The sequence below is a fragment of the Balaenoptera ricei genome, chromosome 4 (genome assembly GCF_028023285.1).
Source record: "Balaenoptera ricei isolate mBalRic1 chromosome 4, mBalRic1.hap2, whole genome shotgun sequence".
Classification (NCBI taxonomy): domain Eukaryota; kingdom Metazoa; phylum Chordata; class Mammalia; order Artiodactyla; family Balaenopteridae; genus Balaenoptera; species Balaenoptera ricei.
The window spans coordinates 161,706,165-161,840,682 of record NC_082642.1 but is presented as its reverse complement, the minus strand read 5'-3'; the positions used below and the strand labels follow the sequence as shown (position 1 = coordinate 161,840,682).

The 134,518-nt window shown below is 50.4% G+C and overlaps 2 protein-coding genes and 1 long non-coding RNA gene across 15 annotated transcripts; 2 read left to right on the top strand and 1 right to left on the bottom strand.

Annotated features, from left to right (window-relative positions):
* The first annotated feature begins 7,392 nt into the window (after positions 1 to 7,392).
* On the top strand, positions 7,393 to 14,366 carry S100B (S100 calcium binding protein B). Its single transcript, XM_059922318.1, has 3 exons — positions 7,393 to 7,476; positions 10,731 to 10,869; positions 13,117 to 14,366. Exons 2-3 carry the CDS (start codon positions 10,732 to 10,734, stop codon positions 13,255 to 13,257), a joined length of 279 nt encoding a protein of 92 aa, XP_059778301.1. The 5' UTR covers positions 7,393 to 7,476; position 10,731; the 3' UTR covers positions 13,258 to 14,366.
* Positions 14,367 to 32,115: 17,749 nt separating this feature from the next.
* DIP2A (disco interacting protein 2 homolog A) lies at positions 32,116 to 122,594 on the bottom strand. Of its 13 annotated transcripts, none has more exons than XM_059921773.1 (39): positions 122,272 to 122,594; positions 106,659 to 106,730; positions 101,677 to 101,796; positions 97,693 to 97,812; positions 96,343 to 96,570; positions 91,893 to 92,069; positions 85,047 to 85,166; positions 83,715 to 83,912; positions 76,281 to 76,372; positions 73,159 to 73,269; positions 71,838 to 71,961; positions 71,383 to 71,492; positions 70,946 to 71,048; positions 69,525 to 69,589; positions 69,209 to 69,302; positions 68,154 to 68,273; positions 66,862 to 66,976; positions 65,375 to 65,514; positions 62,805 to 62,941; positions 62,266 to 62,346; positions 61,668 to 61,795; positions 59,282 to 59,396; positions 53,669 to 53,870; positions 52,701 to 52,810; positions 52,530 to 52,610; positions 49,973 to 50,096; positions 44,808 to 44,929; positions 44,590 to 44,701; positions 43,279 to 43,388; positions 42,646 to 42,776; positions 41,985 to 42,153; positions 41,499 to 41,669; positions 39,537 to 39,598; positions 39,252 to 39,395; positions 38,907 to 38,964; positions 36,895 to 36,969; positions 35,427 to 35,601; positions 34,779 to 34,902; positions 32,116 to 34,228 (listed from the first exon to the last, which is right to left on the bottom strand). In XM_059921773.1, exons 1-39 carry the CDS (start codon positions 122,360 to 122,362, stop codon positions 33,976 to 33,978), a joined length of 4,884 nt encoding a protein of 1,627 aa, XP_059777756.1. In that variant the 5' UTR covers positions 122,363 to 122,594; the 3' UTR covers positions 32,116 to 33,975. The 13 variants fall into 13 exon arrangements, 12 of the variants coding, with proteins under 12 accessions (XP_059777756.1, XP_059777757.1, XP_059777758.1 ...); XM_059921774.1 differs by having other exon boundaries at positions 91,935 to 92,069; XM_059921775.1 differs by lacking the exon at positions 122,272 to 122,594 and adding an exon at positions 121,507 to 121,548.
* A 405-nt stretch (positions 122,595 to 122,999) lies between these two features.
* On the top strand, positions 123,000 to 133,758 carry LOC132365062 (uncharacterized). The gene is made up of 3 exons (XR_009503042.1): positions 123,000 to 123,343; positions 123,830 to 123,970; positions 132,608 to 133,758. It is a non-coding gene; the product is annotated as an uncharacterized LOC132365062 (long non-coding RNA).
* Positions 133,759 to 134,518: the final 760 nt, after the last annotated feature.

Here is a 134,518-nt window from a genome sequence, read left to right as displayed (position 1 = left end):
GCATTGACTACAACAGAAGCCTTGTGTCCCTTCTCCCACATCCCTCTGGAACACAGGCATCCTTTTCTCCCTATGGACATGGGTCACTGTGACCCACCTCGTGAGCAGCTTGGTGGCGGATGGCACTGTCCTTTGTGCAAGAGAACAATGTCACTGCCCAAGGCCTTTCCTCCTGGAAACTCAAGCCAGAATGACTCTTCCTCCCCCGGAGCTGACTCTGCTAGGCTTGGGTCTGGTTACTGAATTAACTGGGGCTAAATGTTTGCCAGGTGGGTGAAGGCTGGGCAGGAGGAAGACCCTGGAAGGAGCTTTGTGCGTCCGAGAGGGTACTGTTGACCCACCAGTGTCTCCGCCCACTGGGCGAAGGCACTGCCGCCTGGGAAGAGGACCCCTTCCCCACCATGACTGATGCTGGAAACCCCGCTCAGGAGCCCACCTTCCCTGGCCAGCAGACCCTCACCATAGGGCACTCGAGGGCCTTTGGCACCACAGGTGCTACAGGGTCTGAGCCTCCTTCACCGCTTGCCATTACCCCTGAAGTTCTGCAGACGGAGAGACTGGGCGCTTCTCAGCAATGCCACGACCACCAGCCAAGCGGATGGCCCTGGGCTGTGGAGACGGCAAAATCAGCGGAGCTGCTGCAGCGTTATTCACAGTAGACACCTTCCTTCCAGGGCCAACGCCCGGCAGCCCCTTGGTCTCAAGCTCCTGGAAAAACACCCACAGTGATGGCGTTCCAACAGCCAGCCCTGTCGGTGCTCGGTCTCCCTAAGGTTTTTATTATTTGGGCAATAGTACATATTCCTTTTATAGATGGGCTGTTTATATTTACAAAGTCTCATTACATTGTGTGATATTGTGATATAATAAAGATACGTTTGGTCTTGGTTCCTGGTTCCTGTCACAGAGCTCCTAAACCCCTTGTAATTCCCGGAGTGACAGGGGTGAGAGGAAGATCTTTTGTTATTCATAATAAGTCCCTTTCAACCACACCTGAGATTATGCTAACAAGGTGACCCTGAGGCCCCTGGAGAGCTTCAGGACGGGGCTGGTCCCAGAGGAACCCACCGTGATTAGGGGTTGGAACTTCAGCGCCACCCCCAACCTCTAATCCTCTAATGGAGGGGAGAGGGGCAGGAGAGGGACTGGAGATGGAGTTAATCACCAGTGGCCAGTGATTTAATCAACCAATGCCTACGTAATAGAACCTCCATAGAAACCCCAAACAAAGGGGTTTGGAGAGCTTCCGGGCTGGTGACCACGTGGAGGGGCTGGAGATGGAGTTAAGGGTGAGTGAGGCCCACGTGGGGAAGCCGCCATACAATCCCACTAGCATAAGGGCAGGGAGCTTCCGGGCTGGCGAGCACGTGGCGGGGCTGGCAGGGAGAGGCACCCAGAGAGCAGGAAGCTCCGGGCTCCTCCCCACCCCTGCCCTCTGCTTCTCTTCCATCCGGCCGTTCCTGGGTTCTACCCTTCTACAATATACTGGAAACCACGCAAGTAAAATGCTTCTCTGGGTTGTGTGAGCTGCTCTGGCAGATCACTGGACCAGAGGAGGGGGCGTGGGACCCCAATTTACAGGCCGTCCATGGCCAGGGTCTTGCAGTGGCCGCTGAAGGGGGCCGTCTCGTGGGACTGAGCCCCTAACCTGCGGTGGACGCTGTCAGAATGCAGTTAGCCTGTAGGACGCCCAGCTGGTACAGGAGAGTGGGTTGCTGTGGGGAAAAGCCCACACATTTGGTGTCAGAAGTGTTTTCTGTAGGTAAAAAAACAGCACGTCGTTTGGGGGATTTTATACACTCAAAACTTAACACTTGACTTCTGGCGTCAGAGCTCTTCTTCCCTCCACTTTGTCCCTTCTGCCAAGCGCACTCTTTCCTCAGCGCATCTTTTAAATCTTTTATTTTGAAATCATTTTATTTTATTTTTTTAGGTAGCCATTTTTTAAAAGAATTTTTATCTGATATTGGAGCACGGTTGTATAACAATGTTGTGTTGAAATCACTTTAGACTAATAAAAGCGTAGTAAAAACTTAATAAACCCTTTTATTTTCCTTGTTACGTAGTGTATCAGCCTGGTTCTAATCAAGAGATGGAAACCACACAGTAATTCAAACAGGGCAAGTTTGACATAAAGAATTATGAACCTACAATCGCGCAGTAACTGCACAGAGGAACCTAAAGGGCTGCAGCGGAGGGGCTGATGTGAATGCAGGGTCTGGAGTACACGCGTCACAGAACCAGCGCGCAGCGGCCTCCACGCCAGGCCAGGCTGCAAGGGCAGCAAGGGCAGCCCGCGCTGGCCACGTCCCGGAGCCAGGCGCCAGTAGATGCTGTGAAGGACGGTGAAGCAGGACGGGACAGGCAAACGTGCTCCACCAGGAGCAGGAGAGAAGCTCCTTCCCCATGCGGGGCCTCGAAGGCCCTCCTTCCAAAGCACAACTCCAGGCTCCCCGCCAGGAGGCCTGATTAGGGGGCGCTGAAGGCAGCCGGACCCAAGAGGCAATGAATTCACAACAGTCACCCCCGTTTGGTACTCAACATCCATCAGCAACATTCTACACACGTCTGGACTCCCTTTCAGCAACTAAAGCAGCCCCAGAAGACACAGGCCTCTTTGTTACCAGTGAGCTGGTTCCTCCCCCGGTGAGGAGACGCACACTCCCTCCAGCTACTGTATCCATCGCTGGCTGTGTTGCTTAGTCCTCAACCCACCATTCACAGAAAATCGTTACCTAAAGATTAAACTGAAATGCTAACCTCCAACAACTTGTTTATAAAATAAAAACGGAGACGCAGAGAAGAGAAAATGGTTAGCAGATAAACACAACGTATAACAAGAAAAACACATGTTCAGCTGCTGCAGCCTTCATCCGTGTAACCGGTCCTGAGGTCCTGGTCGACGTGCGTGCCTTCCTTCTCCAGCCACCCGTCCCATCTCTCCCGGCCCTCAGCAAGAACCTGCTCTGGGTTCCTTATTGGACAGAGTGACCAAACCTTCATTCCTGAGGGGCCTGGGTCCTCAATACTCCTGCTTTATTTAATCACTGATAATTCATTTTTTGGTGGCTCTGTTTTTTCATTAACCGTTACTACTGGTGGTGGAAGTATTAAGAGGAGCCCCCGAGAATCCCCAGGTTCCAAAGTCCTCCCTGCCACCGTCGTGTAGCAGTAACACAACTCCCCACCTTGGTAATTGGGATCAATCACTCAAGCCAATAGATTAACCCTTTTTTTGCTTGTTGGTTCAGAGGCATAAGGAGCCCAAAGTGGCCAGTGGCAATCTCAGCTTCCAGGTCAGTGGGACCATTGCTCTGAGCCCTGGTGGAAGCCTTCCCCTCTGGAGAGTAAAATTTCCAAAGCTGCCAGGACAAGAAACAAAAATTCTGCAAGGAGGTTATGAAGTGTACCAGTGAGAGGACCACTCATACTTCTAATTCTCGACTCCCACACGCACGCATTCTGGCTCTGGGGAACACAGCACCATATGATGGTCCCTAACTCAAAGTATGGGTCGTATCCTACACCCTTTCAGGGTGTTGCCTCCCTCCCTTCTGGCGTTATAACCAACTCTTCACGAAGCTATTCCAGCTTTCAACCGGGTCAGCCACTTCTGGGTGACGGGATGTGTGGTAAGACTGCTCTTCCTTCGCTGGGAACCGAGTCCCCGGCTCAGACGCAGTGGAGGCCCTGGGAGGTCACGGATGCTGGTGCCGGCAGCAGCAGTGCAGGCAGCAACGTCTTCCATACCCAGAGTGTATGTTTATTCCAGTGAGGTCAGATCTCCGCCCCTTCTATGATGGAAGAGGTCCAATGTAATCCACCTGCCACCAGGCATCTGGCCGGTCACCACGGGACTCAGCGTCAGTCTTGGCTGCCGGCAGACCGGGCACTCAGCGGCAGCAGTGGCCAGGCCAGCTTCGGTGAGGGGAGTGCATGTTGCTGAGCCCTGCACGCCTCCACCCCTGCCACATGGCCACTTTGTTCGTGGACACATCGAGCGAGCCCTGGAGTGGCTGCTGTGGGAGCTAGCTGACACCCATGGGGCGGTCATTCTCCACCTGATTATTAAGAGGCTCTTCTGCAGGGCACACCCATCGGTGGGCATCCGCCCGGAACACGAATGTGTCCACAGACTGCTCCTTCAGAGAGGTCCATCCACACACCTCTTCCAGAGCCTTCCATGGGCCAATTTTCCAATCCTGTTCCTTCCAAGTTGCTGACCAATGAAATCATTAGCAACCACCCATGAATTAATACAGATCCCTGCTCCAGCCACGTCTCACTCCTGACAATGGACAGCCAAACAAACCACTCCAAGTTCTGCCCTGAGAGGACTTCCCTTCACTGTCTCCTTCCAGGTAACCCTTGGGTGGGGCTGCAGGGCTGCTTCAGGCCACTTCGGGGTGGTCCCAGCATGTCATGCAGACCCCCCAGAAAGCAGGCTCAAGTTTTTACTTCCACAGCCAATTGGTTATAAGAAACACCCTGGAGACCCCGGACGTGGATTGAGAGGGGGGGTGATGCCACAGGAGTTGGTGTCCAAGGAGTCTGAGTGCCTACGCATGTTTCTTGCACTTTCCATTTGATGGGACGCTGCTGTGACACGCCCAACCTTGTGGCGAGGTGGGTCCGACAACACTTGGGCTGCGTGGTCTCCTGAGGTCCCTGGGTTAGGTGTTTGGGAGGCCTCCACTAAGGCCAACAGCAAGCCAGAAGCTGTTCTTGAAATGACAATCATTAGCTGCCAAAGAGGACACTGACTTTCCAAACTCCTGTGCTAGGATCTCCCGCTGGTGCTTGTCAGAGGGTCCGTGCCAATCCCAGGGCACCGTAGACACTCTGAATATCGTCGGATCTGCTGGGTCCTGAGAACTAATGGTGAAGCAGCTAGTACCACAGCCTAGATCTGCTCTGGTCCCCACTTGGCACTGCCAGCCTCATGGGTGAAATAGCACGTGCAAATGTGGTGTATGGCATATCTAATTTCCCCAAACCCCAACTAAATGCTGTGCTTCTTTTCCTGGCAGGTGGTGCAAGATGCAGCAATTTGTCTTTCATGTGAAGGGGATATTTCAATGTGTCCTGAACCACTGGAGCCCCAGGGACTTCTCTGAGGTGGTGGGCCCTAAATTTCTGTGGGGCTTATCTGCCACTCTCTAGTTTTTATATGTCTTGCTGAGGCATCTACAGTACTTGCCACTTCCTTCCGATCAGACCCAACCAGCACACCATCATCAGCAGAGCGGCCCACGCGTGGTCCAGGTCTCTGCAGACAGTGTCTGGCCTAGAGCAGAACTGACATGCCCCTGGGGTGACACTGAGGGTGCACCTCTGGCCCTGACAGGTAAGAGCAAACTGCTGCTGGTGGTCCTTGGAAACTGGTTTGAAGAAAAAGGCATTAGTGAATCCATAGCTGCACACCAAGCGCTGGGGCTGTGTCGACTTTCTCTGTGGGAGACACCTCACCTGGCACAGCAGCTGCAGTCGAAGCCGAGGGTGGTTGCGTTTGTTAAGAGTCCACAGCCAGCCTCCCAGACCCAGCGGCTTCTGCACAGGCCAAAGTGGCAAGTTAAATGGGTTAGTGATGAGCATCGCCCCCTGCTGTGCCAACCCTTTGATCGGGGCATTAATTTCCCAGGGGTGACACACAGCTTCTGGTTCACTCTCATGATAAGGGAAAGTTGTCCCAGAAGTATGGCCTGGAAATAGCTTGGGCCATGAGCCTTGGGTTTGAGTTGACCGGCCTGGTCCCCAGCCTGTCCCCACACCCCGTAGCTGGGACCTGAGCCACGTGCTTTGGCCCTGCTTCCTCAGCTGCCCCACAGGGAGAGCAGGCTTGTTCGGGGAAGCACAGAACTTGCCCGCCTCCGAGAAAGGAGCAGCTGTGCTCTGGGGGCTTCACACGGGTGCCAGGCGCCACCCCTGTGGGCCTTAGCCACGTCCTGGACTCTGGGTCTGCCCTTCAGTGTGCACAAGAAGAACTTTAGCCTGCTCCCTCAGGAGTAAAAAAATAGTTTGGAATTCTCTCATCCAACTACTGGACTCATGAGCGCAGGGCCTGCCCTCTGGGCGCAGACTTCGGCCTCCTGGGACAGCCAAGTGCAGGCTGCGTCCCGCCCGGCTCCAGGGCCCACAGGGAGGAGAGGGGCCGCCCATCGGGATGAGACGGGCTTTCAGGTGCTGTGAGGCCCCGAGGATGGCATCCTCAGATACGGGCTCTGAGTTGATGCTAAGTCCTGGGGCCGCAAACTGGCCCTGGACCCACCAGTCAAAGGAGGACTCTCTGGTGGTCAGGGGGAGTCTCAGCACACTCACGGGGGGCCCCGCTGGTGCACAGAGCGCCCCTGTAGTTACTTCTCAGCGCCTGAATGTACAGTCAAGACAGACATGCTTGGCCACTGCAGAATCCCCTCGCTGGCTCCCCTACGTGTAGCCACTGTGATAGGGAAAGCTAGTGAAAGTACCAAGAACAAGAGAGCTGTGTCCACAGACATCCTTGTGTGCTGATCCTTCCGCGGCCACTGTGAACCCGAGTCAGCAGAGGGCCTGATTCTGGTTCAGACGTCCTTTGATGAGTCTGGGGCCTGTGCGCTTTGTATAATTTGTCTAAAGGAAGGCCTGTAGGGAGCCTCTCAAGACGGCAGTGGGGAGTCTGGACTTGACTTACCTTGGCTGGTTGTGAGGCCTCGGTGAGGGACCCCTGCCTGCACCTCCCCTAAACCAGAGCATTTGGACAGGACGTGCCTGGGCACTGTGCTGCTCCGACAGTCTGCGGCCACTCACCCCGGGGGGATGGGGAGGCCTTCGGGTGGGCCTGGCATGTGTCCGCGATCATATTAAACTATTCGCCCCACATTTCAGTCCCTGCAGACGCTGGGCCAGTGGCTTAGCTCGGGATACTGATGTCCACAGGCGTCCCGCCTGAGGGTTAGCGGGGCCAGAGCAGGGGCGAAGCTCAGGGCTCTCCCCACTGGAAGCCGGCTCGCGGGCCCTGAATCCCCCGCCTTCTGCCTGCGCTTGGCTGCACATTTGCTTTGTCGGTTTCAATCAATAGTTCGTCTCCTCTCCCCACCCCCATCCTTGCCTTTAGAGGAACATCAATATTCATGCATAAATTTAAAAACAGCACAAAAAGCTGACTCCCCGCTTTCTGCCCCACGGGCCTTTTTCTTCCTTGGCCCGAGTGCAGGCTTGGCTCCCCAACGAGTCCCCGGTGGCGCCGTCAATGCGGCCCTGTGTGCAGCGCGGCAGCCCCAGCACCCCCGCCCCCCGCCCGACCGGCTGCGGAGCCAGCTGACGCGCAGGCCCCGCCCCCCACCCCGCCCTCGGCCCCCATTGGCTGCCTGGCCCGCAGGGGGACGTGCCGGCCCCGCCCCTGCCCGGGAACGAATAAGAGGCTGCCTCCGCCCCACTCCTGCTACTCAGGACGCCGCAGCCAGGAGGTTCCAGGAGCGACCACCAAGGACCGCTGACGTGAGGACCCTCAGGGGAACCTGCTCTGGTCTTTTGGGGGCAGGGCCCGGAGGGTGGGCTTGGGAACTGGGTGGTAGTTTAAAAACTCCTTTAGGATAATTGGCAGCATTTCAAAAGTGTGACTCTTACTACTGCTTTGTGGACACGGCTCCCTCAACTCGGGGCAGCTAGAGGTCCGTTCTGCCTGTTTTTGTCGCCACAAGTCGGGGAAACGTCACGTCTGGTGGCTCAGGTGATTGCTGCAAACAGGCCTCTTCCTTAACTCCTTGAAGACCAGGGGTTTGCGTCCCTCCGCGGAGAAGGACAGGCGGCCTGATGCTCCGAGCGAGCGTCTTGCCTTGCTCCGCGCAAATGTCAGGGCGCCCCGGACGCCGCGCAGAAACCACAACACCTGGCAAGTGAGGGGGCCTTTGCAAGTAAATTCCACATCGAGCCCAAGAAATTGCGGTTTACGGCGGGTTTCACCTTCCTCAGTCTTACAGTTTCTTGGGGAGATAGGGCCGCTTGCCCAGAGGGACTCTCACATCTTGTGTGATGTGTCCTTCTGAGGAGTTAACCCCCAAAAGTTCTCTTGTTTTCGAAATAAAAGGTTAATGTGGAACATTCATGGAATGAAGTGAAAGGGAAACATGGATATTTGATTTCCATTTCTCTTAAAAGACAACCTTTAATCATCAATTGGGAAGAATTTAACAGGAAAAACTTTAAAAAGTTAATTTGTAGTGTGGTTATGAAGAAAATCACATTTTATGGAGTTTTCTCATGTGGGTTATATATTTTATGCCTTTCCTTTAAAAAAAATCCCGCTAGTCATACTTCACACAGAAAGTAATTTAGCCTCCCCGTCCCCAAATCATCATGAAGCTTGAGAAGCATAAGGGTCATGTGAAAGTTTCCTGGGTTTTTTGTTTTAAAAAAAATTAATAATTGAAAACGAATGCAAAGGATAAGAATGTATGAAATGTTAAAGATTTTAATCCATCTGCATTATTCTATCTATGTGTGATATATCTGATTTTTAGGGACTTAGAACAAAACAGAGTATACTGATTATTAATAGGGTGAATTTAGCAAAGATCAGGCCAAGGCAAAAATCCTCAATCCTTTTTCATTTGAAAATCAGAAACAAAAATAAAAATTTAAATGTTATATTCCAATTTATTTTTAAGATGCAAAAGATATTCAACCCAGGAATGGTTTTGCAAAAATTAGACATAATTCTTTTATTTATTTTTAACTATGACATTGCAAAGATTCTTTAATGATTAGAACTCAAGGCCAAAAGTTGGCAAATTTCTCTCGCTGAGTGTCTCAGTTCTGTGAAACAATTGACAAGCAGTCCTTTGTAAACTGCCTGATTCCCAGGGTTGAACAGCTGTTTCCTTAGGTTGCAGGCCACGGTATAAGTAAGGTATGCGCTGGGATGGGAGATGGAAGCCTCCTGCTTCCATAAGTGCAAGTGCGGAGAAGTGGATGGCGACGCCTCCATGAATACCAAGTGCCTGGCAGTGGCCCAGCCTCCGGCCCATTTGTTCTGGCTTCAGGGCTGGTGTTGGGGAGGAAGACATTTCCCTCCACCCTTCTAGGTTCTTCTGGCTGGTCTAAGAATTAAATAGACGTGAGACAGGTTAACAGGAGAAACTCAAACCATAGTTTAATAACATGCATACGTGGGAGAGACCCAGGAAGACTGAGTCACTCACAAAAATGCCCCAGACCTTCACCTTAAATACCATGATCAGCTAAAGACAAAGGAGGCTGTTGGGGGGTGGGGGTGGTCTGGGACTTCAAAGGGGAGGAAAGCAATTCAGACGGAGATGGAAAAGCAAATGTTTGGTAAAGCAGTGTTTGCTGTGCCATGAAGACGTGATGGGACACAGAGTGGACTCAGATCTCTAAGAGTTCCCCTGCCCACCCCTGGCCCATATTCTCTGCTGACATCTCTAGTGAGTGGTCCATTCCTGTAACAGGCCCTCCATCTAAATTCTGATTCAGGCAGCTAAGGGGGAAGGGCAGTGTTTCTTCCTGAAACTTCAGGGCCTTGATCGTTTTCAGCCCAAAATAATCTGCATGCCAAAGAGACATTTGGGGTGGCAAGTTCTGCTCCCTACGACAGCTTCATCAGACGACCGTATAATACATGTGTGTTTCTGGTAGTCAAGGTACCTTTCCTCGATCTTCATTTTCAAACAAATTTGTGGCAATTCTATCATATTTATTTTTCCAGTTGAATTTTACAGCTGTTTTTTGGTCATGTTCCTCACCCATCCAAAAAACAAAAAAAATGCCATAGACATTTTTGTTAAAAATTGAGTTTTAAAAAATGAGTTACATTTATATATCCATTCGAAGGAAAGTAAGTTCCTACGTTTTATGACCTTAGTATCTTTTGGAAGGACCTGCACTTTTCTTGCTAAACTTATTCTTAGTAATACGTGTGTGCTGCTGTAAAATAAGACTTTCCCGCTATGTTTTCTAATTGTTCATTGACAGAGCATAGGGACCCTATTGACTTTCGTATCCTCATTTGGTTCCTAGTCACCGCAGTTCATTCTAACAGCTTGCTCCCCTGCTCTGTCCTCTCATCTTGGAGCCAGGGCAGAGGGGGCCTCCAGGGGGGGTGGTGGAAGGAGTCAGTCCGAAGCCCCTTCACTGCTCTGCTCTGTATTTTTTTTTTTTTTTTTTTTTTTTTTTTTTTTTTTAAAAGGTATGTAGTACTTTATTTATTTATTTATTTATTTATTTATGACTGTGTTGGGTCTTCGTTTCTGTGCCAGGGCTTTCTCTAGTTGTGGCAAGTGGGGACCACTCTTCATCGCGGTGCGCGGGCCTCTCACCATCGCGGCCTCTCCTGTTGCGGAGCACAGGCTCCAGACGCGCAGGCTCAGTAATTGTGGCTCACGGGCCCAGTTGCTCCGTGGCATGTGGGATCTTCCCAGACCAGGGCTCGAACCCGTGTCCCCTGCATTGGCAGGCAGATTCTCAACCACTGCGCCACCAGGGAAGCCCTCTGCTCTGTATTTTGGCTGAAGTTTCCCATTGGCCAAACCAACCAGAAGCCAGAGGGCGTGGGAACAGAGTAAAGAGAACGGGGGTGGGGAAGAGTGGTCCCAAGGGGTGACCGGAGAGATGCACCCCTCTGAGCCCAAAAGGGGAGGTGAGCCAAGGCCGTCTTGCCCCCTGGGGGCTGAGGTCTGAGTAGGTAACACCTTAACTGTTCTGTGCTAGAAGGCATCTTTCTTTGTGGCCCCCAGGATGTCTGAGCTGGAGAAGGCCATGGTGGCCCTCATTGACGTCTTCCATCAATATTCCGGAAGGGAAGGTGACAAGCACAAGCTGAAGAAGTCCGAACTCAAGGAGCTCATCAACAATGAGCTTTCGCATTTTTTAGAGGTGAGTCTTGCTTTTTAAAACTGACAAGTTAATCTGCTCTCCTGTCTGCTTGTGAAAACACCTGCCCACTTTCTCTTCTGAGCTGCCCTGAAGGTGGTTCCAGGTCAGTGTCAGGACTCCTAGGTTGTTTCTGAAAACGTGTTTGCACTGATGAGCCCTCAGTACAGAGGCTGGCTTAGGTAGGCCCCACCATATTCATTCTGTGTGCAGTAGGAGGATCAAGGAAAAACTGCTGTCTCAAATGCAAAAGTACAGGTTCCAAATAATACTGCCTTTTCTCTGAAAAATCTAAGGATGTACAGCAATAAAGATGACAAAATGGGATGGAAAATATACTCATGACTTACCGTGGGTCACAGTGAACATATAAGAAGGCTGTTAAAAAATAAGCTTTTGTTCTTGGGAAAAGGACTGTTTCGGCTTTTCCTGCATGGTTACATGGTGATAAGATGCCGTTCACTCAGCAGACGTTACTGAGCTCTCAGCTCGGTCGATGCTGGGAGAGACACAGGCCCCACGACCTGATGCATCACTGAGTGGCCACAAGCTGCTCACAAGAGAGGCCCCGGGGCCTTGCAGGGGGCTCTGTGGGGTGAGGGGCCTTGGAGGGGAACTTGAGAAGCTGCGTGAGGGCACCCAATGAGCCCCGTCCTGCTCTGGCAGCTCCTGCTCTGGTGGACGTGTGTCCAGGCTTTCCCACCCGCTGCCTCCACTGCCCTCGGATCAGCCACACGCATTATCTCTGTTGCATGAGCCCCGTGTCCTCGAGGCAATGAACTGCAGTCCACCTGGTGCCTGACCTTCCCTTGGTGCCCAGAGCCAAGGTCACTGAAGTGACCAGTCACACGCAGAGGAAATGGCCAGACCATGAACCAGTGCACTAGTGTCTGACCAAGAGCTAATTCCGGGGAAGATACGAGAGCCCCAGGCCAGGGCCCTGCCACACGGTGGTGGGCAGCTGTCCTCCTGGGTAGGCTGGGCCACTGTGTAGGACAAGCCCCAGGCTCCGTGTCCCATGTCTGCAGGGCTCCTCCCGCCCCGCCCAAACACCCCATTGGCAGAGGAAGAGGCCTGCAGGCTTGGGGTGGGACCCCCTAGTCTGATTCTGGGGCTGGTTTTCTCAGGCATCCAAGTTCACCGAGTGGCAGCTGCCCCACGCACGCTTTCACTTACCTGGTCCCCCCGATTCCGCCTCGTAACCTAACAATCAGAAGAAGGGCCCTGATTCTTCCGTAAAACGAATTGTTGAAAGGATGAAATGAGACAGTGCTTGTCAAGTGCGGCTCAACAAGTGCAGCTACTGTCATTAATTATTGATTTAAAACACAGAAAAAGCTTAGCATGTGGGAACCACAACTTGTAAAAGATAAGTAATTCACAGTAAGTGTATCAAGGTATCATGAACATTGCTGGCCTGGTTTTATGAGGTAGTTTCTGTTTGGAGGCCAATCTATCATGTAATTGAAACTAATCTTTTAGCAGTTGTGTATAGGTCCCACCCCACTGCCCACAGGAATCTCAACCTTTTACATGTTTTACATCCAAGGCAGCCACTGTACATTACACTCAACTTCTTCAGGCCAAGCTCTCCTGCCCTGAGGACTGGTTATTCAGAGCAGTCCGCTCAGTGTACATCTTGCCTTCACTGTGTCCGTTCCTCTGAGACTCTTTCACCTCACTTGGCTGCACGTTGGGCAGAATGTCAGGAAAAGTCCCAGGACACCTGGAAGGCAACTCAAGTGGCAAAAAGACACAAGAAGTTAATAAATTTAGGGTATGTTCCCAAGAGTTATTTCAGCCAAAAACCGCTTTCAAAACATGAAAATCCACTGGAAGCCCTCACTATAGGGCCTTCTACACACAGAAGCAATGAAAAACTTACAGGAGCCAGAAGTTCAGACATTTGCATATAATATGCTCAGGCTGATCTAGACCGTACTATTCTTTTCTGGGTATTTTAACACAAACAACCCGCAGTTTTTCAGATCTTGGCTGTTCCATTCAGTTTTTAAGTAGGCCAGGCCCCACTGGACCTAAAGGAAGGTGGAAGACAAGGCTCAGACCCCCAGAGACTTCTGCCAGCCAACAGCCTCCCGGTCACAGGAGAAGTCCTTTCTGGCATTTTGCATTTCATGTCTTAGGTTGTTTCTGATACAAATTATTAAAGCCAGCCAACTTCTGATCATGTTTTGATGTCCTTATATTTCATTTAGAAACAAGCTGGACAACTGCTCTTATTTCTCTTAGGAAATCAAGGAGCAGGAGGTTGTGGACAAAGTCATGGAGACACTGGACAACGATGGAGATGGTGAATGCGACTTCCAGGAATTTATGGCTTTTGTTGCCATGGTTACCACTGCCTGCCATGAGTTCTTTGAACACGAATGAACTAGAGAAAGCAGCCGGGCTGTTCCTGTAGCAGAGACGGAGGTCGGGCAGGGAAGCCAAGGCAGGGCTTGCAGGGTAGTAGGGGCTGAGCTTCCCAGCTGTGTCGTAGCTAATTAGGGAGCTTGATTTGCTTCGCGAATGAAAAATTGAAACCTCTTTCCAAAGGGCTGTTTTTAGTGGCCCCCAGCATTATTTCAGCGCTGTTAGGCATCGTGTTAGCTGACTGGCCCCAGGGACTCTTGGTAATCATCACTTAGGAAAGTCAATCCTCAGTCACAAAGCATGTGCTGTACTGGCTATCCTGGCTGTGTAGACCCCTTAACCCAGAAAAAACAAACTGATTACCAGAAATGCCTGGAGCACTGTGGTTTCCGTAAGCCTCCACTACATTTAAAAACACAAAGCTTTGTCCACCATCCTTTGAAAAGGCTGCCCTTCATTAAATCTGCTCATCACTGGGGCAAATGAAACCTAATGTGGTTGGGTGGCCCGACAGTCTGTCCCACCTACCAAAGAGCATGGTCACATTTAGAGCCCTTTCCTACAGGTGAGCTGTGATTATTGAGTGAGTAGTTAATGCTAACAGTTCTAAATGGAAAATCTGTTTCACAAGCCAACAAGTACTGACATTGTAACTGTAATCAGAACTGAGAATCAAGCTTCTACATTCAGTGGGGTTCTCCCGACAGGATTACACTTTGCTGGCTCTATGGGGCGTGGGGCAGCGGGGGCAGGGGGCTCGGGGCGGGTCTCAGCTCTGCCTCTGGAGACAGCTGTACCCAAGCACCCACGCCTCCTGTCCTGCCTGTAGAATGAGAGTTATGACGGATGTGTTTGGTCTGTTGGTGAAGGTCATTCCCGACCTGTCTGTGCGCAGACAGGGTCTGCTTGTGGCTGTTGGTGAAGCCAGGGAACTTTATGACCTTTATGCTTCTGTATCCACCAATTCAAATAAATCAAGTTACAAATATTAAGAATTACTTCCAGGAAAATTCAAATTAAGCTTATCCACTGTTTTTCTGCTTTGCTTTTTTTTAAGGACACAGACTTGGAAATCATAAACTAATTGGTCACTTGTATTTGCATTAAATAAAAAGCACTGTAACAAGCCTCTGTAGCCGTAAAACATGAAATAAAAGCTAAATTCCTGCAAAACTGGGAAAAGGAGTGAAGTCCACGCATCCTGGCGTCATCAGGGCTGCAGATGCTGCACCGCCCAGGCCAGGGTCAGGAAGCTTGGGTGGGGAGGGGCGGGTCCAGGGGAGGGACATAAAGGGGTGGGTCTGTGGAGGGGCGGGGCCATGGGGAAGGACATAAAGGAGCAGGGCTGGAGGGGTGGGGCCATGGGAGGGCCATAAAGGGGCGGGGCCATGGGAGGGACATAAAGGGGTGGGTTGTGGAGGGACGGGGCCATGGGGAAGGACATAAAGGAGCAGGGCTGGAGGGGTGGGGCCATGGGAGGGAGATAAAGGGGCGGGACCATGGGAGGGACATAAAGGGGAGGGGCGGGCCATGGGAGGGACATAAAGGGCCAGGGTGTAGAGGGATGGAGCTGGAGGGGCAGTGCCTGTCCGGAGGGATGACCTTCTCTCTCTTCAGTTGCTCACCACCTCCTGCTAGGAACTTCCAGCCTGGTGGGCATCACGTGGCCCTCTCTGGACCAGTTGCCAGGGAGGGGAAATACACTGGTCCTGGCAGGAACGTCAGAGACCAAAAGTGGCCCCGAGTGGGCACCAGCTCTGCAGGGGGTCATGGTGACTTGCTTCTCACTTTATATGTGCTTACCTGAACCATGTATCCTTGGTGAACTTTATGCAAATTATCAGTATGTCATTTTGATGTACAATCCTTTGTCTTGAGAATGTATGACTGTGCCATCAACTTTTAACAGGTGGAACAGTTCTCAGAGTTTCTATCTGTCTTCCAGGTTATAATCCTCTGTTTGTCTTGAATAAAATTCCATTTTTCTTCTTGATTGCTAGTTGAATTTTTGTTGACACAGGGACATGCCAGGGTGGGGAGCCTGGAGGGTGGACCACGCCTGTCTGGCTCAGCCCAGGGGCCAGCATAGCCTGTGCACGAAAGGTCAGATGGGGATGGGGAGGGGAGCTGGCTCTGGGCTGTGGTGCTGCGGTGGATGTACCTCTCCAGCTTGCTTTCAAACCACGTCTCTATGCCTCTGTTCATCACTGCTTTAGCCACAAGTTGAATAAGTCTCTGCTGGTACTTCCCTTGCCCCCGTTGACCCAAGAATCCCAAAGCGACAGTTCCCAGATGTCCACTGTGCTTCCAAAGCGCACAGGAAAGAACCCCAGTGCCCCAACCCCCAGGGAGCCTGCCTAGGGCCGCCGCTGAGTGTGCCCCCTGACCCCACATCCAGGGGATGCTCCTTTACCACAAGGAGGGAAGCTGCTTCTCAGCATATCTGCATGGCCATCTTTGGGGCTCCTGGGGGCTTCCTCTCACCTACTACCATGAGCTCCAGTTTGTAAAACGTCCCTCATCCTCCTCTGACCTGTCCTCAACTAGAGGCACCGTCTAGTTCCATGAATGGGTGGTGATGGTCCCACACGGCCCCTGCAGGGCAGGTGGCATCTCCAGGTGGGTAGGAGGGTGCCTGGGGCATGTGGTTGCGGGGATGACCTGTCTCAGGCATCACCAGGGAAAATCAGGTCCCGACTTTAGCCAGGAGCAAAGACAATTCACTCAGGGCCTCAGAGAAAGGACAAGGGGAACTCTGCCCCAGGTTGCCTTCCCCACGGTCCAGTTCAGCCTCACAGGACTTCCCGTGCTCTATCGGTTTATCAGCTTGATCCACAGCCGCCCAGAGAACTGTCCCTGAGAGCAGCATTGAGTGTCTCAGGGCGAGACCCTGAGGCCATGGCCAGGATCCCATTTGCTGGCCCTGCAGTGTCAAGTGCTGTCAAAGAGTCTGGGGCCTGCTGGGGACCCACCCTTCACCCTCTGGACAGCGTGGACCACCCTGGCAGGCACGGCTGCCCCTGCCCGCAGTCCAGGCAACAACATCGCCAGACTTTCCTGCCACCAGAGGGAGGACTCCTCAACTCATGACCACAGCGGGAGGGGGACTCGAGGTTTCAGGGCCCCCCCCACCGCCGCACAGAGTCCCGCCATACCCCGTCCTCGAGGCCTGCGGGGACCGCGATTCCTGACCCCTGGCCACGTTCCCTCCTTAGCCCTGGCCCTGCCCAGAGAACCAGGAGCAGTGACGTGGAGGTGAAGTTGGGTAGGCGCAGGCCCCCCGGCCCTCCCGGCCTTCTCTGGCCCTGGGGTCAGTTCCCGGGGCCTCTGCCCGCTGGCTCTCACTCCGCCCACCATTTTAGACCTGACCCTCCCCAGCACCGGCTCTGCTTCCCTTCAGCTACAAAGGGAAGCGAGCTTTCCCCTGGGCCAGTGGGGGGCCCCACTCTAGGTTTCTTCCTGGGGACAGCTGGTCTCCACAGCATGACCGCCCCTTGAGCTCCATGAGCCTGTGAGCTGCTACCTGCAGGACCCCACCCTCGTCTCCAAGGCAAGGGGGGCCCTTCAGCCCTGGCCTGCCCGCCCCCAGCTGAGGCCCCAGTTTGACAACTCTTCCCGGAAAGTTCTGGGAAGGCCCACATCTCTGCCCCATGAGGTTTGTTTGCTGTTGTTTCAGGGTTTTTATTTTTATTTACTTTGTTTTATTTTTATTTACTTTATTTGTTTGAATTTTCCAGTTCAAATTTATCACATTTATTCAAAGTCAATGGAAAACGAGTCTGTTTTGATGAACACCAAAGATTATAATCAAAATTAAAATCAGGGGCTCAGACGACAATTGTCTCATATGAGCCTCAGCAGCCAACTTACATGGTTCATAGCACCGAGATTTTCTTGAGCAGGACATTTAAATTTAGGGATCCATCCCTCTCTGGCCCAGGAAACTTGGGTTCTTGTAACTGCAGATGATGGAGACCTCTGGGCATCAGGAGACAGATCGGAGGACAGTGGCTCTCACCCTTCACCTCAACCAGCTGGAGCTTGGACGTGGCCTGGGCAGCCCCCGTGCTGGCAGCTGGGTGGCCTTTGGGCCAGGCAGGCGTGGACAGGGGGTGCCCAGTCCCTCATCCTGAAGCAGAGAGAGGGTCCTGCACCCCTTTAATTATGACACTCATGGCATGTCTGCTAGCAATCGGCAGAGTAAGACCCTTTCACAACCTCCTCTCACTGCATTTGTGGAGGAAAGGACTGGCCTCTTGCAAAGGAGGGCGTGCGAAAAAGACACGCTATTCAAGCACATCGGCAGGAGGCCAAGCAGGGAGGTTTGGCCTCTCGGCTGGAGCTGGAGCAGAGCCGAGGCTGAGACTGGCAACCTCCTCAAGGACAGAGCCTGACCCCGGCACCATTCACTTATCATGCAGGTCCCTGGAGTAGCTCGCACACAGAGGAGGCCACTCCTGAAATGTTCCCCTCTGTGCTGGGTTGGGTGCGGACACTGGGTCATGTGGGCCCCACAGAGCCCTGAACAGAAGACTCCCCTGGGAGCTTGTTAACTATCCCAGGCACCAGGCCTCCCAGATCTGGGATGTGACCTTGTCTGGCTGTGGGACTGTCTTAATAAGAACTCAGGTGCGTCTCATCCTCAGGGAAGTTGGGGAACACCAGGTTAGCAAGGCAGCACTGTGTGCCTGGGTGACCCTGCTGGAGGAGTTGTGCCTGCCCGCCCTGCAGGGCAGGCCTCACTCAAGACTGAACGGTGTGCGAGGCAGAGGGTAGGAGGGAGCAGCGACACCCCAGTCCCCGGCCAGTCTCACTGCGGTCGGCCCCCCTCTGGGCTGCAGCGTTCTCGCTCAGGAACGGGTGTTGGCTGGTGTGTGGATACCCCCTAGGGTACCCCCTTCCCCTTCTCCTGGTTCTTACACCTTGTGTGATCCTCCCCTAAGTGTTCCTGATCGTAGGGGGAAAGCATTCGGTCTTTCATCATTAAGTACGATGTTAGCTGTGGGATTTTCGTAATGTCCTTTATCAGGTTAAGTAAATTCCCTTCTGTTCCTAGGGTGCTGAATTTTGTCAAATGCTTTTTCTTCTGCATTTATTGAGGATGATCATGTGGGTTTTGTTTTTATTCTATTGATATGGTATATTACCTTAATTGCCTCTCAGTTTAAACCAACCTTGCATTCCTGGGGTAAATCCAACTTGGTCATGGTGTATGATTCTTTTTGTATGTTGATGGATTTGGTTTGCTAGTATTTTGTTGAGGATCTTTGTGTTCATATTCATAAGAGATATTGGTCTGTAGTTTTCTATTCTTGTTAATGTCATTGTCTGGTTTTGGTATCAGGTAATATTGGCCTCATTAAATGAATGTTCTCTCTTCTATTTTTAGGAAGGGCTTGTGACGAACTGGTATTAATTTGTCCTTAAATGTTTGGTAGAATTCAGTGGTGAAGCCACCTGGGTGGGGAGTATTTTGGGGGGTTTTTTTGTTTTTTTAAAATTACTTATTCAATATCTTCACTTGCTATAGGTCTATTCAGATTGTTAGTTTCTTCTTGAGTCAAGTTCTATAGTTTATGTCTTTCTAGGAATTTGTCCATTTCATCTACGTTATCTAATTTGTTGGCATACAATTATTTATAGTATTCCTTCATAATTTTTTTTTAAATCTCTGTAAGGTCAATAGTAATGTCCTTTCTTTTTTTTTTTTTTTTTTTTTTTTTTTTTTTTTTTATAAATTTATTTATTTATTTATATTTTATTTTTGGCTGTGTTGGGTCTTCGTTTCTGTGCGAGGGCTTTCTCCAGTTGTGGCGAGCGGGGGCCACTCTTCATCGCGGTGCGCGGGCCTCTCACCGTCGCGGAGCACAGGCTCCAGACGCGCAGGCTCAGTAGTTGTGGCTCACGGGCTTAGTCGCTCCGCGGCATGTGGGATCTTCCCAGACCAGGGCTCGAACCCGTGTCCCCTGCGTTGGCAGGCAGATTCTCAACCACTGCGCCACCAGGGAAGCCCCCTTTCTTTCATTCTGATTCTAGTAAGTTGAGTCTTCTCTTTTTTCTTGGTCAACCTAGCTAAAGGTTTGTCAATTTTGCTGATATTTCCAAAGAACTTGTTTTTGTTTCATTGATCTTCTCTATTATTTTTCTCTTATCTAGTTCATTAATTTCCACTGTCTTTTATTACTTTCTTTCTTCTGCTTGCTTTAGGTTTATTTGCTCTTTTTCCAGCGTCTTTTGATGGAAACTTATGTTATTGATTTGAGACCTTTCTTCTTTCTTAATATAGGCATTTACAGCTATAAATTTACCTCTAAGCACTGCTTTAGCTACATGCCATTCTTCATTTTCATTCATTTCAAAGTATTTTCTGATTTCCCTTCTGATTTCTTCTTTGATTCATTGCTTATTTAGGAATGTGTTGTTCAATTTTTACATATTTCTCAGCTTCTCAAAAGTTTTTGTTGATTTCTAATTTAATTCCATTGTGATTGAAGAACAAACTATGTATTACTTTTATCTTTTTAGAATTTATTGAGGTTTGTATTATGGCCTAGCATACAACCTAGCCTAGAGAATATTCCATGTGTACTTAGGAAGGATGTATATTCTGCTGTTCTTTTTTTTTTTTTTTTTTAACAGCTTTGTATATGCATTTTATCTTTTGAACCAGAACCTATTACATCTTTTTTTCTAAATTAGTTAATTAACTTATTTTTGGCTGCATTGGGTTTTCGTTGCTGCATGCAGGCTTTCTCTAGTTGCGGTGAGCAGGGGCTACTCTTCGTTGAGGTGCGCAGGCTTCTCATTTTGGTGGCTTCTCTTGTTGCGGAGCACGGGCTGTAGGCGCACAGGCTTCGGTAGTTGTGGCATGCGGGCTCAGAAGTTGTGGCTCATGGGCTCTAGAGCGCAGGCTCAGTAGTTGTGGCACACAGGCTTAGTCGCTCCGCGGCATGTGGGATCTTCCCGGACCAGGGCTCGAACCTGTGTCCCCTGCGTGGGCAGGCGGATTCTTAACCACTGCACCACCAGGGAAGTCCCTTCTGCTGTTCTTGGGTAGAGTGTTTTATAGATGTCTTTTAAGTCTAGTTGGTTTATAGTGTGGTTCAAGTCCTCCATTACCTTGTTGATGTTCTGCCTAGTTATTCTATCCATTATAGAAAATGGTGTATTGATGTCTCCAACTATCATCCTTTCTTTTCTATCAGTTTTTGCTCCATATATTTCAGTGCTCTATTGTTAGGTGCATACATATTTATAATTATTAGGTCTTTCTAATGGGTTGGTCCTTTTACCATTATAAAATGTCCCTTTTTATCTCTTCTAGTAAATATTTTTGTTTTAAAGTGTATTTTATCTAATACTAGTAAAGCCACTACAGCTTTCTCATGGTTGCTATCTGCATGAAATATCTTTTTCCATTGTTTTACTTTCAATCTATTTGTATCTTTGTATCTAAAACAAGTCTCTTGTTAGTAGCATATAGTAGGGTAATACACACAGTCTGAAAAATCTGCCCTTTGAATGTTTAACCCACATTTACTGTTATTATTGATATAGTTGGATTTACCTCTGCCACTATACTTTTCATTTTCTGTATGTCTCGTCTTTTTTTTTTTTTTCTTTTTTTGCCTCTAATCCTCCCTTACCACTTTCTTTGGCATTAAGTAAATATTTTCTAATGAAGCATTTGAATTTCTTGAATGATATTTTCACTATTTTTTTAGTGGTATGCATCCTAACATCAGAATCAGCTTCAGATTTATACTAGCTTACTTCCAGTGAGATATAGAAACATTGTTCCTACATCTCTCTATTCCATTTTCCTCCTTTTTATGATTTTTAAATATATACTACATCTATTAATGTTACAAACCCAACAGTACATGGTTATAATTATTACTTTACCATCTGAAAAGTAGCCCAATACAGCTTTGCTCCCACCAACTTCTTTTGTACTGTTATTGGTAAAAATATTACACATGCATTTTATTTCTTTAAGACCAAGATTATATTATAATCATATTATTTTATACAATTGATTTTTAAATCAGCTAAGGAGAAAAAATTATGCATTTATATCATCTTATAATTACCTTTATCTTTACCAGTGTTCTTTGTTTTTTCATGTGAATTCAAGTTACCATTTGGGGTCACTTGCTTTTAGCCCAAAGGACTTTCTTTAGTATTACTGGTAATGCAAGTTGGCTAGCAACAAATTCAATCGGTTTTTGTATATCTGGGAATGTCTATTTGGCCTCCACTTTTGAAAGATACAATTCTTGGTTGATAGTTTTTTTCTTTCAGCTCTTTGAATATGTTATCCCACTGTCTTCTGGCCTCCATTATTGCTGCTGAGAATTCAGCTATCAATCTTATTGGGGTTCCCTAGTAAGTGAAAATAGTTTCTCTCTTGCTGATTTCAAGATTTCCCCTTTTGTGTATCGGTATTTTTACCACATGTCTGTGCAGCTTCTTGTGTTTATCCTACTTGGAGTTTCTTGAGCTCCCTGATGTGTAGGTTTTCAATATATCTGGGGAGTTCTCAGCCATTATTTCTTTGAATTTTTTTCTGCTCTTTTCTCTGTCTCTTCCCCTTCTGGTACTCCCATTACATATATTGTTGGTGAGCTTAGTGGTGTCCCACGTGTCTCTGAGACTATGTTCATTTTTCTTCATTCTTTTGTTCCCCTCTGTTCTTTGGATTGCATAATATTTATCAATCTACTTTCAAGTTTGCTAATTCTTTCTTCTTCCAGTTCAAAACTACTGTTGAGCCCCTCTAGTGAATTTTTCCTTTCAGTGATTGTACTTTCCCAACTCCAGAAATTTCTCTTTGGTTTACATTTATATAAATGATATCTGTATTTATACATTTATGTTTATATAAATGATACCTATATTATTTACATTACATAAAACATTATACATTATATTTAACGTTTTAATCTCTTTATGGATATTCTTTATTTGATGTGACACTGCCATCATACCTTTACTTCTTTAATCATGGTTTCCTTTAGTTCTGTGACATATTTGGCTACTTTCAAGTCTTTGTTAAATCTGACATCTGGTTCATCTCACAGGCATTATCTGTTGTCGTCCTTTTTTCCTAGTGTATAAGTCATACTTTTCTGTTTCTTTATGTGTTTTGTAATGGGGGGGGGGGAACTGGGCATTTTAGATAATACATTGTAGCAACTCCTGGTTCTTGCCACTCCTTCCTCCCTCCAGGCCTTTATTAGTTTAATGACTGGCTGGATTACTTCAGTGAAATCTCTTCCCCTCTGCCCCCGCGTGAAGCTTCTGCTATTGTCCCTCAAGGAGGTACAGCCTTGGGCAGGCTTAGTCGGCCTGGGGTGATGGTGCTTTTGGCAGGTCTCTCCAGTCCCTTTCCCTGACCACACCCAGCTGTGAAGTTCCACCGACTGCCAGCTGACTGCCCTATCATTTCAGCAGTGCTCCGGGGGCATAAATTGCTCTATAGCCGAATTTGATCCAATTCAGGATTTATTGAAGAAACAGTTCCCAAAGTCAGTGTTTGAGATTTGTTGTAATGCCAGGAGGGCTCTTCCTAGCTGTCTCTTTCCCTGGTTCTCCTGCAAACTGCTTGGCCTACAAGTTAGCTTGTATCTTCATTGAATCTATGAACTTCCTCCCAATTGCCTTTCACCACATTTGTACTGCTTTTTTTTTTTTTTTAATTAATTAATTTATTTATTTATGGCTGTGCTGGGTCTTCGTTTCTGGGCGAGGGCTTTCTCTAGTTGCGGCCAGCGGGGGCCACTCTTCATCGCGGTGCGCGGGCCTCTCACTATCGCGGCCTCTCTTGTTGCGGAGCACAGGCTCCAGACGCGCAGGCTCAGTAGTCGTGGCTCACGGGCCCAGCTGCTCCGCGGCACGTGGGATCTTCCCAGACCAGGGCTCGAACCCGCGTCGCCTGCATTGGCAGGCGGATTCTCAACCACTGCGCCACCAGGGAAGCCTTGTACTGCTTTTGAGAGTGTCCTTATGATTGAACTTCTCCATGCTCTGGTGCAAATGAAGTCAGTTCCTTTAGGAAGAGATGGGGAGATACCTGTTTTATAGCTTGCTTCTCCCCCCAGGCAAAGCCTCCGAGCCAGGGTCCTGGGCCTAGGAGTGCGAACAATGGCACGCGTCTCTCTGAGTGACACCCCCGCTTTAGGAGCTGAGCACTCAGTGGAGTCGGGGGCAGTAGCCTAAGGGCCTCCCAGCTTGCCTCTCCTGGTATGGAACCACTATCTTAAGAGCTGGGAAGGGCACCCAGGGCCCTGTACACTCAAAGGCACTTTACCCAAGGTAGAGGCTCCATTCCATGAACAGAGGCTGGATGGAAGAAGAGATCTCTCACCTCTCACTTGCACTCACCCAGAACTTAGCTGCATCAACAGGTAACTGGGGGCAGGAGCCTGTGTTCTTGGCTGTGCCTGTTTGGAGTGGAGTTTCTGCTTGGCTCAGCTGGGAGGTGGGAGGGAAGGAGCAGTCTTGGTTCAAATAACAGACTCTTGCTTTTATTAATGAGCTTTCATGTATAGACATTTCTTCATTTGTTGTATGCACTTAGAACTATTTCCAAAGGCTTAGAAGTTTAAAAAAAATAATTTTCACCCATTTTGCTGGCTAGCATGTCTATGGAGCTTCTCAGGCCATCATGCCAGAAGTTGACCTTCTTTCTTTATCTTCTCATGTAAAGTAAATGCTAAGCACTGCTTGTCTTTGAACTTGTGCCCCACTCCATCAGAGCACAACAGCCTCCAGACAGCCTCCGTCCTGCTGCTTCCACCTGGAGCCCTGCAGCACCTGGGTGCACACACCTGCAAATCCAGCTCGCTGCTGCTGGGAGTGGTGACAGGTGACAATGCCTCTGTGCTCCCTTTTCCCCTCAAAGCTTCATCTGGCCCCTTGTGGCCCTTCTTCAACTTTGGGCTTGTGGCATCTGTAATGAACATTCATGATATCTGGCCTTTTCAGTCGATTTCAGAGCCTGGGGAGTAAGGTGCCCCATACTCAGTTGGCACTTAAAACTAAGAATAACATCTCAATTTCTGACTTTGCACTGCCCCTGGCAAACTTTACTTCCAAACCATCTCACGGCCTCATGTAAAAAGGTTCCCCCATTGAACCCTGAAAGGCAGAGCTAGATGCAGGGAGACCAGGGTGGGGATCAGGGTGAGGAAGGGAGTGAGCTTACCTGGGGTGAGGCTGTAGGCTCTCAGACCACCCACAGCGGGGAGGGTGACCCAGCCGCCTGCATGGATAATTTAAAGACTATTCCTCTTGAACACAAGAAGTTTTGAAATTTTCCATGTAGTTACCTATTAAAAGAATTCTTTAGGACTTCCCTGGCGGTCCAGTGGTTAAGACTCTGCGCTTCCAATGCAGGGGGTGCGGGTTCGATCCCTGGTTGGGGAACTAAGATTCCACATGCCACGGCGCAGCCAAAAAAACAGAACAAAACAAAACAAAAAAAAAACAAAAAAGAATTCTTCATTACTGAAACTGAGTATCATACAGAAGACGATGAATGCTATACAGGGTGTTATGACACTGTTACTGCATCCAGTTTAAAGATAAAGTATTTCTTCCTTAAGCCATTAAGACCCAAAACTTATGCAAATTGATCTCAGATAGAAAGAGAATGCTGCTCTCTCTTCTTTTGGCACGCAGCAAGTAGCATGCGCACGATTCGTGGACAATATACGCCATCAGTGAGACAGAGGCCCTGGTGGGAAGGTCTGGGGCAGCCTCTGGCAGGAAGTGGGCAAACACAGGAGGTCAGCTGCTTCCCCCACAGGGTTATGCTGACCACCCCAGAAGAATCACTTTGAAACAAATCAGATATATTCATAATCTGAAATTAAGCACAAGTAACCATACTTTTCATAAAATAATTAGAACAGTTCAAAAACAAACAGAATCAAGATACAAATGACCCACTAGAAAAAGTATGGATTATATGGAGATTATGATTCTTAATATAAATTGGCTCCTAAAAATCAATTTAAAAAAAAACCTTGAGGGAGGCGGAGCCAAGACAGCCGTGTGGGAAGACGCGAAGTTAGCATCTCCCCACAATTAGGGCACCTGCGGCTGCTGGTGGGGGACGCTGATGCCCAAGGAGACGGGAGGAACCTCCAAGTGATCCAGGAGTATGTAGGGGGACAGAGTGGGGAGAAGTGGAGGCCAGACAGGATCGGCGCCCCTGAGGCTGGGGAGATCAGGAGAGGCAGGTGGGAGGGGCCTCGGGGAAGAGCGGGAGAGGAGCAGAGGGCGATCACCTTGCCCACTCAGGCCGGGGAGACTGCTGAGCTCCCAGGCCAGTCCCCTGCCCTCCAAGGCTGCCCCCCACCCCTCCAGGCCACGTGGGTCCTGGGGGCATAGGAGGGAGGCCAACGAGATCAGGAGAGGCAGGTGGGAGGGGCCCTCCCAGACTGGAGGAGCAGGAGAGGAGAGGAGGGCAACTGCCCCACCCACTCGAGCCCAGGAAGCCTGCTGGGCTCCCAGGTGAGGTCCCCGCCCTCTGAGATCAGGGGTGGGGGGCACGCCTAGGCCCCTTCCGTTCCTTGAGACTAAGCCCCACCCTGCACAGCCCCCAGCGCCTCTTCCAGCCCTGTGGGTCCTGAGCATTGGTCCCGCCCACCACCCAAATCTCGCCCTTGCTTAGGCCCCACCCTCCACAGCCAAAGCCTCCCCCCCCCCCCTTCTTTTTTTCTTTTCCCTCCTCCTTTTTTTCACTATTGTACTACTGATGTACCTTCCGGTTGTTGATTCATCTATATTTTTATTTTTATATTTTTTCGAACATATTTGTTAGTTTCCTAGTCTAATTTTATTTTTTACTTTGTTATTGTTCTTTTTTTTTTTTTTGCTGCTCCACGTGGCTTGCAGGATTTTGGTTCATGAGCTGAGGGTCAGGCCGAAGATGCTGCACTGGGAGCTCAAGAGTCCAAACCACTGGACTAACAGAGAACCTCAGACCCCAGGGAATATCCATTGGAGTGTGGTCTCACGGAGTTCCTCATCTCAGCACCAAGACCCAGCTCTACCCAATAGCCTACAAACTCCAGTGTTGGAAGCCTCAGGCCAAACAACCAGTAAGAAAGGAACACAATCCCAATCATTAAAAAAAAAAAAAAAAAAAAAAAGGCAAAAAAAATATGTCACAGATGAAGGAGCAAGGTAAAAACCTACCAGACCAAATAAATGAAGAGGAAATAGGCAATCTACCTGAAAAAGAATTCAGAGTAATGATAGTAAAGATGATCCAGAATCTCGGAAATAGAATGGAGGCACAGATTGAGAAAATACAAGAAATGTTTAACAAAGATCTAGAAGAACTAAAGAACAAACAAACAGAGATGAACAACACAATAACTGAAATGAAAAATTCACTAGAAGGAATCAATAACAGAATAACTGAGGCAGAAGAACGAATAAGTGAGCTGGAAGACAAAATGGTGGAAATAAGTGCCGAGGAGCAGAATAAAAAAAAAAAAAAAAAAGAATGAAAAGAATTGAAGACAATCTCAGAGACCTCTGGGACAACACTAAATGCACCAACATTCGAATTATAGGGGTTCCAAAAGAAGAAGAGAAAAAGAAAGGGTCTGAGAAAATATTTGAAGAGATTATAGTCAAAAACTTCCCTAACATGGAAAAGGAAATAGTCACCGAAATCCAGGAAGCACAGAGAGTCCCATACAGGATAAACCCTAGGAAAAACACACCAGGACACATATTAATCAAACTAACAAAAATTAAATTCAAAGAAAAAATATTAAAAGTAGCAAGGGAAAAAACAAAAAATAACACACAAAGGAATCCCCATAAGGTTATCAGCTGATTGGAAACTCTGCAGGCCAGAAGGGAGTGGCAGAATATACTTAAAGTGATGAAAGAGAAAAACCTACAACCAAGATTACTCTACCCAGCAAGGACCTCATTCAGATTCGATGGAGAAGTCAAAAGCTTTTCAGACAAGCAAAAGCTAAGAGAATTCAGCAACACCTAACCAGCTTTACAACAAACGCTAAAGAAACTTCTCTAAGCAGGAAACACAAGAGAAGAAAAAGACCCCCAAAAACAAACCCGAAACAATTAAGAAAATGGTAATAGGAACATACATATCGATAATAACCCTGAATGTAAATGGATTAAATTAAATTAAATGCCCCATCAAAGGATGAATCCAAGCAGAAGATATAACAATTATCAATGTTTATGCACCCAACATAGAAGTACCTCAATACATAAGGCAAATGCTAACAACCATGAAAGGAGAAATCGACAGTAACACAATAATAGTAGGGGACTTTAACACCCCACTTACACCCATGGACAGATCATCCAAACAGAAAATAAATAAGGAAACACAAGCTTTAAATGACATAATAGACCAGATAGATCTAATGGATATTTATAGAACATTCCACCCAAAATGGCAGAATACACTTTCTTCTCAAGTGCACACAGAACATTCTCCAGGATAGGTCACATCTTGGTTCACAGATCAAGCCTCGGCAAATTTAAGAAAATTGAAATCATATCAAGCATCTTTTCTGACCACAATGGAAAACAATTACAGGAAAAAAACTGAAAAAAACACAAATACATGGAGGCTAAACAGTGCGTTACTAAATAACCAAGAGATCACTGAAGAAATCAAAGAAGTTAAAAAATACATAGAAACAAACAACAACAAAAACATGATGACCCAAAACCTAAGGGGCGCAGCAAAAGCAGTTCTAAGAGGAAAGCTTATAGCAATTCAATCTCACCTCAGAAACAAGAAAAATCTCAAATAAACAATCTAATCCTACACTTAAAACAACTAGAGAAAGAAGAACAAAGAACCAAAGTCAGTAGGAGGAAAGAAATCATAAAGATCGGAGCAGAAATTAATGAAATAGAAACGAAGAAAACAATAGCAAAGATCAATAAAACTCAAAGCTGGTTCTTTGGGAAGATAAACAAAATTGATAAACCCTTAGACAAACTCATCAGGAAAAAAAGGGAGAATGCAAATCAATAAAATTAGAAATGTAAAAGGAGAAATCACAACTGACACTGCAGAAATACAAAGGATTATAAGCGACTACTACAAACAACTATATGCCAATAAGATGGACAACCACAAAGAAATGGACAAATTCTTGGAAAGGTACAATTTTCCAAGACTGAACCAGGAAGAATTAGAAAATATAAACAGACCTATCACAAGTAATGAAATTGAAACCACAATTAAAAATGTTCCAACAAACAGAAGTCCAGGGCCAGATGGCTTCACAGGCGAATGCTATCAAACAATTAGAGAAGAGCTAACACCGATCCTTCTCAAACTCTTCCAAAAAATGGCAGAGGGAGAAACACTCCCAAATTCATTCTATGAAGCCACCATCACCCTGATACCAAAACCAGAAAAAGATATCACAAAAGAAGAAAAGTATAGACCAATATCCCTGATGAACATAGATGCAAAAATCCTGAACAAAATACTAGCAAACAGAATCCAACAGCACATTAAAAGGATCACACACCATGATCAAGTGGGATTTACCCCAAGGATGCAAGAATTCTTCAATATACTCAGATCAGTCAATGTGATACAGCATATTAACAAATTAAGGAATAAAAACCACATGATCATCTCAATAGATGCAGAAAAAGCTTTTGACAAAATTCAACACCCATTTATGATAAAAAAAAACCCTCCAGAGAAAGGGCAAAGAGGGAACCTACCTCAACATAATAAAGGCCATATATGACAAACCCACAGCAAGCATCATACTCAATGGTGAAAAACTGAAAGCATTTCCACTAAGCTCAGGAACAAGACAAGGATGTCCACTCTTGCCACTCTTATTCAACATAGTTTTGGAAGTCCTAGCCACAGCAATCAGAAAAGAAAAAGAAATAAAAGGAATAAAAATTTGAAAAGATGAAGTAAAACTGTCAACGTTTGCCAATGACATGATATTATACATAGAAAATACTGAAGACGCCACCAGAAAACTACTAGAACTAATCAATGAATTTGGTAAGGCCGCAGGATACAAAATTAATGCACAGAAACCTCTAGCATTCCTATACACCAACAATGAAAAATCAGAAAGAGAAATTAAGGAAACGCTCCCATTTACCGTTGCAACAAAAAGAATAAAATACCTAGGAATAAACCTGCCTAAGGAGGCAAAAGACTTGTACTCGGAAAACTATAAAACACTGATGAAAGAAATCAAAGATGACATAAACAGATAGAGAAATATACCATGTTCTTGGATTGGAAGAATCAATATTGTGAAAATGACTATACTACCCAAAGCAATCTATAGATTCAATGCAATCCCTATCAAACTACCAATGGCATTCTTCACAGAATTAGAACAAAATTTTTTACAATTCTTACGGAAATACAAAAGACCCCAAATAGCCAAAGCAATCTTGAGAAAGAAAAACGGAGTTGGAGGAATCAGGCTCCCCGACTTCAAACCATACTGCAAAGCAAGAGTAATCAAGACAGTATGGTACTAGCACAAAAACAGAAATATAGATCAATGGAACAGGAGAGAATGCCCAGAGATAAACCCACGCACATATGGGCACCTAATTTACGACGAAGGAGGCAAGAACACACAATGGAGAAAAGACAGCCTCTTCAGTAAGTGGTGCTGGGAAAACTGGACAGCTACATGTAAAAGAATGAAATTAGAACACTCCCTAACACCACACACAAAAATAAACTCAAAATGGATTAGAGACCTAAATGTAAGACCAGACACTATAAAACTCTTAGAGGAAAACATAGGAAAAACACTCTTTGACATAAACAGCAAGATCTTTTTTGACCCACCTCCTAGAGTAACGGAAATAAAAACAAAAATAAACAAATGGGACTTAATTAAACTTAAAAGCTTTTGCGCAGCAAAGGAAACCATAAACAGGACAAAAAGACAACCCTCAGAATGGGAGAAAATATTTGCAAATAAAACAACAGACAAAGGATTAATCTCCAAAATACACAAATAGCTCATGGAGCTCAACATCAAAAAAACAAACAATCCAGTTAAAAAATGGGCGGAAGACCTAAATAGACATTTCACCAAGGAAGACATACAGATGGCCAAGAGGCACATGAAAAGATGCTCAACATCACTAACTATTAGAGAAACGCAAATCAAAACTACAGTGAGGTATCACCTCACACGGGTCAGAATGGCCATTATCAAAGAATCTAGAAACAATAAATGCGGGAAAGGGTGTGGTGAAAAGGGAACCATCCTGCACTGTTGGTGGGAATGTAAATTGATACAGGCACTATGGAGAACAGTATGGAGGTTCCTCAAAAAACTAAAAATAGAACTACCATACGACCCAGCAATCCCACTACTGGGCATGTACCCCGAGAAAACCATAATTCAGAAAGAGACATGTACTACAATGCTCATTGCAGCACTATTTACAATAGCCAGTACATGGAAGCAACCTAAGTGTCCATCAACAGACGAATGGATAAAGATGTGGCCCATATATCCAATGGAATATTACTCAGCCATAAAAAGAAACGAAACTGAGTTATTTGTAGTGAGGTGGATGGACCTAGAGTCTGTCATACAGAGTGAAGTAAGTCAGAAAAACAAATACCGTATGCTAACGCGTATATATGGAATAAAAAAAAAATGGTACTGATGAACTTAGTTGCACGGCAGGAAAAAAGAGGTAGACGTAGAGAATGGACTTGAGGACATGGGGTGGGGGGGCGAAGTCAGAGTAGCATCGATATATGTACACTACCGAATGTAAAATCGTTGGCTGGTGGGAAGCAGCAGCATAGCACAGGGAGATCGGCTCGGTGCTTTGCGATGACCTAGAGGGGTGGGATAGGGAGGATGGGAGGGAGGCTCAAGAGAGAGGGGATATGGGGACATGTGTATGCATACAGCTGATTCGCTTTGTTTGTGCAACAGAAACTAACACAGTATTGTGAAGCAATTATACTCCAATAAAGATTAAAAAAAAACCCTTGAGGGACTTCCCTTTTGGTCCGGTGGTTAAGAATCCGCCTTCCAATGCAGGGGACGCAGGTTCGATCCCTGGTCGGGGAACTAAGATCCCACGTGCCGCAGAGCAATTAAGCCCGCGCACCGTAACTACTGAGCACGCGTGCACCGGAGCCCGCACCACAACTAGAGAGCCACGCGCGGCACAGTTACTGAGCCTGCGTGCTCTGGAGCCTGTGCGCAACAACTAGAGAGAAGCCCGCGTGCCGCAACTAAGACCCGACGCAGCCAAATAAATAAATTTTAAAAAAGAATTAAAAAAAAAAACCCTGCCAAATAGAATGCATCAAATGAGAAATTAAAATGACCACAAACACATGAAAACACACTCAGCATCACTAGACATGATACTTATTTGACTATCAAATTGACAAGGACTTATTTATTTATTGCCGGTGCTCTCAGGCTGCCAGGAAAATGCTTCTCCCATGCTGCCTTGTGCGCTTGCGAGGGCAGGGGTGCCCAAAGCTTCACACCTGGCACGAACTCTACCTGCAGGAACTGAGCCCAAGGCAGGTCTTGCGTGTGAACACACACCCGCGAGGAGGTTCACGGCAGCACAGCTGAAACGACGCTGACACAGAGCAAGTGAATACAAGCTGCATTCAGTCGAGCCCCCCTCCCATATGACACAGTCATTAAAACATGTAGAAGAATATATGTAACAGATTAAAAGTCTAATTTATTAACTGCAAAAGCTGATTATAAAATTATAATGATCGATCCTAATTTTGTAAAAGTGTTTTAAAGGAAAAAATAAATCCTTGAAAGGATTTACATCAAATACTAATGCTGTCATTACCGAGAGGTAGGATTATGGGAGATTTAAATTTTCTTCTTTATACTTTAATATGCTTTGTAGATTTTATGCTGTAGCATAAATGCTTTTATATTCAGGAAAGAAGAATGCATAATAAAATACATCGTATTTGGGGTAATTTTAAAAACCTTTTCACACATTTCAGAATGCAGAATTACAAACAGTCAATAACTTTATTAACATAATGATATAAAATTTTTAGTGTGATATACAGAATTCCCAGAGAGTAATTTTAAAACATTTTAATGCTTCTTAAAATCTTAATTTACAAGACACCTTGTCTTACTGCCACCGACCTTTCAATACAAAAATTTTACAATATGTGTTTGCTATAAAACTACAACATACAAGGCTGGGTAGTTCTTCCCCTGATGGCCATTCTGTTATAAGGAATGCCCATTAGTCAACTACTAGGACCTCTGTATGTCCAACAATAAGTTACACAGATTATGTACATAATTACAAGAAGATTATTCAAATTCCAGTATGTTGTTACACACCACACTGCAGGCCAACGCCGCAGGCCCACAACTACTGAGCGCAAGCTACTCGTAGCCAAACATGAGTCACACGTGAGAGTTGGCCCAGTTAGCCCGGCCTTTTTGGTGGAGAATTTCAAATGGTAGAGAATTAATGACGACGTTGTTAGGCACTGATCCAGGCTAATTCCAGAAAAACCTGGCTGTCTAGGAAGCAGGCATGATTCGTAAACTTTCCCACCCTCAGTCCCCGACAGCTGGTAACATACTCATTAGCGATACAAAAATACTCTGCCTTAGATTCGAGCTTCACTTCAAGTTCTTAGAAGTAACTAAAGGATACCACGTTTTCTTCTTTGATTTAGACTTACTATAATATTATACCACTCAGTCTGGTCAAGTTAGAATAAAATAACGGAACATGATTTGGCCAAATTTTACAGGCACACAACTCAAAATGCAACAGCAATGGGCAAGGCTCTCCTGGGCTGGGCCCCTCGGCTGTACTGCCGGTGCTCAGCAGACATCACCGAGGAAGGAAAACCTCACCTCACCGGGGCTTCCACATCTGTTGACGTGGAATAAAAATAATAATTCAGTACACTTCCGTGCAGTGAGAAGAGCTTATACTGTGGTTATGAAAACAAGCACTTCAGTTGAACAGCAAGAAGTCAGAAACTTAGAAAGTGGTTTAAAACTCAGTGCTGGTTTATCTTTCCGGAACAGAGCACCTCACCTGACGGCCCCAGATGGCCCCTGTCGAGCGTTAGTGACCACACAAGCAGACAGCCGTGCAGACCTGTTTCAAGAGAGGAAGCGTGTGCGTCCAGTGCCTGGTCTGGGGCCCGAAGGTGGGCAGGGCGGCCAGGCCAGGCTAGGCTCACTCCTGTCCACCAGCCTTTCTGGGCTCTGCGCTTTCCTGTGAATCAGAATCGAAGCAGCTGTACTTGGGCCTCAAATTCCTCCTAGCGTAAACTCTATACATGAACTCGTCACTTGAAGTGGGAATAAACAGTTGAATTTTGAAAATTGAGAACTGTATTTTCAGCCTAAAAAAGTGCAAACTCACACCTGCAGCTCCCGCGGCGCCCACACCAGGCCTCTTTCCCAGTCACCCCATCTGTTAAAATACTGAGATTCATGCTTCTGTAAATGTCCTTGATAATTAAGAGAGTTCTTTGAATAACTCAGGAAGTGGTTTCTAAAATGACACGGACCTGTAAGAGCGTAGGAGGCGGGGGCACCGCGCTCCCAGAGCCTGGGGTCCTCTCCCTGGGGGCTGCAGGTGCTGCCGTGTTTCCACGCGTCCCAGCACCTCCGACACGTCCCGAGGCCCCTCTCAGGGCCAGGGTGTGCGCTGCGCTCACATGTTGTAGGCGACGTAGATGGGGTCCAGCTGGTCGGCCAGGAAGCCGTCACGCAGGTGCATGCGCTGCTTCTCCCCGCGGGAGTTGATGGGGATGACGCCTGGGTCCACGATGACCACCACGCCCACCACCAGGAGATGCTCCTCCAGCACCGCGTTCGTCACCAGGGCCACCAGGTCCAGTGCATCCTGCTCCAGCCCATCCAGCTCCACCACCACCACCAGCAGGTTGGTCCAGGTGAACACGGCACTGCGGGGAGAAGGCGGATGGTGTCGCACGGGGTCGGGCACAGGCTTTGGGGGCTGGGAAAGGGCGTCAGAAAGAGACCAGTGAAAAAAACCAACGTAGGTTCACTGACGTCACCCTCCTGCTCAAGGTCAGTTACAATTCAAAGGTTAAGTGTGTTTTACAGGAGTCTCTATTCTAATTAAAGTTCTCGCTAAGAATCAAGAACACGTGATGTCGAAAGCTGTACCTTTCCCAAGGCAAGCTGCCTACAAAGTGAAGAAATCCTGAGTCTCGACCATTTAAATTAGGAAATTCATGTTAAAAGCAGAAGCATTTCAGGATAACTGTGGAGCTCTCACATTTTGCCTGTGCATCTGGGGACAGACTCTTAGCTTAAGACTGATTAGGAAGAGGAAAAACCAAGCAAACCCAAGCAAGGGGTCTCTGGCCCGTGATTCCAAGAGCGCGTCTGGGGTCTGCTCCGGGAGAGGCAGGAGGCTGCCTCCCACGCGTGGCCGCAGCGCCTGCCCCGGCCCCGGAGAGCTGGGGGACGGCCGTCCCAGGCCCTCACCACTCGGCGACGCTCCTGTGCGCCCGGATCACTGACGTCTCGATGTCGACGGGGTGATAGCGCATGCCCCTCAGCTCCAGCGCCTCGTCCAGAGACCCCACCACGTACAGCGCGTCGTGTCGCTCTGCGGACAGCACAGTTCGCCCGTCTCAGCACGGCACGCGGTGCCGACGGCTGGCGACTCAAACATTGCCCGACGACAGCCTCCTGCCACGCTCGGCCCCCCGAGACTCAGAGAAGTTACGCCCACGTCTGAATACGTATTTAACAACAACTTTACTATCTCTGGAAACGAAGCAGCAGCTACAGGGGCTCCCAAAACTTCTGACGGCATCTGGCCAGCCTGCTGTGGCCGAGGGACTTTGAAAGCTTGGGGGGCCGTGTGGGGAGGGCCCAACAGATGGCTAGTGAGACGTGCCCACGGCTAAGCCTGGGGGGCCCACAGCCTCTGCCAGCAACCCTGCATCCTCCGCAGAGGCTGGGGTCCAAGACCAGTGAAGGAAAAACAGTAATTTTCAGAGAAAACCGTGTCAGGGCACCTAGAGACAGGAGCTCCTAGCGAGGGGCGAGGTGAGTCAGCGGGGACCCCCAAGATGCCGCCCGCACGGGGCTCAGGTGCCGGCGTGGGGCTGCACAGGGACCCCTCACCTCCGCTGGCGTCGGTGAGCTCTGTCCTTCGGAGGAAGCCCAGGAAGCCCGTCCTTGCCCAAACGGTCTGGGTGTCTCCGAAACTCAGCCGGGCACTGAAGTGGTCCGCGTGGAGCCCCTCCTCCCCGTAGACCGTGTAGTACCCCGTGGCGCTGTGCGGGCTGCTCACCCAGACCTGGGGGCCCAGGGGACGAGGGGGTCAGTCGCCACGGTGCCAGGCACTGTCTGTGCCGATTCACGGCAGCAACGCCACAGCACACGGGGGCGGGGGCGGGGACAGAGCGCTCGAACTAAGTTACAACAACAGGCACGGAAAGCAGGCAAGTGACTGTCCTCCTTCAGACGAACCGTTCCCCTCCTCGGACCCCGGAGAGACGCCTGTAGGACAGCGATGTACACAGCTGACAGTAAGAAAGAACCTGCACGTGCACATGCACACAGGGCCAGCGAGAGTCGGGGCGCAGACCCACCCGCACGTGGGCTAACGGTGCCCAGAGCGTCACGGGTCCCCAGGGCACCCTTCTAAAGCCAGGGCCCTCCAGGGCCCACAGGCGGCTCCCGACTGACTACCAGGCTCTAGGTACCCCCCGAAAGCAGGGTCCGAAAGAGGAGACAGGGCGGCCACATGGGTCCCAGCCTGGGGCAGACCTGCCAGGACTGTCTTGGGACCCACTGCTGCCCTAACAGGCCTGGGCCCAGCTGGCCAGGAAGGGGATGGCACGGGGAAGACCCCAGGCGGAGCACACCCAGCCCTGGGACTGGGACACCTTTCCTGGCCGATGCGGCATGAGCCCCGGGCCCACCCATGCCCTCGTCGCAGCTGGTCAGGGACTGGGCAGTGTGTGAGGACACCCTTGGGTGCTGCCCTCAGCAGTGCAGGATGCTGGCCCCCAGGCCCGGAACTGGGAGCTGAGACCATTCCCACTGTAACAGGCCAGCCTGGACACCCAGCCTCCACTTGCCACCAGGTACTGGGTCCCACCTGTCCCGTTACTCTAGACCAGGAGCTGTACGCAGGCATACCAAGGACTCCAGCACAGCCTGTGTCCTGGGGCAGTGAGGACACCCCGCCCCGTGTCCCCAGGATGGAGAAGTCCGTCCCTCTTAGCCATGGGGTCTGCCCTGTGCTGTCCCTCACTGGGGGCCGCAGGGACTTCTCTTCGAGGGGCAGCTGTTTCCTCCACGGCTGCCGGTTCCTGCGAGGCTCCTTAGGCCACCCAGTGTCTGCAACTCAAGGTTTCCCTCTGCTAGGGGGGTAGCAGGGTGGGGGGCTTCATCCCAAGGGCAGGACCCTGAAATCCTACCCAGGGACTGGGTCCAGGGGCACAAACACTGGGGGAGGCACACAGCTTCTGACAGATTCCCCAAAGCACGTGCGACCCCAAGGTTCAGAACTCCCGAACCTGGGGCAGAAAGGCGAGGAGGGTACGGAGCGGCTCCGGGGGTGCGCGGGGCTCTGCAGCCTCACCTCCCCCAGGCGCGAGTCTCCAAGGGGCCCTCTGGTCTCGGTGTGGGCAATGATGACCTTCACTCCAGGCAGGATCTGGAAGGAGAGCCGTGCTCGGGTCAGAGGCCGCACGGCCCTCCTGATTCAAGCGCGCCAAAGCAACGTCCTTCGAAGCTGATCCAAAGGATGTGACACGTACACTGGGCTGATCAGGCTCGGGAGCCAACCTAAACCTGACTTTGAATTTTAACAGAAGAGATTTTAATAGAGAAAAATAAATTCTGAATCTTAGCAAAATCACCCAGTTCCTGAGAATGGACCCTATTTTGGATGGCAAGAGGGGTCGAGGGGGTCTTTCTCTGAGGCCCCCTGTGAGGGCTCACGAGTGCCGGGGGTCCACATGCCTCGGCCGTGTCCCCCCACCGGCCCCCCTGAGCCCCCGGCTCTGGATGGAAACCTGGCCCCCAAGAGGCCTTCCTGCCCCCAGACTCAGAGTGGGGCAGCTGCTGAGCGCCGGCTCCGTGCCCACCAGGGGCCGTGAAGACTCCAGGGGAGTGTGCCTCGGGTCCAGGACCTCCGCCGGGCCTGCGGGGCCTCACTGGGCTCAAGTCAGACCACCTGGCTGCTCCTGGACACCTGTTCTGTGTCCTCAGTTTCCCCAGGTATAAAACGGGAGGTGACAGTGGAGACCTCCAGGCAGTGGAGGAAAGGACGAGGGGTCACAGGAGGTCGCCATGGCCAGCGCCAGACCCTCCTCTCCTCGTGCTGTCCCCACAGCCCTGGTGGGACCGTTCTGTTTCCCCAGATGCTGCTGAGCCTCCGACCTCTCACCGTGTGGCCCACCCAAACCCTGAAGCCAGAGCTCTTCCCAGGACCCAGGTCCGTCAGCCCCAATTTATCATAACAGAGAAATATGGGGGGAAAGTCCATCAAAAATGGACGCAGAGCCGTATGTGATAGGAAACAAAAAGGCACCAGAAAGCATTAAGAATTGCGTTTGCAGAAAGGACAATGCGGACTGCACACGGGGCGTTTCTGTGCGCGTGGGGAAGGACAGGAAGGGAGCCCTGGCCTGTGCCCACCGCCTCCCCCTCCAGGGTCTGTGCCTTCCTTCCCAGGCCCCACGCCCACCTGCCCACGAGAGCGCCCTTCTCTCCTCCTCCCCTCCCCCCAGTGCAGCTCCCCCACGCAGGCCTCCCCGTGGCCCCAGGACCTTTGCGCCAGCTGAGCCTTCTCCCCCGGTCTCTGCTCCTCCTCTGGGGCGGCCCCTGCTGGTGCACAGCCCCCGCTTGCCCCTCCCCCGCATTCACCGCGGGCCGTCTCCCTGGAGGCAGCTGTGGCGCGCGCTCGGGCGAGCGCGAGCAGAGCAGGGGCTGTGCCGAGCCCTCCTCTGGTTGTGCAGCTGCAGAGGGAGCCCCGAGGCCGGGGGCTGGGCGCAGGCCTTCCCCACCCCATCACATTGTCTGAGGGTTCCTGGGGGTCTTCTTCCTTCCTCTGAACCTCCCCTGCTTCTGAGAACGTCTGTTCTCCTGGCTCTATGTCTGCTGACCCCTCACGGTGGCTCAAAGTTTTTCCCTGGGTGCCCTCAGGTGGTCTCACAGCCCCACCACCTGAGCCCACTCTGGGCTCCTGAGATTGCACCAGGCCTGGACTGCTTTAATGGTAAATTGCCACCGTGGTGGGGACCACTTCCTGGCTGTCACCTGAGCCAGGGGCTGAGTTCTTCCAGGCCCCAGTGTGCTGCTCCAGGGCCGCCATGAAGGCAACAGGCGCCCCGTGGCCTCAAGACCCAGCAGTGCAGCTCCTTCTAGGTCTCTGCACCTGAGGTCCTCCCTTTTTGGAACTGGAACTCAGATGTAGACGTAAAGACTTAGCAAGTGTGTGTGTGTGTGTGTGTGTGTGTGTGTGTGTGTGTTTTTGCAGCGAGGAGAGGCCTCTACGTCAGCCCAGCCCAGCCCGACCACAGGGGTCTGTGCTCACTGAGAGCACCTCCCAGGACGATGTAAGGATGGAGGCCCAGTCCCCTGCACTACCTTTCCAGACTCTGTCAATGGCAGACTGTGCGGAGAACCCCGTTCCACCAAACGTACCCTAAAAATTAACAAGGGAAAAATTTCAGAATAAAATTTACTACACAGACAACAATCTCTAAAAAGGCAACTCACAAGGTGGTCAGAAATTGATTATCACTGCGACAGCCAGTCCGTTGACAACAGCCAAGCCTTTAGCCTTTTGATCAGGACCTTGCTGTGACCTTGGAGCAGTGACTTCGGGTGCGTGGCTCACCAAGCACTGCTCAGGGCAGGAGCTGGCTCTATGTCCTCGGGGGGCCCCTGGCCAGCTGGCCTCGCCCCCCAGGAAGCTCCACCATGGTTTACCTCAAGCTGCATTTGAGGATCCAGAACTGGGACCCAGCTCCAAAGCTGGGAGGGACCCCGAGCCGCAGGTACACACCGTGGCCCCCGGGACATGTCTGCTGACGTGATGCCTCTGTCCTGCCCAACGACGGGCTTACTTGTTTTCTACCCCATAAAAAGCCACGTGTCAAATGCTCGGTCACTCTTGGAAGGTCATTCCCTTCCTGGTCGCGGGAATGACTGATGAAGGGAGGACACAGGGACACAGGGGAGGCCCAGGCTGCCCGGGGGCCCGGGTGCTGTTACCTGTCGTGGCGCAGTGCCCTCATGTCCACGTAGACGGTCGTGGGGTCCGGGCCGGCCGTGCCCTGCAAGGGGAGCAGCAGAGGTATGTCCACTCGGGCCCCACGCCGTGGTTTCCAGGGGCATCGCCTCCACACGGGTGCAGCTGGGGGACGGCTCCTCCGGCCGGGGGGGTGGGGTGGGGCCAGGAGGGCAGCTGCTCTGCTCCCAGCAAGAGTCTGCCCTCCTGCAAACATCTACAAGGCTTGGTACCACCGAGGGAAACCTCCCGTAACGCTGAAGGAAGATGTCAAGTCAAACAATTTCACATTTCAGTCCTGATAGCTCTATCCCCGCTGGTCTCTGAGAAAACACCGCTATGGGTTTTGGGGCATTTCCACGCACCATGCTCGCTCCGACCTAATTCTGAGGGCTGGGCACGGTGAGGCCCCACCAGGGATTTGCCAGAATGACGTCCTCACTCTCTCTCCTCTCATCTGACAGCTGACATTGGCCCTGATTACAGGACAGCACGTTCCTTTTCATTAGTTAAAGAACGTCAAGTTACACGGACACTCCGCCCCGGCGTCATTCTCTGAAGATCCCAAAGTTACCTATGTCTGCCCTGGAATGAAAACGGAAATTTTTTCATTGAGACTAAACACAGCCCTTCCTCCAGAGGCAATTTATTAAAATGAAGGTTAAATGCTTCTGAAAATACTTTTTGTCTTAAATTCAGTTACAAAGGAGCTTCTGTAATATGTCAAATAACATCCACTGTGAGCAGAAGAAACGCGTATTTGTCTGGAGTTCACGAGAGGCCACGTGAACTCATGGGAAGCACAGAGGCACCTCGAGGTCGAGGTCAAGGTCGTACCTGCTTAGCCAGCTTTCCCAGCCTGTTGGGCTGACAGAAACAAAGGAGGCCAGCAGAGGGAGACAGGGAGGAGAAGCCACAGGAAACACAGAGAGCACAGGCACGTGAGAAACACAGCTGAGAGAGAGCGAAGTGCATCACTGCATCTCAGAGTGCAAACCAAGGACTTCCCAGCAAGACTTCTGCCGCCCATGTGCTGATAAGCAACACAGATGCCATCGCGTTTCCAGGAAGGAGGGCCCAGGCTGCCAGACGCTGAGCAGACAGAAGGGCTGCGCTGACAGCCACCAACCCTGCGCCAGCAGCCGAGGTGCAGTCACACTGCCTACAACGGGAGGACCTCACGAGGGACCACCCTACTCCTCCTGCCACTCAGCAAGGGTCCGAGCGAGGCCTGGGCGTCTCCCCGAGCGAGATGGTCAGCCATCTCCATTGTGGAGAGGCCGTCGCAGGAACACCAGGACAACAGGACGCCAGACTCTGCAGTCGAGACCCTCCCTGTGTCCGGCAGGCACTGGCCAGTACGGGCTCGGGATGAGGAACTGTGGTTCCCCTGAGGCCTTTCCTCCCAACAACTCCTGAACGTGGGTGCGTGAGCATGCAACGTGGTTTAGAAAGAAGTGGGACTGAGGTACTAGTAGGAAATCTGGAAAACAGCCAGAGTCACCTGAAGAAGCAGTAAACAGCACTGCACTATAGTTAGCTGTTCTGAAACTTTGTTTCCTTTTAATAAGTAAAATATGTTAATGTTCCAAAAATGAATTCTGGGCAATATAAACGATCACACTCGTTAATGTTTCCATGTAAAATTGCTAGACGTCTTAAAACCAATTAGCTTCCTCTCTCTTTAGAATATTAACCGCGCGCCACATCCAACTGAGAAACTCTTCCAGACGATAGTCACCGTTCCAAACAATTTTAATTTTTCCAAATAAGTCTTTGTTCATCAAGAACAGAATCTCTTTTAAAGTAAAATGCTCAGCTCTCAAAGCTAATGTGCTATTTGGAAAACGCAACATCAAAGGCTGGGGGGGACAGGAAAGGACCCAAGGAGGGCGGAGAAGCGCGGCGCGTGCACGTGGCGCCCAGCGGGAAGCCCTGCCGCCTACCTGCAGGCAGATGGCCACGTTGACCCTGCAGCCGAATGTGGTGCTCACGGCGCGCGCGGGCAGGCCCAGGTCCCTGAACAGCTTGGAGAAGGACTGTGTGAGCGCGATCCTGGGCCGCTCCTCGGCCACCACCATGCAGGTGCGCACGCACGACAGGTTCACGCCCTTCATCTGTGGGAGGAGTGGGCGCACACGGCCGGGTCTGAGCGTAAAGGCCAAGCCGCTCGAGCCCCGCCTCCTCGGTTCCGTCTCCCCCGCTCCGCCCTCTGGCCCCGGCCCCTGAGGCCTCGGAGACCCTGCGGTGCGCTCCGACCCAGGGTCGGACCCACCCTGCCCTGCGCCCACCCCACTCTCCTCCCAGGAGGTGCACCACGGGTGTGTGTCGGAGTGTGGGGGGGAGCTCGCAGCAGGGGGCGGGGCGCCCCGGGAGGGTTTTCGGTCGCTGGGAGAGGTCCGGGGGTCTCTCCAGGCCCGGCCGGCACGCACCCTGAGCACCGCCGTCTGCGCGCCCAGGCCGCGGGCGCACGTCTCCATCACCGAGTAGGAGCAGAAGGTGACGCGGGCCTTGTACTGGCTGACAGCCCACAGCCACAGGGACGCGTTGGCCTCCAGCTCCGGCGGGGGCACCAGCACCGACTGGTGTCCCGAGTAGACGCTGTGACAGCGACAGGGGCGGGGTCAGCACGTGTGCAGGCGCCTCTCCCCTCAAGGACACTGCCCTTCCCGGCAGAGCCCACCCTTTCTGCTCTGGCCGAGTGGGGCTTTCAGTAGAAAACTTGGGGGCGCAGGTCCCGCCACCAGCACTCAAGGATCCAGGGTCGCTGTCAGGGACGGCCCAGCCGGCAGGGACGGGGTTCTGCTTACAAAGATGGGTTCCTACTTCCCTGTTCTGGATGGAATTAGTAGTAATGGAGAGTGTGCACTTAATAAAAAGGCATTTTTACTCTTTTACTCAATTTCAGACCCGAACTCCAACCCACCCAACACCCACACAAACCAACCCACTCACACGTGTATCCTCCGCTAGGTGGGCATCAAAAATGTACCTTAGAAAGGGGGCGTCTAAAGAAGCAATTCAGCCGGGGGTGGGGTAAGGAGTGGGGGGATTCTACCCGCACACTCACCTGCACACTCACCCTCCACTCACCTGCACAGACACCACAGGGCAAAGCCGAGGCCACAGTAGGGGTCGAGGCAGATGGCGATCTGCCTGGAGGGGTACAGCTCACACTGCAGCTTGATGGAGCGGCACAGGGCGCTGGTGGCTGCGTGCGACATCTTAAGGAGTGAAAGGAAAGCTCTGCTCAGTGACGTGAGGGAAGAGGGAGGGCTGACGGCAGTGCCTGCCGCCCACAGCAGCCGGACACCTTCACTTCCTGAAAGGGTGGCTGGCCCAATCCCACATACGCCAGTCAGTACCCAGGAATGGCACGCTGGGAATCTTCTAGGCGAGCGTTCAGGGTAATAAAGGATTTTAATGGAGCGTCTGGTGCCTGCTAACGTGACAGACTCATCCAAGCCACCTGGTCCTCGAGGCCAGAGAGTCATGAATCAGAGAGTTCAGACGTTACCATAAAACATCAAAATACGCATTACTCTCAGGCTAACCTAATGTGCGGGTTTATTGGTATTTAACACAAACTTTAAGGAGCAAAACTGCTGCTTTAAGCTCTGGGAGGAGGAAGGGCCTGCACAGACCTGCAGCCAACACCTCTCTGCCCTTTGCCCACCCACTGTGTCAGGGGCCGGAGTGGAGGGGAGCTCCAGCCAGAGGACCCACCTTCACACCCGCCAGGATCCCCGTGGTCGACACGCTGAAGTCCAAGTACGCGAGCACGTCTGGGGACGGGGGCCTGAAGATGCTGGCCACCTTCTTCTTGGGTATGTCATCTGTCGGTCAGGAGACACGGGTGGCGTGGATGCTAGCTCAGGCTCTCGTGGAGAGAGAGGAGGCAGGACGCACCTGGGGAGCTGGGGAGCTCAGAGCAGAAGTCAGGCTGCGGGAGAGCAGGCCGCGTGTGTACGCAGGGAAGGTCACGTGGAACGGACCCTCGCCGACCACGCTGAGCATGTGGTGATGGGGACGGGACGAGGTGGACACGGAGGGCTGGAGATGGGCCGAGGGAGCCCCACAGGAAAGCTCAGAGGAGCGGGGACTTGGCCAGGGTCCCAGGGCCTGTGATGGAGCCAGGATTACCGACATTTCTGTGCATAGTGAGTGCTAAGGATGGGCCCCCAGGGCTCTGGGTGCTTCATCGCATTCCTTCAGGACCGTGAAGTGGGCACAGCACTGACCGCACACAGGTGAGGTGAGGCGAGGCGAGGCGAGGCGAAGGCAGGGAGCGGGTGAGGTGATGGGACTCCCCGGTGCCCATCTGCTCCCGGGCCCACCCCTGGGCGCCCCGCCAGCCGCCCTGGACCAGCTCCCCGTGCCTGTTGCTGGTATCAGGCAGGTGGCCACTGACAACACGGTCCCTGACTTCCTCTCGTGGGCAGTGCCCTGGTGGGCAAGGACAGGCACCTCTACCCACCAGGCGCGACGGGGAAGGAGGGACCCTTCTCTGCTTGCCAGCTGGCACCCATGTGGCCATGCGCCTCGAGTTACCGATGGAGCCTGCAGGGTGCTGCTGGTTTGGGGTGTCTTGATGGCTGACCCAACAGGCCAAGACAGAGGGGCCCACAAGCATCTTCTGGGGCGTGGGAGCACGCATCCATGAAGGGGACCCAGGACGGGTGTGTGTGTGCTGTGGCACCGTCTATGTCCCCACAACTGCCAACGGCTGCGTGGTCATGAAAGGCAGCGAGAGGAGCTCGTCCACAGGCGCCGGGCCTTGGAAGGACCTCCGCTCCCCACCAGCCGCCCTCCGTCCTGCGCGCCCGGCTCTAGGCTCGAGCTGGTGGACACAGGCTGTCAGGCACCCAGCCGGCGAGGCTCCTGTTAGTAGCCTCTCACCATTCACTGAAGCTGCTAAGCTGCTCTTAGCCCACCTTTATGTTTACGTGGCGACAACGCAATCCCTACAACAGAGGAAGGAAAGGGGGCTGATCCTGGTGGGGCCGGCGAGCGCACCAGCGCAGCGAGGATGCGCACCTGTGTCTAGAATGGTCGGCCAGGTCCTGACGTCCACGGCGGCCAGTGCTTCTTTGGACTTGAGCAGCCGCGTGATGGCCTGCGTCGTGAGTACGCACGCAGACTTGCTGACCTGCAGGGCACAGGGGTTGAAGGCACAAGTGAGACTCGGTGCCTGGGAGCAAACTGCACACGGGCCCACGGTCAGGTCCGCCCTGCTGGCCGTGGTGCCTGCCTACCTCCACGATCATCTTGACGGTGGGAAGTGTGGTGGTGAGGTTCTGGGGGTGCGGGGGCCGCACGGTGACGGGCACGCAGCCGCAGTACAGGCAGCCGTAGAAGGCGGCAATGAGGTCCACCCCTGGGGAGACACATGGTCAGAGGGCATCAGCGGGTCAAAGGCGGCTCCCCACGTCCAGTGCCGTGGATCCACGAGAAAAACCAGGGGCCTCACCTGCTGTGCTTGAATAAAACCACCCTCCTCCACACTAACAGGGTGTGCACCGAACAGCGCTGTTACGGAGGGACAGAGGGCTACCCCTGCTGCAGGTCACCCCCCGCCCAGACACGGGGAGGCCAGGAGGTGGGGGGGGGCACAGTCACGGCCCAGAGGAGGCCATGGAGGGCGGGAGGCCCATGCCCCTCACGCGGAGCAGCGCGCCCTGCCCGCCACCTGTGCGTCGGGATGAACTGCGGGCGGGTGGGCGAGCTGCCCACCCCGGAAGCCCCGCACCTCTCGCGTGCCTCTGCGCCCTGACGTGGGGGGCCTGGCCGCTTCTCCAGGGAGGCCCACACCCCCGGGGATGGGCCAGGATGTCCCCGCCCCGCTCCCAACCCCGCGCCGAAACGTGGGACCACTCGCTGCTCCTTCAACTCTTTTATGTGTTTCAAGTTCTCCATAATTAAAACCGGGGGGAACTGTACCACACTTAAAACCCATCTTCCCCTCTTGAACTCAGTCCGACTTGAGAACACCTGAGCCCCACACCCTGGAGACTCCTCCAGATACTGTCCTCAAATCGCAAGGCCCTGCCTGACATCACCTGGCTACAAGACACCAGTCTCAGGCTGTTTTGATTCCAGGGTCAAAATAAATACGCGACGTTTAACCCAGCTCATGGGTTTCAGCAGATTACAAGCTCACGACGCTCCGTCAGGGCCAGGGGTGCTCAGCACGGCCATCTCTAGGGGCCTGAGCCCACCCACCGGGGACCACCCATCTGCGCTGCGCTTGTGGGCAGCTCAGGAGACAGAGCCAGCGGGCAGGCCGACACGCGGGCGCGCGTCCTCGCACCCCGCAGGGCCACTCTGCCCAGCGCGCCACAAAGGTATCACCAAGCTGAACACAAGAAAGCGCCGTCAGCAACTCACTTCCACGAGCTCACGCAGCTCCTGCCGTCCCTGCGTGTGCGTCTCCTCTTGTCCTGGCATCACCAGGCGAACATGCGGGGCAGCCCTGTGCCTGCCCGCACCCCACCTGTCTGCAGCTCCCAGAGAGTCACCCCAGGGCCACACACCCCTGAGGAGAAAGGCCTGGCCCCTCGCAGGAAATCAGGAAATGCACGACACGCACGCGCGCGCACGCACACACACACACCCCGGTGTGCATCTGCAAAACACCTGCACCCATTCCCAGCCTTCAAGCAGGGTGGGATCTGCCCTCCAGCTATTAATTATACTCTCCACCTGCTGGTAAGGTCGTAAATTCAGTACTTCACCAAGCATTTTCCTTTATTCACTAAAAATTTTTTATAAACAGTGTCAAACATGCCCCAAAGGGAGAGAGGCGTCGGGCCTCCTTCCGTCTTTTCTCCTATTCTCCTGTTACTTCAGCGTCCCTCACCCCCAGCATGTCCTCACGCTGCACGCCTGCAGCTGCAGCCCTGAGCCCCAGAATGGCTGTGGTCCTCCCAGGCTCTCCGCCTGGCGTGGACGGTGATGGCCGGGGCTCCCGAGCGGCTGCGTCCCTGCCTCATCTCGGCCGGGGTGATGTTTGCCTCACGCTGAGCCCAGGGAGACGAGAAGAGTGGGAGCTGCAATCAGTCCTGGAGAAAAATGACCGCACGTTCCCGGGACCGGAAAGAGCAGAATAATTGTAATGCCAGTGGGAGTTCTGGAGCGTCCAAGCCAGCACGCATCCGTGTCAAGAAAGAAGCCGGGCCGCCAGCTCGCCCTGGCTGGCGGGCAGGGAGCACTCCACGGCAGCCCCCTGGGAAGAGGCCCCCAGGTCCCACAGGCAGAGAGAAAGCGCCCAGTACAAGTCGTGTCCTGCCAGACGCACTGAAAAGAGACGGTACCCAGAACCTGAGTCAGGAGTTCCAGAAGCATGAAAAAGAGGGAGAAAAGGCAGCAAGGAAAAAGAACATTTCCCTGAGATGAAGATTAAGTGGGCAAGAAGTGAGAGAGGACCTAGACCCAGGCATTTCCCAGAAAAATCCCTGAGCTAGAACCAACAAGCTTCCAGGCAAAACAACAACAGACTTATAACGGGGGGAAAAAAGAAAACCACCTACAACCCTGGCGAAGCACCCACCAAGCCAGAGAAACCTGTGATTCCTGTTCCAGCTAAGGCCCAGGCCGCCAGGGAAAGGGAAAGGGAAAGGTCTTCCGAGTGCCCACCACCCGTGCGCCAGACGCAGGAGAAAAACATCCCCTAACAGCCAAGCAGCAAACTCCCAGAACCAAGACCCCAAGACAAGCCAGGAGAGGCAGAGCGGGCGCCGAGCGGGTGAGACGGAGCCGACGGTGAGGAGGGGCTGTAGGGGCCGCACTGGGCAGAGTGAGGGGATCCCACAGGAGCCAGGTGGCCCCGGAGGGAGCAGGGAGGACTGGGAGCCCCCAGGAGGCCCAGACGTCCCGACTGGGGAGGCGCAGGCATCTTGTTCCCACGACTGTGGGTCTGATCAGAGAGCAGGGCGAGGGACGGAAACCGTTCACCCACTCACCGGTGCCAGTGAGCAGCCATGAGGGTTTGGGCCCAGCAATCCAGCCCAACACAGAGAGGCCCACGGAGTGGGGCTCGGGGCTCAGGATGCGGGGCACAGAAGGAGGCGGGAGGAGGGGGTTCCGTGCGGGTGGCCCGGGGGCCAAGTCCCACACAGGTACAAGGAAAAGAATCGGGGCAGATCGTCATCTGTCCAGACAAAGACAGCAGATAAGAACTGCAGCCCATTTTAACATGCGCTAAAATGCATTAAGAAAATGATGCAAGATACGAACGAATAACCAAAATCAGAACTAGAAAAAAGAAGTGAGGAAAGAAGTAGAAACTATAAAAAATCATTTCAGAAACGAAGATGGAACTAGAAGGAGCCCAAGAGCAAACAAGACAACGGGCACAGAAACCACGAAGAGGAGGAGACTGGAAACTCAACGGAGACACTCCTGGGGAAAACGACAGAGAAGACCTAACACGTGGGCCACGGGAGCAGGAAGGAGATGCGAAGAAAATCAAAGCAAGGGAAGAGACAGAGAAAAGACTACAATTCTAGAAAACTTCCTTGAAATTAAAAAAAAAAAAAAAAGATGTGCAGCTTCTTATTTAAAGATACCTTATACATTGTATGGCATTGATGGTATAGTGGTGAGCGTAGCTGCCTTCCAAAGATACCTTAGCTAAGAGAACGCTGCCCTGTAATAATCAATGTTACAACCATATGCCAGACTTTACGAAGGGAAAAAAATGTCCTTTTGGCACCTAGAGCAAAACAGCCAGTGACTAATAAGAGAAAGAAAATTAGATTATCGTCAGACTTGATGCTTAAGGCCAGGAGAAAATGGACACATATTTGAGAGGCTCAAGAAAAGAAAATGTGAGTCAGGGATTTTTTTATCTAGCAAAACAACTTTCATTGCGCAGTGTACAGACTGTTACCAACAAGCAAGAACTCAGGGGATACTGTTCCCATGAACCCTTCCTGAGAAACCAATTAGAGAACCAGCGTGGCAGAAAGAGACTGAATGCAGTCACCAGTGGACTGAGGGTGAGGAGAGGCCGGCTTTGCAGGCCCCCAGGCTCGCCCGCCCCGGTGACAGAGAGAGCACAGCTACAGGGAAAACGGGTGGAGAAAGCACGTGTGAAAACATTTAAGCTGCTTTCAAAAATCACACAGGTGGTCACGTATTACTACCGTTATTTTGGGGGTGCTGCTTGTGACACAGGATAAAGCAAGTGAGTGATCTTGGGATATTTGAATTCTATCGCCTCCCATCCTGGAGAATCAGGATTCTCAGTAGGGAAGAAGGGAGACACAGGCATAAAGCAGACAGAACGTCAAGAAGGGTTCAGTAAAACCCTGTAACCCTGAATCTGATCGGGTACAACAGTATGAACTCATGAGGCACTGCCTGTCTCCGAGATATAATTATTATACTCATTTTAAATCAGAGCTCTGTTCAAGGAAAGGGCCAATGGCCAGCGGCCAGCCCAGGAGGGACGAGCCCCTGGCCCAGACTGGTGCTGTGAACACCAGGCTCCACGGAGAACTGGCCAGGGCACCTGGTCCCAGCAGACAGCAGGAGGCATCAGGACGGGAGGTCACACCCGAGGACGTGGGAGTAGCTCCCACTAGAGTGCGACAAGAAACAGAATTCATTTTATTGATAGAAGGAAAGAAGCAACACTTACTCTACCTTTCACAGCTGAATTCTACCACTGGGTGACCAGATACTAACGAGAAGGGGAAGTGTCTGTTTATAGTTTATGGCTGACAAGTGAAAAAGAAAGGACAGAGTTAGAACACCACCGTTTAGTGACCCTTAAAGCGTTAATGAATGCGGGACAGAGAATGTCATTGGCTGCCAAGTGTGCTAATTCTGCAAAAGAAAGAAATAGCCCGACAGCGCTTAGGGTCTTGCGAGGGAAGCAAGCCCGAGTCTGACCGGGGTTCCCTGTGGGAGCCCAGGAGCGGCTGCCCGGCCCACACGGAGCCACTCCAGACGGCAGGGATGCTCCAGGGCCACAGAAGAGTCGGACGGGGGCAGCCTGCAGGTTAAAGGAAACTTAGGCACATATCAGATTTAAAGAAAATTGGCAGACTAAACTGTGATGGCTAGGACGCTCATCTGGGTGATCAAACTATAAAGAAATGGAAGAAGTGGTGACCACAGAGGTCAGGACAGAGGCTACTTTTGGAGGATGGAGGAGGTGGCTGGGACAGGAAAAGCAAAGATCCATTTCTTGACCTGGTTGGTGGTTACAAGGGTGTTTGCTTTCTAGCAATAAAACAGAGGGGAGAGATGCGGGAAGAACAGCCAGATGAAAAAAGCAAACAGAAAGGAAAGGCTGCACTAAGACAGGCAAGAGTGGACTCACAATTACATTCAAGTGCTCACAGGGGTGCAGGCACGCGTGACGGGAGCGCAGGGTGGGCACGGGCAGAGGGCAGGCTGGCAGGGTCCTCACCTGGGGGGTAGACCAGGGCCACGTGGGCCCCGGTGGTCAGCCTGGCCTTCTCCATCAGAGCAGCGGCCACTCTCTCAGCCTTTTTGTGCAGCTGGATGCAGGTGGTGGTGCTGGTGACTGTGCCCTAGGAAAGCAATCGTGGGCACTGCTGAGCGGGGGGCGGGGGACGACCCATGGACACTCCGCGCACAGCCCGTGTCTGAGCCCCTGTGGTCAGGAACCAGGACAGGTGCCACCCCAGACCCGTCTGCAGTCTTCTCAGAGCCTGGTCGCCCACCACAGTCAAAGACTTGGCGATTGAAGAAAACCCTTTTGGCCATTATGATAAAATATTTTAAATGTAACAGTATTATAAAGAATAACGTAATGAATATCCAGCTTTTCATTATCTAGTATTTTGCTACGTTGTTTCAATGTCTCTTTTATAAAATAAATCATCACCACTCTGCATACACCCCCAATTCCATCCTCTCCCTCCCTAAAAGCAACCCTTATCCTGAATATAAACACACATAGGTAAATGATAAACAATAAATACACACCCCTAAACTGAACCCTGATGCACGTTCAGGCACCCCATCCACCAGGTCCCGGGGCCTGGGTCGCTGCAGGCTGCTCTTTCAGGGAGCCTGGGCGGACGAGTGGCTGGCGGGGCGCCCTGCACCTGGGTCTCTGCGGAGGAGAGCTGGGCCAGGGGCCAGCTCCGAGCTAACCCTCCCTCCCCCTGCAGACCCGAGTCAGGCCTCACAGCTCTCTCGGCCCTTCTCAGGAGAAGTAGGGCGCCACTCGGCCTAACCACCACCAGCCTCCAGGACAGCCCGGTGCAGCCTCCAAACCCCTCACTGCTCCTCGGCCGGGGCCCCACCACGCAGGCCCGGGGGCTTTGCACAGCAGGTCAGACTCTCCTCACACCCAAGCCGAGGTACAGAGCGCCATGCCGGGCACTCGCCGGGAGCCCAAAGGCCCGGAGCCCCGCCAGTTCCCAAGGCTAGGGGCCACCTCGTGCCAGGGACACCACCTGCCAGGCACAGGCCTCCTCCCGGGTCGAAGGCCGGCATGTCCTTGGAGACCTAAGGACAATTCAAACCTGAGAAGGTTGACAAGCCAAAAGAAGTGCAAAAACTTACAAGTTTTTGGAATGCACCTGGAGAAGGCCAGGTGGTCTTTTGTTGGTTCCTCCTGAGCTCTGAGTTTTAAAGACGATCATGGGGTCTTCTGGGCTGACCGTGCTCCTGGTGGCGTCTCTGGACACGCCCACCCACAGCCCCCTCCTCCCTGGTAAGCGCCCCATCCGCACAGGCGCTCAGCCCCCACGCAGGCCACCCTCGATCCCGCGGGCCTGCCTCTGACCACCCCCTCACATGCGTCCACGTCCCCACGTCCTCTTCTCTGAATGGTCATCTCTCACCTGGACCACGGCCCCCTGGCCCGCTGCTCCCGCCCTTGCCCTCTTACAATCCAGAGGAATTGCTCAGAATCACGGGCCCCGTCACACCCCTCACAGCTCACGCCTGGGGTCAGCCCAGTGCCCCGGCCTCGCCGCCTCACAGCCCCGGCTGCACTGATTTTCAGCTTCTCACCACGAGCTGACTTTATCCTGGTCAACTGTTACTTATTGGCTTTAGAATTCCATCAGCCATGAAACAAATGTCTACTGAACGCCTTCCAGATCTGCAGATACACGTGAACCAGGAACACGGCACCTCTCCTGAGCACTGGTTTTCTAGCAGGAAGACTTAGCTCACTGTCTGGCGAAAAGGGGCCTTTTTTGTCTTCTTTAACACTGCATATGTAGCAGGCATCAATAATATTTCTGAATGAAGGAACAGTGGCCAGTAACGAGCAGTACTGAAAGCCAGGCTGGTGTTTCTCTTCGTTTTTTTTTGGCTGCACCATGCGGCATGCACGATCTTAGTTCCCCAGCCAGGGATTGAACCTGGGCCCCCTGCATTGGGAGTGCACAGACTTAACCACTGGACCACCAGGCAAGTCCCAAGGCCAGTGTTTCTAAGACGTCAGAGCGCAAGCGTCCTCGTGGGCCCAGGAGCGCCTGACAGCGAGTCATGCAGGGTTTTCATTGTTATTTTTCATGTTTTCATAGTTTGTCTCCTGGCCCGCAACTTACAGTTTCTCCTTTATACCCTAGAAGCTCCTGGTATCGTGTAACGCCCACTGAAAGGCACCCAGGATCAGGGCACCAAGCAGTATTTGTCATGTTAAAGCTATCAACAAATGTAGAGAGTCTAAATTCTTAATTTTTACAAAATAAACATTTCCTTTTAGTTCACTTAGGAGTATTTACATGCATACTATTCATAATCAAAAGACAAGGTAATGAGAATTTTCCTGTTAAATATAAAAGCCACAGAAAGGCAACTGTGTGGCTTGTGTGGAAGCTGAGGCTTCCAGAGAGAGAAGCACGCCAGCCGGGGCCTGGGTGCCAAGGCTCGCTGTTCTCCAAACGTGAGGCCTCGAGCCTGAGTACCACGGCTGGAGACAGCCCGCGGCCCCTCACCTACGCGGGCAGCGCGTGGCCTCCAGGAGTGGGCGGCCTCACCTTGGCATTCAGCAGCAGGAAGAGCAGGTGCTCGGGCGTGCTGTGGGCCCGCCACTGCAGCACGTCGGGCAGGAACAGGAACTGCGGGGTGCGGAGAGGGTGCTCAGCCCTGGCGGCGCCCCACCTGCCAGGGAGGCACACCCCCCACCCCGCCCTCCCTCCCGCCCTTACCTTCCTCGCCTGGTCACTGTCCTCCAGGTGAGACAGCTCCCTCCCCGAGGCCTGGGCGATTCTCCTCCCAGCGACCAGATTCCCAACGATCATGGAGGCTGGTCCGACCTCTAGAAAACGAGGAGGGGTCGTGAGTGAGAGGTGGGTGACGTCTGATAGGCAATCATCACACAACTTTTTATTTGAACAGGCAGGCATTTAATTCTTCACTACGATACAGGTGTTCGGGAAACCAGCTACAAGGGTTATGCTAAGTGACAGACAGAATCTCTCTCTTACAAACAAGCCAGATGAAGACACTCACCACACGGCAGATGCCCTGGGGAGATATGATTAGACCTCAGCCACAGCTTAAAGTATTTACCTCATTGTTTTACTGGTTGTGTTTCATTTAATGGTATTTTATGTATTTAATAATCAGCACAGGTTAGCATTTACTAAAAATTTACATAACCAAAGGAATGGAAAACTGTACATAAGAGTTAAACCAGGGAAGGGAAGTTGACCGTTTGTCGGGGCTCCCAGGTCCCGTCAACCCGGTGACTGTGGCTGATGACAGAGCCGAGTAGCGGCACGCGCAGCGCCCACAGCCCCCGTGGCCTCGGCGTGGCCAGCCGCCCCACGGCACAATGGCGGCCACGGCGGTGCTTTAGATTCCGGCTCCAGGGCTGCTCTTGGGCATCAGTTCCGCCCCCAGGGAGCAGCCTCCACAGCTCAGACGCCACGCCTGAATCCAGTCCCAGGGTGGGTGCTAACCGGCGGGGGGAACCCCCATGCTGGGGACGTGGGGCGGGGCTCTCCTTCTGGGGGGGCAGGAGGTGGGGACCGACCCGGTGTGCCGTTCGTTCGCCCTGGCTCTTAACCCCGACCCCAGAGACGGAGCGTTCAACAGGGCTGCACCAGTTAAACACAAGCGTAGTTGCCGCAGTCTGAAGACGGAGCACACGTGTTGCGTGATGTACACTAACCTGGCTGCTTCTGGCGAGGCTTGGGAAGGTTGGTAACACACGTGTGAGGGCACATCAACACGTTACACGGGTGCAGCATCCCCTCCAGAAAGCGCTGCTTGGTTTCAGAAACGTGAATCCCTCCTAGAGGGGCCTTGGGCAAGGTGTTCGCAGGAACCAGGGCCAGACAGTACACGCCCACCTGGTGGATGCTGTCGATGGCCTGGAAGGGGGGGCATGAGACGGGGAACTGTGACCTCTGGGACGTTTTGTTAGAAGAGAAACATGGCGAGACGAGTGTGCATTTCCTATCACTTACACACACGTGCTGTGTATGTGCACAATCGAATATAAATCTGTAACTGCTCACATTAAAAAAAAGCCGTAAAAGCAGTTAAGTGACTTCCTGTGGGAGAAGCAGTGAACAGCAAGGCAGAAGCTGGACTCCTCGGAATACACCTTGCTTTCAAATTTGGAACCATGGATATATTTTACACACAAAAAACTTAAAATTTAAAAAAGCAATCCCTAACTGAAAGTAAAATAAAACAAATGAACTCAACCGGAGTGGAATCAGGTTGGTGGCACAGCCCCACAGAGAGAATCTACTTAGAGTGACTTTAAACACAGGAATTTCATTAATCCAGTCCCACGGGCAAAAAGAATTGAAAAAACATCTTAAGCTGCACTCGGAAATGTCACACTTGAGAGGTAGTGTGGAGACGGTTATTTGGAGACTGTGGTGTGTGCAGAGTGGCCTCAGGACATGAGTACTTCTGCTGGAAGTATCACCACTGCAATTTTTCATTGTGGAGAAAGATCGGTGACTTAAGAAAAAACCCTGAGGTCTCGAGCTGGAACTAGCAGCATAAACTCATGATGCAGGTAATCTTGTAAGCAGGTGGGCATCATCTCCTACTCTGCCCACTGAAAAAAGCCAGTAACATCAAGTTCCCAGACAGTGCCCAAATTCCATTTCCCCTAGAAGGCAGCGGGGCCTCAGTAGTGTCAGGTCTAGGACACAAAATGCACCACCTCCCCAGGAATCGAGCTTCCTGTTCCTCGGTGTGGCCTCAAAGAACCCAGGAGGTGTGTCTAAAGGACTCAAGAGCCAATCCGAAGAGGCTCCCACTGACCATTGTCAAAAATATAACAACTATAGGGCTTCCCTGGTGGCACAGTGGTTAGGAATCTGCTTGCCAATGCAGGGGACACGGGTTCGAGCCCTGGTCTGGGAGGATCCCACATGCCGCGGAGCAACTGGGCCCGTGAGCCACAACTACTGAGCCTGCGCGTCTGGAGCCTGTGCTCCGCAACGGGAGAGGCCGCGACAGTGAGAGGTCCGTGCACCACGATGAAGAGTGGCCCCCAATCACCACAGCTGGAGAAAGCCCTCGCACAGAAACGAAGACCCAACACAGCCAAAAATAAATAAATTAATTAATTAATTAATTTTAAAAATATATATATATAACAACTATAATCCACTAGTTCATAGTGAGACAAAAGCCAAAACATCTCCAGGAAGCCAGCTCAGGACCCTGAAATCAACCCTGGATCTCGCGTTCCTGCACAACCTCCAGGTCCCCCGGCGACTTCAGCGCTCTTTGTAGAAGACCCTTCCAAAGCTGCTGCGTTAACGATGAGGAAGGAACAGAATTGAAGCAGCAGCCCCATGAAGCCCTAACAAACCAGCGGACACAACATGCCACCTCCCATGAGACTGTCAGCCAGAAAATCGAGCCCGAGTCTGATCAAGCCTCAAGATCTACCCACCGACATGCAGGAAATACAGGAGACAGAGGAGCACACTGAGTGACACCGCAGAGGCACAGCCGTCAGAGCCCAGGACGGGGAGACGTACTGGACAAACAACCTGCCTCTGTCAATAAACAAACTGCAAGAAAAATATGACAGAAGAGGAGTCTATAGATTAAAAAAGACTTAAAAACCTGGCCCCACCAAGTGCAATTTTCACCTTATTTTGATCCTGAGTTTAACACACATACTAAACATCAGATAATCCGGGAAATTTGAATAGTGACTAAATATTTAATTATATATATATATATAATTATATATACAATTACATCCAAAAGAACAAAATACCTAGGAATAAATTTAACCAAGGAGGTGAAGGACACATGTACACTATGAGACACTGATGAAAGAAATTAAAAAAGACACAAATAAATGGAAAGATATTCTGAGTTCATGGATTGGAAGAATTAATATTGTTGAAATGTCCATACTACCCAAAGCCATCTGCAGATTTAATGCAATATCACAATACCCATGACATTTTTCACAGAACTAGAAAATACACTCCTAACATTTGTACGGAACCACAAAAGACCCTGAATTGTCAAAGCAATCTTAAGAAAGAAGTACAAAGCTAGAAGTATCATGCTCCCTGATTTCAAACATCATAGAGCTATAGTAATCAAAACAGTGTGGTATTGGCACAGAAACAGATGTAGGTCAGTGGAACAGAATAGAGAGCCCAGGAATAATCCCACACATATGTGGTCAGTTAACTTACAACAAAGGAGACAAGAACAGACAACAGGGAAAGAGAGCCCCCTCAATGAATGGTGTTGGGAAAACTGGACACCACACATAAAACTAATTCAAAATAGATTAAAGACTTGAATGTAAGACCTGAAACCGTAAAACTCCTAGAATAAAACATAGGCTATGGTAAACTCCTTGACATCAGTCTTGGTGATGATTTTTTTGGATTTGACACCAAAAGCAAAAGCAACAAGAGCAAAAATAAACAAGTGGGACTACATCAAACTAAAAGGTTTCTGCACAGCAAAGGAAACCATCAGCAAAAGGAAAGGAACCTATTGAATGGGAGAAAATATTTGCAAATAATATATCTGATAAGGGTTAAGATCCAAAATACGTAAGAAACTCATACAACTCAATAGCAAAAAAAAACACCAAAAGCAAAAATCAAATAATACAATTAAAAAATGGGCAGAGGACCTGAATAGACATTTTTCCAAAGAAGACATATAAATGGCCAACAGGTATATAAAAAGATGCTAAACATCACTAATCATCAGGAAAATGCAAATCAAAACCACAATGAGATATCACCTCACACCGGTTGGAATGGCTATTATCAAAAGGACAAAAAATAACAAGTGTTGGTGAGGGTGTGGAGAAAAGGGAGCCCTCGTGCACTGTTAGTGGGAAAGTAAACTGGTGCTGCTGCCATGGAAAACAGTATGGGGGTTCCTCAAAAAACTAAAAATAGAACTACTATATGATCCACCAATTCCACTTCTGGGTATTTATTGGAAAAAAACCAAAAATGCTGGACATCCCTGGTGGTGCAGTGGTTAAGAATCCACCAGCCAATGCAGGGGCACAGGTTTGAGCCCTGATCCGGGAAGATCCCACATGCCGCGAAGCAACTAAGCCCGTGCACCACAACTACTGAGCCTACGCTCTAGAGCCCAAGAGCCACAACTACTGAGCCCACATGCCACAACTTCTGAAGCCCGTGTGCCTAGAGCCCATGCTCCACAACAAGAGAAGCCACCGCAATGAGAAGCCCGCGCACCGCAACAAAGAGTAGCCCCTGCTCACCGCAACTAGAGAAAGCCCGCGCGCAGCAACGAAGACCCAACGCAGCCAAAAATAAATAAATAAGTAAATAAAAAAACACCAAAATGCTGACTTGAAAAAAATATATGCACCCCTCTGTTCATTGCAGTATTATTTACAATAGCCAACATACCTAAGCATCCATCAATGGATGAATGGATAAAGAAACTGTGGTATACACACACACACACACACACACACACACACACACACACAGAGAGAGAGAGAGAGAGAGAGAGAGAGAGAGAGGAATATTACTCAGCCATAAAAAATAATGAAATCTTGCCATTTGCAACAACATAGATGGGCCTTGATAGCATTATGCTAAGTGAGATAAATTAGATGAAGAAAGACAAAAACATATGATCTCTTATATGTGGAATCTAAAAACAAAAACAAAAAGATGAGCTCATAGACATAGAGAACAGATTGGTGGTTGCCAGAGGTGAGGGGTGGGGGGTGGGAGAAATGGGTGAAGGCGTCAAAAGGGAGAAACTTCCAGTTATAAGGTGATAAGTGCTGGGGGTGCCATGTACAGCATGGGACTGCAGTTAATACTGCTGTGCCGTGTGTTTCAAAGTTGCTAAGAAAGTAGATCTTAGAAGTTCTCACCACGAGAAAAAAATTCTGTAACTCTGTGTGTTGACGGACATTAACTAGACGTATTGTAGTGACTCTTTCACTATATATACAAAATCAAATCATTATGTGGTACACCTGAAACTAATACAGTGTTACATGGCAATTATACCTGAATAAAGATTTTATTGTTAATTTTTAAGATGTGACACTGGTACTTCTTTTTTAAAGAAAGAGACACTCAAATTTACAGGTAAATCTGTGAGTCCGGGATTTGCTTCAAAGCGCTCCCTAGGGAGAAGCGGGGAGGATGGGCGGGGCACGGCTGGGGCCTTGACTGGTCATTGCTGAAGCAGCGGTGGACACACAGGGGTTGTTACACTCTCTTTTGTATGTTTCGTATATTAGAAATATTCCATAACAAAACATTAAAAATTTTCATTAAAAATAAACGTTGTAAATATTAGTAGAAAAACCTACCCTCTGAAGCTCAGAGCTCCCTGGCCTCCCTGACACTGGACCTTGTCTGCTCTGTACAAGTGTCCTTTCTTAGGTGGCCGGGGCCGAGCACACGCCACACAACCAACCAGAGCTGTCGGGACACCAGAGGGCTTCCCTGAAAAGCTGCCAGGACTGAAATTCACCTAAAGATTTGTACACTATTGTCCACAGTAGCCTTATTCACAATAGCCAAAAATTAACAACCCAATGTCCACCAAGGTGTGAACAGATAAGCAAAAGAACACACTTGGCAATAAAAAGGAATGAGCCACTGATCCACACACCACGAGGAACTACACAAACATGATGTTGAGGGAAAGAATGCCAGACCAGGAGCCCACAGTGAGATTCGTCCGCACGGACATCCAGGGCGGGGGCAGGGCTCATCCCCGGCGACACAAAGCAGCCAGCGATTCCCCGTTAGACAGAAGCACTCTTACCTGTGGTTACCTGGGTGCGTACATTTGTCAAAACTCATCAACCTGGACACTTGAAAATGGGCTCCTTCTACATGTAAGTTACATTCAGTAAAGCTGAGTGGACATTTAGTTTGTGCTCTTTACTGCAGGCAAAGTTTACTCCCTTCCCCGCAAAAGAACTTGTTGAATCTAGTTCAGTATTTAAGGATGTAAACGTGGACGTGTAGGGAAGGACAGCGCGCAGCACGCGGGTGAGGCCGAGGGCACGTGCGTGTCGAACGGGTGTCACGAGGTGGGAAGCACGCGGAGCCCCAGCCCGGGCGCGAGGGGTTCACTGGGCTACGCTTCCAGCCTTGCTACACGTTTGAAATTCTCAAAGCACAACGGTGGAAACACCGACGCGTGCAAGTTTGCATCTCTCACCCCGGTGGACGGCAGCTCCGCGGGGCCGCCCCTCACCTCGAGGGTCAGCCCGCGCTCAGCCAGTGCCCGCCGTGTGCCCACACGCACCCACCTGCAGCACACGGCTCATCCACTGGAAGCTGTCTTCCTCTGAGGCGTCAGGCCGCTGCTCTGCCACCAGCACGATCCGGTCATCGTGCAGCACTGTCACGGAGAACACCGCGATCCTGGGGGAGGAAGGGACAGAGATGACCGCCCAGCAAGGGGGGCCGGGACGCAGACGCCCCGTCCCGCCCAGACGGAAGCCGCAGCAGGGCTGGAGGGAGACGCTGTCCAACAGAATTTAAAGGGAAGCAGCCACGAACCTCCTCCAATGTGGATGAAATAAGTTTCGATTCACAAAACAGAAAGGACTTCAGTGCACAGCAAACCACCAGGCACACGTTGTAAAAGAAGGTTTTCCTTAATTGCAATGTTAATCTATGTGATGTACTTCCTTATGCAAAAATCTCTGTCTAGAAGTTCTGTTAATTATCTGTTTCTTAGTCCAGGCGAAATCTCTCACCACTCATCACTCCGCTCATGTCTGTGACTGACGTCAGTGGTCGTCTTTCTCATGGCTTACTGAAGAAGTTCAACATGTTCTCCTTTTCTCTGTGTTGCCTTTTTCTTCCTTTGGACTTTGAGTGGATTCTCTTTTTCTTTATGAGACAAGCATCTGTGTCCCCATCACGCCCATCCTGCTGGCACGGCTGCCAAGCTAGCTCTGGGCCCTCACAGACCTACCTTCTCTGGCTGCTCCTTTGGCCGCTGCGCGCACAGGCACGCGCATACGCAGGCACACGCATAGGCATGCACACACACAGGCACGCACACGCACACACGTGCACCCACTCTCTTTCATGCAACAAACTTTACCCAGTATTAACCTTTCCTTACTTTCACACATCTTGTTTCTCTTAGTACCTCACCCAAAAGTGTTTTCACAAACATGGTCTTTCTGTGACAAAACTTCTGAACCTTACGTACCCAAGAATACTTTTACTGCAACCGCACAATTAAGCGACATCTTGGGATGAATATAAAATCTAGGTTAAAAGTTCCTCTGAAAAACTTAAAACGTTACTGCACGGTCATCCTCTCGCTCCGGCCCCTCTGCCGGGGAGTCTGACGCATCCTGGCTGGAGGCCCACCCCACAGGCCCCCTTCCTCAGGGTCCAGACATGCACCCCCCACCCTGAGTCTGCTCTCAGGATGCCAGCCAGCCCTTCTTGCTCTGCTTCCCTCTTAATTTTTCTTTTAAACTTTCTATCTCTTGACTTCTGGAGAAATTTCTTTATCTGGCTTTCCAGCGTGTCAGCTCACTCCACAGCCGCCTCTGCCCTGCGTTTACTCCATCCGTTAAACACGCTTCTGTCGTGACGCCGCGACCTCGCCAGTGCTCAGCTCCGCCCTGGCGGAGGCACGCAGGCCACCTCTCCATCCGCGGGGGCGACCACCCTGCACCCCCGCTAGTCGCTGGGCCGGCGTCCCCTCCAGCTGCCGTCCAGTGTCAGTGGCCATGCGAGGCTCCCTAACGCACCCAGGAGCGGGCGCGGGCGACCCCGGCGTCCCCTCGGTGGACACTTGCACTCACGGTGTCTCGGTTTCTGCTCTGAGTCCTGTGCGCCCCGGCTCCAGGCTGCACGCGCCCACCAGGCCTGCCCGCCCTGCTCGTTTCTCCCGAGTGCTTATACGCGGCCGTCATCCTGACCCGGGGAAGGGCCGGCAGACCACGCTGACCTACCACTGGCAGAATTCCCTGATGGTTTCTTTAAGGTATGTTCAAAGGAAGGCTCCAGCCAGGCTCACAGGCACCCTAGTTTGAGTAACGAAAGCACTACCTTGAGAAGAATAAAATGAAGAAATGCAGTGGCTGAGTGGACCAGCTAGGAGAAGGGGCCACCTCCTCCAGGACAAAGAGCTCGGAGCTGGACGAGCTGGACAGGGCGCCCCCTCCCCGCCCCAGCCGCCTGGGGCCCAGGCCAGGGGCCCCCTTACGTGCTCTATAGACATGACAATCTGTAAAGTGATTGCCTAACACGTTCAGAGAAGGTGAACTGACTCTATCCCAGGAGAGAACGGCCTCGGGTGATTTCAGGGAAAAGGGCGCCCTCCGCTCCAGGCTGCACTCCCGAGGTTCTCGGGCAGCTGCCCAGGTGCCCTCGCCCTCACGTGCACTGTGCCCCGTGTGGCGTCTGGGCCCGGTCTCCGTGCCCAGGTCAAGGTCTGGATCTCACCCTCTAAGGAACCACGAGCTCTGTGGACGGTGAGGACTCCAACTCTGGCCTCCTCGCTGCAAATGTCATCCTGTTCTTTGTGAAGTTCCTCTGATGAATGGGAATTTTTAGGTTTTGTGTATTCAAATCACTGGGCTTTCCTTCCACTGCAGGAGACCTCTCGAAGGTTAACTAGAGAAGGAACCTAAAGGCACGGCAAGGGGACCCGCAGCGCATCACCTGCCTCTGTAGACAAACTTCATGGGCTCCACGGCCAGTGCGGTGGCCACGATGTCGTCCGCGTTGTGTCTGCGGACCCCCACCACCATCAGCCCGTCCAGCTTGCCCACGACGAAGACCAGGTTATCCTGAAGGCAAGGATGCTGGTCGGGCCCCGGACACGTGGGCAGGCCCTGTGGCTCAGGCCCTGCTACAGAGACCCGACAGCTCAGAGACCAAGTAACTCACAGACAGGGCCAGCGGGCCCCCTGCCCACGGTCTCCCTGCCCAGGGAGACCGTGGGCAGGGGCCACCAGGGGTAAAGGGGCCCTAAGCCTGGCGGGCTTTGTGGGGGGAGGGGGGGTGCGAGGGGGCACCCAGGGCAGGCGTCAGCACCGGAAAGGTCAGAGATGGGAATGCAGCTGAGGGTGAAGTCTGTTAAGGACTTGATGCTCCTGCGCTATAGACAGGGCTCCCCAGCTCGGCCCCAGTGACGTTCTGGAGGCCGGGACTCTGTCGGGGGGGGGGGGGGGTCCTGTGCACAGGGGACGCGGAGCAGCACCCCTCCCCAGCTCTGAGCCCATCTGCAGGCCCAGGTCTGCCAGCGGGACATACTCACAGGCCCGATGAAGCCCAGCAGCCCCGTCCTGGTGAAAGGTCTGTCGGAGATGGGCGCGCCCCCTGCCGTGACTGGGACAGTCTGCACAGAGTGGAGAGGACAAGGTCAGGCGTGGTCCACAGGGGTCAAGTGAGCGGCAGGCGGGGGGGAGAGAGGGCCCGGCATGCGCTGCCCACGCCGGGCATGGCTCCTCAGATGGGCATCACCGCGTCTCCCTGGAGGGGAAGGGGCTCCCACCAGGGCCAAAGTCCCTGCCGTCTGGTGAGACCTCCATCAGGCTCCTGGCCTCCACGGCCCGTGCTCCCCCTCCCGGCCTGTCCCGTCCCGGCCTGGGGGCTGGGGGGCACTCGCTGGGCTCTCCTGACGACCCTACGGCTCCAGCCCAGAGGCCGGTTTCCCTGGGCCAACCTGGATCCGTCAGGGGCACGAGGCGCCCGCGTACGGCTGGCCTGCCAGAGCCAGTCCTACGCACTGTCCCCTCCCACCCCTCCGCAGCTGTGGACTCGACTTCAGCACAAAGGTAGGGACCAGGCGCGGACCTCAAAGATGTTCTTTGTGATCCCGAGCAGCCCATAGTACGCTGTCGCCGTCGCGCTGGAGTTGACGCAGATTTCTCCAACTTCATCGGTTTTACAGAGATAAGGGATCCCCTCCACCTTCACAACACACACGTTAGCTAAAGAGAGAAAACAACCCTCAAGGGCACGAACAAAGAGGACACCGAGATGGGTCATGCCCAGAGACCCGCGGGCTTGGCCTCTGCAGGGTGGACACTCACACCCCGCTGGCCACAAGCCTGCGTGTTCCACACACGGTACGTGAAGGTGACAGAAACGCTCCCAGTCACGCGGGCTCTGTCGTGGCCCCGGCCCCGCCCTCCTGAACCCGCAGGAGATGGGAGGTGCCATCCGCTCGCACCTTTGCCTTTCGGGCTGGCTCCCACACCAGGCCTGACGACCCCACCCGAGCGTGGGCCCCTCCCGCGGCCCCGTGACCCCCTTCTGTCTTCACCAAGCAGCACGCCCACCCACGTGGCCGCCTGTGGCCCAGAGCCTCAGGAGGGCAGGCAGCGGAGGGTGGCGCTGCTGCGCGTGCGTTTCCCCCCAGATCCGCGTGCTCGCCTGCGTTCTAAACCAACAGAGACCCCGCCCACAGCACAACCAGACCAAAAGGGACAGCCCCTGCGTGCCGTGGTAACACAACCCTGGGGCTGACACAGAGAAGGCTGTGCATCTGCCGAAAACAAGACCCCCCAGGTCCTCACTGACTCAGACCTGCAACAGTCCCGGCCACAGACACACACACACCCGAGGGAGCGTGTGCACATGCGCGCACACACACCACCCACACACCTGAGGGAGCACGTGCACATACACACACACACACACACACACACACACACCCCTGAGGGAGCGTGTGCACACACACCTGAGGGAGCACATGCACACAACACACACACACACACCTGAGGGAGCACGTGCACACAACACACACACACACACCCCTGAGGGAGCACACACACACACACCTGAGGGAGCACGTGCACACACACCACACACACACACACACACACACACACCTGAGGGAGCACGTGCACACACACCACACACACACACCCACCCCTGAGGGAGCACACACACATACCTGAGGGAGCACGTGCACACACACACACACCTGAGGGAGCACACACACACACTTGAGGGAGCACGTGCACACACACCACACACACACACACCTGAGGGAGCACGTGCACACACACACCACACACACACACCTGAGGGAGCACGTGCACACACACACACCACACACACACACCCCTGAGGGAGCACACACACATACCTGAGGGAGCGCGTGCACACACACACACACACCCGAGGGAGCACACACGTGCCTGAGGGAGCGTGGGCACACACACAGAACCTGGTCCAAGTTTAAGAATAAAACGAGCCCCAGTATGAAAGTCCTTATACTTTCAATCAAAAGAATCACCTATTACAATATTTCGCCATCTTCTAGAGAATTCCTGTGCTCGCCACATAACAACTGAAAATCAGGAAGACTCTGCTCTTTACCCCTCATAAAACGTTTATGCTGGAGTTCCTGCCTCTACAGAACCGATGAGTCCTTACTTCTGGTAGACTTAGGCCAGGAAAAAACACAACTCACGCTTCTAAGAAAGTGGAACTAGAAACAAACTCAAACGTCCAGCCTTGTTCTACGTGTCCAACCTCTGGCACACGCACAGGCCCAGACCGCGGCCCGCGGCCCTCCCGCTGGTTCCCAGCCAGCCCCCGAGCGTGGGCGGCTCACGCCCGGCCCATGCAGGCCCTGTACCCCGGGGAGCAGCGGACGGGGCGACGGACGCAGAGATGGCGCCGCTCTCCGGAGGTGACCAGGTGGCTTAGCCAGCTGCCCGGAGCCCAGAGGGGCCGGCACGGGGAGGGGGGAAGCTGGAGCAGCCGTGGGGTCACCGCGGTGAGGGGCGCTCCCCAACTCACAATGCCACAGGGCCTCCCGGGCCAGGCTCTGCTCTTAACTCTCCCCCATGACCCTGCACGGGGTCCCGCGTGTGCTCGCGCCTGTGGGGGAGCTGCAGGGCACAGCGCCGTCACCTTCCTGCGCTGGCTGGCTGCCATGGCGGCACAGACACCCCGCGACGCACGCGTCATCCAGGCCCGGGGCCTTTCTGGAAGCACGGGGACCCCTGGGAACCTTCAGGGCCACACTGCCCCCCTAGCAGGCCCTTGTCAGGACGTAGAGACAGTCGCATCACCGGGTTACCTGCACACGTCCAGGGGCCTGAGGCTGGCGCCTGGCCTCGGGGGAGGCGTGACGACTGCCTGGCGCGTGGCGAGCACCCAGAGCCCGAGCTCTGGCACTACTTCCCCAACGGTGGGGGACCAGAGTCCGGTTCACAGGCCGTAGACACACCCCGTATCTTAGCACAACTTTAACGTGATACAAAGGGAGGCCAAAACCAAAAAATATGTTACAAGTTAAAATCCCAATTCACACGGGGAATCATCTGAAGCCCTCCGGTGCTCGCGTGCTCCAGAGCCCTTGCTGCCACCCGGCCGCAGGTCAAGACCATCCCCAGCTGCGACCTCACCTCCAGGCATCGCCTGACCGACGTCCTGAACCGCCAGGACCGAGAGCTTCTCTTCCGCGTCCAGTCTGATCACCCCGTGACTGAGGCCGCTCATCGACAGCACAGCTCTTCTTGGAGGAGGGCCCCCCAGGTCAGGCGGCCTGGAAACAAAGCGGATTCACTGACGCGGGGACAGAGCCCGTGGGCGTGGGACCACGGCCCCCTGCCGGCAGGACGATGAGCAGCCAGGTGCCCATCTGTGCTGGCTGCAGGGCCTCGGGGGGCAGCGCGTGTCCCCACAGGCGTGCGCGACGCCCCCCGTCACGCACTCCTCCGCAGGGGGGCCCGGTGGGCCACGAGGACGTTTCCACCAGGCCGTCCTGGGACGTCCCCCGGAGCCCCGAGCAGCAGGTGAGCAGCAGGTGACCGCTTCCTGGGAGCAAGCCTGCGGGCACCAAAACCAGGGCAAGGAGCCCAGGGCCGCAGGCAGGAAGAACAAAGGGTCGGCCACTCCCCAGCCCGAGACCCTCGAACGGCTGGCAGAACTGCCCCGAGCAGCCCTTCCCAACTCCTGACCACGGGAAGCAGGAGAGGGAGTAAAGTGACTGCTGCTGTTTGCGACGCCAAGTTTGGGCCTGATTAGCTTCGCAGCAGCAGGAACCAGGATGCTGAGAGACAAACGTCATGTCTCCTCCAGCGGGAAAACACTACTCTGCTGAGCACAAGAAACCACCATAGAACAAAGGAACGAAGAACACCTTATTCCCTGTGAAGAATAAAGATGTTGTTTTTAACGCTAATTATTACTAAAATTTTACCATCACTTACACTACTATTTATAAATACACAGACATAACACAAGACCACAGCTGAGGCTAATCTGAGTTGAGGGTGGAAAATTAACACTAAGTCACCCTCAGCTGCGAGCATGCTGCCCTCTACCCGAGGATGGCGCTCAGGGCAGCGTGGACGACCCGGGCAGGAAGGTGAGCCGAGGGGCACACCTGCGGGGGCCTGGGGAGCAACACGGATGAGCCCAGAGAGGACGCGGCCTGGGGGCGGTGGGGCCAGGGGGCATCACTGGGAGGTCAAGGGTCCCGCAGGCACAGACCCCCGTCCACAGCTGACGGGCACTGGCCGCCAGCCACCCTTTCCTGGAACAGGGGCGAGTCCTGGCTGCAGTGTTTACTGCGGAACACAAGGCCTTCCTGATCTGAGGAGCGCTCGGGAAAACCAGCCCGCGTGCTGCAAGAATCCAGAGATCGCGACCCAGGGAGCTGCTATTGAACTTGCGCCACAAACCAGGCCGGTGTGGGACGTGCGGCCAACACAGGCTGTTGGACGTGGCACCTGGGGCTGCCCCATTACAACACCAACACACCTGGGAAACGGGCCCAGGGCTGGGCACTGCTCTCAATTTCTCCTGCTCAGGAACAGATCAACCAAATTCGCTACCACAGGTAATTCGGCTGAATGAGGAAGAACTAGGCGTCTACAGGATGGTCTACCTGCGGATGGCCACCGTGAGCGCTTCCGGAGAACTGGCGCAGGGACAGATCACCTCGGGCCTCAGCCCTCTGGCTTGAAAGACGTTGAGGAACGCGTCACAGGAGGATATGGACCCTGCGTGAGACAGAGTGGACGCAAGAGCTGAGCGCAAAGCCGACGGGCACCCGGCGTGGGGGAGGCCCGGCGCCGGGCCTGGAGGCTGCACCCCTTCACCTCACAGTCAAAGTCTCATGGGGAGCGGGTGGGGCCCTTTCCATGAAAAACAGGGCGCGTTCTCAAATCGCCAGCAAACAAGAAGCCAACTCTCAGCCCCGCATTGTCTCTGAGGTCTAACCCACGGCCTCACCCGCCTCCTGGCAGCTCTGCCAAGGGGGAGGTGACCCAGGGCACTAACGGAGCCGCCCGCAGCCGAACCTTCCACCGCATGAGGCCCCGGCCACGTGCGCGCCCTCTCCTGGGCGTGCCTCGGAACCGCAGCCTCTGCCAAGCGGCCCTGCCGTGCCTCTCCTGCGGGCGCAGCCTAGCTCTCTGTCCCTGCTTCTCTGCCAGCGTCACCGGGCCATGAAAACTCAGCTCCTAGGAGGCTGGGTGCTGCCCGCTCAGGGCCTGAGTCAGCACAGCCCTGCACCCACTGGGGCCCCGGGGCTGCACCACGACCTGCACCCTCTGCACAGTGAGGCTGCGGGGAAGGAGGGGACCTGGTCATGGGTCCTCGTGTCCAGCAGAGGACACACAAGACCGTCCAGAGGGCTCGGAGCTACAGGGGAGAGACGGGCGCTCGGAGTGGCGGGATCTGGGGTCTGGGGGGCAGCAGCCCGGGGAGGGGCTCCTGGTGGCTCGACGGGTGCACCGCAGTGGAGGCTCAGAGGAGCCGGCAGCTCCGGTGCTTTGGAGGCGGGACGGCGGGGCCCTCGGGGTTCGGGTGGGTGGAGGGAAGGAGAGACGTTGGGGTGCTAGAAGGTAGGGTTCCCTCCCGAGTGTCGGGGCCACAGCTGGACAGGGGATTAGATGAAAGGCAGCCTCTGGTCCAGGGCGGATTCAGTGCACAAACAGTGACACACAGGTGTTAAAGCAGTGAGAAAACTCCCACCGCCGCCCCCCCCCCCCCGGTTCTGTGCTGCCTGGAAACCCCACCCAAGGCCACCCAAGGCTCCCCAGGACACCCCGGGCAGGTCCTGCACAACCGGCAGCTCCTCTCGGGCCCCGAGCAGAGACCGGGGCACAGAGCCCAGGAGGACGCGGGGCGGCCGGCCGGGCCGGCGGGGGCGGGGGCGGGGCGGGCGGTACTCACACGGGTTCGCGCCGTCGGCCACGATCAGCAGGCGCAGGGAGCTGAGGCTGACGCCCCTCTGACCTCGCTGAGCCAAGAGCGACCAGTGCATGTCGCGGGACTTCACCAGCGCGGCCCGGGCTGCGCGGGGGCGAGGGCGCGCCTGCGTCAGGGGCGCGAGCACACAGAGCAGGCCGCGTGCTCCCTGCCGCCCGGCCTACCTAGAGATCGACTCGCTCGTTCGCAACTGATTCTCCCTTGGAGCCTCTCTGTTCTCCCCACACCTGCCCCTCCCACGGCCGCGAGGCTGGGCCTGCCCTGTGCTGGGGGCCCCGGGGACGTGGGGCTGCGGGGCGGCCCCCGATGTGAACAGACGGGCTGGGCCTCATTCCCGGCCCTGCTCTCACCAGCAGAGGCACCCGCCAAGCGCCCCACCGGACTCTGGCTCTCCTCCGCTAGACACGGTAAACAGCGACAGCGTCCAGCACGCTGCAGAGAACGGCCCACGTCACATCGGTACCGGCACCACCGTCAGGGCAGCGGACAAGCACACGGCCACCCGGGACCAGTCAGTGCGAGGAAAACCCGAGCCCCTCAGGGGGACTAACGGTGCCCCCGAGCTCTACCGAAGCAGAGCCAGAGGGACGCTCAGACCACGCAGGTGTGGCCGTGCTGGGGAAGCACCGACTGACCACAGGTGGACAGCAGGGCGGGCGGGGCCCCACGGGCAGCCCCCTCACTCTGGGTCATAAGCCGCTATGAGTAAACAGCTTTGCTACTGGTGGCTTGAAGAGCCCGAACTTCAAATCAAAGCCACCTCAAGAACTAAGAATTAGGAGCATTTCTGTGAGAGAATAAAGTTAGGAGTCTCCGGCCCTTGCAGAAAAGAGCTGTCCTCCACGACCCCCCAGCTCCCCAGCGCCGGCGACTCAGACCCACCACGGCGTAGGGGAGCCTGGCCCCGGCCACACACGCCTGCGGTTCTGCATGCTGCTTTATTTTTTCTTAATCGCCAAAGATGAAATCAAAGAGACTTCTCGAATGAAGGATGAATCGAGAGACGCTACTCCCGTTACCTTTATACGCGCACACTTTCTGAATCCAGGAGAGTGGGTTGGCCTTCATCAGCGCGAACGGGATGCTGACCACGTGCATCCTGTTCATGACACTCTGCAAAGAGACGCGCGGTCGGGGCTGGGCACAGAGCCCGCCAGGAAAGGCACAGAGAGCATCAGAGCTCTGCTCACAGGACAGCTCAGTGCAGAGACACGGTTCACACCAACACGACTAAGCGTTACTCCATCAGCTTTAACAGGGCTTGGAGTCACCCACGGACGTGAAACGTTAGCAACCCTCCCTCTAACAGTCAGGTCGTTTAGGTACAGCACTCACTGTTAACACTCCATGCCACAGGCCGGCATCCCTTTTGAAATCCAGCACATTTGTTAATGTTTCAGCTGAAAGAGGACAAAGATGGTTAAACCACCGAGTGACCCTCCTCATGTCATGTGCATTTTCAGAGAAACTCTGAGATGATTACATCATCAACATATAAGGGTTTTAGGAAAGATACACAGCGCTCCCAAATGCCATGCACCAATCAATCAATAATCTTGGTTATCAAGTTACTTGGTTATTCAAATTACTGGAAAAACATAAAAGCAGAAGGTCATACAACTGTGGATTAAAACGGAGAATCTGCTGATCACTCATCTGTAAACACAGGGGGCAGCGTACACTCCAGAGGCGGCAGGCTTGGACGTGGAGATGAAGGACGGTGGCGGGTCTCTCACCTCTCAACCCTACGCCCGCACACCCCCACTCCTCACGTCATCCTGCAGCCCCGGGAAACGTCACAGGCTCCCCGTGTCACCTCCCTTCAGAGCTGTTCCTTCCCTCCTGCCCACTCTCTCTCCCAGAGGCTGTGCCGAGCGTGCTGTAGGGCGCAGGGGTAGCTGGGGTCCCAGGGCCGCTTCCCAGCACAGCCCTGAGGCTCAGAGCTCGGGCAGAGGACAGAGCCTGGGGCTGCCAGGTGCACCCACAGAAGGAACACCCAACAGTGAACAGGAAGTTTGGTTTGTGTGCCAGGAAATGCTGCGGCATTCTGTCGAGAATACTCTACACACGTTCCCTTGCTGGCTAAGGAGCCCAAATTATAGGTGATACATGTACGGTTAACACTGGATCTGAAGAAAAAGAAAACCAGGGGACCTGATTTGATAGAATTTTAAAAAAATTACGTAGGCCCTTGAACACACCTAAAATCCTTTTCCAAATGTCCACCGAGGTCTTGCCCGGTGCCCTCAACTAGCCCTTGCTTCTAAACACTGATATTTCAGATTTTACACATACCACTCAATTTACTTCCTAGTTTTGTTCAATTCCAGTATTTTAGTGGAAAGAAGTAAAGTTCTCTACGTTACATAGCTGATAGTTCGCAGTAAAGGGGGAGCTGCCTGTATATTGCCAAGAGACAAGCCCTGACCACAAAGATTCCACTGGTACATCCGAGTGCGTGACAGCTTAAGCCAAAGCCAGCCACAGAAAACAGTAAGAAAAAGTGTGTCCCGATAAGAAAACGCAAAATGCGCTGCCCCTCAGCTACGGCACAGTTTGAACCAGCCCACTGGCCACAGACCAATGGGTAGTGAGTGGGTTTCACGCTCTGTAACGCCAGTGTCCACACTCTACCCGTCCAGGAGAGCAGAGGCCCCGAGCAAGCGAGCCGCACGACCTGGATTAAACAGCAGACGCTATGCGGGACAGCGTCCAGGTGCCTTGTGCCCGGCCGGAGAGCCGCCCCACGCCCTCACCTTCCGAGTAGCCGCATGCCTGGGTCAGAGCCTGGCACTGTGCCAGCAGGGATGCATGGGACACCGCCACCCCCACGGTGCTGCCTTCTTTGCTGGTTTTATACTGAAAGATTTCAAAAGCACAAGCTCGTTAGGCGATGTCTCTGGAGGCCGTCCCCCTTCACCAACCATCGGTTCAGTTGGAGCGCACCCCAGGCCCTCGAGGTGACGCCCTCAGCTGAAGTCGGGTCACCCGGGGCAGGTACTGAGGGCAACAGGGCACGCAGGCTGGTCCCCAGGGGAGGGTCTGGGTGAGTTCCCAACAGGACACCTCATCTTTCTGGGGCGGAGGCAAAGCACAGAAGCTGTCGCCCGTGATCTAAGCAGCAGCAGCTACACTCGGGGAACAAGCCCTGAACACGGGGGTCTGTTTCAGCCTCGCCAGGCAAGGTCGCTACCTCGATGTAGGCGGTCCCGGCCCCCGCGTCCTGTGCCGATGGGTGCCAGTCCTTGGGGGGCTTAGTCAGGTGCTTCCCGTCGATCACCAGCCAGGTGAGGGGGGGCCAACCTGTGAGGGCGCAGACAAGGACCCGGCAGAGGCGAGGGTCAGGGGTCTCTGCTCCCCGCAACGGCACCTCTGCCGCCCACCACGCAGCCCGAGATGCCGAGAGCCGAGGGGCCTTGCCTCACTGAACCGTTATGAACTCAGGTCTGACGGCCAGTGGCCCCCAGGCGGGACAGCACAGGTCCAGATCCCGACCCAGGCGAGGAGCGAGACTCCCCAAGGCCTAGAACACAGCCTCGCTTTCCCTGGGGGCCCTTCCGTCTCCGTAACGGTCGCTGACAGGAAAGGACGCCCGAGGGCCCGGGTTAGCAGAGAACTGGGCCGCCCGCTGCCCGCCCCCAGGCCCACCTTTGAAGGCCGCCACCTCTCCCGTCTGGGCCTTGGGCAGGCCTTTCTGACAAGCGTCCGTGGTCAGGGCCAGGGCGACGCCACAGCTGCCCAGCAGAAACCCGACCTGCTGGCTGCCAGCGTCCTGCGGAAACAGAGAAAGCAGAGGCGCTCAGCTCACACAGAGCAGAACTCTTTTTCTCAGCCCTTGGAAAATTAGGACAATTCAGCCCTGTATAGGTATATACTATAGGTATATACTATGTTTTCACCCAAAGAAAATACAATTGTTTTTAAATCTGAAAGATATATTTTCTGCCATGGCATATAAAGTTCTGGGTAATGGGCTAATTTCTTAAACTTTTTTCTTGCAAATGACATTTAATACCGTTTTAATAAACTCCAAAAATAACAACAGCATTGAAATTTGCACTTGATTTGTGTTTGAAATTTACAGATTAATATGGGCAGGCCTGACCTTTAGCAATCTTAATTATTTCCACACAGAATATGTCCTTCAGTAGAGTTTTATCATTTTCTTCTTATAAATTTTACAAACTCTAGTCTTACCCTAAGAATCCCGGTATTCAAATATCTGTTCACCATATGTTCTCCTTTGGGATATACTGCTTTTATTCACAAGCTTTACCTTTGGGATTCTTGAATATTTCTTGCAGATAATGCTCATGTGAACAACTGCCTGAACACTGGGATACCACAGAAAACTAGGATTTTCTAAAGTACATGCTGAGTCGACTCCTAAAATGATCTATTTTTCAATAATCAGATGACTTGTATTTATACCTAAAATGTCGCAGCTCCCTAGAACACCAGCAACCCGCCCCCTGCCCCGGCCAGAGTCATTCATTTCAGCAATGAAAGCTGCTCGCTGTTATGGAAGTGAACAGAAATGCAAGAGATGCCATATATTTAAAACTATCACTTAGAAGTGAGCTACAAGACATCTCTGTAATGATTTACTTATCCCCAAGAAATGCAAGTTATTATCAATAAACACACCACTTTGAGAAATGATTTAACAAACCCTCATCAAATCCCAACTTCTATGCATTGGAGGAAAGAATGTTAATTTCTGTTGGGAAATTCAAACAAGTGACATACTGGCCCCCCCAACAGCTGTTCCAGTGCCCTTGTCACCAGCGAGATACATAAAAGGAGCGTCTGGGGATGAAGCTGCTCTAATCTCTCTGAGCCCCGCCCGCCTGTCCCCCGACTCCAGACGGCACCTGGAGTGAGGAGACTAAGGCCTGCGAATGGACACGTGGACTTCAGGATGAAGCCTCAGGGACTGTGAACCTGGGACCCGCACCGCGCTTGCTACCTTTCTTGTTAGTGGCACTTCGATGGGGACAGGAACCAGCTCTGCCAGGAGGCACCCATAGAACGCAACAGTGAACATGACGGGGTCGCTATTAGGAAACACCAGCGCCACCTACGAGAGTACAAAGGAAAACCGCGAAATCCACTGGTGAGTAATGCAGTCATCTGAATGCCTGCTGCTGAGACAGAAAACGTTACTTTGAGTGCTAACCCTTGGTCCTTAAGTGTCTGCAGCCATGTAACTTCTAATACACAGTCTTTAGGTTATGGTCTTTACCCCGCATGCGACAAAATAATGTTAAACTCCTGGGGCTAAAGGCAAGCGCAGCTGGGTCTGCCCGCGGGGTCTAGGTCCAGCTCCGTCCACTCTGACCATCTGGGCAGCAGCGACCCAGGGAAGGACGCGATGGACCATCACCCACCATCAAGTAGCCCAGGTGAAAAACACCTGGACATGAAGAGGGAACCAGGAATCAAAGTCTATCAAAAGATCTTCCAAAAGAAAAAATCCTGACACCAACGTTTTACTTGGACAGACCTTCGCTCAAGACCGAAACGTTAACAGGGGAGGGTGGTGGGCACAGAACTCAGCAAGACCCCCACAGCTGCCCTCTCGGAGTCTCCACGGGGGCCCACTCCCTGCTCCCACCTGGTCATCATGCTGCCACTGTTTAAATTACATATTCTATTACATTTATCTTACATTTTTATTTTTATCAAAAAAGTTTTAAAACACAGAATTAAAATGACAAAAAGTACTAACGAAAAGCTACACCCATATCACCCTTCCCCACTCCCCAAGGCAGCCACTTTTAACATGTTTTATATCCTCTTTTTGCCAACTGCTCTCATCTTTTTAGATACTATGCTCACACTGCTGTGTCTTATGTGTGAAGGTATGTGGACATATGTTTTATTTCCTGTTACTGCAGACAAACACTGAGCCCTCTTCATTCCCCACTTTTCTCTTCTCCCATCATCCCAATTTCCATTTCTTATAATATCTGGTTAAATTAAAAGCTATTTATGGGATGAGGTTTTTCTAAGTCCCAAATATTGTAATAATAGTGTGCTCGAAACCTACATGATAAGTCAGAACAGTATTTGAGGGGACTGACAACACAGGGCCTTTGAGGGCCGGGCCTTGGATAGCTAATAACCCTGTACTTCATAAGACAAAATTTAATCTGTATCTGTATCAAAATTCTGTACTTGAGGTCTGGAAATCAAGTTTCTAATAAGTTTGTTGAAAACGGCAAAGATCTCCTTTGAAAGTTGGTGTTAATAGCGTTTGTCCCACGATTAAGAACTGTGACCTTTAGCCTCGAGACTGGATGTCTGGTAGAACATACCTGTCCTTAGAGAATCTGTTATAAAGAGTTGTGTTTGTTCACTTTTATAAAGTATATTATCACAGGAGGATGAACTTGCCATTCATTTCCAATCACTAAATCGCTAACTGTGATCTCATCAATCCTTTATAATTGACCCAGTTACGTGGATTCACTTGCAAGTCAATGAAGTATCTGGAAGTCCTTGTCCTTGCAAGAACTTTCTTCAAGAGAAAGAAATTAGTGATTCTTAGAATCATTTTAAAGCACAACATAAGTCAGGGGTTCCGACAGGTTTGTTCTAAAGCGCCAGGTATCATGAGGAATCATCCCCGTACTGTTTACGTTTCTACAGCCAAGCTCGCCCCTTCTTTCTGGTGGTGACAGCCACTGCCTCTTTCACCGGCTTCCCTTCCTCTGTGTGCACTGGCCAGCTTGCTCGGAAATGCCCCGCTGCGTGTGTCAAACCTGTCAATAGTATTTCTAACTAACCAACCAGTCAGGTAAGCTCCTGGGTTTCACCAGCTGCTGACCAGCCTGCCCACCTGGGGCCTCGTCCTGCTGGCCCTGCCTGGCTGCTCCTGGCCCGCAGCTCGCGGACGCTGGGCCGCGCTGGTGGCTCTCCTGTTTGGACCGCGCACTCGTTTGCGGGAGCACTCCCTCTGTGAGCTTCGCGAGAAAGAGCCCAGGCTTCTGAGTCCCGCCTGTCTGAGAATGGTGCCCCACCCTCACACCCGTCGACTGCCCAGGAAGACCGCACTCCCTCTGGGCTTCCGAAGCACAGCTGTCTCCCCCAGTGCCACGCTGAGAGAGCGGGCCCCCCTGGGGTTGCTGGCCTCTGTGCACAGCCCGCTTTCCCCGGGAGGCCGCGAGGTTCCTGCACCCTGCCCTACGCAGCGCTGGGGTAAGCGCCTCGGTGCTCTTTCACACTGAAGTTTCGTCGTCCACAAATGTCCTTGGCTACTGGTCCACATTAAAGACTGAGGGCTCGAGAGCAGCCTGAGACCCCACACCACCCCGTCAACCTACAGCTTCCCTGCTGGGTGACCCGACCTCAGGCAACCCCTCTCACTGGGGATTTCACTGGTAAGCATGCTGGCTTCCACCATGCCGGACCTCCCGCTACGCCGGGGTTCCTCAAGCCTGGCTCAGTTTGCCTAGGGCAGTGCTGCGTAGCACAACTTCCCGCAGTGGTGGAGTCGTTCTCTCTCCGCGCTATCACACGTGGTAGCTGTCAGCCACACGCGGGGACTGGACCCTGGAAATGGGGTTCGTGCAACTAAGGAACTAAAACTCTAATTTCATTTAATTTGGGTTAATTTAAACGGCTCCCTGTGGCTATTGCCAACCATGTTGGGCAGTGCAGGACGAGGAACTAAGCCCCAAGCCTCCTCTGAGTTCTGTTCTGGCCCCATGGAAGAGGGAAGGAGATGAATATAAAACACACAGAATTTCAAAGTAAGGTCAACGTTTCTTCACAAAACTTAAGCTTTGGAAATGTAGCACTGATTAATATCTGACATTAATATTTTTATTAAAACCAACACATATGAAGTCAAAGAGAAAAGAGGTTTAAGAATCAGGAAATGGGCAATGAGGGAGACTAAAAGGAACGATCATTTTATCTACACCAACACAAACTTTTTCCACATTTAATATTTTTTCATTGCTGACTTAAAGCCCTTCGATTAATGCTGTAAGTCTGAACAGCTGAGAGAACACTGATGTCACTGAAACAGATTTTTAGTCTCCATCCTCACTCACTCCAACAAAGGTGCATTTGGTTACTTACTCTGTCTCCGGGTTTAAGTAGTGGTTCATTCTTATTAGTCAGTTTATTAAGTAGAGTATAAGCTAGTTTTAAACTCCGACTCCAAAGTTTGCCTAAAATAAAATAAAAATACTAAGCAATGTAAAATTTAAGAAACTAATAATTAACATTTTAATGTAGCAATCATAACATCCCATTAACATACCATTATTACTCTATTGCTGAAAATTCAGGCAGTTTCCAATTGATAATTATTTTTGCACAATGCTGCAATGAAGTTTTCTCTTAAAAACAACTTACCGATTTATTTTTCTTAACAGAAAAGTAAAACAGCATTTTATCATAGAAAATTTAGACTATAGAAAAGCCAGCTGAAAAAAGCATTCTTTCTGTTATATATGTATACACACACACACACGTATGCACAATTTTTAAGAAATGGGATCATACTTCACTGTTTTTTCAATCAACATTGCACTGTGAATGCGTTTTCATGTCATTGAATGTGTCTCAATTATATATATCCCTTATGAGAGTGGCATATAAGTCATTTAACCTTTACAACAACAATTCATGAGGTGGGTCCATCTTCATCTCTGCTTTCACTCAAAAAAGGAGACAGTCAGGGAGATGTTAGGGAACCTGGCAGAGCCACGGGAGGCTGGAGGGGAGCGTCTGGACCCCTCCTGAAGGTGCCCAGCCCTGTGGGTGCTTCCCGGAGGAACACGGCACATGATACACGGGACACTGAAGGGTAGGGAGAGAGGGGGAGGAAGACGGAAAAGCCTGAGTCCACCCCAAACCGGAAGCAGCCCTCCCACTCACCCTGCGCGGTGCAGCAACGCAGGAAGACAGAGCCGTCCTTCACCCTCCCCACCCCTGGGCAACCACGCGGCAACCACACGCCCTTTGCTGTAAATAGTCTAAACTCGGGCACAACGTTGTGAGATAAGTGAACTGCGGGGCCTGAGAAATAAATGAGAAAAATAGTCAACTCAAAACACCACTGCCTTTGCCTAAATAGAAAGGTCAACTCAAGATATTAATAACTGTAACTGTAACACATAAAGATTTCCAAACTGAATCCAGATATTTATAAAAAGAAAAATGCATCATGACCTCTCTGCAACAATGCAAAGAGGTTTAACAGAAAATCAACATAATTTCCCACATTAACAGAATAAAGGTGAAAAAAACTAAAATAATTAATCATTCAGGATTTTAAAAATCCTTCTTAAATTTGGGATGAAAGGAAACTTCCTTAATGTGACTGTTAAAAGTCATCTTTAAAAATTCCACAGGAGGTATCATCATTAATGGTCAGATACTGAAAGCCTTCCCTCAGAGAGGAGGAGCAAGTCAAGGACAACTGCCTTTTCACTCAAAGTCTCAGCCAATGCAACTGGGGTGCAAGGGGCAGAGAAGGTAAAACAATAAGAAACAAAACCGTCATTATTTGCAGAAGACGTGACTGCACATATCATGAATCCCATAACTGAAATCAGTAAGGCTATCAGATATAACAGCAATACGCAAATAGCATTTAATATCTATGTGCCATCGATAAACAGTAAATAAAAATTTAATGATGCTATTTATAAGATTTAAATAAACATGCCAAATATCTAAGAATATGTGTTACCAAAAGTATGCAAAGTCTCCCCCCAGAAACTTATATAAAACAGTACTGAGGTTGAAAAAGATTTGAATGAACGGAGGAACCTATTATGTCCATTTGCTAGAAGGCACCGTAATGCAAACGTGCTAATTCTCCTCAAACTGCTCAAGGCAACGATAACCAAAACCTCAACAGGTGTGTCTGTGGCACCTGACACAAACTGACACTGAAATACCAGGGCGAGAGAAGCCAAGACGCTCTGGAAAAAGGAGACAAGACAGGAAGACTTTCTCAATGGACGTCAAGACTATTATAAAGCGACAGCAATTCAGAGAGCGTGGCTGGGACTTCCCTGCGGTCCAGTGGTTAAGACTTCGCCTTCCAATGCAGGGGGTGAGGGTTCGATACCCGGTCGGGGAGCTAAGATCCCACATGCCTCACAGCCAAAAATCCAAAACATAAAACAGAAGCAACATTGTAACAAATTCAATAAAGACTTTAAAAACTGTCCACATCAAAAAAATCTTTAAAAAAAAAAAAGAAAAGAGTGTGCTATTGGCGTAAGGGTAGAATATAAATCAACGTGATAAAACAAAGAACCCCAAACAGACCCACCCCCGTGTGGACAACTCCAGTTACAACACGGGTAGCACGGAGGGGACAAGAACAGGACAGCTGCCTGCCATCTTTCCTGAAGAATTGACCCCGAGCCCAGGCCCACACCACACACACAAACTAAACTCCCTCCAGGTGGGCGGCAGGTCTAAACGCAGGTGGGAGAACAGCAGTGCTAGAGCCCAGGACGGGAGGAGGGAAGCCTGCTGCAGAGCTGTGAGCGGCCAGGGCTCACAGTAAGCCGCCGCCAAGGACTGGCATCCAGAACACGCAAAACGCCCGCAAATAACCCTGTATAAAAATGTGCAAAAGATTCAACAACACGTGACAAAAGAGAAAACCCAAATGATCAAAAACAGGAAAAGATCTCAACCTACTCAGTCAACAGGAAAATGCAAATTAGCACCACAACGACTGTCACCATATTCTCACCACATTAGCCAAAATTAATAAGCCTGCCAATGACAGGGAGAAGGTGGGACTCATACACTGACCAGTTAAGTGCAAACTGGAAAAGTCTGGAATTATCTGATAAATGTAAAGATGTCATAATCCCAGAACTAGCTAGCACCTCCTCTCCTAAGTATATACCCTACAAAAATGCACGCTTACACACCAGGTAGCACACACCGGAATGTTCCTGGTAGCACTGTCTGTAACACTCAAAACTGGAAATGACCCAGAAGTCCATCAACAGTATAATAGAGACATATATTCTGAAATATTCAATATTCATTCCTCAACAGAAATGAATGAGCTACAACTATACACAATAACACGGATGAATCTTAAAAGCATAAAGGTCTGAGACTCTGCTTCCAAGCAGGAAAGAGCAGTGGTGGCAGACCAGCACTCCCACCCAAAATGACTTAAAACTGGATAAAATGCAAAACCATCTGTCGGAGGCAGCAAAGACAACTAGAGGAGTTAAGACCCCTGGGGAAACCCTTGGGAGGTGAGCTGACCTTCTGCCAGCTGTTCTTACAAAAGCTGGGGGCGGGGCTTAGCGTCTGGCGCCCACAGGAGACGAACATCTCACGGCCTTGTGCCCCTCAGAGTGCTGCTGCTGGGGCGCGGAGACTGGGGCTTCAAGAAGAGCCTGCTGAATCTCGGGGCCATGCACAGCGGGTGGAAACCTCTGAAAGGCCAGGCAGAGCCCCAAAGTCGCCACATAAGACAAAACCCATGGTTGGGGACCCCCCCCCAGCAGAGGAAAGGGTCACACAGAACACACCAGTTTTAGAAAATGTGAATAAAGGAAAACAGAAAATCTCCAAACTGAAGTATATATATAAAAAGGATCCCTGGTGGTCCAGTGGTTAAGAATCGGTCTTGCAATGCAGGGGACGCTGGTTCAGTCCCTGGTTGGGGAACTAAGATCCCACGTGCCACAGGGCAACTAAGCCTGCGTGCCACAACTACTGAGCTGGCATGCCACAACTAGAGAGCCCATGTGCCACAACTAGAGAGAAGCCTGTGGGCTGCAATGAAGAGCCCACATGCCACAACGAAAGATCCTGCATGCTGCAACTAAGGCCCGACGCAGTCAAAATTAATCAATTAATTAATTTTTTAAAAAAGAATGCAAAATATAAAAAAGGCACATGGGACTCAGAAAAGGTATTAATATAAATGTAATCGGAGTCCCAGGAGGATAGGAGAGAGAAATGGGGAAGAAGCACTATATCAAGAAATTATGGCTATAATTTTCCAAAAACTGATGAAAGATAACATTCCATTGATCTAAGAAGCCCTGTGGACCCCAAGCAGGAAACTTTCAAAGAATATAACAGCTAAATATGTACATCACAGTAAGACAGATGCAAGCCAAAGCCAAAAAGCCATCACAGGGAAAAAGACACATCCTCATCCAGAGAGCAGCAATAATCCAGCATCTCACTCCTCAAAGGATACCACGAAGTCTTCAGAGTGCTGACAGATGCCTGACCACCTTCACAAAGGAAGATGCGGGCAGTCCCACAGCCAGCAGGAGAGGTTACAGTAGGAAACGCGGGGTGGCAGGAAGGAACATTCCACAAAGGAAAGAAAAAACAGTACGACTCCTGACTTAAAAAGCAAGAGTAGTGAGTGGTGTCTTACAGGTGTAGTGGCTACAGACTTAAAACACAAGACAAGGAGAGAAGGACCACAGGCTGGGGCCTTCAGGAAGCACGGAGGCGGAGCGAGCCACGAGAAGGGCTCCCGGGAAGCGGGGGACGGCGGGATGCGGGGGACGGCGGGATGCGGGGGACGGCGGGATGCGGGCACGAGAAGGGCTCCCGGGAAGCGGGGGACGGCGGGATGCGGACGACGGCGGGATGCGGGCGACGCCGTCCGGCCGCAGTCCCCGCAGGCTCCCTCGCAAGGGAAGTCTGTGCTGAGCGCACCACAGGCCTCGCGTAACCCGCCCCCGGAAGCTGAATTCCAGGGGGAGGCTGTCAGCAAAGCACACTCATGAGTGTGCAGCGAGCACCTTTCTTCGAGAGTTACGGAGCCATCTCTCTAACGAGCAGAGGTGCGAAGAGCGCAAACAGCATACTGGCAACTAGCATCCAGGCATGTATTGAAAAGATATCTTGGCCAAGTGGGATTTAGTCCAGGAATGCAAGGGCTGCTTAACATTTGAAAATTAATCAATGTAATTCATCAAATTAGTGGAGAAGGGCAGAGAAACTGTATGGTCATCTCGATGAAGCAGAAAAAGCCAATCCACGATGCGAAACTTTCAGCAAACCAGAAACAGAACTTCATTACAACAAAGAATTTCTACCATAAAACAAGCAAAAAAGCTACAGTAAACAGCGTACTTCAAGACCAATTGCTTTCCACCTGAGACACAGAAGGATTCACACCGCACCGGCGGTTCCAGCCTGTGCAGTGAGACAAGAACAGAAACCGAAGGTGTGAGAACTAGAAAGGCCATTGCTCACAGGGGCTCAACTTGTGCACAGGATGTCCAAAACTACTCGTTAATAGACCAAAAAGAATTAGTATGTCACTTTAACAAGATCACTAGATACAAAGTCACCATTTAAAAGATCAATTGCATTTCCATTTACAAGCAACAATCGAGTAGAAAAAATTTAATCATTCCATTACAATAGGGATAAATCTAACGAAAGAAGCTCAAGACTCCCGGACTCAAAAGCATAAAACGTCACTGAGAGAAACTAAAGCGGCCCTCCAAGGCGGGACAGTCCAGGCTCACGGGCTGGAAGGGCCCATAACTGCAACAACACCGATTTGCCTCACCTTGGACCATGGGTTCAGTGCAGTGCCAATCAACACCCCAGCAGGAGTTTCTTCTGGAAATGGGCAAGCCGATTCTAAAGTTTACTTGGAGGGCTTCCCTGGTGGCGCAGTGGTTAAGGATCCATCTGACAATGCAGGGGACACGGGTTCGAGCCCTGGTCCGGGAAGATCCCACATGCCACAGAGCAACAAAGCCTGTGCGCCACAATTACTGAGTCTGCGTTCTAGAGCCCGTGAGCCACAACTACTGAGCCCACGTGCCACAACTACTGAAGCCCACGCACCTAGAGTCCGTGCTCTGCAACAAGAGAAGCGACCGCAATGAGAAGTCTGCGCATCGCAACAAAGAGTCGCCTGGTAGCCCCCGCTTGCCGCAACTAGAGAAAGCCCACATGCAGCAACGAAGACCCAACGCAGCCAAAAATAAGTGAATTAAATAAATAAATTTTAAAAAAAAGTTTACTTGGAAATGTAAAGGGCCAAGAATAGTCAAGGAAATCTTGAGGAGCAATCACAGAGCTGGAGGACTGACATCCAACACAGACTCATAAAGCTCCAGTAACTCAGGAAGCACGGATGGTGAAGAGAACAAACCCACAAGTACAGTTTTCACCTGACGGATGACAAAGCCGTATCTGGGGGAAGGGCTGCTTCTCAACAAATGATAGTGGGTCAATTCCACTCACAGGAGAGAAAATGAATCCAAGTTCACACCACACACAAAACTAAACTGTAGATGGATCATAACGCTAAGTGTGAAAAGCAGAACGAGTCTTCAGAAGAAGTCTCGGAGGAGGAGAATGCCTTTGTGACCTTAGGTCTGGCAAAGACTTCCTACACAGAACAGAAGGCACAAAAAAGGAGAAAAACAGATAAATTAGACTAATTAGGTTAAGGTTTCTTATCCATCTAAAGCCACAATTAAAAGTGTTAAAAGGCAGTGCAAAGGGTGGAAGAAGATATTTGCAAAACATGTACTGGACAAAAGGTGTATCTAAAACATAAGAAGCATTAGCAATCGAACAGAAAAATGACCCAAAGATCTGGGTACTTCATAGAAGGAGGTGTTCAAGCAGCCAGTACGCACATTAGAAGCACCCTCAGCACCAGGCACTGGACACCACAATGCTCCCTCCAGGCAGGCGAACGGGAACAGTCAGTATCCAGCGCTGGGACTCCTCCCCGGGGCTGGGGGCTGGAAATGGCTCGCCAGCTCGTTCTGAAGCTTGACGCGCGAGTCCTTCGCCCACAGCAGCACGAACGCCTACATATCCACCTCAGACCCACAGAGAACGTTCTCAACAGCCCGACACGCAGCAGCCCCGGAGCGGACACAACCCAGACGCCCACCTACCGCTGAGCTCAGACGTTGGCCGTGGCACATTCTCACGATGAGATACCGTCCATCAACGAGAATGAACTGACCACGCAGCACACAGCACAGGGGTGAACCTCAGACAGCGCTGAGCAAGACGCAGCCCAGAGCACCTCGGACTGGCTCACACCCAGCGGTCAGCAGGGCACTGGCCTCGGCTGTGGGGGACACCGGCCTGGGGGCCAGAAGTGCCTCGGGGCCGAGTGCTCCGTGAAAACACGTCCAGCCAAATGCACGCGATTCGTGTTACATAAACACGTAGAATGGAACCAAAAGACGCCAAACACAAAACACACATACTGCTTGACGCCATTTGTCCAAAGTTCAAAACGAGACAAAACTAAACTCCACTGTTCAGAAATGCACACACAGATGTGAACTCCCGAAACCACCAGGCAGGGAGCGGTCCCCCGGTGGGGGAAGGGCAGTGGCCCGGGAGGGGCCCCCGGGGGGAGGCGAGGTTCTGTTTCCCTGCCAGTTGTGTCAGCTTGTCAGGAATCTGTTCTTTCATGTTCCTCAAGCTGCACGTCTGTGTTGTATGACATGTAATATTTCACAGCTAGCCAGCGCCCAGCTGCTTTCTGTTGACACTTGCCATAGGTGAGGGTGTAGACGGCCTTCCCCGTGGTATCCAGGGCTGTCAGGCACGGGGCTTTGGGCTGCGTGGTGCCCCACTGCTGCAAGGCGGCCAGCAGCGACGGTGGCCAGGTGCTGCCCACGGCCAGCAGCTCCCCTTCCAGCACTGCCATCTGGCCGCCCTCAGGCTTCGGCTGACTTGGATCTGGTTGCTGCACTACAAGCAAAACCGCATGTGAAAAGCAGCATTTCACAGAAGCAGGCACACACTCTGCCGCTAGGCCTTCACATGTTACACTTTTCTTCTTTACAAATACCAGTTGTAAGAAGGCTACCATGATTTGTTTAGATTTCCCTATCATTGTAACAGTCACAGACCAATTGAGCAAGGATGGAAAGAGAGCTAGTCATGGATCAAGATAAATCCTGGCTACTGTAACCCCAGGATTACAACGACCCCCAAGCTTTCACCCGGAAGGCACCTGAGAAGCAGGTGTCCCCACTTATAAAGGATGAGAGTAGAATCACCACTTCAGTTTAGGCGCTCAAACCACGTTGAAAGAAAAAAATAAAGTAAAATCTATTACGTTTCCAGTGGATATGTCATCAAGATTTGCCCAAATGTAAGAAAGACTTCCTAAAAAGCATTCATAGCATTGAACTCTGAATTTGAAAGTCGTGATCTGATTACACAGACGTGCCCTAACAGCCATGTCGAATCCCCAAGTGGGAGGAGACACCAGAGCTGGTCTGTGGGACTACTGCACAGCAGAGGTGCAAGGCCGGGGGCAAGGGGCGGCCGGGTGCCCCGAGGCCCCAGCCACACGTCACACGCTGCTATCTTGTACGGGGCTTCACTTCTCTTACTTTTCTACAGATTTATACTCCTTTCTGTTTCTTGGTAATTAAAAAAAATAAGTCTATATTCTTTTTCTCTAAATATATGTATCATTCATATATGAGAGGCTAAAATCCTGAAAAAGAGCCCGAACTTTGCTAAAGATATAATACTTTAAAACCAAGGGGAAAATAAATAAATAAATAAAACCACGGGAAGACAAGTATTTCAGATTTAAAGTTTAAATAAAAATTTAAATTATGGAAGTAAAATGAAATCTTAGATGTATTCTTACCAAGTACTAACCACTGGACCAGAGGCACAGAGAGATGCTCTCTCTTACCTACGAGCTGCTGACACAGAGCCCGAGGTCGTGTGTGACGCTGAGGTCCCACCACACACGATGAGCACAGAGTCTGGGTGTGACCCACGCAGGAAGGACGTCTGCCTGCGTCCTCAGATGTGACGGCCGCCCTGTCCGCACAAACCAGGGGCCGGAGTTGGGACGCTCACCTTCCAACAGCTCCTCAAAATCATCCACGAAGAACTCCTTCAGGGGAGGACGCTTTGGTTTCTTCAGGGTGTTAAGAAGCTGCTGGATCTTGGAGGACACTCTGCTGCTCACGGGGACACCTGCCACGGGAAGAGAGTGCTGAGGCTGGATGCGGAACCCAGGTCCAGACACCACCCGCGTGAGCGCGTCGGAACTTGGAAATCCAGCCAAGCGCTGGCCCCCTCAAATGGCCATTTTGGAATTTATTAGTTCATCTGACAAACGTTTACTGAATGCCTTCCAGGAACCAGAACTTGTTCTAAGCTAGCGGTTTTCAGAGTGGCCCAGGGACCCCTGGGGGTGCCTGAGACCCCTTCAGGGGTCACGTTATAGACGCCATTTGCTCCTTCCCTCTCCTCTCTCACACGCGCACACTGGAAGTTTCCAGAGGCCACACGCCCAGCAGATGGAACCCACCCAGAAGCTGCTCTCTCGCCAGCTACGAGAGACCGGCAACCGCAGCAGACAAGCCTACCCTTCCCATGGCATCTCGTTGTATTAGAACTGCTTTCATAAATATGTGCTACTTATGTTAAGAGATAATGAGTTTATTATTGTTATTTTTAAATGAGTTAATGAATATTTTTAAAAATCTTTCGTTTTAATTTCTAATATGGTAAATATACAGAGATATAACCCACATAAGCTAAAAGCTCTCTGGTGTCCTCCATAATTATCAAGGAACGCCGTTCCGGGAGATGTAAAGTCCGCCAAGACAGATAAGAGTCTGCCCTCAAACTGGTCACCGTCTGCTGCACAAAAACCAGCAGAAATACATACATGTGCTGGTGGAACAGGGCACCAGCCTCGGTGACAAGCGCTCGGAGGAAAAGGCACGTGGGAACACAAGCAGGTGCGCTGGCAGAGGAGGCGAGGGCAAGGCCTGGAGCCCCAGCCACGCCTGTGCACCGCGAGGCAGCTGGCACCTCCCTCCTCCAGGGCTGGGCCAGCGATCGAGAGCTGCACTCACTGGCCAGCAGTCTCCTCTGTCCTTAACAACACCAGCACTTTGAAAGTGTCCAGTTCTTTCCGTCATTAAATAGCACATACCTCATCCTGCATTTGCTTGAGCTTTTCTCAGGATTCAAGTCAGATGCTGCATTCCTGGCTGAAGCAGTACCTGAGTATCACGTCCAGACCCACGGGACACCCACCGACCCTCAGGGAGACACAGGATTCGGTCACCCGGGCAACGTGCCGTCCAGTGCTCCACTGTCGGTACTAGTTTTTGCTTGTGCCTCTAATAAGAGTGTGAGAGGAGACACTTCAGGACCTCACGAGTACCGTGATCTTCATACAGCTCTCTCCCTCCATTTAACAGCCACTGGTCATTCTGCCAGAGGCAAGGTTTACTGCAACGGTTGCCAAATTATTTTCCAGCTTGAGCAGTCCACTGACATTTACCCCTGACACCTGACTTCCTTCCTTCCTTCCTGGTTCTCCTGAGGGAAAGGTACTGAAGACCAAGACCTGGCGCCTCGGTGTGCTCACTGCTACCGCTCCGTGTCTTTCTTCTTCCAGCACACTGAGCTAAGAAAGTATGCTGTGCACGTGCACACGTATGTATCCATGGATACGCACACCCCCCTACACATACAATACACATGTGCACACGGGCCGCGTAACAGATACAGGTCTCTATCCTAGAGCCCCGAGTCCATGCCAGGGCCCCTCGTGCTGTGCTCCACGTCTGGGTGCCTTTCGTCTGCAGCGAGAACCCTGTCTCCCAACACAAACACCTTCGCTCAGTGCCATCACAGATACAGAGTCAGTTCCAACTGTTGTACCCAAACCACTACAGGAACAAAGCTACGAACAAGAGTTCAGAATTGGTTTGTTGTGCTTCCTACACAGCCTCGTCCAGGACCGAGGGTGCTGTGTCCATCACTGACCTCTGCCAGCTCTCTCCCCTCACCCTCCTAAGGGTGGCTACGTAGTTCTTAGAAATACAATCAGGTTTGTTTATTTACAATTCCTTTCAGTTTTAGGGTTTTCCCCTTCCTTCCATCAAGTTTATGTTTTGAATGTGTAGAACGTACTTCTAAAAATCACAACTATATAAAAAGATAAACTCAAAGAAATGTCACTCCCTCCTAAAGTCCTTCTGCACACCCCACCCCATGCACCTGCGGGTTGAACCAGCCCACTGCTTTCTGGCTTATCCTTCCTGCATTTCCTTCTACAGAGATAGTAGGCTTATGCTTGCTTTATTTTCCTATTTCTCACACAAAAGGCGATGTACTATAAACGTTCCTTTACTCTTTGCCTTTTCACTTAATGTCTCCTGGAAAAGCACCTCATTCCAGGCCATAAAGGTCTTCTCGCTATTCCTGACAGCTGCACGGTCCGCCACAATGTGAATGTACCAGGTTTATTCAACCAATTTGAGAGGCTTGGATAGTAGGTACTTCCCAATATTTTGGAGGTACAGACAGTGCTGCGATGAACGACCTCGTGTGCATGTGTTTCCTTATTTTTGGAGGTGTGCATTCAGGGTAAACTCCTACACTGGCGCTGCTGGGTCCAAATGGAAGTACAGACACAGATCTTACCAACTGCTCCTCCAGAGAGGCTGACCTGCTTTGCATTCCCACCAACAATGTGTATTTCTCCAATTGCGAAAAAGGCTGAACGAACATCATGTGTAAGAACTATTTTTACACCTCTTTTTGTGAACTGTCTGTATTTTCTGCTTATTTTCCTGTACTAGGAGTTGGCAAACTTTTTCTTAAAGGGCTAGAGAGTAAATATTTGGGGCCGTGGCACCGTCTCTGCCATCACGAAAGCAGCAGACGATGTGGGAGGGGCAGGCGTGGCAGCAACTGAAAGCACCCTGAATCAAGACGAACGGAAAAACATCCCGATAAACACATTCTGGATTTAAAAAAAAGAAACTGGAAAAAGAAGAGCAAAGGAAAGCCAAAGTAAGTAGAAGGAAAGAAGTAATATATATGAGTAGAAATAAATGCAATAGGAAAACAGATAAGCAATAGAGAAAAACAATTACACTAAAACTGGTTCTTTGAAAGATAAACAAAATCCAGTGAACGCTCTAGCTAGAACGATTAAGATGAAGAGTGAGGAGACCCTAACTGCTGGTGTCAGGACCAGGCAGGACAGCATCGCAGGCCCCACACCCGCCCACGACAACGAGGGAACCTGCGGAGCGGAGGCGAGACGGACAAACTCCTCCAAAGACACAAAACTGACGCGAGAACAGAAGAGGAAGGAACACTGCTCAATTCATTTGAGGTGAGTATTATCTTGATACCAAAACCAGACAAAATTCCCAGACCAGTATTTATCTCAAACATAGACACAAATCCTTAACAAAATATTAGTAAATCAAATCCACAATATGTAAGAGAGGTAATGCACCATAACCAAGTGGGGTTTATCTTGAGAACATACCTTTGGCTTAATCTTCAAAAATCAGTCAATGAAATGTACTATATTAACAAACTATGAAAGAAAAACCATGTGATGAGTTTAATACATTTTAAAAATCATTTAACAAAAATCATGATAAAAATTTTCAGAAAACTAGGGGAAAAAAAGGAACGTCCCCAACCTGATGAAGAGCATCTATGAAAAACCCATGGCTAACACCACAATTAAAAATTGAAAAGTGGATGCTTTCCCCTAAAATGGGAAACGAGGCAAGTTGTGTCCACTCTTGACATTTCTAACTGACATTACTAGAAGTCCTAGACACTGCAATAAAGCCAGGAAACTAAATGTTCCTACAGGCAAACAATTTGGAAAGAAAAGTAAAATGGTATTCATAGACAATATGATCATACATGTGGAAATCTTACAGAATCTACCAAAAAGACTACTGGAATTAATGTACGGTCAACATACAAGAACCGACTATGTTTCTACAGATGAGCAATAAACTGGAAAAAAGTTTAAATACCATTTGTACAATAAAAGCATCAAAAAATATAATGTATTTTGAGATAATTTTTTTTTTAATGTACACATTTTTTAAATATTTATTTGGTTGCACCCGGTCTTGGTTGTGGCAGGTGGGCTCCTTAGTTGCGGCAGGAAGGCTCCTTTGTTGCGGCTCACGGGCTCCTTTAGTTGTGGCATGGATCGAACCCGGGCTCCCTGCATTGGGAGCGCAGAGTCTTAACTGCTGCGCCACCAGGGAAGTCCCTATTCTGAGATAATTTTAACAAAATATGTGCAATACCTGTAGACTGAAAGCTACAAAACAGTGCTGAAAAAACTTTTTAAAGAGCTAAGTAAATGGAGAGATATACCGTATTTATCAATTGAAACATACGGTATTGTTAAGATGCCAATTCTCTCCGAATTGATCTAGAGAGTCAGTGAAGTACCAGTCAAAACCCAGTAGGAATTCTGGTAGAAGTTAACAAACTGATTTTAAACTATATATTAAGATACAAAGGAGCTGGAATAGCTAAGGCAATTTTTTAAATGAAAAGAAGAGCTGAAGACAAACTACAGTACACAATTTCAAGATTTATTATAAAACCACATATAAACCCCCCCCATATACATATATAATCATGACAGTGTGGTATCAGTATAAGGACAGACAAAGCAGTGGAACAGCATATAGAGCCCAGAAATAGGCTTCTCTCATATGCGGTCCACCGATCTTCACTAAAGATGCCAAATAAACTGGATAGGGAAAGAAGGGTCTTTGTATTACATGATCCTAGAACAACTGGACATCCATATACAGAAAAGGGAACTTAGGTTCCTACCTTGCACTGATATTAGACTTAACTCAAAATGAATCATATACCTAAACATAAAACTATAAAATTATAGGAGAAAACCTTTATGACCTAGGGTTAGGAAAATATATCTCAGATATGACACAAAAATAGGATCCATGAAAGCAAAAAATGGTAAACTGGACTTCATCAAAACTAAAAACTTCTGCTCTCTGAAAGGCACTATTAAGAGAATGAAAACACAAGCCATAGACTGGGAGAAAGTACAATTTATAAACCTGATAAAGAACTTGTATCCAGATTATATAAAGAACTCTCAAAACTTAGTAAGATAACAAACAACACAATTTAAAAAGTAAGCAAAAGATTGGAACATACTTCTAAAAAGATATATAGATGGCAAATAAGCACATGAAAAGATGCTAAACATCATCAGTCATTAGGGAGATGCAAATTAAAACTATAATGAGATACCTCTACACACCTATTAGGACAGTTAAAATTTAAAAACCGACAATACCAATTCTCGGCAATGATGTGGAGGAACGGGGACTCTTATCACTAACGGTGGGGATGTAAAATGGTACAACCACTTGGGAAATCAGTTTGGCAATTTCTTAAAAAGCTAAAACATAAACCTGCTATATGATCCAGCTATCCTACTCCTAGGTATTGACCCAAAATAAATGAATGGATATACCCACACAAAGACTTGTAAAGCAATAGTCACAGCAGCAGCTTTACCTCTAATAGCCAAAAACTGGAAACACCCCAAGTATCCGTCAGGAGGTAAAAAGATAAAACTAGTGTGCATCTGTAGGATGAAATAGGTCAAGAAAGGGAATGAACTGTTGATACATGCAAGAACATGGATGAATTTCGAAATAATTTTGCAGAGTGGCAGAGGCCAGACAAAAAAGAGTAAATGCTGGGTGATTCTATTTATATAAAATCCTAGAAAGTGCAAACTAATCTATAGTGTCAGGAAGTAAATAAGCGGTTGCCTGAGGGAAGCCAAAAAGGGCAGCAAGGCGCTATTACAAAGGCGCACAAGGAAGGAAGCCGCCAGGAGCGCTGGGTGTGCGGGCTGCAGTAGGGGTTTCACGGTGTACACGTCTCCTAAAGCTGATAAAATTACACACGGTAATATGTGCAGTAGATAACGTCACTTATACCTCAACCAAGTTCTTAAAATATTTTAAATAGGGACTTCCCTGGTGGTCCAGTGGTTAAGAATCCGTCTTGCAATGCAGGGAATGCCAGTTCGATCCTTGGTCGGGGAACTAAGATCCCACAGGCCACGGGGCAACTAAGCCCGCCAGACGCAACTACAGAGAAGCCCGCGCACCGCGCGCTGCAACGAAAGATCCCACGTGCCACAACTAAGTCCCCACGCAGCCAAAATATAAATAAATAAATAAATATTTAAAAAAAGAAAATTTAAATATAAAGAATAACAAATTAAAAATTTTAAAACCTATCTAACAAATGTAAAGCCTGCTTCATGTTGACTCAGTTTCTCCTCTTGCACCTGAACAAGGAGCTGAAAGACCTCAACAAAATCTGACCGACTGCTCAGGAGTATAAAACACTCCTGAGATACTCTGGATTTTTCTGCAACTCAAATTTGGCACATTGGAAGGAAAACTCCATGTGATTCTGATAAAAGATAACTGGAAACTGTTTCAAAAGGAAATAGTACAAATGAGGAGACGAGACTCATGCTGACATCTCGGGGCCTGCACGTGGCACAGCCCGGCCATGGCTGCGCTGAGCACAGGCTGCTGAGGAGGGAGACTGCAGGGGTTGCTGTCCCAGGCGGGGCTGCACTCATCCTACTGGGTCCACGAAAGGAAACTTCCCCAGCTTCTCATTTTCCCACAGTACCGTAGATCCAAACTCTGGGCGTCTGATTTAAATGTGAAGGCTTTCTCCTCCCTACTCCCCTCTTTCCCCGTTTGACCAATTCCGAAGCTATTCCTGATTATTTCTCCGCAAGATATACACACGGGCAGTTTAAATGCACCAGGAGGATACCTGATGACTGGCTCAGGTTTGCTAAACCGAAGACACCAAGGTGAGGTGCAACACCTGTGCTCTGCTGTCTCAAAAGCAGGAAGAGGGGCTGCTCACCACCTGCCGTCTCTAGGGCGCGCCCGCTGCCCCCCCGAGGGACTCCTGTCGCGGAAGCCAGCTGTGGACGCTCACAGGAGGCGTGCTGATGCTGTGCGAGGCCCGTGGTGACATCGGGAGGGGCAGAGTGCAGATCTGCTTTTGAAAAACAAACCCAGAATAAAGGTGCTGTTAATTCAGAAGAGCACTAACCTTAAGCTGCTGTTTAAACCCCATTCAGCTGAAGCTTCACTAGCTGAGCTCTAAGCAAGGCATGGGGCATTCTGACTCATTTTGTTTTTCTGGTTGACCGAGGCACATCAGATCCTGTGAACTCTGAACTCCAGACATGGCCCGACAGCACTGTGTGCATGTGGCCGTCCAGTTCTGAGAGGCAACTAGACCAGAACCACCAACTACGGCACAGAGACGGTGCAGGGAACTCGCCTTTCCCAACGGCCTAATGAGGTTTTACTTAGAAATCTCCCTCAATGAAGCAGAAACACATTTTAAATCAATTGTTGTTGGAACATTTTTCATTGTGTTATGAGAAAAATTGCCAGGCTTCTATAAACTACCCCCACGCCCCCAAAAGGCAAGTTGGCTGTCATGCAGACACAAACCTTCACAGTCTTCACAGAATAAACCTACACAGATTAAAAACTATCCCTACTGCCAGTTCAAAAGACCCACTATTAAGAGGCTGCAATCAGCTTCTTAAGGCAGAATGTATTAATGTCACATTTAAAGACAAACTATGTCAGATACAGAAAATGTTTAAAGTCACTCCTTCCACTGTCTGAATGTCGACTCTGGGTTTCGTTTTCACTGTAGGGCATTTTTATCTGTTCGGATACTGGTTGGCTGAGAGCTGCTATAGCATCTCTGCTACAACCAAGCCTTCCACCAGGAAAGTACCGAGTCTGGACCTAGCGTGACGCTCGTCCACTCTTGAGAATCGATACTGATCTGTAATCTCTTTAGTCTTCAAATGAATGCTCCCACCATCATAGATGGCACTTTGATACTTAAAATTTTTTAATGCCAATCATTTATCTATCATTTCATAACCTAGGCAGTATGCAATCTAAGAATTTTAAAAAATATGTAGAAAGGTGAAATTATGTGGAAGAAAAACACAAACTCACTCTTAACATAGCAGAAAACACCACTTAGAAAAACCTAACTTTTTGACAGGAGTTTTCACAACCCTTGAAAAAGCTTGATATTAATGAAATTAGCATTTTAAAGTATGCTTATCATAAAGTTCTTCAGTTTAAAAAGAAATTTCCCCGCCCTTCCGAATCTAGCAAAAAAAAAACCCAGTGATTTTAACAGTTATTAATGAAAAAAGGTACAAATGGTAATCTCAACTACCAAGTAGTTTCTTAAATAGCTGCATAAAAATAAGCAAACTACACTCAAAATAAAAATGAACTACTAGGACTTACTGGTGGTGCAGTGGTTAAGAATCCACCTGCCAATGCAGGGGACACGGGTTCGAGCCCTGGTCCGGGAAGATCCCACATGCCGCGGAGCAACTAAGCCCGTGCGCCACAACTACTGAGCCTGTGCTCTAGAGCCCACGAGCCACAACTACTGAGCCCGCATGCCACAACTACTGAAGTCCGCGTGCCTAGAGCCCGTGCTCCGCAACAAGAGAAGCCACCGCAATGAGAAGCCCGCGCACCACAATGAAGAGTAGCCCCCGCTCGCCGCAAGTAGAGAAAGCCCACGTGCAGCAATGAAGACCCAACGCAGCCAAAAATAAATAAATTAATTAATTAATTTACAACAAAACAAAACTGAACTACTGTAGTTAAATGTACTGCTTTTAAACATAGGTATTTAATTCGTGTCCAAATGTTTTATGTATATGATTTTCCTAACCCAAAATTGAAAATGATATATATTTTTAATTACCTTTACCTAACATTTTCTGCCTCCAATTTTTTATAGTCATCTTCTTTCTATACTTCTTTCCTTAGTCCAAATTGAAGAATTCTCTAGTGTCAGAAACTAAAACAAAGGATGGTTTTTATAACAAGGAGAGGGAAATGGAGTATTTTTCAGATTTAAAAATTCAGGTCAAACAGGTAGCATATGAAGGTTACAAACAACAGTGAGGTATTAAGCAGAGCCCGAGTTAAGATGTTTAGAATCTACTAGAACTAATCACACGATGTGCACGTGAGGCCAGGCAAGCAGGATGCGAGAAGAGCAGTGTCAGCCACACCTGCACAATCAGGAGTCCTCCACCCACAGAGGTGACAAACCCGCCTTGGAAGTCTTTACAGCCAGGGCCTTTCGGGGATGGAGACGCCCACTCAAACACATCTTACGTTCAAAACACCCCACAACCCTGGGGAGTCGAGGGCTGTCTGCTTAAACATTTTGAACTGTGGTCAATTTTTCATGCTAAATATGCTTCTATTTCTAACCCACCAGGAAGCCGTGTTTACGACAGCTCGGCAACGGCTAATACACGCAAACTCTGCCCTATTCCCCTCACCGTCGAACGCAGAAGAGAGCTTCGGGAAGCTGAACTAAGCCAAGAGAACATTCAAACGCTACCATTTTCCTCACACTGGAGGTACCTGTGTATTTCCAAAATGTGAAATCGCCGTGACAAACAGGAAAATATATCCATCTCAAGCTGTTTTCAAGCTCTCCACTGTAAACCCCTGTGAGGACAGGTGGGCTATAACCACCAGCCATTTTAGGACCCCCAGGAAAGCTACCAAAACAATCCTGGCAGGCTGTTTCCAAAGGAGCCTTTTCTCGTAAAGCAAACTCCCCAGGACAGTCCTGACAGCCCGACCCCGGCGGTCTTAGAGGCTCCTCCACATGCCGGAAGCAGGTCAAGGCGTCGTGAGTTCTCACCCAAGACTCACGGCATGAGCTCCACAGAAACGTGCAGACGTCTGCAGTGACACAGCCAATAACAAACAAAGAGCGTCCCTGATGGGCCCACAGAGGCCAGAGATGGAAGACATCGGTCACTTACAACGCCCAGTCCAGCCAAAGGACCGAGATCTTACATGAAAGCAGCTCAGCACCTGAGACCCGGGCCTGCCTGGGGGAGTTAACCCACTGGGAGCCCACCCAAAACACTGGCCAGTCATGGGCACACCTCTGATGCACCATGTTGGTTTTAGCAGAACAGCAGCTAACAGCAAAGAAAATGAACAGGAATCAGAAAACTGCGGGCCAGCTCTGGCTCCAGCACAGCCAGCTGTGTGGTCTCAGGCAGGCTGCAATCACGTGACTTAGCTCTTCCCTCCACAGCTGGAAGGAGAGGGTGTTCAGATGATCCCAGCAATACTGATGCGCCATCTGAGAAGTACACTTTTTTAAGGTACTCGTGCAAGAATGCATGTGGCCTTTGCATGCCAGCTACGTTACTGGTTTTGCTTTTAAAAAAATGACTTTAAATGGTGAAAAGTTTGCAATGTTTTCCTTTCTAAGATTAATGTTATTTATTTATTTATTTAATTTATTTATTTTTGGCTGCGTTGGGTCTTCATTGCTGTGCGCGGGCTTTCTCTAACTGCGTTGAGCAGGGGCTACTCCTCACTGCGGTGTGCGGGCTTCTCATTGCGGTGGTTTCTCTTGTTGTGGAGCACGGGCTCTAGGCGCACGGGCTTCAGTAGTTGTGGCACGTGCGCTCAGTAGTTGTGGTGCATGGGCTTCAGTAGCTGTGGCGCATGGGCTCAGTTGTGGCTCGCGGGTTCTAGAGCACAGGCTCAGTAGTTGTGGCTCACGGGCTCTAGAGCGCAGGCTCAGTAGTTGTGGCTCGCGGGCTCTAGAGCACAGGCTCAGTAGTTGTGGTGCACGGGCTTAGCTGCTCCGCGGCATGTGGGATCTTCCTGGACCAGGGCTCGAACCCATGTCCCCTGCACTGGCAGGCGGATTCTTAACCACTGCGCCACCAGGGAAGCCGCTAAGGTTAACGAAATTTAAAGGGCTGGGTGACTTGGAAAAGGTCTAGGGACCCGTATGACTGAACTCTGACTGACATCTCTTTTCAGGTTGAGGGCTGTCTAACCCTGGTATGTGGAGGAAGAAAGGCCGGACGGTGGCTGCAGCCCCAGCCCTGCCTCGGGACACCCAGTGCAGGGACAACCGAGGGCTCCAGCTGGACACACAAGGAAGGAGCAAAGGCGGGGACCACGTGCAGGCGGCAGGCCCCCTGATCGTCAGGGACCGCCCACCTGTGCCGGCCCCCCCCCCAGAGCAGAAACACCAGGCACTCATCGGGGACCCCGGGGCAGGCCCACACGCCACAGGGTCTGGGGCTGCCAAACCACAGAAGCATCAGGAACCACTTCTGTTACCAAAAGGACATTTTCCGTAGGAAAAGGAGAAGGTGGGTCTGGGTGGGCGCGGGGGCTCCCCTGCCTCGAGGGGTCCCTGCGGCTGCACTGACCTACGCGGGCGAGGGCCGCGGGGCCTGCGGGCGCGGCGGCGGCGCTGGGCGCGGCGGCAGGCTGCCCTCCCGGGTGAGATGAGGTGGAGGAGGCGGAGGAGGAGGTGGACGAGCCCTGAGTGACCTGCTCGAGCCAGGGCTCGACGCTGGGATGGCTCTGGAGCGGAGCGGAGGCGAGTTGCCCGGGTCGCCGTAAAGAGCCCTCATCTTCTGAGGCGGACGACGTGTCTGTGGTCAGAATAATGAGGACAGGCATGAGGGGGGGCGTCCTCCAGGGCGGAGTCCCCACCGGCCCCAGCCGGGCCGTGCCCTGGGCCCCTGCACAGCCGCGCCCGCACGTCCAGAAGGGCCTGCGTCTGACCGACCGTGAGCCCCGCGGGGCAACTCGGGAACTGGCTTCACCCCGGGCTCCCCCGGAGGACTCAGTCTCGGGGCGCCACACCCGGAGCGCAGCCAGCCCCAAGCCTGACGGCTTCAGCGCGTGCTGTGGGGCCCCGGGAGTCCACCCCAAGGGCACCTCTGTCCCCTCAGCGGACGTGACTGAGCTCTGAAAAGAACCCCTGCCTGAGACCACCGCCTCGGGCAAGGAAACTGATGTGAGTTCTGGTTTCCTCCAGTCAGCACGACTGCATTTTATCATGGGTTTCACAGTTATCAGTATGTTCTTTAAAAACTGGGTAGTATCTATGGTTATATTCAGTAGAAACAAGAATTTGACGGCCATTTCTAAGACTTTTTTCAACAACATAAACTTCTTTTTTAAATGAGGAAGCATCACCAAAACACTACGCTTATCTTGCAGACCTGGTGTGTTTGGTTTTTTACCATGTCTTCAAACCAAACACGCGCGTCGCCAGTTTCATGACTTAAATAACCAGACAGGCGGCAGCAGCCTCGCACTCTCAAGCACCTGGACAGGGTTTTCGAAGAAACTTAAGACATACTAACTATCCTGAAGAGAGACCCCACGTAAAAGCTTTCATTTCTAATGGTCATGACAACAAAACCACAATAGCAGAATAAATAAAAAACCCTCCAAATAGCCTTATTCTTTCCCATTTAAGGCCTGGTAACAACATAACAAGTAACAGCTAATGAGATGAGAATAATTTTAGAATTCTGAATTCAGGGAACTCTGTCATCCCACGAAGCACGTTCTCCAGGTTCCTCTCTTTACTAAAAGACACAAACTGCATCTTAGCGAAAACATTAAAATCTACACAGATGTCCTGTAGGAAGCAAGCCTACACCCACCCCCCCCCAACACACACACACACTCTTCACTATGGTCGGAGGCTGTGCCGCCCCAACGGGAAACCCCTCCCAGGCCACCGTGACCCTGCCCAGTACCTGGGGGTGTGTAGGCCTCCACGGACGTGTGCGTGAGGACGGAGCGCCTCTTGGAAGGCATGGGCATCTTCCTCTCTTTGTATTTGGCCAAAGCTGCCTGCACAGCCTCGGTGTGAACATCTGCACGGAAAGAACAGCAACAAAAACATGTGTTACTAGATTCCTTATGAAGTAACAAAACCATGGTCCACGTTTTTATTTGTTTTCACTGAGTGTAAAAGGAACGCAAACTCGGCCTACACGTGGGTCCCACACATTGGTCCTAGATTTCCATAAATATTTCTCGGCTTGTAGATTTGACTTTGGAAATATTTTCAGATTTAAATCAAAAAGAAGAAATCCCCAAAACTGAAAATAAAATGAAACATGAACCTAATGTGCTCTGACGTGGCACAAACCACTCCAAGTGGCGCTAAAGCCCTGTGGTCAGACCGTCAAGCTGCTGCCCCAGACAAGCCCCAGGACGGCAGAACCGCACAGGGAACGCAGGCTCTCCTGCAGTCTTGCTGCGGGTGGTCATGGGGGCCCCGCCACACTGCCACACTTGTGGTCAAGTGTGAGAGAGCGAGCAAAGAGGGGCCTGATGGCCTCACTCCATCACCCCTCCCTGGAAACCAAGACACTCGTAAGGGAAAGAAGAGACACAGACAGAGACCAAAGAAGTGAGGGAAAACCCTGCAGTCCTGAATCTGAGTGGAAATTATCAGCGTGAACACACGTGGCATTTTAGCTTTAAACAGTATGTCTTACCTCTGTCCCTACGAACGTCTAGGACTGATGAGAAGCCCGATAGCAACAAGCACCCCTACCACCCAGCCTGTGGTCCTCAAGCACCACCTCATGCAGGCGCCCTGAGACACGGCGGATCCTAGGGTGGGGGCAGAGAGCACACGGGAGCCTGGAGCATTGCATCCTAACAGCCAACGAGTACATGGCCCAGTGACCCAAATGCCGGAGCCGATGTGGAGACGCCCCCAAAGGCTCATAAAGATGGGGCAGTTGGAACATCACCAAGGGTAAATGCTAGAAGGACTGAATATCAACTACAATGCTGAAAAACAAGATAAAAGAAAAGAAAGGAAGGAAGAGAGGAAGCAAAAGTAATTGGCTGCCTTTGGAGGATGCCGGTGACCTAACCCATTATTTTAAAAAGGAGTAAACAGATGGAAAGAATTGAGCGTTTCTCCAGGCTCTCCTGTGCCTTGTGGTGAGCGAGCACAAGTTTCTCTCCACAGAAGCAGTCCAGCCATTTTGCCACCCTAATGAACAAATGGGTCTGCCAGCATCCCAAGGAGGAGAGAGACTCAGGCCTGCAGTGCCTCTTGGTGAGAGAACACAGAACCCTACGTGACCTGCTGGAGCCAGGGAGCCATGGGGCCACCGGACCACAGCCCAGGCCCCAAGACCGAGTTATCGAAGGTGGAAACACACATCAGCCACCTGAGATACGTGCACCACATTCGGATCCTGGGTCCAAATAAACTGTTTTTTTTCCAAACCACAGGAACATTTGGGTATTTGACACTAAGGAATTATTGTTAATTATTTTGTGACAACGGCATTATCTTTTAGAGATACATGCGTTCTTTTCAGATACAGAAGCCAAGAATATTATGACCTCTAAATGAAATAACATGATCTCTGAGACGTGCTTCACAATCACATGGGAAGGGAGGAAGCAGGGGGTTGACGAAGAAGCCAAGACTGAGCCTGAGCATGGCAGGAACTGCGGGGCCTGGACGAGTCTGGGGCTCATCACACCACCAAGTCCACTTTCGTACGTGTTCAAATTTTCCCCAACAAAATGTTTTTAAAGCATTTAGAAACCTTATAGTAAAATGGCTCATAGGGTACTATCAGGAAAGATGAAAAATTCACACCTAGGCGTATTAAAATAAAATTTACAAATATCAAAGACAGCCAGTCAATCCTAAAAGCTTCCAGAGAGAAAGAGCAAATAATCTTGAAGGATCAGGAAACAGACTGACTTTACTCAATAGTAACCACCAAGAAGGTGCAAGAAGGCAACACAGCTGAAGAAACGAGTGTTGAACCTAGAATTTAATATCCAGCCAAAGTATCATTTAAACTTAAGGGTCTAATAAAAATACTCCCAGACATACAACCGAAAACACTCATGAAAGACAGTGCTCAGGAGAGAGACAAACCTAGGAGCCCCTTCAAGAGACCTGGCTGTGACTGTGAGCACACACCTTAAACGTTACTGCCGCCTTAGAAACAAACAAAAACCTAAGTACAGATAAGACAACCGACAACTAAAAATCTAGACAACGTCAACATTACAGGGTATAAAGCAACAGATCCAAGAAGCTCAACAAACCCCAAGCACAAAAAAACAAAGAAAACTACACCAAGGTACCTCATAATCAAGTCACTCAAAACCAGTGACAAAAGAGAAAAATCTTAAAGGTACCAGAGGGAAAAAAGGCACAGTATATACAAGGGAACAACAGTAAGGAATAAACTTGGAGGAATAACACTACTGATGTGAACAATGATTGTTAAGCTACAATCATTAAGAGAGCTGGCTCTACCATACCAACAGACGAATACATCAACAGAATAGGACAGAGTCCAGAAAGAGAGTCACACATGCGCGCGACCGCTTTTAGACAAAGGAGCAAGGGCATCGGGGACAACGGGATTACCACATGCAAAAAAGTAAGCTGTGTGCCATACCTTGAATCATACTAAAATTAACTAAAATCTAAATCATAGACCTAAAGGTAAAACCTAAAACTAGGGCTTCCCTGGTGGCGCAGTGGTTGAGAGTCTGCCTGCCAATGCAGGGGACACGGGTTCGAGCCCTGGTCTGGGAAGATCCCACATGCCGCGGAGCAACTAGACCTGTGAGCCACAATTACTGAGCCTGCGCGTCTGGAGCCTGTGCTCCGTTACAAGAGAGGCCGCGATAATGAGAGGCCCGCGCACCGCGATGAAGAGTGGCCCCCGCTTGCCGCAACTGGAGAAAGCCCTCGCACAGAAACGAAGACCCAACACAGCCATAAATAAAATAAATAAATAAATAATTAATTTTTAAAAAAAAAAGAGAAAAATGCCTTACCTCCACTGAAATAGTTAAAAAAAAAAAAAAAAAACCTAAAACTATAAAACTTTTAGAAGAAAACCCAGGTAAGAATCTTCGTGACCTTGGGTTTGGCAAAGATTTCTTAGGTGCGAGAACAAAAGCACTATTCATGAAAAGGAACTGATAAGCTGGACTTCATTAAAATTAAAAACTTCTGCTACAAAAGCCACTGTAAGAGAGTTCAAAGAGAAGACAAAGCCTTGGGGAAAATATGAGCAAAGCACATTAATGATAAAGGTCTTGTTTTCAGAAAGTAAAGAATGAGAACCAGATACAGCTCACAAGGGCAGAAAGCAGGTCATCAACGTCAGTTACACGGAAATGGCGGGGGGGGGGGGGGGGGGACAGGGAGCAGGGAGATGAGGACAGGCAGGGACAGGAAGGGGACCTCTGGTGATCCTACAGTAGTAAAGCGGTCCCTGATGCACAAATCCACCAATACCAACCCCAAAGATCTAGGTAGGAAAATGGACACAAACATTTACAGAAATTATTCTAATGGGGGAAGGAAGATTTAGCTTTCTCCTGAGATGTCTATAAGCATCCCCTAAGAAGAGAACACTTACACTCCAGGCTACATTAAAACATACTGTCTTATGTGGAAGTTTTATTTTTTTCTTGAAAAATATGATGTGGTAAGTTATGGTTCAAGTGAAAATAATTTCCGAATGGGAGGGGAGTTTGGGGGAGAATGGATACACATATGTATAGGTACAGCTGAGTCGCTTCGCCGTGCACCTGAAACTATCACAACATCGTTAATCGGCTATACCCCAATATAAAATAAAAAGTTAAAAAAAAAAGAAAGAAAGAAAACAATTTCCTCAGCGGAGACGCGGTGTCCGAGCAGAGGCCTGCAGGCCTCTGGTCCCTACCTGACCTGAAGCGCTCGTCCCGGGCGTGGCTGGGCCTCGGCTTCTGCTGTCTGGGCGCGGGGGCCGTGGCTGGTGAGGGCCCGGGGATCCTAGTCTCCGCTTGTAGGGATGGATCTACTCCTGAAACACAGTTTTACAGGAGCACCTGGTCTGAACAATTTGCTTTTCCAGTCATGGAAAAACCCACGTAAAACAGCCCCCGCTTCCCGTCCGCTGCTGCACAGCCCCCGCTGCGCGACCACGCACGCTGTGGCGGCCCCAACGCCAGAAGACCCTGAACTTGGAGGTCAGGGCGGAGACGTCAAGGTCCTCTTCCAGCCCCGCAGCCTCACCGCCCACCGGCACCCAGCCGTCCTGGGCCCCGAGCTGGGCGCGCGTGTGGGCGCGGGGCCAGCTCTCTTGGGACGGCTCTCCCTCCCCCTCAGTGTCCCTGGCGTCAGCAAGTCCAGTGGGAAACAGCCCACAAAGCCATCACTGGGGGTGTCGCCAGCCGCCCTCAGACACAGGGACGAAGACGGGTGCCAACCAACCCCGACGGGCGGCCGGCCGGCTCTCCACGCCCCGTCGCAGCCCCCCGGGCTCTCACGCCCACAGCCCCGACACCCGGGCCCTCGGACGCCACGTGCCGCGGAAAGGCGTGGCACACGAGCGTGCAGCCGGTGCGGCCCGAGCCCTGGCTTGCTGGCATCTGAGAAGAACACAAAGCGAAGCCTTCAGCTGGACTTCATCACAATAATCTGTTCAATGTTTTAGCCTTTGTTTCAAGACATCTCAGAAAAATCGCCTCCAGGGCCCCCAGCCCTTATCACTGCCCGAAAAGCAGTAGCCTATCCCCACTTGGGCCCGGGTGGGTCCTGACCTCCAACGCTGCTCATGAAAGGCCACCCGGCCCCCAGCTCTCTTTGACGACACACAGAGAGGACAGAGGGGACGGGGGCCACGGGGGCTCCACGCTCGGCTGCCCAAGCCTCCCAGCACTGACGCCACCCCTGTGACTGCGGAGCCCCCAGGACACCAGCTCTGGCTCCGCAGACAGGGAGGAGCTGCCCTCCGAGCCTGGCCAACCCGCAGGTTTGGGCGCAAAACGCTGCTCTTGCTGTTGTTTTACCTACCGGGTTTGGGGTGTTAGTTACGCAGCACGAGAGGACAGCGAGAGCCCCTGGAAATCCATGTTCAGCTCTTCAAAGTGTGAACATATACACACATACACATATGCGACATACAGCAATACTGGTCAGCACTGCTTCTGGCTTTTTGTTTCTTGTGACTGGATAAAATTTCTTTAGAGTCCGTAACAGAGAACACAGAATCTTACGTGTTACAGACTATAATCAGGCATGCTGCTAAGTGACATATATGCATATGGACATCCTTACACTTTTATTCCAAAATACAGTGCTTTTATTGAGATCGATTCATTTATTCAACGAAGATATAAAGCCCAGTGGGAATTCACTGGATAAAACAGTAGGTATATTTTTAACAGGTATCAAGAGAGAACTTCTCAGAAAGGTCACAGCAATTCGCACTCCCACAATGTGCCATTTCCCCACATCTTTGTCAGAGATGGATGTTATAAGGTTTAGAATCTTGCCAATCTGACAGGAGAAAAATGGTTCACTAATTTGCATTCCTGTATCTGCTAGTGAGGTTGAACATACTTTACTGTTTATTGCCCATCCGTATGTCCTCTTCTTTGAATTTCTGTTCATTCTATCCAGCTAAGGAGCCCCCCACCAAGTGACCTGCAGAAAGCCCGGGTCAGCTGGAGGCACCACCCTGGGCTGTGCTCGCGCCCCAGGCCACGGCCGGCTGGTCGCAATCACTCTGCAGTGTTTTCATTTCTAGGGAGACAGTCATAACCTGTTTTTCTTCCAGGTCTCCTATCTTGTAACCCCCACTCAAAGGTTATTCAAATGTTCTCCGGAGTTTTGTAGTATTTTATAATTACGAACATATTTAGAGCTTTAATCCTTCTAAAGCTTACATTCGCTAATGGTGGAGAGGAAGAGTGTCCCACTGTTGCCTCCAAAGGGATGGCGCCAGTTACTAAATAAATCTTCCCTCCTTTGAATTGTCCTGAATCGTTTCTAGACGCCCCTCTCTTACACTGTTGGGCCTTCCACGCCGTCCACCAACACCCTCCGGTTGGGACTATCAAGTGCACACGAGCGGGTTGAACACCATGAAGGCCAGGCCTTTCTCACTGGTGCCCCTTCCCAAAACTGTACTGGCTACTTGCAGAACTTTTCTCCTTCAAGTGGGTTATTACTTCCAATGCCAGGTTTCAGGAAAATTAAATCAGCCACTGGTATTCAGAATGGACTACATTTTGTTCACACATTAATTTGGAAACTACTACTTTTATGATATTAAATTTTTCCATTTAGGATATTGGTATATTTCTTCATATTTTAGGGTCTTGGTTATTTCTTTCAAACGGACTGCATGATCCTAACATAGGTCCTGTGGCTTTCTTGCTAAATGTATTAAAAACATTTGATAGTTTATTGCCATTACGAACGTGAGTTGTTTTATAAACAGAAATATTGCCAGAGAAAACTTATTGATTCTTGCATATTTGTCTTCTATCAAACCAAAGCTCTTACTAATTCTAATAGCTAAGTAAGGAGTCACCTAGGTTTTCAAGGTATCAAATAACAGCACCTGTGCAAGGATGGCATGCCGTGCTCTCTAACCCTCGCCTGCCTTGTCTGTCTGTGACGCTGCACAGGCACTGGCCACCCCGACGGAGGGCCTGGGAGTGGCATGGCGGGCATGCCTGCCCCTGAGGAAAGGAAGTACGATGGCACATGGACGCCTCGTTGGACAGCTGCTGTTGATGCCTGGCAAATGGGCTTCAAGATGTTGTTTTTAATAGTTTCCTCCAACTGTACTCAATTTTCCTTGTTTTTGTTTTATTTTGGATGGATGAATGTCAGTACATAAAGCACCTCCTCAGTATTCTTCTTGTTACTGATTTATTGTAAAATATATCATACCGATACAGGCAGAATAAAGCATGTATTCAGTTCAAAAATTATTATACAGAAAAAAAACTCAGTGTAACAACTGCAGCAGTTAAGAAATAAACACTCATGTGACTTAGAGCTCCTCGTGGCCCCTCCAATCTCACTCCACACACACGGAAACGCCACGCTCACTTCAGGGAAGATCACTTCCCTCCCCTTCTTTCTTTACCAGCTACAAAAAGGTTGAGAAGTGGCAGTTTGGTGGGTTTTTCAGTTTTACAGGCTATATTCCCGTGTAATCATTTTTTCACTCCCCGTTACGTTTATGAGACTCATCCTTGCTGACACACGTATGCGTCCTGCTGATGGACGTTTGAGCACTTGGCAGTTGAGGGAAAACAATGAACACTCTTGTGCACGGAACAAGGCCAGGGTGCAGGCACCCAGAGCTTCTCCAGGGCATGCGTGTCCCTGAAGGAGAGCTGCCGGCTGCCTCTGCACCTCTGCAACTCTGCCAGGTCCCACGAGCTGTGCACACCCGTCTGAATCCTCTCCAACAACCCAAGGTGGGTCATGGTTTAACGTGCATCTCTCTGACTGCTACCAAGCTTAGGTAAGTATCTTTTCGTTTGCTTGCTGGCTATTAGGGTTTCCTCCAATAAAATACTTACTCAAGTCTTTAGCCCAATTTCCTACTGGGCTTTTTAAAAAATCATGTTGGGGGACCTTCTGGCTCTTTAAAGTTTAAATTAATTAAAATTAAATTAAAAATTCAGTCTCTCAGTCACACCACCACACTTCAAGTGCTCAGGAGCCACACGTGGCAAGTGGTCAGTGTACCGGACAGTGGAGCTACAGACCATTCCCACTATCGCAAAGGGCTCTGCTGACACTGCTGCTTTACAGGCTCGGAAAACTAGTCCTTTTCCTATTATTTGTGCTAGGATTATCTCCTCCCACACTGTGGCTTGTCCTTAATCTCTTTATGGGGACTTTTGATAAAATAAAATTCTTAATTTTAACACACCCCGATTTACCAATTTTTTTCCTTTACAGTTGCTGCTTTTTGGTACCTTTTTGGTACCCTCTCAAGTCCCTAAAGACTTGAGAAATCCCTCCTATTTAGAGACAGTGACAGTTTTCCTGTATGATCTTCCAAAGGTGCTATAATTTTTGCCTCTCTCATTTAGGCCCTTAACATCTGGTTTCTGTGGAGCTGGTTTCTGTGTCTTACGGAACTGTGCCAGCACCGGGAGCGGCAACACCACCTCCACCATAAGCCTGGACTCCACAGCGGTGCGTGTCTGTCTGGGCCCATGTTCTGCTCTGTTAATCTAGCTGTCTTCCCTTGTGCCAAACCAGGCTGTCTTAATGATGACAGCTTGATATTAACTCTTCGTATCCTAATCAGCAAATCCTCCCACCTCATTCTTCTTTTTTTTATCATATTTTGAATCCCTTGGCCCTTTAAACTTGTATATACATTTTTTTTTTAACTTTTCTTTTTTTTTGGCTGTGCCGCATACGGCACATGGGGTCTTACCTCCCTGACCAGGGATCGAACCCGCGCCCCCTGGAGTGGAAGGGCAGAGTCTTAACCACCGGCCTGCCAGGGAAGTCCCAAACTTGTATATAAATTTTAAAATTAGCTTGTTAAATTCCACCCCCAAAAACTCTGTTGAAACACTGAATGTGCACTCTACAGATCAATCTAAGGTGGGAAGAACTGACATCTTTATAATATTTGTTCCAAACCTAAGTAAGGAAATGTTCCTTACTAAAATCATAAAAATAATCATGGTCTATGATCATAAAAATAAAAGAAATCCTATTTGGGAATGAAATCTATACCAAACCAGAGATATAAATTATACTCTATGCCTTTGGATTTTATAATTTAATAGTAGACACGTTATTTGCCCAGACCTTCTCAATAAAATATGAAACTACCAATGTCAAGCTCTAAAACCAAATTTTAAAACAGTTTGATGAGACGCGCGCTGACCTTACCTTGAATGAGTGGTACGTAACGTGCAAGCAGCTTTGCCCTTTTCTTTTCATATCCTTTTTGAGTGATGTCACCTAAAACAACAATGGAAAAATAGAATTACATTTCTTCTGAGGTTCCCAAAATTTTTTAATTAAAAATTCATTCATAATGGAAAAACTGGAAACACTTAGGTCCTTCAACTGGTGATTGGATAAAGAAAGCATGATGCATCCACACAATGGAACACTTCTCAGCAGTAAAAAGGAACAAGCTATTGATAGACAACAATCTGGGTGGATCTCACACGCATACTGCTAAGTGACAGAAGCCAGACTCAAAAGGCTACATGCTGAATTATTCCAGCCACATGACACTCTGGAAAAGAGTCAGAACTGCAGACTCCAAGGCCACACCCCAGACTGACAGAATCTGAATCTGCATTTTACCAAGATCCCCAGGTGACTCTGTGCAGGTTCAAACTGTGGAAGTACTGGTGGAAGGGACCCACAGGAAACCAACCCTCGCAGGCCACGGGGTGTCCCTGGGCCAGCACTCGGGGAATAGGACATAAAGAAGAACAGCCTAAAAATGAATTAACCTACCCAGAGACGGGGCAGGAAATGTGTCTGCAGGGAAACACTTCTCAGTCTAAGCACACCAGCTGGTTTCCTGGACGACTCGGAGTGCTCAGGCAGATCCAGCATGTTTGGGAGACTTTATTTCGACCAGAAGCATGTATTACAGTGTCCACTAGTATCCTGCACTTTGGGTGAGTGGTCTTCAACAGAAATCTTCCAGTGCTCTGCAAGCCCTCCTGGCACCCCCTCCGCGCCCCTCCTGCCCCTGCCACCCGCCCACCCACCCCAAACAAACAGGCAAAGTGGTGAGGCCACTGCACAGAGCCTCCGCTTTGCGGACTGCGCACCCAGTCGGGCGCCCACGGAGCTGCTCCCGGTTGCCGACACCCTTGGACTCGGCCCTGGTCCGCACCTGACCCCCCACCAACCCCACCCAAAACTAGTCTACTGCCCTGTGGGCCTTTTAATTTGAATACGTTCTGCAGAACATATCCTGCCTTGTGTCCGTGTATCTTTACTTTACCTGAATGACACCAGATAACAAATCTCACTCTGTTGTCAATTCTTCACTAAGCACTTCGTCTTTCTCATCATCCGACCTGTGATGTGAGGAGCACACCTAATCCACTGCTGACTGCAGTGGCCCGTGGGCTGCGCTGTCCTCGTCTTACACTCACTGGACGCTCACAGACCCTGACTGGATCCAGGATACGACTGCATGATTTTGCTTATTGAGTTGCAACTCATTTGTTTTGTGAACAAATTTAAAGCACACGTGTTTTTTTCAACAATATCTACTAAAAAAATTGTTTCCTCCAGAACATATGAAAATATGTAATTAAGACAAATTTAAATGAAAACAATACTGCAACACTAAACTAAAACAGATAAATCCTCATTTTAAAGCAAAGCATTGGATTTTGCAGGATTTTTTTTAAAATTAATTTTTATTGGAGTATAGTTATTTACAATGTTGTGTTAGTTTCTGCTGTACAGCAAAGAGAATCAGTTACACATATACGTATATCCACTCTTTTTTAGATTCTATTTCCATATAGGTCATTACAGAGTATTGAATAAGGTTCCCTGTGGTATACGGTAGGTTCTTATTAGTTATCTATTTCATATACGGTAGTGTGTATACGTCAATTCCAATCTCAGGATATTTTAAAATTAAGTACTCATTTCCTAGAAACAGTTTCTTCTCACGTTCTCATTTCAAATGAATGCTTACACGGTGAAGGTACCAAGGAGCATTCAGAAAGGAAACATGCTAACTCCCAGTTTGGGGCTCATATCCTGAAAGCTGTCCAAACCAACTCCATATAACCAGCTACACATTTTCACGTGTAACCAGTTAGCATGTTTTCAAGTATCCAATGTAGACACCAACCTGACACGCCTCTGAATGCGAAGCTTCCGGCCACAGACAGCAAAATGGAATCCAAAACAGACTCCAGGGCAAAACTAATGAACTAACAAAGGGACTCACATCCAAGGTTTCTGACCCCAGGTCCGGTAAACACTAAAGAGACAGACAGCAGACCAAGCTCCTCAGCCTGCGGCACAGAACCGGGAGACCCTGGCCGCCAGCCAGAGGGAATCCCAGACACAGAGGAGGTCTCCCCTGGGTGGGCACCCAGGCCCCAGGGCAGTTCTGGAAACACATCAGGCCATCTGCAGAAGGTTCCTCTCTGGTGGCCTGTGGGCAGCTGTTATCACTAGTGCCCCAGGCAGGGACACGACGTGTGGCTCGGGCTGACCTCCACGGCCACAGACCAAATTCACTTCGGACTATAAAGGCAAAACCCCGAATGCTATCATCATGTCTCTACCTCAGCAACACAATTTCTAAAGACCTATTCTTGAAGGCACTCAACAACTCCTTAAGGTCACAGGAACGAGGACAGGCGGTGCACATTACATGTAACAGCAAAGTATGTGAGAAAACCTAACTGTCCATGAAAACAAGTAGGAAGAAGTGAATGTGCTGCCATACATCACTACTACAGGATACTGTGAGTCCTAAAAAATACTCTGGTACTTGGGGTGGGGGGGTGGGGAAGGGGTGGGTATCACTTACACAGGCTTCATGATATCCTACTGAGTAAAAACAGCAAGCTGAAAAACAATGTACATACAAGATGATGTAATTCTGATAAAAATAAATAAATAAAACTATATTCACATGCATGTAGGTATATATATTTCTGTATGTGCGCAAAATGTCTGGAGGGGTACCCAACAAATTATTAGTAGTGGTTACCCCTAGGAAGTGATTTATTTATTTGGCTTGGGGTGGGTGTTAGATTTCGCTTTTTACTTCATGCACTTTTGAACTCATTAAATCTTTTAACACAATAATCATATAATCTTTCGTAATTAAGAATATATGGAATATGGTTTGATAATGTACTATGGCTATATAAGATGTTATTGTGGGAAACTGAATGAATTCTATGTACTATTTTTGCAATTTTTATGAGATTAAAATTATTCCAAAATTAAAAGTTAAAATATACGTGAGAGAGACTATGTAAAATTGGTGTTATTTCTTTTTCAAATGTTTGATAAATTTTGTCAGTGAAACCATCTGGGCTTGTAGATTTATTTTCCAGATTTTTTTTTCCTTCTCTCTTTTGCTTTATTTTACTTTTTTTAGAGCAGTTTAAGAGTCACAAGCAAAATTGAGGGCAAGGCACAGAGAGTTCCCATCCATCCCCTGCCCCGCACATGCACAGCCTCTCCCAGTATCACCATCTGCCACCAGAGTGGCGCATGTGTCACAGACCATGAGCTACACTGACATGTCATTGCCACCCAAAGCCCACAGGGCTCACTCTTGCTGTCACACGTTCCATGGGCTTGGACCACCGTATAATGACATGCATCTATCATTACGCTACCATGCAGAGTACTTCATGGCCCTAAAAATCCTCTGTGCACTGCCTATTCATCCCTCCCGCCACCCCCTGAACCCCTGAACCCCTGGCAACCACTGATCTTTTTTACTGTCTCCATAGTTTTCCAGAATAGTTGGAATCAGTAGCCTTTTCAGATTGATTTCTTTCACTGAGTAACGTGCATTTAAGATTGTTCCGTGCCTTTTCTTGGCTTGAGAACTCATTTCTTTTTAGTGCTAAATAATATTCCATTGTCTCAATGTACCAGTTTATTTATCCATTCAACTACTGAAGGACATCCATCTTGGTTGCTCCCAAGTTTGGGCAACTATGAATAAAGCCCCGATAAACAGCCACGTGCAGGTTGCTTTCAAACATCCCTTGGTGAGATGAAACCACACCATGGTATGATTCACACTGGATGCTCGTGACCAGACGCAGAACACTCCTGCAGCTGAAAGGAGAACTTCAATATCATCCCCTCCAGGGTCTCCCAACTTTTCAGCTGCACAGCTTCCGCTCGAACTCTTTTGAGGAATGTGAGTGAGAAACTGTGCTGCTGAGGCAGAGGCGGGCCTGCCCTCTGGGCACCCCTTCCTCCCAATGGAGTGGCGTGGCAGACTCTGGAAACCAGTGGAAAAGGCACCCTCTCCTCCCCAGCGCAGTGGCTCCCCCGCCTCAGTCCTGCCTCCCCCCTCCCGCCCCGACCTTGCTCACTGTGCCGACCAACCTTTCTGACTTTCCAGAATCTAGCCTGCTGTCAATTTCCTTTCCATTTTTAAAACCGCTACCATTTCCGTGACATCTGGGGAAGGAGAGTCATCTTCACCTGATGACTGGTCACGCATATTGACCTAGAAAATCCCCCGCCCCAAGTAAATGCTCCCTGGCTTGAAACCCTCTCCGGCCTGAGGGCACAGAGGCCCACACCCCTGCTTCTGCTCCCGCTGTGCTGCCTTCCTTCTTCAGTCTCCCCTGTGGTCTCCTCGCTCTGCCTTTCCCTCTGGGGTTTGAGTTCCTCGAGGGTTTGCCCTAGGCCTTCTTTGCATTTTTCAGTTCTCCATATGGGGCAATTGTTATACCAAAGACTTCCAAATTTCTACTTCCAGACTAGCCCTTTCTAGAAAGTGCCAGTCCTACACATCCAAATGTTCCCTGGACACCATCCCTCGGATCTCCCAGAGGCACCTCACAGTCAACAGGTATGAAGCAGACGTGTTCTTTCTGTGTCCCACATCTTCAATGAAGAGACCCATCACCTCCCCGGCATTCATTTCAGAAACTCGGGAGTCATCCTCCGACGTGCACCTCTTCACACAAGGCTGCTGCTTCTATTTCAGAGCGTTCTCCCCAGCCCACTGGCTCCGCCTCCACCCAGGCCGGCACGGCCTCCTGCCCTGGAGCACGGCAACACGCTCTTCAATGTTTCTGGCCCAACGTCACACTCATCCAAACCACTCTCTGCACGCCACCAGAAAAATCATTCTAAATCTGAGAGAGGAGTAAAGAGAGACAGACAGAGATCACACAGGAATATTTCAATTGCTGCTTAATGCCTTAAAACCCTGCCGGCTCCAGCATTTATTAAGGAAGACCTGCTTAAAATAAAGCACCCAAGGGTAACCACTCCCTTAGCCCTTCTTTAAAAACAGAAAATTGGCCATCTCTCTTTTCAAGATTTTGTGGGTTCTTGAATGCACACACTCATTTTAATCTTCTCCCCACTGCTGAGAGCTGAGGTAGAAGACTGCATAAGGTATACGTTGATGGCATTACTCTTTTTTAATACAATGCCTTTAGCAGACCATACACTTTGCTGTGTTGTCCAATACAACAGCCACTAGCCACATGTGGCTATTTAAATTTCCATTAATTAAAAGTAAATTAAATGACTATTTAGTTCCCCAGGCCCACTAGCCACATTTCAAGTGCTTAATGCCACATGTGGCCAGTGGCTACCACACCGGACAGCACAAAACATTTCCACCACCACAGAAAGTTCTACTGTGCCTGCCACCTCACACCCACAACACCCACCGGGCTGTAGGCAGCATGTGACTTTGTTCCAACACTGGTCTAGACTCCCGAGTCCGGTCCAAATTCCTCTCTGGCACGCATAAATCCTCCCGTGAGCGAGCCCCGTGCTTCCAACCTGCTCTCCCGCCACCGGCCGGGGGACGCTGTCTGGACGCCCAGCCCACTCAGCTCTGGCTCATCCTCCTTTTGTCCAGCACGTTCTTCCGTGTTCCTCTGCTCCATCCTCCTCACACGTGCCTTCAAAGCAAAGCTGGAAGAAACTTTCTTTCCTGCTCGCCTGTTCCTGACCATCACTCCCCTGTAGCGCCGACTGGGTCCTGCACACACTTCACCATGCTGCCGGTTCACGTGTCTGTCAGCCCCACTAGGTCATGAGCCTTTTAACTCAGTCTGCTGAAGGCTGCTGAAAGACAGGATGACACGCTGAGGGTCTTGGTCTGCTCGGGCTGGTATACCGAAATGCCACAGGCTGGGTGGTCTAAACAACCGTTCTGGAGGCTGGACGTCTGAGATCCAAGTGTCGCAGCACGGCTGGTCCCTCCCGCAGCCTCTCTCTTCGTGTGCAGACAACCGCCCACCTGGGTCCTCACGTAGTCTTTCCTCTGTGTGTGCGTGTCTCTTTCTCTCTAAGGACACCACTTCTACGGGATTAGGGACCCACCCGTAGGACCTCATTTAACCTTAATCACCTCCTTAAAGAAATATAGTCACACTGGGGGTTAGGGCTTCAACATATGAATTTTGGGGGATACAGTTCAGTCCATAGCACCAAGATTATCTGACGATGAGACAAGAATCTCTATTTCTATAACATTTCTATGACCTTCATTTCAAAACTATCCTAGTTTTAGTGTTTCCTAGCTGTTTCCTGAAAAGGCTAATCCTTAGCCTCCTTCATCTTTAGAAGTAACCTAAAGACACAAACCCATGAGTTATGGAGGAACTTACTAGGACATGCTCTTTTGAGTTGCCTGTTTTCAACAAGCATAAGCATGCCTTTTGACGTTTCAGATACTCATTTTAAAGGTTCTCTACCAAAGACCCTGTAGAAAATTTCTGAAGTCTGAAAGGGAATAAAAGTTCTTTCTCTGTTTCCAAAATGGTAATCTTAAATCACGCATAGCCAGTGTAGACCGAAGGAACAGGATCTCTATTCTCTTCTTACGGCTGAGTGACACAAAGCCAAGTCTGAATGGAAACCCCTGCGTGACCACTGTCCCCCAGCGATTACTTGAAGTGCTGCCCCAAGAATCCAGGAACTCTCAAAACACAGGCCATTCATTTCCTGTGTGAAAAGTGGGAAGGGAGCCCTTGGGGGGGCATCACTCCAAAAGATTCTTCATCAACAGATGACAGAGGTAACAATTTTTAGATGTTTCCTTCCCTGACCACAGAGGTTTTTCTTTGCCAAATAGTACATAACTTCCTAGTCATTTTAATACGAAAGTACACCACCAGAAATGTTAGATAACTTAAGGGTATAAAGACTGATCCACAAGGATTATGCTGGTCTCACTCAGAAGCAAGCTCACTGCAAACAAAATGCTACAGGAAGAGTCCGTCTTAAGGGTGTACCAGCAGTACGTTTCCCACTCCCACCGCCCTGCTTCCTTCCCCCCCTTTCCTCGGCCGTGTCATCGCAGAGTGACTAAATGCTTTGTAGGCGTTCATTTTATATTAAATAAATGGTGCATATCATGTCAGTTAAAAGATGAAAGAGAGATGTGTCTTCAAAGTTACAAGCCTCTGGGACTTTCCAAGTACAACGACGGAGCACTCACCCTGGAGCCCGACAATGACAGCTGCGGGGACGCCCCATGGGGGTGCGGGCCGCATCGGCAGGCAGGGACTCCACCCCCGGCTCCCGCTCCACGAGGACTCTTCACCCCAGCAGACCAGTGCCCCCGCCCCGGTCTCTTTCCAGACTCTAAGTCCTGAATGTATACTGATCTCACTTTGCGAGACTGAAGGTCAAAGGAGGGCAGGGAACTGAATGACCACAGAGGCTGCCACGAGTGCACGACCCAGACCCACACGCCCAGGCTGAGGCCTGCGCCAGGCAGCTGCCCCCAGAAGGGCACTGTGCCCCGACACACCCGCACCTTCCTGCCCGCCAGCTGAGGAAGGGGCCTGGCCAGACCGGCCAGTGCCGAGCAGGACGGCAGTCACTCTCTCCCAGGTGCTGCGACTGCCGAGTGGGAGACAGGACCCTCACCTCTCCATCCCGCGTCCTGGCCCGTGTGTCACGCGGGAAGCATTTACTGCACAGGGTAACAGGCGCGCCCCTCCCAGTCATCCCAACACAGCGAAACGATGGAGCAGACTGGCTGGTGTCCCCACCCTCACTCACCACCCCACTCTCTGCCTTCAGCCACATCCTAGGCAACCAGTTCATTGCGGGGACAGAGACCCGGCACGAGGCACCTGTCAGACCACGGCGCCCCACCCCCAGGATAAACACTGATCCTGCGGAGGCACGAGGGGCCCTGGGGAATCTCCTCCAGCCCCTGCTCACCCCCCTCTGCTCCGCACACACACACACACACACACACACACACGGGACAGTCCTCACCTGCCCTGGGGCCTCCCCACCTGCAGAGCCCTCCCCGCAAACAGACCTCCCAGAAATGCAGTTTCTCCCTGGATTCAAATGCCCTCCTCGGGGAGGCCTTCCTTGCCCACCCTGGTGAAAACTGCAGCCTCCCCACCCCAAATCTACAAGTGTTTGCTCCCCGTCCCTCTTCCTTCCCGGTTTCTCTCAATGCACTTATCAAAATCTAATGTTCCGTATGTTTCTATTCAGCTGGCCACCTGCTCCCCCCACTGAGGACGCACGTCTGTGACGGCAGAAACTTCTGTCCTGTAATATCTCCAGGCGGCCGCCTCACACACGCGTCACGGCCCGAGTGTTCGGGGAGCCCTTCTGCGAATAGAGGAACGGCCACGCTTGCCCTCAGCCCGGCCCTCCCCGCCCTCTCCCATCTCACGGGCACACGCAGCAAATCCTGGCGCTCAGTCCTGACTCCTGGCCATCCTCCAGCGACAGCGACGGCGACGCCCTCGGTCCTGCTCCGGACCCGCCTCAGCCCCGCGGCCGCCGCCCTGCACCCAACCACGTGCTGCCCGCAGCGCCTGCCCCGCAGCTGGCCTCTGGCGCACTCTCCCTCCTCCCAGCAGCCGGTGAGTCTTTAAGGGCACCGGTGGTCAGAGCAGCAAGACCTCCAGCGGCTCCTCACCACACCTGGCGCAGAAGCCCAGGGCCCAGCACACCCGCCCGGCCAGCCCCGGGCTGCCTTCCTGGCCCGTCTCCCAGGGCCTGCCCCCCGCGCCATGACTCACCAGGCTCCCTCCTCTGCGGCCCCGGCCCAGCCAGCCCGCCAGCCTCGACTGCTCCCTCCCCGGCCACAGGGACGGCTCCTCCTGACCCCGATTTGCCTGCCCAGAGGCATCTCCTGACCCCCAGTCTAAGGTTACCTCCCCAAAGTCCCAACCTCCCTTTGTCTGCCAGGCGTTAACAGAAGGCAAATGGACAGAGCAAATGGCGCCTTTCTTTACGACAGAGCCTGGAAGTGTAACAGGTCAATGGACACGGCCGATACTTCAGCGGCTCTGGTGACTGAGACGCCGAGAAGAGCAAGGTGGGCTCGGCCCCTGCTCTCGTGAAGCATCACGATGGACAGCTAAGCCAGAGCCGGCCACGGCCAAGGGAGTCCTGAGAAGAGCAAACAGTTCAATTCAGTACACGCTGACCACCAACTGCATGCCAGGTACAACCTCGAAGGGCGGACCATCGACGAGGGAGACAGACACGTAAACCAGAACACCAAATAAACCAGCCCTCCCAACACGGGTCTAAACCCATTCAGGTCCTCCAAGAAGCAGACATCGTGACAGGATCAGACATGAAGAGATTTAGGTGGGAAAAGGCCGGAGGAGGCTGGCGAGCTGTCGGATGTGACTGCAGAAGGAAGAAGAAAGGCAGGCGGGTCGGGCAGGAAAAGTCCTAGACTCCAGGCAGCCCTAGGAAAGTTGCAGGCCACGTGGGGTCCTTGAGCCAAGGTCCCTGTCGGGAGTCACAGCCTCCCAGGCATGCGGCAGCTGCTGTACTCCTGCGGCAGGAGTCGTACCTCAGTTGTGGTCAGTGTGGACCCGGACCCCAGCAGGGGAGGCCCAGGGGGATCATGGCCACTGTGGCGCCGGATTAGACTGGAGTCTTGGAGCTCCACCCGGCGGGGCCGGACGCCCAGCGCACTCATCTCAGCCTCTTTTCCTCCTAGGAGTTCAGAGCAACAAAGACCACATCCTGGTTCAATGGCTCCCCAAGGCACAGGTCAGTCCTCCCAGGGCTTCACTGAATCTGAAAAACTATTATCAAAAAGTTAAGTATCCAAGCCAATTACGGAGGATTCTTGATTTAAAACTGAGAATAAGCACCATGCTTGGGTCACTCTTCTATTAATTCAGCAAGCACTCAGTAAAGCGCCTAAAATATGCTAGGCGCTGAGGACATGACGATAGGCAGATCAAACTTCCTCTGGAACTGCTCCCTATGAAGTGGCAAAGAAAAGCCAAACAAACAATAAACACAGAATTGGATAAATCCTGTAAGAATGTGCTAAAGGAAGTGCTAAAGGGACAAAAAGAGCAGGCACCTAACTTTGGGCAGGCTGTTCTCAGAGGAAGGCAGAGCTTCAAAGAGAAAGTGAAGTTTAAACTTAAGTCTTCAAACGAAGGAAGGAATTCAACACATACAGAGAGCTGGCAATGAACAGCATGTGCAAAGTTTTAGGATATTAATGGAAATCCTAGTATTGATATTCTTTTAAAAATTTATAAATCAAAATTCTTTAAAAAGACAACTGCACTGGGATGATTTACTATAGAAAGAAAAAAATTCTAAAGGGAATACACCTAAATCATGATAATGGATTCTGCGTAAAGTGGGATGGACGTACAAGCAGCTAATCAGTAAGTACAACTTTTAAAGATCTTCAAACATGTGTTTTATAAATTGAAACATCTGATTGCCCTTAAAAATATAAACAGAAATCACATTATACCAGGCAACAGCTAAAAAAATGTTACACAAGGTAAAAGAAATACCCGTTGACATCTAGGTATCTCCTTAAAAGCTCTGTTAGTGTTGCGTGGTCTGCTAGTTCTCAAAGGTGTTGCCCTCAAGAACCCTTCACACTCTTAAAAATTATTGAGGACCCCAAGGAGCTGTTGTTTCTTTGTGAGTTATCAATGTTTACCATATTAGCAACTGAAACGATGCAATTTTTTAACATTTAATTAATTTTAAAAATTTTATAATAAACCTACCATGTTAACATAAGTAATATTTTAAATTAAAAAAATAATAGATTTCCAAAGCATTTAGTGAGTACAGGTATTGTTTTACTTTTACAAGCGTCCTTAATATCTGGCTTCTTAGAAGACAAGTGGATTCTCATATCTGCTTCAGCATTCAGCTGGCTGCAGGATATGTGGTTGAAGTCAATGAAGCAAATCCTGTCTATGAAGTCTATGAAGCAAAGCCTCACACACACGTGGGTTAGAAAAGGGAGGAGTATTTCAGCAGCCTTTTCAGATCACTGTGGACATTCTGCTTTGATACCACACCAAAACTAGGCAAGTGGTAGTTTCTTAAACGACAGTTGCAACGTAGAATCTAAAACCTTATCAATGAACTTTACGTACTGCAACTTTTCGTTGCAATCCATTGGTATATCTTTGAATGGATCTTTTACCCATGCACAAATTTGTAACATGATACACTGTTCATTTGGAAAATGCTGGTTCACAGAATTACGCAGCTCTTCCTAACGTTGACACATGTCACTAAATAATATCAATAACTCACATTCATTAATATTGCCACTGATCCCATCAAAAAAAGTCTTTAAGTACTGAGAGGCTGTCAAGCTCATGGTAGCAGATAAAAGTTTTAAATTTTTATATTTTTGCTTGAAAGCACAAATATTATCATTGGCTACAATTTCTGACAATTGTTCTTCATTTCTCAGAAAACGTCCACCAAATACCCAGCTCTGAGTAACTGCAGCTTGTCTGTCACTCACTTTTTCAAGTAAAAATCACGCTCCACACCAAACGTGGCCTGTTTGTTCTGCAGCACAAACTGCATAACAGAGCTGTTCACAGGCCCTGGACCTCTCAGTGTGGCAGACGTGCTTTACGTGCACCTCCCATTCCTCACGAGGAGACCAGAACAAGTACTCAGGATTGAGATTTAAGAAAGTTAACTGTTACTGCTTCAGCAAGAAAGGATATGTCTAAGTCAAAGTGGCACTGTTTCTACTGCAAGTGGGGAGGTGGTGAAGAATGCACTGACTGTCAGTGTGATTTGGGGCCCTTCCCTCACAGTTTCTGCCAAGGCACCAGTAGTTTTATCCATCACTGCTCCTGTACCATCAGTACAAACATGGAAAACAGAAATGACGTCTTAGTATTATTATAAAAAAATAGTTTTCCCTCATAGGCCCCCAGCAACCGTCTTAGGGAGCCCGAGAGGTGTGTGAACCACTGTATGGGAACCACTGGCAGATTATTTCTAGAAGAAAACACAAGAAATGGATACCACAGGCCACGTTTGGGAAGACGCCAGAGGTAGGAGGGGTGCTCACTCCAGCCTACATTTCCTTTAAATTGTTTCGTTTCTCTGCAATGCGTATCTACATTCCTATTTTAATACAACATTGTGCAAAGCCTTATGACCAATGGAGAAACAAAGGTAAACCTGACCACTACAGCCAAAACCTTACCTAGCACCCAGCAGGTACTCAATAATTACTGAATGAATGAATATATATAAATAACAAACACAAAAAACAAAAGGTGGCAAGAACTCCAAAAGAGGGGGCAAGGTGATGAGAATTCTGAGAAAGGAGCCTCATCCGAGAGGATCAGGAAAGGGTCACATAAGACACTTGGGCTGGGCTTTGACAGATGAATGGAATTTGGACATGAGAACTTTAGTATACCACAGAATATTTAGGAAGCACAACAAATGTTTATCGATGTGAAGGCAATGTCAGGCTGTCATTTTGAAAACTAGGAATTATCAATATATCACAAATTTTAGAAATTAAAGACATTTAATGAGGAAAAACGCTTTTTGTGAAAAGAAGTCCCTTCCTCTACATCCACAAAGGGAGCTTTTCCCCTTTCTGGTCAACTCCATCCAGGCTGGAGCCCCTGCACTATCAAACTGCATGAAAACAAGAAACAGACTGAAGTTAAAGCTACAGAATAGACCTATTAACCAGAATGAAAAAACACGAGTGGGACAAATGTAACCTATTGTGTAGGAATTTCCTCTCTAAACCTCTGCAGGCAACTAAAACAAAGAACAAACTTCACACCATCACCCTTGGTTTTTTGTGGGTTTTTTTTTCAGGTTTACAAAAAATTTATTTGCAACAACAGAGATTTCCCGCACATCCCCTACTGTTTACATCTTGTATTACTGTGGTACATACGTTCTAATTGATGAATACAATTGATACGTTATCATAACTAAAGGCCGCAGCTAACATTAGGGCTCACTCTGTGTCGTACAATCTCTGGGTTTTGACAAACGTAGAATGACTTGTATCTACCTATCTACCATTACTGTATCGTACAGAGTAGTTACACTGCCCTAAAGATCCCCTGTGCCCACCCAGTCACCCTATCATCCTCGTTTCTAAAGCAGTTCAGCAGCAACAGCCCCAAGATACTGTACAGTACCGAAATTAGTTGTGAGGCATATCGAAGGTAATTTCAGACAGTAATAGGCAAAGCATAAGTGTTTGGGAATTAATTCTTCTAAATAAAAATCAAGATTATACCTCTAATAACCTCATTTTCACCCACAGATGCTTTGAGGAGCCACATACGTGAATTCTCCGGAGTATTTCATGGGGTGGGGGGGCTTCTAAGAAGAGTGAGGTTCTGTGTACCTCCACCCGTCACCCTCATCTTAATTTGAAGGAGACCCCTAAGTCACGACGGGCACAACAGCCAGGAAAGCTAGGCAGCAAGACCGCGGCTGTGCCTATTTCCCTCTGGAATGAGGAAGCCCACCAGCCTGCTCTATGGGGAGAGATGAGTGTCCAAAGACCAGAACCATCCCTGAGGATGAACCCCAATTTCAACAATCAGTGAGAACCCAGGGAGGATGCTGGAGAACAAGGCCACGTGCGAGTTATGAATAAAGGCAGGGGCGTATTTTCTACTAGTCAAGGCTGGGTACGGGCTGAGGGGACATCGTGCAGGCTTCTCCAGGTTACCCTGGAATCTGTCACTGACCCCCGTGTCCATGTGGGCAGCTTTTTGTCTGTGTTAAGCTCCCTCCTCCCTCCAACCTGCCTCGTATGATGTCATCTCGAAGTTTCAAGCAACTCCTCATTCAGACAAATGTGAGTGCCATGAAGGCACCCTATTCCAACTTGACTTTATTCTAACTTAGAAGTTTCTCTCAAACGGGGTGCGGGGGAGGAGGGGGGAGAGACACAGCACGTAGGGCAAAGGGAGACCCACTTTCTACTTCTACTTGATGAAAATATAAAAATGATAATGACAATGACACGAACTTTGGTTGCTTTAGGAGCGTGCTTCATTAATAACACCTTCCTTTAATTACGCAAATAAAACCTTGCCGGTGTGGGCATGGGACAGGCCAGGGCTCCTGCCTCCTTTGCAGCACTGCACTCCGCTGTCCCCTCCCCTCAACACTGTCTTCTCCTTCCTCAGCTTAAGCTACATTTCCAGGCTCCTATCCACCTATGCGTGGTCTTGTACCCTTCACCCAACTGTACATCCTCTACATGTGTCTAAAATGACAGCAGCATAAAAGGATTCAATAGAGAAGCATTTCTTCTGTTGAAGTACTTGTCTTCATGTGTGTTCTGTCACACAAATCATGAAGCTCTCAATCTTATCTAACCATCAATTCCTAGAAAGAACTTCAACATCCAACCACAAAACAACAAGGAATTGAGGGAATAACTAATACACTGGAGCAGAAATTAGGAGCAATGTGCAAAAACATATTTGAACTTGTGTAAAATCTAAACGGCATCTACATGATTTTTCCCTCGATGAAGAACTATAACAAACTCAGGACAGCAGTTACTGTCAGAACCATCCCTAATCTGAGCTTTTCAGATTTTCCAGGAGCAGCTAATCACCAAGAAGTCTCAAATCCACCGTTTTCCAATTGCACTTCCATTTAAAAAAAAAAATGCCACACGTCACAGAACGTTTAAAAATTTGGATGTTGAATTCAAAGCGGTTGCATGTATATGCTGTATTATCTGTAAAACAAAGAGAACGACGGAACCTACCTCCCGAAGGCTGGTGAGCAGTCAGTCCAGTCCGGTGCATATTTATTAGACAGTGGTAACAAGTCACTACCCCAACCGGAGCGGAACTTGAACTGGGTTCAGACTATGGAGAAAATGGCTGCTGACAGCTGAAAACGCATTTAAGTGTCAAGAACAGTTAAGCATTTAGTTGCTTCTCTTCAAGGGCTACGAGGCCTCCCTGATCCCGGACAAGCGCTAACTCTGTGCGCCGACAGCCACGCGGAGTTGAGGACACGAGCCTTGGGGTAACAGACGGAGGGGTAACGCCACCACGCCTCGGAGGCCTAATCACTCAGTCTACCTTAAACAAACAACCACTTATTGAATATGCTTTTTTAATTTTTAAAAGTTCCCTAAAAGGGGCTAACAACCTCGTTCGAAGTGTTCAGTGCTTCGCACCTGCTAAGGCATTAGGCTCATACGGGCCCCTAGAGGCAGGTGCTGCGACCACCCCGTCTCGGAGGAGGAAACCGAGGTACGCGGGGCTGCAGCCGGCGCGGCTGCCAGGGCGCTGACCCGCGGCCCTCGGCTGGGACAGCCCGCTCGGACCGAACGGTCATCCCCGTCCAGGTTCCCGCGCCTTAGGCCAAACCACCCAAAGCGCGGCCACCCGCCGGGCGCCGGAAGCCGGACGGGGGTCGGGGTTCGGGTGTGAGGGCCGGGCGGGGGTCCCGGGCCCGCGGAGGGTCGGGCGGGGGTCTGGGAGGAGTGCCGGGCGGGGGACCCGGGCGCCGGGACGCTCACCTTCCGACAGCTCCAGCTCCAGCTCGGCCAGGCTCTCCCGCACCTCGGCGGGTAACGGCACCGCCTCCAGCGGGCACCCGCGCTCGGCCATGGCCCCGCCGAAGGACGGCCGGTCGTCCGGCTCGCGCCGGGCGGGGTCGGGGTCTGGGTCGGGGTCGGGCCGGGCCGAGCCGAGGCGGCGGCACTGGCAGCGGCTACGTCGCTCCCCTCTGCCCGGCGACCCGCATCGGCCCGTGGGGATCGCAGGCGGCGGGCAGGGGCGCGGCCCCGGCGGTTCCACAGAGGCGCGGGCACGAGCACGGACGGCTCCTCCAGCGCCGCCACCGCCCCGCGCGCCCCCGAGCGCCCAGCCGGCCCTGTACGGAGCGCGCGTGCGCGGCGGGAAGGGCGAGAGGGAGAGCGCGGCGAGTCGCCTGCCAGTTGGGCGGCCGGGCCCGCCCAGCAACACCAGAGGCTCGCTCCCATTGGCCGCGAGGCCGCGGCGAGGCCGCTCTGGGCTCCCATTGGGAGAGCGGGGAGAGCGTCACTCCCGAGAGGCTCTGCGCCGAGGGCTTGGATCGTAGACAGGCAGGAACGCGGGCTCGCCTCTCAGCGCGGTCACCTCAGCGTTGTGGTTGCGGGCACGAGACGCCCCTCACCCCCGGTATTGGGGTCGCGGGCCTCAGGCGGGCGTCGGTCCACGGCGACCCCGCAGGCCCTGGTCTGGTGTCCGCGCGGACGAGGCTGCGGGGTGCGCTGGGCTTGCGCTGGGGCGGGCGGGGGGCGTCCACACGCTTTCTCCCCAGCACGCGTGGGCCTCATGCGTGGGGCTTTTCACGACTCTCGGGAGTGAGCTGGACACCCTGGGCACCTTTGGACGCGTCCTTCGTAGACGCGCTGTGACACGTGTGTTAGCCTGGGGGCTGGTGGAGCTGAACTGAGACACCACGCCCCCCCGAACACGCACGCACCCCGAGAATCCCGAGGGAGCTGTTCCCCAGTGTCGGCGGGAAGCGTATCTGCCAGGTGCGACGGTGGACTGTAGTGGACGCGAATACCCGGCCCTGTCCGCAGAGGGCCACCTTCCTAGGTCGTATCCTTCTTGAGGTGACTGAGCCGGCCTGGCCATTGGGCCCAGCACAGAAGGCCTCTGAGAAGCAGTGCTCGCTCCAGAGCACGGCAGGCTGCCTACAGCTTAGCTGGGCCTGCATGGCCCTCTCCTTCCTGGGCTCAACCCTGTCTCTTTCCCCTTCCTTTCACAGGTGTTGATGCCATATAAACTTGTACCCCAAACTCTCTCTCACCATCTGCTTCTGGAGAAACCATCCTGCAACAGTTGGCACCTGGGGTTTAGATGGCAGGTGATAAGGTGGGGTGACTCACTCACCACTTGTGGGTGGAACACTCAGAGCCCCTGGCACAAAGTGATCTGATTGTTAACCTTCCACCCGTGTAGAAGAGTGAACCAGAGAAGTGAAATGAATACCCTAGAAGCCTTTTACGTACGATGGAAATATTAGCCATAAGGAAGGGTAGTGGAATTGGGTAGCTATTCCTTAACACTACTGATGCCCTTAAGAGAAATAATGGACAGTGGATGGCTACCAACAGACCATTGAAAGCCATGGAGTCTCTTCGGGTGCCTGCAAAAGAAGCCTCATCTCCTGCATTGAGACAATACAGACAAGGGCCAGGCTCAAGAATTAACATCTCAAAGATGGTAAACACCCAGTCAAGGCAGTTCTGTTATGCTAAGTTTGGGGCCCTGGTTGGGAAAATCTGGGCCCATGACACATGTCAAAGAGATCTCATGTCTGGGTAGATGCCCTCAAAGCTTTTGACCACTCCCCACCCCCAAGACTGCCTTGAACCTCTGCAGCCTGCCCATGTGGCGCACCTTTCCCCACCAACCTGTTGGGCACTAGGCATATAATTATGGTTATTTCTTAGCATAATTCAGGTGGACTATAGCCCCCTCCCCCTCAAAAGAACATATTAGTTTGCTAGGGCTGCAGTAACAAAGTACCACAGACTGGGTGGCTTAACAGAAATTTATCTCACAGCTCTGGGGGCTGGAAGTCAGAACAAGGTTACAGGGCTGTGAAGGAAGGATCGTCCATCCCTGTCTGCTAGCTTCTGGTGGTTTGCTGGCAATCTTTGGTGCTACCTGGCTTGTAGATGCATCATGCCCATCTCTGCTTTCATGTTCACATGCCTTTCTCCCTATGTGTGTCTGTTTGTGTCCAAATCCCATTTTTAAGGACACCAGTCACTGGATTAGGACCTACCCTAATTAATTCATCTTAATTTGATTATCTGTAAAGACCCTATTTCCAAATAAGGTTACCTTCACGGGTGCCGGGGGATTAGGACTTCAACAACTTTTGCAGGGACGCAGTTCAACCCGTTACAGGTTGTGAGAACCAGCCAACTGCCAGGAGCTAGGCAAGTTTGTGTGGGGCTGGATTATAAGTGTGCTTGGTGAGTGGTGGTCCCCAGCATCCTTGTCTAATTCACCAGCATGACCCCTGCAGAAATCAGGAGAGAACTGGAGCGTAAAATGGGGTAGAAGACTATTACGAGCAATCTTCTAAGATACGGGATTTAACGCCCAGGCAAAGACTGGTAGCAAACTCCCTGAAAGGATGCTCCTAAAATGATGCTGTATTTATTGCTATATAACAAATTACTACACACTGGGTGGCTTGAAACAAGAGTCATTTATTATCTCTTCAGGTTACTGTGGGTCAGGGGATAGTGGAGATGGCTTGTCTCTGTTCGACAGCATCTGGGGCCTCAGCTGGAGCAGCCTGAAGGCCAGGGGTTGGAATGATCTGAAGGTTCATTTACTCACATGTCTGACAGTTGATGCAGGAGCCTGGATTGGGGGTGTCAGCATACCCACACATGGCCACTCCCTGTGGTCTAGGCTTCCCCACAATGTAATGGCTGGATTCCAAGGGCAGTTGTCCAAAGACAAAGGAAAGCCATGGCCTTTTTGTGAACTAGCCTCAGGAGTCATATACCATCACTTCTGCCACTCCCTAGCTGTTAGTAAACCTCACCTATATTCAGGGGAGAGGCATCAGACTCCTTTCAAAGAGAGAAATTTCAGAATTTGCAGATATATTTTAAAAACACTACACGTAGGGCTTCCCTGGTGGCGCAGTGGTTGAGAATCTGCCTGCTAATGCAGGGGACACGGGTTCGAGCCCTGGTCTGGGAAGATCCCACATGCCGCGGAGCGACTAGGCCCGTGAGCCACAACTACTGAGCCTGCGCGTCTGGAGCCTGTGCTCCGCAACAAGAGAGGCCGCGATAGTGAGAGGCCCGTGCACCGCAATGAAGAGTGGCCCCCACTTGCCGCAACTAGAGAAAGCCCTCACACAGAAACGAAGACCCAACACAGCCAAAAATAAATAAATTAATTAATTAATAAAAACAAAAAACAAAAAAAGAAAAAAAAAACACTACACGTAGAAAAAGCTATGGCCCACAGTAAGCAAAGTTGAAATGACAATTGCTACAGCGGACTGATGGAAAGGAGTACAAGGGTCAGGGATGTGGTTGTGCTGAAATTTAAATACTCTGTGCTTCCTGAGACCCACCAGATGATTATATTCCACATAAAGGCACAAATAGCAAATTTTTACAAAAGTCCAAAGAAACAGACTGATGAAAGGGGTACTGATGTCACTAGTCAATGGTGGCTCACCGTTTAGGTGAGAGCTGACAGTAGGAAAGGCTGCTCCAGAACGGCACTGGGGACAATAGGATCCTAAAACAGAAGAGGCCAGGAAGCAGCACGGAACTGACAGAAGTCCGAGTATCGCAAATTACAATGGCCAGCGAGGTGTGCGTGGCAGCCAAGGGAGCCTGACCTGCAGAGAGCCACAGAAATGCTTCATAAAACACAGCATCCCTACAGGCAAAACAGATGGGCAGTTGAAGGCACAACCAGCAGAAAAAAGTCAAGGATGGATGACTAGGAAAATCAAGCTGGTTGCCCAATATAAAAAATCAGGATCCCACAGCCAGTTTCTGGACCTGAGCCAGTTTTCAGACATGGAACTGAAGAGGTGGCCAAATACCAAGAAGGACCCTGCAATATACCACAAGTATACACAGAAATGAATCCCAAAGGCCTTTCCTTTGATAACTACACCCAGGGAAAAGTGGCTAGCCAAACGTTTTGAAGATTGATGGACACAAGGTCTGAACTGACTTCGACATCTAGACCCCTGGATCATCACAGATCCCCTGTCAGAGTGGCTCATGTGGTGCCCAGATCATTAATGGAGTCCTGCCCAAGGTCCAGCTTACAGTAGGTCCACTGGGTCTGTGAACCTGCTTGGTGGTCATTTCCCTGTCCCAAAGTGAATAATTGGCATTGACGTACTTGGCAATTAACATTACTCTCATTTTGGGTCCCTGAGCTGTAGGGTTAGAGCTATCACAATAGGAAAAGCCAAGTGGAAACCTCTAAAACTGATCTATTCCTATCAGGATCATAAAACAGCATCACATCTGGGGGTGGGAGGGATGGCAGAGATGGGTGCCACTTTTAAGGATCTAAAGGATACAGCATGGTGGTCCCCAAAACCTTTACTTCACCAGCATGATCCCTGCAGAAATCAGAAGGATCCTGAAGGATGAGAGTAGCCTGCAAACTCAACTCAGTAGCAGCCCCGAGAGTAGTCTCTGTGTCAGACGTGGTAGCTGGCTGCTAATCCAGTGTGTTCTTTTCTGTCCCTATCAGAAAAGAGGATCAGAAACATTTCACATTCACGTGGAACAAAGATGCGGTTTTGCCTGAAGCCTGTGTTACCTCTCTTGCCCTCTCACAGTCCAAAGACTTCACCGTCCTGAAGAACATCACGTTGTTCCATTACATCAATAACATTATAAAGATGCTGGAGACATTGGTAAAATACAGGTGCTCCAGAGAGTAGTAGATAAACCGTATGAAGATTCAGGGACCTGCTACACTTATAATGTTTTTAGGGATCCAGTGGTCAGTGGTGCCCTAAGGCATCCCTTCCAAAAGAAAAAGACAATTATTGCATCATGCACCTTCAACCATTTTTTAATAAAGGAAGACACTGTTGGGCCTCTTCAGGTTCTGGAAACAGCATATTCCACACCTATAAATACTGCTCTGGCCCAAATACTGGTTGACTTGGAAGACTTCCAGGTTTGAGAAGAGCCCAGAAAAGTAAAAGTTTCTGTCACAGGTCGAGGCTGTGGTGCAAGCAGTTCTGCTGCCTGGGCCATACGGCCTAGCAGGTGGTATTGGTGGTGGGGAACAATGCAATGTGGAGTTTCTGGCACATCTCAGCAGGAGATTCACAAAGCAGGAACCCTAGGTTCTGTGATGCCACTTGAAGCAGAGAATTATATATGCCTTTTGGGGGAAAAAAACCATCTTGGTGTGCTTCTGTGCTCTGACAGAGATGGAACATCTGACCTTGGGACACCAAGTGACCCCGCAGACAGAACAGTGCTTTGTGAGGTGGGTTCTGCCAAACTCACCAAGTCATCAGGTCGGTTCGGCCCAGAAACAGTCCATCACCAAGTGGAAGGAAGGAGCACATTCAAGACTGAGCATCAGACTGTTCAGAGGTCACAAGGGAGTGCAAAATAGGTGGCCCAGACCCACATGGCATCCACTGCTGTTGTATCAGAGCCTCTCTGTTCCTTCGCATCTATGACCATATGGGGAAGCCTTCAGAGCAAGTTGACAGAGGTGGAAAAATCTTGAGCCTGGTTCACAGATGGGTTGGCTTGGTATGTGAGTTCAAAATCAAAGTGTACAGCAGCTACATTACAGCCTCACTCAGGGCTGGCCCTGACAGACAGTGGTAAGGATATGCCCTCCCCGTGGGCAGAGCTCCTAGTCATTCCCTTTTCTGCGTAAGGAGTGGCCCAAGGTGAGAATATACATGGACACACGGGCAGTGTTGGATGGCCTGTGTGACTGGCTAAGGGTTTGGAAGGAAAACAATTGGAAAACTGGGGACAAGGAAAGCATGTGGGAAGACATACTGGGATAGGCGCCAAGCAGGATGGTCTTGGTATAAAATATTAATGCCCACCAGAGAGCACCCATGAAAGTAATAAACCACCAAGCAGACAGAACGATTCAGCCAGTTGACCCTGGACAGCATCTCTTACTTGGCAACCCCTGTACTGGCATGATGGGTACAAGAACAGAGGGACCAAAGTAATGAGGTTGGAGGCTACTTGTGGGCCCAAAGCTGATCTAACCACTAGCTGACACTGAAGGTCTAACCTGCCAGCGGGAGACCAACGCTGAGCTCTGAATGTGGCTCCTTCCACTGAGAAGGTCAACCAGCCAAGTTTGCTGTATTGGAACTCTTCCATCCTGGAAGGGCCAGGAGTTTGTTTTCACAGAAATAGATTCATATTCCATATATAGGCTCGACTTCCTGCCCACAAGTGTCAGCCAACAGGGCCTTATGGAGTGGTAGTTCCTCTGGCACAGGATCCCATGTGGCATCATATCAAACGTGGGATTCACTTTATGGCAAAGGAAGTGCACAGCACGGAGTGCAATGGCCACGGGATCTACTGCCTGACAGAGCACGGGGACAGTCAGCTAAAGGGACAGCTCAAGTGCCAAGCTGGAGGTAATGTTCTGCAAAGATGGGGTGCCATTCAAGACCTATACATGGCACTGTGTTCCCAACAAGAAAGATACCTGAATCTGAAGCCCAAGGGGTGGAAACAGGAGTGGTCCCACTTAACCAACACCCCCAACGATCCACTGGGGAACTTTGTGCTTCCCGTCCTCCCAAGTTTAGATTCTGCAGGGTTAGAGGTCCTGGTCCCCAAAAGGGACACTCCCCGGGGAACACACCAAGTGTTCCATTGGATTATAAACTATGGATGATGTCTGGGAACCTTGGGTTCCTGCGTCTAGGAACCAGCAGGTGAAAGGAGGAGTCACTGTCTTGGTGATAGAGAGGGTAGGGCTACTCCTACACAACGGGGAAGAATGTGTAGAACCTGAGTGACCCACATGGGTGCGGCTCGGTACTCCTTTATCTGCGATTGAGAAACTAGAGATTCCAACTTGCGCACACAGTGGAAGAGTCTGCCTCTTGATTTTCAGACCCCTACAGTCTGGCTGTAAGGGAAGTACATGATACACGTGCTCCTAGTTTAAGGCATACACCAGTTTGCAACATTGCGTCCAACTTGAAAGACTGATTTCCAGGCTGGCGCTGATAGAGAGCCTTCAGCCAGCTGATGGGACACACGATGTTGGTTCATAAACTGGCCCCTGTACATGAGGGCAAGGAGAGACCAAAGAGACACAGACACTCCAGATCAGCAGGTTTAATAAGCAGGGAACTCACAAGGTTTGTCCTGGCGGCCAGAAGACGAATAGATCTCCGCACCCCACCACCAGAATCTTAAAAGCTTATACAGAGGCCTTGACTGGGTTCAGTCATGCACACCTTCCAGATGGTCTCCACACCACCTTGCTCTCTCAAGGCTGCATCCTTGGGGCAGCTGCCAGTGCGGGGAGGGCAAGCGCAACGCACAACCCAAGGATGGGGAGGGGGTGGGGAGCCTCTGATGGCCCAGGGCCAGCTCACAGGTCAACCAGCGGTCATGTCCTCTCGAAGACCTCCTCCAGCATGGTAAGACCAGTGGATTCTACGTGTGAACTCATCCTGCACTTTCATCGCTTTAAAATAATGCCTGCTGCTAAGAGGCAGTGTCATGCAGAGCTACAGCAACGAACAAGACGTCTCCAAGGGCACAGAGAGTGGTGTTGGCAGATGCGCTGCAGACAGGGAAGCCAAAGTCGCACCTGGAGTGTGTCTATTCCTGGCGGGACCAACCACTGCGTCCTCTGTGATGGAGGAACCAGCTCACCACATCAAGGTCTCAGCCCTGGCCTCTGCGGTTGGCGGTTCAGGCACTGAGAAGTGGGAGAAGCCAGGAAGCCTTGGTGAGAGGAGGTCTTGTTGCTGAACCAGTGCAAGTCTCTTTCCTGCCACCTAAGGAGAGAGGCTGAGTGACACCCACGAGCAAGTCATCCCGTCCACTGGACTGCACTTGCGCAGTGGGTGCCCTGAGGGAGGAAGGTCTTCTCACATACCCGTCCTGTAGATGACCTTGATACCACTTTGCAATCTTTCTGCCGTCAAGTACTGACCAGCTGGACAGTCAATTACCCATAAGAATGCTTATGGATCAGGAATCCAGGTCAGCTCTCTTTCCATATGGAATGGAGCACCAATGTACTATCCGAAGTTTGCCAACTGGAACTCTTCCAAATCCCATAAGCTGCGTGTGTGTGGCAACTGTCTACTTCTGGCTGAGGCCAGCACACTGTGCAGATCCAGCTGCAGAACAAGCTTGTGCTTCTTCCTGTTCTGCCAACTGGTCATAGGGAACGTCCCAGAAGACCACAGACGTGGCTGAGACAGTGAAACAGAAGATTCAGCACCATGAGTCTGACTACCGACCACATCATTTATGTACGCCTTCTGGATCTTTTCATGCCCAGCTGTGTGTACCTGTGATGGACAAAACTCCTACGCTGAAATCCTGCCCACAGTGGGATGGCATTGGGACGTAGAAGCTCTGGGAAGCAGATGAGTCTGTGAGAGCGGAGCCCTCCCTTACGGATGGGATTAGTGCCCTTAAAAGAGACATAAGTGCTTGCTCCCCCTCTGTGTTCTCCACCATGTAAAGATACAAGGAATAATCAGCTGTCTGCAACCCAGGAGAGGCCCTCACGAGAAGCCCACCCTGCCGGCCCCCGGATCTTGAACTTCCAGCTTCCAGACCTGTGAGACACACATTTCTGTTGGTTATAAGCCACCCAGTTTATGGCACTTCGTTATAGCAGCCCAAGCTAAGACGATACTGTTTCTGGTTCTCAATGGAATGCTGCTGTTTACATCCAGTTTCATTATTTGTTGTACTTCTCTGGCTACTTTGGGATAAACTCTTGATATGGGTCCAGAAGTGATGGCATCTGTCCCAGGTGCAATCATGAAAGGTTTTACATTTAGGCTCCCTTATCATTTTTTTCTCAATACCAATTAGATGATGAATTCGATTTCAACTGGCAGGGACAACTTCCCTACCTTACCTTAGGGTCTTTGTTTAGACATCATAATATCATTTTGATGCATTAAAGACATCATGGTAATTGGTCTTAATGAGCAGGAAGAAGTACCCTAGATGCCTTGGATGGTGAGAACTAAATTCCATGAAAAATCAGTGGTCTGTGGACTATCATGGTCTCCCTTCCAAACTGAAAGACAAGCAGCTGCACCTTGCACTGCCCACAACTAAGGAAAGGCCCAGGCTTGGCGTGTGTGGACTTTGATATGACCACGTCTGGGTGTGCTCCTCCCACCTACTGACTGAGGAAGCTGTAGGCTGTTGGTTTCACGAGACCTGGACAAGGACCTGCAGCTCTGATACTCAGGACAAGTTTGTAGCTGGCCAGGCAGAAGTGTGGACAGCCTGGGGGCTCCACTGATGGCCGCTGTCTAACGTGGCTGTCTTCTGGGACTGAGTCCTTTTTTTTTTTTTTTTAATTTATTTATTTATTTTTGGCTGAGTTGGGTCTTTGTTGCTGCCCGTGGGCTTTCTCTAGTTGCGGCAAATGGGGGCTACTCTTCGTTGCGGTGCACGGGCTTCTCATTGCAGTGGCTTCTCTTGTTGGGGAGCACGGGCTCTAGGCATGCGGGCTTCAGTAGTTGTGGCTCGTGGGCTCAGTAGTTGTGGCTCGCAGGCTCTAGAGTGCAGGCTCAGTAGTTGTGGCTCACGGGCTTAGTTGCTCTGCAGCATGTGGGATCTTCCCGGACCAGGGCTTGAACCCGTGTCCCCTGCATTGGCAGGCGGATTCTTAACCACTGCGCCACCAGGGAAGCCCCTGGGACTGAGTCCTTAACGTAAAGTTTCTGTGCTGACCCCAGGTAGTGTCAGAATTGAACTGTAGGACACTCGGGTGGTGATGGAGAGGAGGTGGTGAATGATGAGATAAGACTCAAGCAGGTCAGGAAGGCAAAAGTAAACCCCATGAACAGATGGCTAGGGTTCCCATGAAATTTCTCCCTCTGAGTTGTCCTTGTGCCCTGTCTACTCCTGTTGTGCGTATGGACTTGCTGTCCCTGCCCAGAACCCATCTGGGGACTGCCCAAATTACTCACCATCGCTGCTTCTGACCAGAAAACTCCTCGCAAAAGTGCAGCACTAGGCTTACGACCATGGGATTCCCTGACGTCAACCCAGAAGCAGCTCAGCTACCGACAGTGGGAAGGCTGCCCTACTGCAGACCCACTTATGGCCATTTCTCCCACAGCCAGAATACATCAGCCTGGGGCCATCGGAAGATGGGAAGTGCCCCTCTTACTGCTACGCCAGATAACCCTGGAGGAATTTTTGCTTTCCATCCTATGACTCTGGGCTCTGCTGTCCCGGGGGTGCGGGGAGGCTGCTGCCACCGGTGACAGTGGTCCCCCTCTGAACCAGCAGGGATGGGGGTTCCTGCATCGGCTGGTGGGACTGATCCCAATTACTGAGGGGGAGCCTGGAGGCCGGCACAACTCGAGGACAGTAAAACCTGTATCTGTACCTGACGTCTTCACTGGGCACCTCCTCGTACTTGGTACTTCCAGGTTCAACTGTAAAAGAAGGAAAGGAAGTCCTCCAAAAACAAAACTGTTAAGGTCTCAAATCTTTCAGAAAGGACAGTGAGGCCCAGAAAACCAGGCCTACATGGTAGAAGGAAGACTCGTTGAAACAGGGGCGCAGCCCTGTTTAATGCTTGCTCTGGACGTCTCCTCCTCACCTCCCCCACTTTACACGACATGCTGGGTGTGTTAACTACACCGATTAGCAAAGGGCAGACCCAGCACTGAGGGAGGAATCCGGCATTACCTGGAGAGCCTGCATTACTGAGATACGATACCTCGTGGGCCTTCCTTGGTAGGAAGAATGCTTGCCCCGCATCAGGCAGGTGCATTTTGGTAACTAAGTATGGGTGGGTGAGAACGCATTCTTCGTAGCCAAAGGGTCACCTGCCAGTGTGCTTTCAGATCAATTCGTCTGCTCTGCACAAGGTGCCGACTTCTGCAAGGAACTGTCCCAGGCTCCCCTGTCTAGTTTGGCGAACAGGAGGGCAGGAGGAGAAAGATGGGCGTCTCTCTCCCTTCCACAGTGATGCGGATGCATCTCCCCTGAGGGGTCAGCTCCTGCAGGAGGGGCTCTGCCCCTGTGTCCCAGTAACCGTTCTGCTGACCCGCCAGCCCCAGGGAAAGGGCTCCTCCATCATCACAGTGATCAAATGCTTGTACTGGATTCCCTTAGCTGGAAAGCCTAGCGTGGTTATGTTCTCCCACCTGGGCTGACACAGTGTCCTGTAGTTGATTAAGACGTACTGGGTCAGACTTCAGTTTGGTCATGACACTTTTTTCATCTTTCATTATGAAAATTTTCAAAAAATAAATAACCATATGCTAACTAGATTCAATCTAGATTCAATATTTTTAAAAGATTTTGCATGTTTACTTAATCCATATATGTGTACTCTTTTTCTAACGGAACCATTTCAAAGTAAATTGCATTTGTTACGGCTCCTTTTTCTTAAAAAATTCAGCATACAGCTCCTAAGAAAAGCAGCCTTCTCTCATATAACCATGACCACACCTAAGAAAATTAACACAAATTCCCCTAAAACCTGCTATCCAGTACATACTCAAATTTACCCCGTTACCCCCCAAAATGACTTTATAGCTGCTTCCCCCAATGCAGGAGCTAATTACATTCTGCACGTGCATTTGGTTATGTCCCCTCAGTTTCTTTTGACGTAAAACAGGCCCCTCACTCTTGTTTTCTGAGTAACGTTGTCTATTTGATGCAACCAGGCCAGTCACTTACAGAACATCCCTTGTGTCTCTCTCCTCGTCGTTCTGTGTCACTTGCCCCTCCATCTGTAAACTGGGGGAGACTGTGCATCTCACACGGCATCGTGCCGGGCCTGCCATGAGCTGGGGTCACAGTGGACACTCCCAGGCCCCTACACTGTGAAAGTGGAACTTCGCCTTGGTTTTAGGACTTGTTGATGAACCCACCGTGAACTGATTATTTCGCTGGGAGCAGAATTGGTGGTTCTCTAATTGTATTGCTCCCTCTATATTAATTAGCTGGGTGCTTTACCGTGAAGAAGAATTTCCCTCATCAGCAGGTATGACCTGTGTTCTTCCACGAAAGG

What these genes read in the sequence shown, in the direction of transcription:
- S100B (XM_059922318.1), top strand. Translation starts at nt 10,732, where the DNA reads ATGTCTGAGCTGGAGAAGGCCATGGTGGCCCTCATTGACGTCTTCCAT. An exon ending in AGCTTTCGCATTTTTTAGAG is followed by an intron (nt 10,870 to 13,116) that starts GTGAGTCTTGCT and finishes TATTTCTCTTAG; the next exon opens with GAAATCAAGGAGCAGGAGGT.
- DIP2A (XM_059921773.1), bottom strand. Translation starts at nt 122,362, where the DNA reads ATGGCCGAGCGCGGGTGCCCGCTGGAGGCGGTGCCGTTACCCGCCGAG. An exon ending in TACTTAAACCCGGAGACAGA is followed by an intron (nt 73,270 to 76,280) that starts GTAAGTAACCAA and finishes GTACTCTCGTAG; the next exon opens with GTGGCGCTGGTGTTTCCTAA. An exon ending in GGATCCTGGCGGGTGTGAAG is followed by an intron (nt 42,777 to 43,278) that starts GTGGGTCCTCTG and finishes TCACTCCTTAAG; the next exon opens with ATGTCGCACGCAGCCACCAG.